At 37.0% G+C, this 144,179-nt stretch overlaps 7 protein-coding genes across 11 annotated transcripts in view; 1 reads left to right on the top strand and 6 right to left on the bottom strand.

Annotated features, from left to right (window-relative positions):
- Window positions 1-11,122, bottom strand: part of LOC106081889 (relaxin receptor 1) — a 61,602-nt gene extending 50,480 nt beyond the window's left edge. For 2 of the 3 annotated variants that reach the window (XM_013244142.2, XM_013244144.2), the window contains exon 1: window positions 10,885-11,122. The gene's annotated coding sequence lies outside the window, so the exon portion shown is untranslated. Of the gene's footprint in view, window positions 1-9,704; window positions 9,787-10,884 lie in introns of those variants that run through there. The other variant, XM_013244143.2, reaches the window with a different exon arrangement.
- A 10,314-nt stretch (window positions 11,123-21,436) lies between these two features.
- LOC106081890 (putative uncharacterized protein DDB_G0271606) lies at window positions 21,437-42,503 on the bottom strand. The gene is made up of 8 exons (XM_013244145.2): window positions 41,497-42,503; window positions 29,530-30,110; window positions 28,457-29,465; window positions 28,261-28,377; window positions 25,660-25,856; window positions 24,115-24,271; window positions 22,473-22,560; window positions 21,437-21,645 (listed from the first exon to the last, which is right to left on the bottom strand). Exons 1-8 carry the CDS (start codon window positions 41,566-41,568, stop codon window positions 21,545-21,547), a joined length of 2,322 nt encoding a protein of 773 aa, XP_013099599.1. The 5' UTR covers window positions 41,569-42,503; the 3' UTR covers window positions 21,437-21,544.
- A 927-nt stretch (window positions 42,504-43,430) lies between these two features.
- LOC106081884 (myogenesis-regulating glycosidase-like) lies at window positions 43,431-47,000 on the bottom strand. The gene is made up of 4 exons (XM_013244138.2): window positions 46,769-47,000; window positions 44,529-45,405; window positions 43,758-44,476; window positions 43,431-43,693 (listed from the first exon to the last, which is right to left on the bottom strand). The coding sequence occupies exons 1-4, from the start codon at window positions 46,923-46,925 to the stop codon at window positions 43,506-43,508; spliced, it is 1,941 nt and encodes a 646-aa protein (XP_013099592.2). The 5' UTR covers window positions 46,926-47,000; the 3' UTR covers window positions 43,431-43,505.
- A 3,158-nt stretch (window positions 47,001-50,158) lies between these two features.
- Window positions 50,159-52,540, bottom strand: LOC106081879 (myogenesis-regulating glycosidase). The gene is made up of 4 exons (XM_013244135.2): window positions 52,260-52,540; window positions 51,193-52,069; window positions 50,414-51,132; window positions 50,159-50,347 (listed from the first exon to the last, which is right to left on the bottom strand). The coding sequence occupies exons 1-4, from the start codon at window positions 52,414-52,416 to the stop codon at window positions 50,160-50,162; spliced, it is 1,941 nt and encodes a 646-aa protein (XP_013099589.2). The 5' UTR covers window positions 52,417-52,540; the 3' UTR covers window position 50,159.
- Window positions 52,541-54,482: 1,942 nt separating this feature from the next.
- LOC106081878 (myogenesis-regulating glycosidase-like) lies at window positions 54,483-57,413 on the bottom strand. The gene is made up of 4 exons (XM_013244134.2): window positions 57,119-57,413; window positions 55,662-56,538; window positions 54,885-55,603; window positions 54,483-54,822 (listed from the first exon to the last, which is right to left on the bottom strand). Exons 1-4 carry the CDS (start codon window positions 57,273-57,275, stop codon window positions 54,635-54,637), a joined length of 1,941 nt encoding a protein of 646 aa, XP_013099588.2. The 5' UTR covers window positions 57,276-57,413; the 3' UTR covers window positions 54,483-54,634.
- A 4,207-nt stretch (window positions 57,414-61,620) lies between these two features.
- On the top strand, window positions 61,621-115,996 carry LOC106081897 (poly [ADP-ribose] polymerase tankyrase). Its single transcript, XM_013244151.2, is given in 8 exon segments — window positions 61,621-61,905; window positions 100,020-100,802; window positions 101,116-101,276; window positions 101,346-103,086; window positions 103,170-103,327; window positions 107,718-108,010; window positions 108,776-108,932; window positions 108,991-115,996. Coding segments are annotated over 8 exon segments (4,665 nt in total). The 5' UTR covers window positions 61,621-61,718; the 3' UTR covers window positions 110,176-115,996.
- A 7,260-nt stretch (window positions 115,997-123,256) lies between these two features.
- On the bottom strand, window positions 123,257-132,054 carry LOC106081900 (probable basic-leucine zipper transcription factor R). 3 transcript variants are annotated; one of them, XM_013244155.2, is made up of 6 exons: window positions 131,810-132,052; window positions 131,578-131,752; window positions 129,041-129,288; window positions 126,021-126,426; window positions 125,892-125,948; window positions 123,257-123,964 (listed from the first exon to the last, which is right to left on the bottom strand). In XM_013244155.2, exons 3-6 carry the CDS (start codon window positions 129,177-129,179, stop codon window positions 123,271-123,273), a joined length of 1,296 nt encoding a protein of 431 aa, XP_013099609.2. In that variant the 5' UTR covers window positions 129,180-129,288; window positions 131,578-131,752; window positions 131,810-132,052; the 3' UTR covers window positions 123,257-123,270. The 3 variants fall into 3 exon arrangements, with proteins under 3 accessions (XP_013099609.2, XP_013099608.2, XP_013099610.2); XM_013244154.2 differs by having other exon boundaries at window positions 131,578-132,054; XM_013244156.2 differs by lacking the exon at window positions 125,892-125,948 and having other exon boundaries at window positions 131,578-132,050.
- Between the last annotated feature and the right edge of the window lie 12,125 nt (window positions 132,055-144,179).

The following is a 144,179-nucleotide window of genomic DNA, read 5'->3' as shown; positions in this document are numbered from 1 at the left end:
CCCTTACCGCCAAAAAAAGAAAATAAAACTATACAGCAGAAGCCTTTGAATAAATTCATCTCAATTTAAAGACAATGAAAAAGCAAAACTTGCATACAGTATAAAATCATAACGGTATGCATAATTGGTGTAAAATTTGGAGAGAAGATGGGTATAGTCAAATGTTATCGATATCAAATTATCGACTTCGATCAAACAACAGAAATTCCACAACTATTGTAAGGCGATTTAAATAACCACCAAACTATATAATTTAAAATGTTCTTAATTGTTAAAATAAAAAAAAACTGTAATATGATTAAAATTAAATAATTTAAATTAAATTTCATTTCCAAACCCACCAATAATAATATCTAGCAAAATATTTTTATACCCTCCACCACAGGATGGAGATATACTAATTTCTTCACACTGTTTGAAACAAGACCTCATTAAGTAAATATATTCTTGATCATCATGACATTTTAAGTCGAACTAGCCATGTCCGTTCGTCTGTCTGTCTGTCAAAGCACGCTAACTTTCGAAGGGGTAAAGCCAGGCTCATGAAATTTTGCACAAATATTTTTTTCAGCGTAAGTTAGGTTAGGTTTAAGTGGCAGTCTGCCATCAGACTCACTTAGACGTTTTCGTCCATTGTGATACCATAGGAACAGAAGAAGAAAGATGCCTTTTAGTTCCTACCGTTGAACCAGCCACATCGCTTTAAAAAGCCCAGTAACTTGCGAATAGTCACATCCGCTAAATCAGACAGGTTCTGAAAAAAATGAGAACCTAAAGTGGAACTTCTTCTAACTGCTAGTGCGGGACACACACATAGAAGGTGTTCTATAGTCTCTTCTCTCTCGATGTCCCTACAGCCTCTGCAAAAGTCGTTGCTGGCAACCTTCAGTCTGTCAGCATGTCTTCCGATTAGACAGTGACCTGTCATGACGGACACAATGTCTTAAACATCTGTTCTAGCCAATGACAGCAAAGCGGTAAACCTCTTCAAGTCTAGATTAGGCCACATAGTTTTAGAATGCTCACAGCCCCCTCTATGTGACCATTTATCATTCGTTGTCCTTCGGGCCTGGTCAAAACTTAGCTTACAGTCGCTAAAGGCATACCCACAGATTCCAGTATCCCTGGAATGTGAAGGGTAGTTCCTAGTCTCGCAAGCTCGTCTGCTTTAGAATTCCCTGGGATATCTCTGTGGCCCGTCACACAGAACAGGTGAATTTTGAACTGTTCAGCCATCTCGTTGAGAGATCTGCGACAGTCGAGGGCGGTTTTTGTGTTCAGAAATACGTTCTCCAGGGATTTAATGGCTGCCTGGCTGTCTGAGAAGATATTTCATCATTCTGTTTGAAACAAGACCTCATAAAGTATATAAATATTTATATATATTTATATTCTTGATCGTCATGACATTTTCAGTCGAACTAGCCTTGTCCGTACGTCTGTTTGTCGAAAGCATGCTAACTTTCGTAAAGCTAGGCTCTTGAAATTTTGCACAAATGTTTTTTTTTTATCGTAAGTCGGTTGGGATTGTAAATGGGCCAAATCGGTCCATGTTTTGGTATAGTTGCCATATAAACCCATCTTGAGTTTTTGAGCCTCTAGAGGGCGCAATTTTCGTCCGATTTTACTGAAAATTTGCATGTGGTGTTTTGGTATCATTTCTAACAACTGCGTTAAGTATGGTCCAAATCGGATTATAATCTAATATAGCTGCCATAGAAACCGATCTGGGATCTTGACTTTTTGATTCTCTAGAGGGCGCAATTATCGTCCGATTTGACTGAAAATTTGCACGTGGTGTTTTGGTATCATTTCCAACAGCTGTGCTGAGTATGGTCCAAATAATATAGCTGCCATATAAACCGATCTGGGATTTTGACTTTTTGATCCTCTAGAGGCCGGATTTTTTTTTCCGATTTGGCTGAAATTTTGCATGAGGAATGTTGTTATGACTTCCAACAACTGTACTAAGTATGACGCAAATCGATACATAACCCGATATGGCTGCCATATAAACCGATCTTGAATGTTGACTTTTTGATCCTCTAGAGGGCGCAATTCTTTTCCGATTTGGCTGAAGTTCTTATTCATTTTTCTTCGTTTGCCTAAAAAAAGAGATACCGCGCAAAGAACTCGCGCTCTTACTTGCTCATAATTTTTCACCTCTTTCGAACTTCTAATAACCTTAATGTGTTTGCTTTAATTCCCCTTTGGTATACACCCCCCACACATATATTTTCAGCATTGTATCAATGCCTATCGCCGTTATTGTTGGCCTTTTGTATTTACCCAAATGACACCAAAAAACTGTTGAATCTGCATTTTTTGATGGCTTGTATGTGATTGCGTCTGTGCGTCTGTGCGAATGTGTCCTTTGTGTATTAAAAACCCATACAAATCTGACACTTAACATTTTCCCACTGAATTAACACCACGTTAACAAAAAAGAAGTCGGCGCTTTTCTTGGTGCCATAAATATTTATGACATTCGATATCTCAGACATTAACAAACACTACGTTGGGAAATCAAAAAAAAAAACATGAATTATTACCCTTGAAATAAGAAACACGTGATAAGGCATTCAATTTAGTTATTTTTCAATGTCATGAGATGGTTGAGATGCAAAATTGTTGGGGAGTATGTTCTTTTTTTTTGAAAAGTTCAGGTATCATTTAAAGCAAACAATAAAAGTTAAACAAACAAGTTAAAGCCTGCTAAGTTTGTCCGGGCCGAATCTTACATACCCTCCACCATGGATGACATTTGTCAAATTCTTAGCACGATGTCTCTTTTAAGGCTAACAAAGGATAATGAATAAGAATGGCTATGCTATTGGAGATATAAGGTTATAAACCGATATAGACCTATTTGGTTTGGATGTTGGAGACCATAGTCGTACATGATTTCCGCCGTATAGAGGCTCAAAAGGAAGATCCGTTAATATGTTAGCTATAATAGGTTAACAGCCAGGACGGAATTTGGCGCCTCCGCCTCGCTGGTCAAACGCCTATTTCGCAGAGAAAAGCGAATATATTTTAATATGCTGCCAGAGCATATGCAGCTAATATTGGAAACATGCGTGGTGTCTACGAGTCAGTAAAACAAATGAGTGGCAACAATATATGGCCTACGGCAATAATAAAAGATGAGGACGGATCGGAATTAACAACTCCCGAACAGCAATTAGAGCGATGGCGTGGTTTCTTCAGCTCCGAACGACCAGCAACCGATGATGCAAGCTTTGACCCTTCGATTTCCCCCGTGCGCCGAAACCAACGCAGGGATATATTCATAGCCCCACTCACCTGCAAAGAAATTGAAACCGCTCTGGTCTTACTCAAAAACGGCTATTCAGCCGGCCCGGACAATATAACTGATGAACTGTTACGGTATGGGGCACACCCCTTGGCACAAAATATCACTCCAATAATCAGAGAGGCCTGGGATAGAAACGCTGTCCCCTCGGAATGGAAAAAAGGGATCACGGTCACAATCCCAAAGAAGGGGACCTCACCCAATGTAAAAACTGGAGGAGCATAACATTACTAAACGCAATAAATTAAGTGATGGAAAGTTTTCTTCTGCAGCGGATTTCACCTGCACGTGACAGCATTTTGAGGAAGAAACAGCAAATTTTCGGTCAGGACGTTCTTCTGCCGACCACATTAACTCTCTACGCATAATCATTGAACATTATGCAGAACTTAATACACACCTATACCTTTAATTCATCGACTTCGAGAGTGCGTTAGATTCAGTTTCGAGAACTTTAATGTTGAGCACGCTGTTGAATAAGGGCATCCCTGAAAAGATCGTGACACTAATTGGGAAGCTGTATAGGAATTCTGAAGTTTTAGTCCGCTTCAATGTAAAATAGAGCCGACCTTTTGGGATCGATAAAGGAGTGAAGTAGGGTCGCCGATGCTTTTTTTATACCCTCCACCATAGGATGGGGGTATACTAATTTCGTCATTCTGTTTGTAACACCTCGAAATATTCGTCTAAAACCTCATCTTGATCGTCATGACATTTTAAGTGGATCTAACCATGTCCGACCGTCCGTCCGTCTGTTCTTCCGGATGTCCGTCCGTCTGTCTGTCTGTCCAAAGCACACTAACGTTCGAAGGAGTAAAGCTAGCCGCTTGAAATTTTGCACAAATACTTCTTATTAGTGTAGGTCGTTTGGGATTGCAAATGGAACATATCGGTCCATGTTTTAATATAGCTGCCATATAAACCGATCTTGGATTTTGACTTCTCGAGCCACTGGAGGGCGCAATTCTTATGCAATTTGGCTGAAATTTTGCATGAGGTGTTTTGTTATGATTTCGAACAACTCTGCGAAATATGGTTGAAATCGATACATAATCTGATATAGCTGTCATATAAACCAATATGGGATCTTGATTTCTTGAGCATCTAGAGGCTGAAATTTTGCATGACGTGTTTCATTATGACTTCGAAAAACTGTGCTGTATATGGTTTAAATCGACCCATAGCCTGATGTAGCTGCCATATAAACCGTTCTGGGATCTTGAATTCTTGAGCCTCTAGAGGGCGCAATTCTAATCCGATTTAAATAAAATTTTGCATGACGTGTTTTGTTATCCCTTCCAACAACTGTGCCAAGTATGGTTCAAATCGGTCGATAACCTAATGTAGCTGCCATATAAACCGATCTGGGATCTTGACTTCCTGAGTCTCTTGAGGGCGCAATTATTATCCGATTTGGCTGAAATTTTGCATGACGTGTTTCATTATGACTTCGAACAACTGTGCTGTATATGGTTTAAATCGACCCATAGCCTAATGTAGCTATGGGTCGATATCCCGATAAGATATCCCGATAAGATTTCTTGATATCCCGATAAATCGATATCCCGATAAGATTTCTTGAGCTTCTAGGGGGCGCAATTCTTATTCAGTCTATATATTCCTCAATTCTTATCCGGTCTGTCTATAACCTGATATAGCCACCATATTAACCAATCTCCCGATTAGACTTCTTCAGCTTCTAGAGGGCGCAATTCTTATCCGATTTGGCTGAGATTTTGCACATATCGTTGAGGAACGACATCCAACAACTATGCCAAGTATGGTCTAAATCAGTCCATAATCTAATATAGCTGCCATAAAATCCAATCTCCCAATTTGACTTTCTGAGCCTCTTGAGGGCGCATTTATTATTCAATTTGCCTGAAATTTTCGAGGTGATATATTTCTATGACTTGTAGGGCATGACAAGTGTGGTCCATATCGGTTAATTACTTCATATAAATCATATATATTTGGAAAGTAATTCAAAGAACTTGACAAATGCAATCCTTGGTGGGGGGGGTTTAAAGATTCGGCTTTGCCCAACTCAAAATGTCTTTACTTATTTTTAATCTAATGTTATTTTGTCACCTTCTTAAAGACAGACCACTAATATTTGAGGCTATTTATTATTAATTAACTTCAATACTTGAGAGTTTTGTAGAACTTTTTTTTTTCAAAATGTCACCATGGCAAAATGACAAAAATTTCTTTTTAATGTCACCTTCATATACTTTTTGGCCTTGATTACTTTGCCCAAGGCTTTTGGTAAAAATCTCACGTAATAAAAACGCAAATGGGTGACCATTAACTTTTAGTACTTCAGCCTTTGGTGAAGTACATTGCACTTTGGCTAACCTCCTTGACGGGATGAACGGAATGAATAATGCTAAACACTTCATTAAGTGACGAACTGCTCTGAAGGCAAATTCCTGTCATTATAACCATAATGAAAAGACTTCCCAAATAAATAAATGGAGGGAAGGATGGTTTTCAAAGCGGATGCTTCAAGTGGGAGAGCAATATTAACAAGTAAAAGTGTGCTAAGTTCGGCCAGGCCGAATCTTATTTACCGTCCACCTTGGATCGGATTTGTCAAGTTCTTCGCCCAGTATCTCTTTATAGGCAAACTAAAGACATTGGATAAAAATTGCTATAGAAAAAGTCACTGTGCAAAATTTTGGCCAAATCGGATAAGAATTACGTCCTCTAGAGGCGAGAAGTATAATCGGGAGATCGGTTCATATGGGAGCTACATCAGTTTATAGACCGATGTAGGCCATATGTGGTACGTATGTTATTATTATGTTAGTTACGCCCTCTAGAGATCGGTTTATATGAAAGCTATAACAGGTTTTGAACCGATTCGGATCATACTAAGCACAGTTGTTGAAAGTCACAACGAAACACTTTATGCAAAATTTCAGCCAAATCGAATAATAAATGCGCCATCTAGAGGCTCAAGAAATCGAGATCCGAAACCAGTTAATATGGCAGCTATATCAGGTTTTGAAACGGTTCGGACCATACTTTTCACTGTTCTTGGAAGTCATAACAAAACACCTCATGCAAAATTTCAGACAAATCGGATAGAAATAACGCCTTATAGAGGCTCAAGAAAATAAAATCGGGAGATCGGTTTATATGGGAGCTATATCAGTTTAGGGACCGATTAAGATTATATGTGGTACATATGTTAAAAGTCTGAGAAAAAGTCACTGTGCAAAATTTCGACCGAATCGGATAAGAATTACGCCCTCTAGAGATCGAGAAATATTGTCGGGATATCGGTTTATATGGGAGCTACAAGAGGTTTTAAACTGATTCGGATCATACTAAGCACAGTTGTTGAAAGTCAAAACAAAATACTTCGTGCAAAATTTCAGCCAAATCGGGTTATAATTGCGCCCTCTAGAGGCTGAAGAAGTCAAGATCCCAGATCGGTTAATATGGCAGGTTTTGAAACGATTCAGACCATACTCTTCGTAGTTGTTGAAAGTTATAACAAAACACCTCATGCAAATCTTATGCGCTTTTAGAGGCTCAAGAATAAAAATCGGAAGATCGGTTAATATGGGATCTATATCAGTTTATGGACCGGTTTCAGATCATATGAGGCAAGTATGTTAAAAGTTAAAGAAAAAATCGATGTGCAAAATGTTGGTTGATCGGATAAGAATTACGCCATCTAGAGGGTGAGAAGTATAATCGGGAGATCGGTTTATATGGGAGCCATACTAAGCACAGTTAATGAAAGTCACAACAAAACATTTCATGCAAAATTTCAGCCAAATTGATTAATAATTGCGCCCTCTAGAGGCTCAAGAAGTTAAGATCCGAGATCGGTTAATATGGCAGCTACATTAAAACATGGACCGATATGGCCCATTTACAATCCCAACTGACCTACACTAATACTAAGTTGTTGTGTAAAATTTCAGGAGCCTAGCTTTACTCCGTCGAAAGTAAGTGTGCTTGCCACAGACGGACGGACATGGCTAGATCGAATATATATACTTTATGGAGTCTTAGACCAATGTTTCGATGTATTACAAATGAAGTGACGATGTTAGTATACCCCCATCCTCTCTAGTGAAGGGTATGAGAAAACAAGTAATAGTAATAAAATTTTTTTGTTTTCGATCCATTACGATGTCACAGTAGCGACAGGCAAAAGCCTTTTGTGGAGATCAAAACCATCCCAAAAAAAAAACTCCAACTCGGCTATCGGGACGCTCTACTCATCTATAACAATATTCACAATATGAGTGCTCTCTTTCTTAGATTTTCCAAACCTTTGCATATTGACAACACTGTTCATTGTATTTGCGATCATATGTATGTTGACAATAACAAATATCAAGGTGAACTCTGCGCGCCTTTTTGCCAGATTTCTTTTGAAGTTTATTCTTCACTTAAGCAGCTGCCTACCCACCACCTACCTGGTTGCATGCGATGGCTGTTTAGAATCTGTAATATCGCCAAACTGAAACCGTTTGTTTAATTGTTTGTTTGCAATTCCATATAAAATGAAAACAAGTCATAATAAACTACAAACATTGACAATCTGCGAGCAGAGCAGAGTTAAGCACTCTCCTACGGGTATAGCTGGTTAGCGAGCGCAGGGACAGACAGAAGACAATCACAAAAGATGAGCAATACAACAACCTGTTAAAGGTGGCCATTGAAACAGCCAGGCAGGTTGCTTGCATTAGAAGATGAATAACGCCAAAACCACCAAATGACAGTAGCGGTTAATTTTTTGGAATTTATTAAAATCTTTATCGAGTTAGCTGATTTAAATGTTTTTTGTTTCGAAAAGACAGCCGATTATGATATTTCGGTATGTCATTGTAGGTAAATGAGATGGAGATTAAATGAAATGTTATAAAAATAAACTCAAGGAAACATCTAGAAATAAGGAAAAAAATATTAATATTTTTTATATAAATCAAATATATTCGATAGAACTCCAACAAATTTGCACAAGAGACAAGTTTACCAAAAACGATTGTCAAGATTGACAAAATTCTATTTTTGTTAATTTTCTTTAGGTTCTTACAATTTTTTAACGAATTCCGATAAAATTGTGTGATAATAATTTTTGCAAGGACATCTTCATTTTGTCCATCTTCTCGTATACCCTCATGATTCTTTGATTTTTGAATTATTTGCCCTTTAAAAGTAAACTCATATTCGATTTCTTTTAAAGTTGATTTAAAAGTGAAATTAAAAATTGATTTAAATAAAACTTCCATTCTATTTCTTGCATGTTGAATACGAATATTTACGAAAACTAGAACACGGCCTTTAGTCGAAACGTATGTAAACAGCTGTTATCTATCAAATATACCGTCATTGCGAACACAAAACGACTTAAGAACCAAAATTGCAACTATTGTATGTTCAAAAAACAAAGTGAGGGATTTCAGAAATGGGTACACCGATTTAAGGGAAACTTGTTTGCAACCTTTTGGTAGCCCAATATGATAAACACGTAAAAGCGTGCTAGTTTCGGCCGTATTTGGCACAGTTTTTGGAAGTCATAACATAACACTATGTGCAAAATTTCAGCCAAATCGGTAGGAAATTGAGGCTTGTAAGAGCTCAAGAAGTCAAATCGGGAGATCGGTTGATGTGGGAGCTATATCAGGTTATATACCGATTTGAGTCGTACTTAGCACAGTTATTGAAAGTCATAACAGAACACTACATGCCAATTTCAGCTAAATCGGATAAAAATTGCCGCTTCCAGGGGCTCAAGGAGTCAAATTGGGAGATCGGTTTATATGGGCGCTATGTCTAGACCAGCGTAGCGCAGAGGTTAGCATGTCCGCCTATGACGCTGAACGCCTGGGTTTGAATTCTGGCGATACCATCAGAAAAAATTTTCAGCGGTGGCTTCCCCTCCTAATGCTGGCAACATTTGTGAGGTACTATGCCATGTTAAACTTCTCTCCAACGAGGTGTAGCACTGCGTCACGCCGATCGGACTTGCCTATAAGAAGAAGGCCCTTATCAATGCGCTTAAACTTGAATCGGACTGCACTCATTGATAGGTTTGAAGTTTGCCCCTGATCCTTAGTGGAATGTTCAAGGGCAAAATTTGCATGTGTATGTCTGTACCGATATGGTCCATTTGCAATAACCAATGACTTATATAAATATAAAATATGTGTGCAAAATTTCAAGCTGCTGGCTTTACGCGTTCGACCGTTATCGTGATTTCGACAGACGGACAGACATGGCTAGTTCCACTCAGATTGTCGAGACGATATATATATATACATGTATATATTTCGATGTGTTACAAACGGTATGATTAGATTAGTATACCCCCATCCTATGGTATTGGTTATAAAAAAAGGGGTCAAAGTCTCCTACTTACGACATTCCAAAACCGACAATGTTCGACAGAAATTAAATATGTTTCTGGGAAGAGTATATGTATGTGTGGTGGTGGCTTCATGGCCAAAACCATCCGAGCGAACAGGTATACAGGCGACGGATCGCTAAGTTGGGCTTATGTGAAAAAATATGCCACTCTCCTCACAAGAAAACACATACTACTCGCCTATGCCGACGACATCGATATCTTGGCTCGGTCACCGGAAGTAGTAACTGCAGCCTTTGAAAGAATCGAAAGAGAATCAGTGAATGAAGTATTTTGAAAAGCCCGATGGAAAGACCAAGTGGTGAAAGACATCTCGAAACTTGGTGCCTGAGATTTTAGAAGAAGCGCAGAAAAACAAGGTGCTTGGAACGCTATGTTGGTCTAATCAGACAAATGATCCACATAGCCAAATTAAGTAAATTATGCAAGAAATTTTGTCATAATGCCATATAATGGTGGCATAGTTAAAAAATGGTAATCTATTTAAAATTTTATCCATTTTGTGTTTACAGACTTTTAAGAAAAAATGTTTCAATTCTGCCTTAAAATTATGTTGTATTTTTCTTTACAATTTAATTTAAACAAGAAATCGAATTGTAACATTTTGCTTTTTATGCCACTTTATATAAGCCATGTAATCCAAAAGAGGGCTTTATAAAGAAAATTTAACCATCTACAATTTTTGTTTAACAAATAATAATTCTCACTGCATATCTTGAATAAAAAAAAAAAACTTTAATGGCATTGTTTTTTTTTTATAATCCCCCCTATTTAAGTATTTTGCGGGGTTAAAGTGATAATAGATGGTATACAATAAAAATTCAATTTTGGGTTTTTAAAACTTTTTCTCTCCATTTGGCATCTTAGTCTTTAAAGCGATAATAATTTGCAATGCACCAACAAAAAATAAAAGATTTACGAGTTTAAATGTCAACAACAACGACAACAGAAATATATCAGAATTCCCCCAAAAATCATGATGACTAAACATAAGGCCGAAAATTAACGATAATGTTTTGAAATTTGAAACCATGCAATTTCATTAAAGTTGATTGTACTTGAAAAATCATATAAAACTAGGCATCGAGAAAGGTCATTGGGCCAACACTTCAAAACTTTCACTTGCCACATTTCCTTCCACTGGGACAAAAACTTCATTTCATACATAACTCACTCTTAGACACACAAACACTTTTCATTTTATCTTGTTTTGTTTTTTTTTTCTAATTATTTTTCGTTTTGGGATTTTATTTTAATGTTGTGGGTTTTATCTTAGTTTTATTATTATTAAATACAATTTCCCGCTTTCTTTTTTTTCTTATTTTAAATTTAAACCGACGTTACTTGTGCGTATTTATCTATTATCTACGATTTTTATTAAGTTAAACATTCACCGTTATGTTATCCGGTTCGGCATCCTTTATTCATCACGTTTCGTTTGCAACTGATTGTTTCGGTTTCATTACACTCGCCAAGCTGCTGCTGCTTTTTGCTTGGCTGATTATTTAGTGTCTCCAAAAAGAAGCAGAACAACAACAACAACAGCAAAAAAAAAATAACTGAAACAAAATGAGCGGTCGTTCGGTCAGAAACGTATTGATACACTTACATACGCCAGCACCGAGCTTAACAACAGACACACGCACACACATATGGTCGGTCTTATTGAATCGCCGCAGCAGCAGCACAAGCAATAGCAGCATCTTTTGCTACATTCATTCATACCTATAAAACCGAAAAAACGAAAACAATAACAAACAGGTTGAAATTCATACGCACACACAAACCACTAAACCATTCAGCTTGTTGTTGTGAATGTGTTATACCACTGGCAAACAGCATGTCTTGCCACTTAAACTCTCTTCCTTTCTCTGTGCGGTTAAAGGATCATTTCAATTTGATTATTGCTGCTGCTGTTGTAATGCACAGCAGCTGTTTGTATTTGTTACAGCATCAGACACTATGGCGTATGAGTGTTGATTGCATGACTCTTGCTCGCAACGTCAGATATGTTTGTGTAAGTATGTGTTACAGTATTTGTAACATTTGATGTTAAGATAACAGCACTACGCACTAGAGGGCAACAAACGGCATTATTTATAAGCGTGAGAAAACTGTTGTGATTTTACATGTTAGTGGGGGGTTTTTAAACTATGACATTTCTATGAATAATTATCAAAAAATATTGTAGTAATGAAGAATTAAAATGTCAATTAAATTATCTAAAGCTGAAATGGAATTTTCTCTAAAGACAAACTTTCAATGAAATTTGCTCTAAAGACAAACTTTCAATGAAATTTTCTCAAAATTTCAAATATACTTGTGATTTAGCTGAAGATAACACAAGTACACACAATGGTCTTTGAAACAAAAACCACACAATTTGAGAGAGAGAAGAATTTATTATTTGGTAGAACAAGTGAATGATCAGATTAAAGGCCTGGCTATGCTCTCGTAAATGTAGTGTAAATTTAGAACAAATGTATCGTAAATGTATAGAGGCAATTAAGCTTATTACCAAACTTAGCATTTGAAATTTCAAACAAAACAATTTTTTAAAAAGGTGAATTGAAGGTGAGAGAGATCTGACGTCGAAGAACTTCAGACATAACTCAAGGAAGGTTGGAAAAGACGGCCTTCCACGCAGGGATGCTGGAAGTTGAAACGTCTCTCCAACTGAAGAAGTACGCAATGGCGGCCTTCTCGAATATTGAGAGGGCATTTAACACGGGGAGACAGAATACGGCCAAGTTTCCCTTCTGGACACTATAGATGCGGTGGGCAGACTGAGGAGGGCTTCAGGAGACAGGGACTGGATTGGGGTTATACTGAGACACACACAACATTTCAGGGAGAGCAGTGTGCCATAACGATAGACGCAAAAGAAATTTTGGGAAGTGATTTTCAGATTTCGAAATCAGTTGTTGTTGATGATGTTGTAGCCACATTTGTATGTGGAGGTAGCGATTCTCTTCAAGCTCGTTCCGGTCATCAATCGCCGCGGCGATCGCCAATAAATCGCCTTGGCACATCGAATATCACAGACACTTATTATTAAAGCAAGAGCTGTTGCCGCCCGACCTCTCACTGGGACTCTTTCGATACCGCTGATTGCCCTCGACTTCAATTGCAGCTACTCCGTATACGAAGCCTTTCGTTAATCGCAACCTGTGGACTCGCCCGGTAGCTCTCAGATGAGCTTCTCGTAATGACGATGAATACCAAACAAATTGGAGCTTAGAATTTCAACTGATGTGGTGCTTATAATCATCGCGTGCCGAGTACAGTGAGGTCGAGGTACGTGGAGAAGTGTGTGGAATCCCTGAAAAGACCTCAGTTTCACGACATAGTTATAACATGGATTAGCGGATACGACAGCGCCGTATTGGCGCTTTCACCTACACTCTTCTTGTAATTTCTTGTTATCACATATGTCTGCCTTTTTTCACAACAGGTAAGACTGACCATGATGATAATTTCCGAACAACAGTTTTCTAAACATAATTTTTGGTTTGGAAATTTCTTCAAACTTCAAATGTTATCACCTGACGCGAAAACGGAACGTAAAATTTTGTTTTTACTGAATTCTACTTTCCGTTTACGATCTACAGACGTTCGGTAATCGTTCGCATGCGTTTTCATAAAGCAAAACAAAACAGCTGACACGTTTTCCTCCATTTACGGTATGTTTACGAGAGCATAACCAGACTGGAATTGCAATTGCGCGGACAATCCGCGGTAATTGCAATTGCAATGGCGGTAATTGCAATAACCAATGGCAATAACTTTCCCGTGGCGATCGGTGACCGGAACGAGTTTGACGAGAATCGAGATAGCAATACAAATGTGCCTACAACATCAGCAACAACAACTGATTTTGAAAACTGTGAGTCCCTTCCCAAAATTTCTCTCTGCCTGAAATGTTGTGTGTGTCACAGTATAGCCCCAATCCAGTCCCTGTTTCCTGAAACCCTCCTCAGTCTGCCTACCGCATCCATAGTGTCCAGAAAGGAAACTTGGCCGTATTCTGCCTCCCCATGCGGATCAAGGCGGTGACTGTCAACCCATGTCCTCATTGTTAAATGCCCTCTCAAAATTCGAGAAGGCCGCCATCGCGTACTCCTTCAGCTGGCAAGACGTCTCAACTTCTCGCATACCCATGAGTTATGCCTGACGTTCTTCGACGTCAGACCCCCATTCACCTTCAAGTCTTTTTTGCTAAAGAATTAGTTTTGTTTGAAATGTCAAAACGTAGCATTTGTAGTGAGCATAATTTCCTAGTAAGATTTACGATACATTTGTTCTACATTTACGAGAGCATTACCAGGCCTTAAGCATTAGAATTTCATTACATGTTGCTTTAGCAAATCTCAGACCAATCACAATAACCAAATACACATATTCCCTAAAGAACCAATACTTCATTAGAAGTATGTAATGAGTAAAGACTAGAATAATAAAACAAAATTATGTTCTTTGAGTCTCTTTCACTCACCATAATAAAAGCAATAGAATTTAATTGCTGCGAAAGCAAACCTTATCCCATTTTCAATAACCTAATACAAAATTCACAATGGTTTCTCAGAAGGGAAGAAACCAAGAACTGCGAAACGCCAAAAAATTACAGGAAAAACTGAATCGATTATGGAACAAGTAAAAGCGTGCTAAGTTCGACTGCGACGAATCTTTTATACCCTCCACCATGGATGGCTTTTGTCAAGTTCTTTGAATGACTTTTTTATATAGAAAAACAACAGTCATAGAAAAACACCACCTCCAAAATTTCAGGTAAATCGAGTAATAATTGCGCCCTCCAGAGGCTCAAAAATTCAAACTGGGAGATCAGTTTATATGGCAGTTATATCAGGTTATATACCAATTTAGACCATACTTGGAAGAGTTGTTGGAAATCATACCAAAACGACATATGCAAAACCATATTGGATAAGAATTGCGGCCTCTAGAAGCCCAAGAAGTCTAATCGGGAGATCGGTTTATATGTTGATATATCATGATATGTACTGATTTAGACCATACTCGACACATTTGTTGGAAGTCAAAATAAAATACTTGATGCAAAATTTCGGCCAAATCGGATAAGAATTTCGCCTTCTAGAAGCTCAAGAAGTCAAGACCCAAGATCGGTTTATATGGCAGCTATATCAAAACATGGATCGTTTTGGGCCATTTACACCAGCCGACGCACATTAATAAGAAGTATTTGTGCAAAATTTCAAGCGCCTAGCTTTACTCCTTCGAAAGTTAGCGTGCTTTCGACAGACGGACGGAAATGGCTAGAACGGCTTAAAATGTCATGGCGATCAAGAATATATATACTTTATGGGGTCTTAGACGCATATTTCGAGATGTTACAAACGGAATGACGAAATTGGTATACGCCCCATCCTATGGTGGAGGGTATAAAAAAGGAACCACAGGGACCTTCTTATCCGCCGCAGGAATGTTCATAGACAAATTTGATTGATCATTCACAATAGCTCGTATATAGCAAAGTGTTTGATATCTACGATCTGTATTTTGTATGCCGACTCACCTCTCTAAATTTTTCTGCTCCTTTTATAATCATTTCATAAATTGAGTTTATTCGGTAATTTTCAAAAACTTCGATTTTGTTTAACAGTTTTATAGTGGTGACACAGCTGACATTAACTATTGGTAGTGATCATTCACAATAGCTCATATGCAATACGAGTGTGTTTTGTTTGCATGTTAATGCATAGCAGCTATTGTTTAAGTCAAAATCACTTTAATACCAAAATAAAACACACACATCGTTTTAATGCTTTAGCAAGTTTACTGGTAAATTGCATATAGTTTTTTTATTTTTATTATTATATTTCGTTTCAAGAAATTTGCACTAAATTGATTTTTTTAAACTGTTTGATTTGTAGGTAGTTAATTGTTTTGAAACATTACTTAATATGTATATATTATATAATAAAGTATTATAATTGGTGCATAAGAAATACAATAGTTGGTTGGTTGTTGTTCTTTAATAATATAACCAATATAACTTTAAAATTTATTTAAACATTTTATAAGGGAACTGGTGTTTGGGTGTTTGTTGGTGTGTGTGTGTGTGGAATGTACTAAATATCATCTACTCAATAATTGTATGGAATAAAAAGTAAAATATTAAAAGGGGATTAAATTTTCTTCTATGTTAACAAACTACATATTCTAAGGAAAAAAGGCAGAGAAAAGCTAATAAGTACGAAGATCTTAAAAAACATATACATTATAAAGAGGGGTTTTCTTTTATAAAGATGTTTTAAAAAATGCTTTAAAAAAACTTTTCTATGTAATCGGTTTTTGTTCTTCTTCTTAACGAAAAAAAATATAGTTTCAAAATTTTAAATTTTAAAAGTTATTGTTCTTTTTGTATGTTTAAAAAAGGCTTAAAACTTATATGTAATTGTAAAAACAAAATATTTTGTCAACTTATTATAATAATTAACAATTACTTATCAAGAGAAAAGTATGTAAAAAACTGGCTACAAAAAATTACATTAATTACTAATTATTCTTTCTAAATACTAAATCTAATTTTTTTCTTAAAAAAAGGCATTATGTTTTAAAGAAACTTTATTGCATCTTATTGTGTGGGTAAATGTTTTTTTTGTTTTTTTTATTGTAATAATTATTTATTTATTTTTATAGTATATAATATTTTGTTTAAAAAACAAAATAAAAAAATTAAAGCATAATGGCAAAAATTGAGATTTTTAAGGAATTTTTATGAGATATTGTTTTTTTTTTGTAATAAAAAATGTAAAGTTTTATGTTATTTAGTTAAGTTTTTCTTTTAAGAAAATCCTCACCTTCATCTTCTCTTTTTCAGTAGATTTTTATTTTCATTATGAAAAAATTCTCAGTTTAAATGGAATTATGACTTTCTTTTCAAAATTTCTAAAGACTAGAACAAGTAAAATTAAATATTAACCAAAAAATATATATAGAACCAATACTAGATATTAGACCATTAGCAAACATTTTTTAACTAAATTTCATAACTTCTAAAATAAAATTTAAAAAAATACTAGCACTGATTTAATTACCTTAACGTAAACATCAAAACTCAAAAATTTGAAAATATTAATAAAATAAATAAGTTGGACAGACACGAGACAGAAATGCACCAATATAACCTTTTTTAAAAAATTAAAAAAAAAAAATTAAAAAAAAATTAAAAAAAATTTTTTTAAATTTAAAAACAACAACACTTAAGTTTTGCACAAAGAAAAATTAAAAAATAAAAAAAAAATTAAAAAATAATAAACAAAATCGCTATAGGTTAATTAAGGCATATGCCAACAGTACTACACCACAGCGACAAGAGAAAAAAATGTCTGCGACCCCAATCACTCGGATAAACCCCAAATAGTTTAAAAAACTCTTTTTATTCCATTATGCAAATTTGCCCATGAACATTCCATTAAGGAACAGGGATGCTGTCCGATTCAAGTTTTTTTAAGCTCAATGACAAGGGGCCTGCTTTTTTATAGCCGAGTCCAAACGGCGTGCCGCAGTGCGACACCTCTTTGTAGAGAAGTTTTTACATGGCTGCCATACAAAATGGTACAGTACCTCCCAAATGTCGCCAGCATTAGGAGGGATAACCACCGCTGAAAATTTTCATGTTCTCGCCAGGATTCGAACCCAGGCGTTCAGCGTCATATGCGGACATGCTAACCTCTGCGCTACGGTGGCCTCCATATTATTCCATGATACGTGGTTCTAAATTTATCTTTAATTCATTTTTATCCTCTTACTCTACGTCCACACAGTTACAGCAGACCACGGTATTAGCAGGTTCTTTTATTAGCAAAGCAACAAACCTTTTCAATGCTATGCCTTTTGAGGACATCGCCAACACTGACAGGACATGCTGACACCTTAAAATTTCAAACTATTTTAATGGCCACCACACAACTCTCCTGTGACTTTGGTTATCAATGAGATTCTAAGGTGTTTCAAGAGGGACAACGTGAAGGTCGTTGCCTACGCGGATGACGGCATCATCATCTTGGTGGATGACCGTTTCCTCTCTGCTTTTACGAACTTTGTTCAGAGGGCGTTGAGGAAGCTGTCTGGATGAGCGAGGGCCAAAGGGCATGGCACAAACCCGAGAAAGACTGAGGTGGTACTTTCCTGGATGGGGTGCAGCTGCTGCTCTCTTCGAGGACCAAGTACATGGGAGTGATTGTTAATCAAAAACTAAGCTGGACAAGGGACGTCGAAGAAAGGGTCTAAAGGGGACTGTAAGCGCTCTACTCTGCAACTATACGTCGCAACTCGATAGAAAAAGAGTTGGGGCCTTAGGCCGAGGACTGTGACTGGATGTTTATAGCGATTGTTCATTCGACCAATTTTCTCCCGTGGATGTTTGGTGTGGTATAGGACTCCGAAAAATTGTGCCCTCCCCCTCAAAAAGGTGCATGGTTTTGAGGTTGTGCTAATCTTTGGGACAAGAACGAGAACCATGAGGGGAATGCTGAGTCCCATTCTCGAACTTGAGCCAAAGCACCCCGTCTTCCCGGAAAACGGATGGATGAGCGCATCAAAGCAGGAATCTTCATTGAATTCAGAGAATCTTTCAAGCTTCTAAAAGGGTGCAGCACATTTCAGGCGAAGGTCTACGCGGTCCTGAAGGCACTGAACTCGATGCGGCGGCCCAATCAGACTGTCACGATATACGAGGACAGACAGGCAGCGTTGAAGCTCATATGAGATCGAAACTTGTTATATAAAATTTAAATAGTTTCTTCGAGCCATAAGAAAGGCTGTCAGACTCTGCTGAGTCTCGGGCCAATGAAGGTGTGGCGCGAAATGAACTGGCCAGGAATATCGCTGATTGCCGCAGATCGTGGGCCCTCCACGGTCCAGCTACTTTTATGTCACTGCCCTCACCGGTGAGAGCTTCTTCCACTATTTCCAACTTATCATCAATGAGTGCTGTCCGATTTAAGTCTATGCTCAATGATAAGGGACCTTTTATAACCTAGTTCGTACGATGCGCCGCAGTGCGACATCTCTCACTAAAGTCGCCAGCGTTTGTATGGGATAACCACCGCTGAAATATGTTCTCATCAGGATGTGTTACTCCAAGTGTCGCGCCGAATTTTGCTCTAGACTTAAGCCGTCCTGTGCCTTTTTGTCTTTATTGAAGTGTGAAGACGAATTGCGTTTGCTGCTCGTCTGCTGCTAATCATCTTACGTTGTACTGAACCCGCCCAACTCTGTAATTCATCTTCCTTGTTACCGAACCCGGTAGCCGCGTATTATGCCGTTTCCTCGACCCAGGCGTGGAGGCGAATCCCGCTTGCCGCCCGTCATCTGCGAATTATCTGTCTTGGTGCCGTAGTCGGTAGCCACGTCTTAAACCGTTTTCTCATCCAAAGCGTCCAGACAAATCCTGCTTACCGCTCTCTTTCGACAGTCTTCAATGGTAGCAATCGCACTCTTTCCAAAGTCTCCCATTGTGCCGAACCTAGTAGCCGCACCTTCGACCTAAGCGAGGTAACGTATGTCGCTTAACGAACCCGTGCCGAACCCGGTCGCGGCGTCTTCAACGGTGTCTTCGACCCAGGCATGGTGACGTATCCCACTTTCAGAGCTCTTTCGAAAGAATCCATGGTGCCGAGCCCGGTAGTCGTATCTTCGACCCAAGAGTTGTGACGTATAACCTTTACCAAGCTCTTTCGACAGTATTCTTGGGTGCCGAACTCGGTAGCCATGTCTTCGACCCATGCGTGGTGACGTATCCCGCTTACCGAACGCTTTCGACAGTCTTCCGAGGTGCCGCACCTCGGTAGCCGCGTCTATAACTGCACTATTCCTCACTCCCTTCTGATACTGCTCTACCCTGACGACTCAACCTCTTCGAGTGGTGTACAAAGTCGTCTAGCGCCGTACCAGATCGCATCCATCCCCTCGTCTTACTGTCCTGTTATCTTTAGGCACTATTTACACGCAATTCTTAACTATTACTTCCTAATCATAAAACCTTACTTACCATAGCAAACTTTCCCTACTCCGGTTGCTAATATAAATTTCTTAGACGGACTCTGCCCACGAGGGAGCTGCAGTTGTTACAAAGCATGAAGCTCGACTTTGATTTTAAACCTATGGTTTCTAGGGCAACATTCACAACATTCACAATAGCATATATGCAGCAAAATTTTTGATATCTGCTATCCGGTCGCTAATATAAATTTCTGTGACAGACTATGCCCCGCGAGCTTAACCCAAGCACACAAGGGATTGCTTGGGTTATATTTAAACCTATGGTTTCTAGGAAAACATTTCTTAGATAAAAGACTAACTGAACGCATGAAACGTTGAAACCGATTTTTCGATTTGAGTTTGTTGAAAGCGATCGAAGGATTTTGTCACTTTTTTTAGTAACTTTCTGTTAAAGGAGGCACTCAGCTAACATTGATTATTGATCATTCACAATTGCATATATGCAGCAAAATATTTGATATCTGCTATCCGATCGCTAATATAAATTTCTGTGACGGACTATGCCCCGCGAGCTTAACCCAAGCACACAAGGAAGAACCTGTCCTTACAAGACATGAAGCTCGACATTGATTTTAAAACTATGGTTTCTAGGGCAACATTTCTTAGATAGAAGACTTAACTGAACCCAAGAAACGTTGAAATACATTTTTCAAGTTCGAAATTTATCTATTGTGAATTGTGTAATTCTTCATTAAAGGAACATTTTTGAAATTTAAGGGTATTTGAAATGTTTGAATCGTCGTTATTTGTAAAAAATTTTAACATTTAAATGCGTATAACAGTAGTAAAACAGCTTACTCGATAACATATGTGATAATATGGTCCCCGAAGCTCGCTTTTGATTTTAGATTTATGGTCTCTTGAGCAAAACTTTTAAGATTAAGTCCTAGATAAATGGCTTACTAGAAGCATAACAAAATGTTGTGAGATTTGGTGTGTGTCCATCTAAGATAAAACGCAAAATTGTAATGTTTAGAGTAGTTATCTCAAGAAAAATATTTGTAAAATGGCAGTTAAGTATCAAAATTCAATAAAACGTTAAATAAAAAGATCAGTTACTTTTTCATAATAAAACGGGCTATATGAATTTCCAAATATGTTTTTTTCCAAAATTATTGCAATAAATAGAATGTTTCGATTTTAGAAAAAACTCTTTTTAACATGTTTTCCTATGCAGTATGATTCTAACAAGGTTATATTTATATACTCAAGTTTTTCTATGTATGAAATAAGTCTTATTATTTGAAAAATGCTATTGAGATTAATATGTGGTATGACATACTAAATAAGGAAATCTTAGTTTCCAACTTCCAAAAATGCAAAATGATTTTTTTTTTAATTTTCCCAAAATGGAATTACTTTTCTCTATGATATTAGGGTATGTACCTATATGAGTATGATTTTTCTACTCCTGTTTTGTTTGTGTGTTCGAACGCTCGATATGTTTAAAATGTATTTTTTCTTCATTTGTTTCTTAGCTAATTTTGTTACGTTTCCCTTCAAGGTTTGCTTTTGTTGTTCCCATGGTTTTGTTTTTGTTTGTTCTAAGTTCGTGATATGAGGTTTAAAAAAATCATAAAGTATTTAAATACAATTTTTAAGTATGAGATGACTTGAATGCGACTGCTGGATACTTTAAATGTTTTTGTTTAGAAAAAACTTTTGGAATAATAAATAAATAAATTTCGTTATTAGTTTCGATAATTGATATGGTTAAGGTTGTAAGTAAGTACGAGAGATGAGAGGTATTTCATAGACATATTGTTGTATAAGGTTTACGTTTTAAATTAAACCCAAACTCCATGGGGATTTTTACTTGTGGGTACAGCATTCTCCAACTGACGTGGAGAACCAATAATACGACGACTACTGCCAGGTTTATTAGAGCCTGAAAAAAACACACAAAACAAATATAAATGTTTTTTCCATTTTCAAGTTTTTTTTGCCCGTTAGGGCGAAGATCATTTTAATTTTACAATTTTCGTTTGTTTTTCTTTCGAGACGAGCTTAATGATCGGAGATTTTTTGAAATGGGAAGGGAAAACCAGAAGTCACCAAACACACCAACCCCTATGGGACGCGTTTCGTTATTTGGTTAGAATAACTCATTGACCATATTGCTGTGAAGGCTTCAAGTGAGGCACATTGGTATGTTGTATTGCGAAAACTACTCTATGTTATAAATACCACATTACCCATGATCGGCAACCCTGTATACTAGAGGTTCCTTTCCCAATGCATGCGTTTTTCTGTAATGGCAGATGTTTTGTCTATACATTTACACTACTCCCATGGCATACACATGATTCTGTGCATTTGCTGGAAGTTGTATTGATGGCTTCGAAAGCTAGACAACAGCAACCTCTACTAGAGATTCCTTTTCCAATGCATGTGTTTTTGTGTAATGACAGATTTTTTGTCTATTACACTACTCCCATGGCATACACATGATTCTGTAGATTTGTTGAAAGTTGTATTGATGACTTCAAAAGCTAGACAGCAGCAACTGCTCTCGCTGTTGCTCCGTGTGCCCAGGTTCGAATCCCGGCTGGGCTCTACCGAATTTCCATTTTCAAGTGGTTGGTGTGTGTAGTGACTCCGGCTTTCCTTTTCCATTGCAAAAAAATCTTCGATCAGTAAGCTCGTCTCGAAAGAGAAACAAACGAAAAATGTAAATGTATTTTAATGAATTCAACTTCATCATCCTTGACCTACCTTCTAACAAATGTTTTATCTCTTCCGATGTTGTTACTGTTAAACTTTGTAGATTAACTTCTTTCATTTCATTGACCAATTGTTCAACCTATTTTGTAATAAAGAAAAAAGAAAGAACAAAAATATAGTTTTGCTTTTTCACAAATGTAGTACGATTTTGTTAATCTAATAATTCCGTTTGTAACACCACGAAATATTGATCTGTGACCCCATAAGTATATATATTCTTGACCGTCTTGAAACTCCAAGCCTTGTCCGTACGTCCGTCCGTATGGGGAAATCACGTCAGCGATCGAATGCGTAAAGCTAGACGCTTGATATTTTGCACAGATGATGTACGAGGGTCGCCTTTTATATTTCGGGATTGGAAAACCCTTGTGTTGCGGTATGCCAACTGAGAGCTCTATCGCAAAGCTTGGCATTTTTGAGGTTGTAGGTACTCAGAACGTTTTGACATACGAGCGCTATTTGTGTGGCTACTGTGTAACTCAAAAGATTCATATCGCCCAAAAAATGGAATAAAATCACGAACATTTTCGTGCGATTATTTTTTACAACTTTCGACGTGGATCAATTCAGCAACAGTGCATCGATAAACTTAATTCAGGTTTAGGGGATGAAGCTCCATTAACGACCAGTGTTTATCGGGACCAGCATACATTCAATATTGCATGAACATTAGACCGTCAACAAAATTTGTTCGCGTTGGATCCCATACAATTCGCCAATCACTCAAAATCAAGGCTCGTGTCGATTGGTCGAAAAAAATGCTCCAAAAATACGAAGCAACTGCATTTTTGAGCACTCAAAACATCGATTTGATGAGTCATGCACCGTATAGTCCTGACTTGGCAGCGAATGACTTCTTTTTATTGCCGTTTTTTAAAAAATAAAATTAGAGGTCAACGTTTTTCGACACCTGGAGAAGCGGTTGAAGCGTTCAGAATACATGTTTTGGAGATACCTTAATGCGAGTGGCAAAAGTGCTTCGACAATTGGTTCAAACGCATTTTTGATGATTAATATTTGTTTTTGTGTTCTCCAATCCCGAAATATAAAAGGCAACACTCGTAGATCGTTGGCGTTAGCTAATGTGCCATATCGGTTCATATTTGGATATAGTTCCCATATAAAGTGGTCCTTCAGCTTGACTTCTTGAGCCCCTAGAGCCGCAATTTTTATCAGAAATGGATGTAATTTTGCACATAGTGTTTTTTTATGACTTCCCACAATTTTGAAAAGTATGGTCCAAATCGGTGCAATGTAATAAACCGATTTCCCTATTAGACCTTATGAGCCCTAAACTCTGCAATTTTTAGCCGATTTGGCACACAGAGTTCTGTAACGGCTTCTCAACGATTGTGCTAGGTATGGTTTAAGGCGGTGTATAACCTAACGTAACCCTGATGCTATTGTTATACGTTTGGGCTGAAATTTTCCACGTAGTGTACTGATATGAATTCCCACAACCTTTAAACGGCTCCTAGAAGCTTTAGTTTTTATCCAGTTTGGCAGAAATATTGGCATGTAAAATACAACCATGTCTTTCAACTAAGTTAATTTTGTGTAAACTTTTAGCAGAACCAGTGATTGTGGGCCCCACAGATTCAGCCCGGCTTTTAGTTGTTGTTTTCCTTCTTACCTGTCTCTTCTTTTCCTGTATGGCATTTTCGATTAACAGTATTTCTTTTTTCAAACTTTCTGCAGTTTTATTCGATGTATCCGTATTGTGTATGGCCTGATCAATTTCGCTTTGGATGCGTTCCATTTCCATAAGAAAATCACGTTCAACATTTTGTCTGTAAATGAAAACAAAACAAGTATTAGTAAGAGTAAATGAAGAAACTTTGGAAGCCCACTGCGTTTGTCTTGTAAAACATACTGTCATTTATTTTTCACATCTTATCCCAAAGGAAGTCTTTTGGCCCTAAACCTTTCAGACCCAGACCCGTAGTTTTAAATTACAGGTGGGTACACTAACACATTTGTACACTATTCCCAAACCCATGGGCTTATGTTCTTGTGCAAGTACACAAAAATATTCTGAAGCTGGACAAATTGGCCCTATCCATGAGAAATTTGCGGAGTGGACGAGAAGATTGTTGATTGGATATAGAGTTTCAATGGCAACAGATGGAATAGAGTTTCAATGGATCATTAGTCGGCCGCCGTCTTGAATAGCCTGCCTTAGCCCCATTCTATTCAACATATATGCGCCTGGGTTGCATGAGCTTGCATCTGACACCTGCCTCATCTTTCAATTCGCAGATGATTTCTTTGTGACCACCTTCCATCGAGATTTTAAAACCGTGAGCGACGATTTGGAAAGAAAGATTATTGAATTTAAAGCGAGCTGCCTGGACCTACACATAAACCTGGAGAAGACCAGCGTTATTCACTTCACCAGGGAAAGACGGTCTGTTTCTCTGAGTACAGATGGTACTACGATTAAGAAGGTCGTCAATATCAGATATTTGGATTTTTTATAGTTGCCTCCAAATAGAACAAATAGAAAATGGACTACGAGGAGAAGACAAGCGTGGGGAGAGTTCCCATTATTATGAGATCCAGCCCACTGTTGTTAAGAGGACCTGGTTCAGTAGGAATCCATGCGGGCCCATTTATTACAAGAACTCAACCGTATTATTAACGGCTAAAGTTTCTGTAATTTTTTCGCTTTTTAAAATGAGGGTACTGTCATCGCCCCTTTGCGGCGTCGGCGCAGTGGTAAGCACACCGGACCACATAATTTTGAGTACAATTCGTTTTCAGAGACCAGACTTTCCTTTCCCAAGCTCTGTGGAAGTACAAATTTGACGAATTTCATCGCTCAACATGGTTTTGCGGGACTCGCAGACATATCTGGGTTTATTTGAATCTCCAACATCGACATTTCAAATCATGCCACGATAGTCCGTGCACAATGAGAATTGGCGCTATACATACATCATCGTGGACCAAGGCTTCCCCCTCCCTATGCGGTTGGGTCTGTTTGAGTTTGAGTTTAAAATTATTCTGTCCAGCTCTGAATTTTGACAAAATATCTATGCCATGGATTCTAGTTCTTCGTCGTCTTCACATAGTCTATACAAAACTGTTTCATTCGCAGTGTAATGCCATACAGCCCCCAATTCGCTTAGTTATATACTACCACCAAAATTGGTACAACATCACAGCGATTATTTACCTCATATTTTGTTTTGAATTATTTCTCTGCTCAATCTCGATGTCATCCATTAGCAAACGTATTTTGTTTTTGCATTGTAATAGTTCTGTCTCACAATTGGCCAATTTTGAGCGCAACAAAGCGATTTCAGACTTAAGAGTTTTTTCCTGTTGTTTCACCAGTTCATTTTCCTCCTCAACGTATTGTAAAGTTTGAAGCTGAAATGAAAGATAGAAACAAGAAAAATTTTAAAAAAATCACATAGGATATTCCAATAAGGACTTGACAACTTTGATTTAACCCATTAATGCCTGACCCTCGATTGCCTTGAGTGATTTGATGAAATTTCATATATTCATACTTTAGAGCATTTATATTAAGGCAGCAATTTTTATAAATTTTTCTTAAAAAAAAATTTTGGAAAAATTAATAAAAAAAAACATTTTATGAACACACTCTTAAACTAATCATCGAACTGTCACTGTAAAATTTTCAGTAAACTCAACATTTTCATCAATCTAAAAAATTAACTATCGAAATTCCGAGCTCATATTTGGCTTAATGGGTTCATCAATAAACAAAATACGCATTATTGGTCAGGCGAATCAACACTTCATCCACAAAAAACAACTGTTTGGAGCGGTTTGCATGACGTCGGCGTCATTGGGCCACATTTTTTCGTCGACGATGCCAATCGCGTTACCTTAAATGGACAACGTACCGCACCATGCTCATTGATTATTTTTTGCCTCATTTGGGAGATATGGAACTGGACGAAAAGTGGTTTCAACATGGCGGTGCCACATAGCACACGTTACAATCGTTTTATTAGAGTGTAAGATTGATGAACGTGTTATCTCATTGAGATTTCACTCCTTTAGACTATTTTCTTTGGGGAATGGTCTAATAGATACAAGTCACTGTTCAAGTTTGTAGTCTTTTTGATCATTTTGGCAGCTATATCCGATATAGACCGAACTAAACCATAGAGGACACGGATGTCGAAAAGCCTAACATAAGTCACTGTGTCAAATTTCAGCGAAATCGGACAATAAATGTGTCTTTTATGAAGCATGTCTATATGGCAGCTATATCCAAATCTGGACCGATCGTGGCCAAATTAAAAAAGGACGTCGAAGAGCTTAGCACAACCCCATTTATGGGCCTAAGACCTTAAATGGGCAGATCGGTATACATAGCAGCTATATCCAAATCTGGACCGATCTGAACCAAATTGAAAAGATATGTTGAAGGGCCTAACACAACTCACTGTCACGAATTTCAACGAAATCGAAAAAATGCTCCTTTTAATGGGCCAAAACTTTAAATCGAGAGATCGGTATATATGGCAGCTATATCCAAACGTGAACCGATCTTGGCCAAATTAAAGAAGGATGTCGAAAGATCTAACACAACTAACTCTCCAACATTTCGGGGAAATTGAACAATAGATGCGCCGTTTATGGGTCCCAGACCTTAAATAGAGAGATCGATTTGAAACAGGGGTTTGATAAGGATCGCCACCTCTTCAGGAAAATGTGGCTACAACAACGAGAAGCTTAGCTGTGAGTTACCGGGCGCGTCCACAGGTTGCGGATAGTGGAATGCTCCGTACGGAGTAGCTGCAACGGCAGTCGCGAACCATCAACGGTATCGAGGGGAGAGTCTCAGCGAGAGGCCGGGTGGAACCGGTTCTTGCGTAAATACTGATAGGCACTCAGTATTTACGCAAGAGCCGGTTCGATATGACAAGGCGAGTTATAGGCGCCTTTAAATAACCAATGGCCATCTCGCGGTGATTGGTCGAATAGACCTCAACGAGCTTGTTCGCCTATAAAAGCTTGAGGAGGATCGCCACCTCCACTTGCAAATGTGGCTACAACAACAACAACATCCGATTAGGAATGCAACTTCAAACGGAACATACAATCTCCCCATAATCTAAACTGTGACTACTGCAAGTACCTACGATTTGTAGACAGTAGATTTTTATTTTGTGTATATGCACCCAACCCACCCCTTTTGCTTTAGAATTGATCAAATACTTGTTGAGGACAATTGAAACTTTAAAACACTTTTTTCTCCATTGGTTTAAACAACATTACGCCATACCCCTGATTTAGTCGTACTAGTTTCGGAAATCCGAAATTAAACAATCACGTTGAAGCTTGAAGTTGAAAATATTAGCTCAAATTAAAAATAACTTGAAGGTCCTGGACACACGAAGAATTGTTGAACAGCGGCGGGTGGCAACCTTAGCTTTTATAAGGGTTTTCCTATAAGTTCTGAGTACATACACCACAAATGGGCAAGTAATGAACTAAGGGACGGCAAGCAGGAGGCCTTGTGAATAGCACAGTGCTGATGAAGACCTTTCAAAACCAGAAACACCCACTAAGAATATTTTGTCTGTGATCGATCCGCCTGTATGTCTTGCAATTTGCTTTCTGTAACCAATAAAAATCTTCCGTTTTGGCGATATAAATTCTCATGGTCGTAGAGATAGACTTTCTCCGCTTTAGGAGACAATCAGTTCGATGCTGTTGACCCCAACTTTATCAACTAGTCCGTTGTTTAAACCAGAAATCCACCAATATGTTTCTAGATCATTTTTAATCTTACCTGCTCACTGCCCTGTCGAAATAGTTGATCAGCTTTAGTTATTTCTCTTGATATGGCTTCCAATTCCTGGGCCTGATCTCTTTCCTTAGACTCCAAATAGACAATTTCGGCATCATACTGTAAATTAAGAGGAAGAAAAAACAACCACATACACATATATTTGTATGCCTCGTGTACAGACAAAACATATACACACCTTGGTTAATTCCATTTGTTGTTGATTAATTTTTTCCCTTTGGAATTTTATCAACTGCAGTAGATCATTGTATTGGGTGGCCTGGAAAATACTTTCGCTCTCATCCATGCTGGCGGGTAATACCAAATCGCTTATTTGTTGATAATCCACAAAATCATAGTCTGGTGATTGATATGATGCTTGTGGGTTATGTTGTTGTGGCTGATTCGAATACAATGCATTGGAATTTGTCGAAACATTCGCAGATGTTGGAAGTGGTGGTTGTTGTTGCTGTTGACTACCACCTAGCTGTTGCTGCAAGGGGCTATTACGTGGTGGCGGTGGATCGCGGTAAGGTGGTGGAACTAGAGCACCATTTGCCGATATCGATGGTGTTTGTTTGTACAATTCGTTGGGTGAATTGGAAAACTTATTACTACTCATCGTTGCTGCATTGCCGTTGTAAATGTCTAAAAGATTTTCGCTGCTACCAATTGTCATTTGGCTGCCATGATTATTCGTTGCTGCTGATGATGATGATGTTGCTGCAGATGAGAAGTTTGAGGTGAATATTATTTCAGCGCTGCCACTCATAGGTTCGACGCCTGAGTTCATGCTGTGATTGCCTGCAGCCGCTCCTGTAGTTCGCCTGTCCAGGGCATTGCGTACCTCGGCTAAATTGATTTCGTTTATTGATTTGCTATTATGAGCACCCAATTGTTGGTATATATTGTTAGAAGTATTGCGATTGTTGTTGTTGGTATTACTATTGTAACTAATACTTTCGGGATAAGCACCATTTCCTTTGCCCAAACCACCAGGGCCACTGCCCAAACCCAAACTTGTGTTACCTCCACTCATAGAGGAAGGCATTTCAATGGGATTCGAATGCGATTTTTCATGACGTGGTATTAATGCTGCTGCAGTCGAAACTGTAGTGGCCATAGCTTGGGTATTATTACCATTGGCATTCCTTTGAGGTATGCCCTTGACAATGCCAATATTGTCGAAAGGTTTTGAGTCGGGAACCCTACAAAAAAAATATAAAATAATAAAAACCTTATAAAACCGATTTACGATTTTTGTAAACTTACCCAAAAGCCTTTTTCAATTCCTTGGCTCTCTCGTGGGCTGCATTTAAACTGAGTTCCATGGTTAAATGTTTTTGTTGTTGCGTTGTATTTGCCTGCGAATTCGGCGGCGTTGTTGCATTTAATGCATTCTCAACAATTGGATTGTTAGTAGTTGTTGTTGTTGTGTTATTGTTGTTTTGTTTATCACTTATATTAGTGTTAGTGTTATTATTATTGTTGTTGTTATTGTTATTATTATTGTTAGTAATATTGCTTAAACCCAATGGCTTTTTGTTAGACATCACAGTTGTGCTTTCATTGTTGTTGCTGTTGCCGTTGCTATTATTACTAATGCTTTGCTGCGCTTCAAGCTTGGAATGTGTTTGTTGTTGAAGTTGGTTCTGATTCTGGTTTTGTTGTTGTTGCTTACTTTCGGAGCGTTGCAATATAAATTGTACATCATTTGCATACTCCCCCCATTTCAATAGAAGCTTTAAGGGATTCTCATTTGGTGCCAATAGACGTTCATTGTTGCGCCATCTTTCGATGAGGGTGAAACGTCCCACCTTGCCGGTAGCATGAGCCAAAGCAAACACAACATCCTAAAATGAAAAAAAAAGAAAATACGATTTCGAAAAATTTAATTTTGGAAAAAAATTTTTGTATTTTGTAAAAATTTTGAACGGAATTTTATTTAGCAAATTTTTTTACCCTCTCTCATAGGATGGGGGCATACTTATTTTGTCATTCTATTTGTAACATCTCGAAATATGTGTCTAAGACCCCATAAAGTATATATATTCTTGATCGTCGCGACATTTTATGTCAATCTAGCCATGTCCGTCCGTCTGTCTGTCGAAAGCATGCTAACTTTTGAAGGAGTAAAGCTAGGCGCTTGAAATTTTGCACAAATACTTTTTATTAGTGTAGGTCGGTTGAGATTTTAAATTGGCCAAATCGGTTCATGCTTTGATATAGCTGCCATACAACCCGATCTTCCGATTTTGCTTCTTGAGTCCCTTACAAGGTGCAATTCTTATCCGAATGGACTGAAATTTTGCACGTGGTGTTTTGGTATCACTTCCAGCCACTGTGCTAAGTATGATTCAAATCGGTTCATAACCTGATATAGCTGTCATATAAACCGATCTTGGGTATTGACTTCTTCATCTTTTAGAGGGCGCAATTCTTATCCGATTTGGCTGTAATTTTGCACGTGGTGTTTTGGAGTCACTTCCAAAAACTGTGCTAAGTACGGTTGGAATCGGTTAATAACCTGGTATAGCTGCCATATAAACCGATCTTGTATCTAGATTCTTGAGCCACTAGAGGGCGCAATTCTCATCTGATTTGGCTGAAATTTCGCATAAAGAGTTTTGTGATAACTTCAAACAACTGTACTTAGTATGGCGCAAATCGGCACATAATCTGATATTGTTGGAAAGTACGAAGTAGTCACAACCATTATTTGTATTGCAACACTGTGTTCTCTATTCCCTTTTGTGTATATTAGTTTTTACTATTCCTTTTTGATATTTCATTCTTTATTGTATTCGCTATTACATTGTACTCATATTCAAATTTACCAGTCAGTCTGGAATAAACTACAAATGAATTAACAACAGGTTATGAGCCCAGGCTCCGTTTTCAAGAAGACGCGTAAAGAATTAAATCGATTTTTAATTGCGAAGAGTACGGTTATGAGAAATAAATATGTCGGGCAACGTAATACGGATTGAGCCTTTAAATTCCCAGAATTACGATACATGGAAATTGCAAATTCGTGCAATTCTTATAAAAAATGACTTGTGGGCATATGTCAGTGGCGCATCACAATGCCCGTTAGCTGAAGCTGCCGAAATCGAGAAATGGAAGATCGCCGACCAGAAAGCTAGCGCGGATATTTTGTTATCAATGGCACCATCGGAATTGGGGCTCATATCCGAGTGTAAAACATCTAGGGATATATGGCTGAAATTGGAGTCCACATTCCAGTCGAAGGGGCCTGCCAGGAAGGCAACGTTACTAAAGCGTGTTGCTTTGGCACGTATGAAGGAGGGTGAGAGTGCTCGCGATCATATGAACGAATTCTTCGACGCAGTGACCAAACTCAAAGAAATCAATGTAACCATCGGAGATGATTTACTGGCCATTTTGCTTCTGTACAGCTTGCCAGACTCGTTCGAGACATTTCGATGTGCATTGGAGACAAGGGATGCACTGCCAACGCCCGATGTGTTGAGAGTGAAAATACTCGAAGAGGACCAATCACGTAAAGCAAAAACAGAATGAGATGAGCAAAATGCAATGTATGTAAGGCCAAAGAAAAACAACGTCAACGGAAAATTTGAAAGAGTAGCGAGAGAGGATAAAGTCGAAAATGCAAAGGCACAAAAGCAAAGGCAAAAACAGGGTTGTTTCAAATGTGGAAGATTTGGGCATTATGCCAGAAACTGCAGATCAAACGCAAACCATGCTGAGGAGAGCGAGGGCAGAAAAGAGAAGTCGCTGTTTAATTGTGTTGATGTGACATTAAATTGTTTTGACATCTCTAGCGAATGGTGTTTGGATAGCGGCTGCACCTCTCATATGAGCGCATACAAAGAAGGGTTTGTTAAAATGAAAAGCATAAGGAAAAGCTTATGTTTGGCAAACGGTGAGATGAGCGAAATATCTGGTATTGGTGACGTCAAAATAAAAGTTGCTAACAAAGGGCAAATGCAACCTTTTATAATAAGAGACGTAATGTATGTTAAAGATTTACGCACCAATTTGCTGTCCATCTCAAAACTGACGAATAAGGGATACCAGGTGCACTTCCATAGGGATGAAGCCTTTATAATGGACGGTAAAAATGAAGTTTGCAGAGCAACTCGTAAAGGTAATCTTTACTTTATAAACTCGATTGACTCTGTTAATTCAGCTGAAGAGAAAATAGGTGAGATCGACCTGTGGCACCAGAAATTAGGCCATCTTAATGAACATGATTTGAAATTGCTTGCCGATACTAAGGGCGCACATGGGATTGAAATCAAGAAAGGCCAACGATTGTCAACATGTGCGGTGTGCTTGAGTGAGAAACAGACACGAAATAGTTTCAGCAGTCGAGGTGATAATCGTACCAGTGAATTATTGGAAGTGGTTCATAGTGATGTCTGTGGCCCCATGAGAGTTAATTCACATTCGAACGCAAGGTACTTTGTCACTTTCATCGACGACTATTCTCGATACTGTGAAGTCCATTTCTTGAAGCAGAAATCTGACGTGCTGGGTGCTTTTAAGAAATTTAAGAGTTCATCGGAACTATTAACTGGCAAAAAGATTAAATTTCTCCAATCGGATAACGGCACCGAATATCTAAATAAAGAATTCGATGATTACCTGGAAAAGGCCGGCATTAGACGAAGGTTGACGGCACCTCATACGCCGCAACAAAATGGCGTGTCGGAGAGGAAAAACCGGACGTTGCTAGAGATGGCTAGGTGCATGATGAAACAGGCAGGAGTACCTCCGGTATTTTGGGCGGAGGCCGTAAACACCGCTAATTATTTAAGAAATCGATGTCCCACTAGATCATTGAATGGAAAATTACCAATAAAAATTTGGACAGGTAAGACTCCATCGATTAAACACTTGAGAACTTTTGGCACCCGGGCATACGTTTTGATCAAGGATAAGACGAATGGGAAATTGGATTCGCGTTCTGATGAATGTATTTTGGTGGGTTACTCTGAAGAGGCGAAAGCATATCGTTTGTGGTCGCCAAAGAAACGTCATGTAATTATTAGCCGTGACGTCAAGTTTACAGAAGACTTTTATGGAGAAGCGTTTGAGCCAATAATCAGAGAAGACTTGGAGCCACAATACGAGTATGAAATGCCAATAGGAGAACAGGAGTACCCGGAACAGCGAGAACGACAGTCCCAGACATCATCTCAAAACGCGAATGATACATTTCAGACCCAGAACACAAATGCTGACGCCATAGAGGATAGTGAAGAGGACATGGATGATTTCGAGGGGTTTGAAGATTGCGAATTCATTAATGCCGTTTTTAACGACGAACCTACTACCTGTGGCGAGGCGATGAATTCCCCAGATGGTCTCAAATGGCGACTGGCAATTGAAGACGAATTTTTAGCACAGATATTGAATGGTACTTGGGAAATTACCGAACAACCAGATGACAAGAAGGTGATTGCCAATAGATTCGTTTTTCGCACTAAAATGGACGATAAGAAGAAAGCTCGTCTAGTCGCAAAAGGGTGCTCCCAACGGCCAGGGGAGGATTTTTCGGACACCTACTCACCCGTCGTTCGATCGTCGACCATTCGACTAATGTCTGCTGTAGCTGTCGAAAATGACCTGGAAATCCATCAGATGGATTTTGTGACAGCATACCTGAATGGAGATCTTAAGGAAAGAGTCTTCATGCATGTACCTGATTATTTGGAGGAAGTCTTGCACAAATTGTCACGAGGAGAAACGGTTGGAACAAGCAAGAAGAAGAATCAGAAAGCCGTTGAAATTGCGGAAGCATGGCTCAGGAATTTGAAGAAATATAAAAATCCAGTATGCAGACTCGTCAAGGCAATATATGGTCTACGACAATCAGGCCTACTGTGGTACCAGAAACTGAGTCACAGATTACAACAACTTGGATTAATACCATCGAAACAGGACCCTTGCTTATTCATAAACAGGAAAGGTGAGAAGATCACGCTAGTCACTGTTTACGTTGATGATTTATTAATAGCCACGGACGATAAGGAACAGCTATGCCACATAAAGAAGTCTTTGGCAGAATCCTTTGAGATGAAGGACCTTGGGAGGGTCAGCAGATGTTTGGGCATAGAATTTGACCAGGATTTGGAGAATGGTCAAATGTCATTAAAGCAGAAGGAATATACCGAATCCGTTCTTGCACGTTTCAACATGCAAAATTGCAAACCGGTTGTGACACCTTTAGAACAACAATGTAAATTGGATAAGCCTTTAGAACCTGATGCGACAATAATGCGAAAACATCCCTACCAAAGCTTGATCGGTGCCCTTATGTATTTAGCAGTCAGCACTCGGCCTGATATAGCGTACGCCGTAAATTTCTTAAGCCAGTTTAATTCGAATTACAATACTGAACATTGGAAGGCCGCCAAGAGGGTATTACGCTATCTTAAAGGGACGATCGATCATGGACTAAAGTATACCAAAAGCAACATTCAATTGTATGCGGTTGTGGACGCTGATTGGGGTTCCAATCTCTCCGATAGACGCTCCTACTCAGGATTTGCCTTCATAATGTCTTCCGGAGCAATCAGTTGGGAAGCTCGAAAACAGAGGACCGTGGCTTTATCGAGCACAGAAGCAGAGCTCCTTGCTATTACAGAGGCTTCAAAGGAGGCCTTGTGTCTTCGACGAATCTTTGAGGAAATCAGACTGCCGAAAAACTGCATTACGATCTTCAACGACAGTCAGAGTGCCCAGAAATTGATACAAAGCGTCGGATACCACTCTCGTACCAAGCATATCGACGTCCGACATCAGTTTTTGCAACAGTACCGAAATTCTGGTTATATTAAATTGGAGTACAAGAGGACCGAAGATATGACAGCTGACGTACTCACGAAGGGCCTTGGTTCCAGTAAGCATCAACAACATATTCGAGAACTGGGCGTGGCCGAGATTCTATAGAGGACGTCCTACTTCGAGGGGAGGTGTTGGAAAGTACGAAGTAGTCACAACCATTATTTGTATTGCAACACTGTGTTCTCTATTCCCTTTTGTGTATATTAGTTTTTACTATTCCTTTTTGATATTTCATTCTTTATTGTATTCGCTATTACATTGTACTCATATTCAAATTTACCAGTCAGTCTGGAATAAACTACAAATGAATTAACAACAGATATAACTGCCATATAAAACGATCTGGGATCTTGACTTTTTGAGCCCCTAGAGGGCGCAGTTATTATCCAATTTGGCTGAAGTTTTGTACGCATGTGAAATATGGTCTGAATCGATCTATAGCTCGATACAGCTCCCATATAAACCGATCTTCGGATTTTGCTTCTAGAGCCCCTTACAAGGTGCAATTCTTATCCGAATGGTCTTAAATATTGTATTACACAATGACTTCTGCAATGTTTAGCATTCAATTCATTAAGGTCCGAATCGGACTACAACTTCATATAGCTCCAATAGCATAACAGTTCTTATTCAATATTCTTTGTTAACCTAAAAAGAGATACCGCGCAAAGAACTCGACAAATGCGATGGTGGAGGGTATATAAGATTCGGCCCGCTCTTGTTTTCATACATTTACTTACCACAGGAACTAGAAAAGGAAGAAGTTCTGTTCCTTCCGCAAACCTTCAAGAGGGCTTCAAACATGCCAATAACTTGCACATGGTCACATCCTCCAAATCAGGCAAGTTTTCAAAGAAATCAGTACATTGGTAGGTAAGGGGTTAGGTTAAATGACTTGAGTCTATCAACCTCGATTGCTAATGTCTCTTCATTCCCCATACAAGCCTTTAGTGCTGCCTCAAATTATGTAGAAAGCAGTTGAGATGTTCCTGCGTGGAATAACCATGAGCACCCCACTGGCTGGAACTTTGAGATCCGCAACTGCCGTCGCGCACATTTAGCGCCTTCGAGTGGAAAGTCCCAGTAAAAGGCCGGGCTAAACCGGTCTTGTATTTAAGCAGGGCCTAGACGATGTATCGGCACCTTTCAATAACCAATGGCCTTTACGTTCCGCGGCAATTGGTACCTTGCACCGCAACTAGCTTGCTCACCAATAGGAGCTTGACGAGGACCGCTACTTCCACATGCAAGTGTAGCTACAAAAACAACAATAGTCGCATAAGCCAAATCAGGCAAGTTTTTGGAAGTAAAAAGAACCTTCATAGGTAAGATAAGATTGTCGTCGTAGAAAGCTTTATTGTATCACTAAGCTCGCAACAGATTTCGCTAACTCATTCCGTAGCAAGGCCATTTTTGCCTAGCACTTCGGAATTTCACATACTCGCTAAGATCAAAGAACCCAGGCCACCCTGTTAAACTTCTTATGATTAGCCGAAGCCCCTTGCATCTTTCGCCAAGTCTCGATATCACTTGATCCGAAACCAATGACTGCAACTCCGCTTAACTTTCTACATATGTATATTGTGATAGTCTGACAAGGCAGTCGTTCAAAATCGTTTCCAGGGATTCTAATCCTCATCATACTTATTTTGTTTACAATAATAATAGCCGTCGCCCTGGGTTTAGATAGCGAAGACCTTAGACGACAGTCTAGACACTCATCTAGAAGTCTATATGTATCCCTTATTCTTAAGAATTCTTCGTAAATTTTTATTGCGAAATTTCGTTGGTAAAATTTTGCTTCGAAAATTAGGTTAGTAAATTTTGTCGCGAACTTTTCGCTTAGAAAATTTACTATTGAAATTTTCACTGTAAAAATTTACTAAAAAAAGTAACAAAATTTTGGCTGCGAAATTTATTAACGAAATTTTCGCAACAAAAATTTACCAAAAAAATTCGACTTCGCTGCAAAATTTTCGTTTGTAAATTTTTATTGCGAAAATTTCATGAGTAAGTTTTTTTTGCTAAAATTTCTTTAGTAAATTTCACTGCGAAAGTTTCTTTCTTGAATTTGTACTCAGAAACATTTCAATAGTTAATTTTAACTGCGAAAATTTGGTAAGTAAATTTTTGTAACAAAAATTTGGCAAGTAAATTTTAAAATCAAATCATTAAAAAAAAAAACTTTTGTAAAAATGAGCAGATTTCGGCGCAAAATTTTAGTTAGTATATTTAAATGCGAAAATTAGTCGCAAAATTTTCGCTGAAAAATTTACTAATGAAATTTTCACTGTAAAAATGTACTAACGAAATTTTCGCTGCAAATTTACTGACAAAATTTTCGATGCGAAATTTTCACTGCAAAATTTATCAACGAAATTTTCACAGCAAAAAGTTTACCAAAAATTTCGTTAGAAGACTTCGCTGCAAATTTGTTGCAGTAAATTTTTACTGCGAAAATTTCTTTGGCAAATTATTATTTCGAAAATTTCTTGATGATTTTTCATTGTGAAAGTAAAATTTTCGCAGCGAATGAATCGCAAAAAGTGAAATTTTCGCAACAAAATTTATTACCAAAATTTTCACAACAAAATTTACCAACGAAATTTTCGCAGCAAAATTTACGAACAAAATTTTCACAGCAAAAATTTACTAACAAAATTTTCACAGCAAAAATTGTCAAACAATACTTTAAAAGTATGCTAAGGATATTTTAAAAATTTATTAGAACGAATACGATTTCGCAGCGAAATTTCCGCGGAAAAAATTTAACAACAAAATTTTTGCACTAAAAATTTACGAGCGAGATATTCGCATTGCAATTTACCTGCGAAATTCGTCTACGAACAAACTCGACGTAAATGTAAATTTGCCCATCAACATTCCATTAAGGAACTCGGGCAAACTTCTCACAAATCAATGAGTGCTGTCCGATTCAATTTTAAGCTCATTTATAAGGGACCTCCCTTTTATAGCCGAGTCCAAACGGCGTGCCGCAGAGCGGCACCTCTTTAAGGAGAAGTTTTTACATGGCAAAGTACCTCACAGATGTTGCCAGCATTAGGAGGGGATTACCACCGCAGAAAAATTTTCTAATGTTCCTGTCAGGATTCGAACCCAGGCGTTCAGCGTCATTGACGGACATGCTAACCTCTGCTGCAAACTCGACGTACTAAGTATCAATTTTCTGTGCCAAAAATTTCGATTGTAAATTTTTGCAAAGAAAATTTTGATAGTAGATTTAAAAAAAAACTTCGTAAACTTTTGTGGGGAGATATTTGGGATTTCATCTTTATCACATTTGTATTAAATGCCTAGACCACTAACGTTTTTCTTTTTCCCACTCGATAGCCCTTGCCGATGAAGGATTCCATCGCGTCAATCCGGTACGTACAACCGGCTGCCATGGGATTGTGCTTTACCTTAACCTTATCTTTATAAGATTAATGACAATGTTTTAAACATTAAATGCAGTGATGTAAAACTAATCAACAATTAATCACCCTTAACCAAACATTTTGAACATAAAGCCAAAAACAAAGTCGAAAACAAAATGCTCATAACAATTTAACTTTGATTAAATTATTTTAAAACAAATTTCTTCTGCATAACTGGCTCATCGTGTCCAATTTTTAGAGTTTGGCTTTAGAGGGCAGAGCAATGTAAAGCTGTCTTGCATTGGCGAACAGTGCCAATCTTTGAAATATTACAACACTATTATTATCTTTAGAAATAAAATGGGTGGAATTTGCTGTCGATCACCGTGACCATAACAATGAGCATGCCAACATTGAGTTTTGGTACAAGTGTGGGTGCGTTACCCAATGTTATTGTATGTAATGGATAGTTGTGGCAAATGGGTTGTTAGTTATTCAATCAAATTGGGAATTGAGTTCAAAATTGGGTTGTGATATTTACTTTGGTATTTATAGAAAAATAAAGAGTTGGCTTAGTACAACAAATTAAAAAAGAAAAATTATTCAATGTCCGCAATGGGGTAAGGAAAAAGTTTTGTTCAATGTTTCAGGGGGCGTTTAAGTGTCCAGGGCAAATAGTTCCTCCGTTAAAGAAAAGCAATAATTCTCATTAGATGGTCGGCATGATGGTAGTAACATGCGATTCCACATTTAACTTTTTCTCAAAAGTCTGCCACACTTGAAAGAAAATGTAACAAATTTCCTCTTCACTTGCACTTTATAAAAGCAGAATATACAACTGTAGGATATGTTGTATAATACATAAGTATATTATGGTATGATAGCATGCAATTTAAACACGCACTATTCCCCCATTAGGAAGCTCTATTATGAAAAGTATATAGCATTTGTGCAACCCAGCCAAGAGAGTGCGAGAACTTGGTTTCTTTTTATTCACATGTTAATTTTAGGTCAAAGAAAATTTCGTTGGCAAATTTTTACTTTGAAAATTTCTTTGTGATTTTTCACTGTGAAAGTAAAAATTTCGCAGCGAAATTTACCAACGAAATTTCTGCAGTGAAAATGTACTAACAGGTTTTTTGCCGTGAAAATTTCGTAACGAAATATTTGCAGCAAAATTTCGAACTAAACATCACTAATTTTGAACTAAAACATCACTAGCGAAATTTTCGAAACGAAATTTATTACCAAAATTTTCGCAGCAAAATTTACTAACGAAATATTCGCAATGCAATTTGTGAACAAAATTTACTAACGAAATTTACGAACAAAATCTTCGCAGCAAAATTTACTATCGAAATTTTCGCAATGGAATTTATGAACAAAATTTTCGCAACGAAATTTATTACCAAAATTTTCGCAGCAAAATTTATTAACGAAATTTTCGCAGCAAAATTTACTAACGAAATTTTCGCAATGAAATTTATTAACGAAATTTTCGCAGCAAAATTTACTAACGAAATTTATTACCAAAATTTTCGCTGCAAAATTTATTACCAAAATTTTCGCGGCAAAATTTACTTACGAAATTTTAACAACGAAATTTATGAACAAAATTTTCGCTGCAAAATTTACCAACAAAATTTACGCTGAAAATTTTCACAGCTAAAATGTATGAACGAATACGATTTCGCAGCGAAATTTCCGCGGAGACAATTTATCAGCAAAAGTTTGCATTAAATTTTGTCTACGAACAAACTCGGAGTCCTAAGTATCAAATTTCTATGCCAAAAATTTCGTTGGTAAATTTTTGCAACGAAAATTTCGATAGTAAATTTCTTAAGTAAACTGCGTCAGAAAGTACGAAAACTTGGTTTCTTTTTATTCACATGTCAAGGCCAAAGAACCAATGCGACAAGTTTGGCATTGATATTTGTAATCTTATGGCTAATCCAAAATTCGTAGACAATTTTGAGAGAAACTCATGTTTGACAAAAAGAACTGTGTGCAGACGGTGGTTGTTTACCAATCACAAGAGAGCCGATGGAAATGCCCTTAAAGACGCACATCGAATATTTTAGGTGAGGCATATATTTACGGTACATATAGCAAGCACCCCACGCAGATGAGCGTGATAGGATTCGTTGCCTTAATATTAGAAACCCTAGGATAGGGGAACTGAATCTAGATATCAATAGAGGACTAAAGCACCTGAATCATTGAATGATACATCAATAACTAGCGAAATCATTCTCAAACCCAACCCCAGTAGACGGGATGATAGGACCTCAGTAACTTTTTGAGACGTGGCAATGATTGGTCCAAAGAGATTCGCCGACTCAACTTTCAAATTAATGGCAATATTGAGAGTGATAGGATGATGGCAGTCTTTAGTCCCACCAGTGTTCTTCGGGGTTATGATCGAGCATCAAAAGATACAACCTTGATCCGCCGCCCAAAAACATCCAAGGCTTTGGGCCCCGACGTAATTTCTACACTAAAGTAGTAAAATTTGAAGGAACTGGAAGTTGAGTAAGTAAAAGAAAAACGTCCGACATCTAGAAAATAAACTGAATGTTACAGCCACAAAAGTCAAGAAATTTGAATGAAAATCACAACATGAGCCCCAACATTGTTTATTATTGAAATATGTTAAATAAAGTTTAACCCTTTTGAATAGTCGCATTGCCGCTTTAATGCACATAGTAACAACTTAAACAAAACAAAATTTACCATAAATTATTTAAATATTGAGGTCTTTCAGATTAGCCATACAAACTAGCACAACCTATTTTATGCATATGAAGAAATGAATATCTTTTAACAGTTCTTAAAAGAGATTAATAACTTTTAATGACGTTTGCTGCTACATCTCCAACATTCTAAATGAACGATGCGAACAATTAATCACCTTAAAGCAAAGATTTTGGCCCAAAACCAAAAAAAAAAAAACAAGTTACTACCATGTTAATGGCCTCAATAAATGGTGTTTCATTAGGGTTTCACCAAAAATAATTATACATACCTGGCAAGTTGTGTTGACGGTAACGCCACAAACAATCCTTTGGATACCTTCGACCCAAACTTTCAATTCCATATTGTATGTTTGCAAAAGTTGATTTGAAAATAGGGTTTGGTTGGCTGCCAATTCAACTTGGTATAAAGAAAAATCAATAACTCGCCGATAAAGGCTCCAACACTATGTAGTCTATCAACTACTTTAATGAAAAATTTGTCTGTTGCTGCTGCTGCTGTTGTTGTTGATCACCGTGACCATAACAATGGTCATAGAAACTTTCCGTTTTATAACAACAGGTACCGATGGGATGATGGTTGGTATATGTTTGCGTTGGGGACAAATTGTTAGCCATATAGCCAAATAATAATAATAATATACTTAAAATTGTTCAACGTTGCTTTTATTGTAGGTATTTTTCACTAAACAAATGAAGCTTGGCGGCGCACACAGGGCAATAGCACCAACAAAGGCAATGGTCACTGGTGGATGATGAGAAGAAGAAAAAAGCAGCAACAGCTTTTCAAGCAATGAATGAATGTATGATGTTGGCTTTTTATGAAGCTACTATCTCAGCAATAGTAGAAGTAACCATATTGATGGGGGTGGGTTGGGCAGCGAACTTCGACCAACCTTTTTTAAGAGGAATCAATAGATATTGCAGCACTTGTTTTTCATACTATCAGCAAAACAATAACAACTAGACATTTGTTTACTATGTTATGTTGTTGTATTTTAACATTTAAATTCACTTTTATTTTGTTTCTCGCAAAATTTCCCTTTTCTTTGTACTCCAGAAAGAAGAAGAATAGAAAAAAAATTCCTCACTTGCACTTGACACTGACAAACTGAGCACTCACAGAGCATTTAAGATGCTAGGAATCTATTATTGACTAATTACACACACACAATTTTCGAATTTTGGTTGCTTGCTAATCACTCCGCAGCTAATTTCTGTCAAGTTAATTCGATGTTAATTAACTTTTAATATTTTTTCTGTGTTTTAACGCCACAGTACAGAGACGTACAGTCGTTTAAGCAACGCCGTATTCTGTATTCTGAGGATTTACCAATTATACAACAACGACGTACTGTTACGTAGCGCAACAGATTATCAGCTGTTTGATAACTACTCATAATTTTTAATGGGACGTTTACACGAAAAGTTAGTAATAAGCTTGAAGCTGCACTCCATACGGAGTATCTGCAATTGTAGTCGCGGACAATCAGCAGTATCGAGCGGATAGTCTCAGTGAGAGGTCGGACGGCAACGGCTCTTGCATAAATACTGCTTGACATAACTGCCAGGTAGTGTACCGTAAACAGCTGGGTACAATTTTTTCCAGCGAAGAGCACTATCTGTCAACGAGTTTTGGTTGTGTGTGTGTATTAGAGGTAAGAATTATACACACGCAAACAACAACAAAATCAGAGTTGCACTAATCACTGATTTTGACAGATTGTGCACTCAATATTTTGTTGTTGGCCAACTGCCACTATCTATAAATGAATATATCTTGAAATACTGAGTGCCAGAATTCACTGAATAAGATAAAGCCAAGCAATCAGCCGACATACTTTTTTTTAATTTTTGGCAGTACATGGCATTGAGGATGTCAACTTGTTATCTTTTACATTCATTCTTTTTCTACGATTTCTCCTATTTGACGACATTTTCAATCGACAGATTTGATATCCTTAATGATGTTCATGGGGCCTATCCACTTTATGTTTTGCCTTTTAGTAACCTTTTAGTGAATGCTGAGTGAGATCCGATTTCAGCATTTTTTTAATTGAATGTGCAAATTTCTTAATTGAACATAGTTTTTAATTTTTTCTGTGTTGAATCTTCACCGCTGTTCCTCAATGAATAGTTTGTAGAAAAATTTGCATCCGACCCAACGTTCAATTGCCAAGAAATATATTCGTTGGCTACTTCTAAGTTTTATTTTAGGTAAGCAACACTCTCTTCTTTATTTTGCCATATGTTATTATAATTTAAGATCTCTTAAATCTTTTTAATCAATTTTTTCAAAATATGGCAATGTATCCAATGGAGCTGAATAATCCATTATCCATATAGGCCCTGTATGTAATTCCTTGTTATTTCCATCTCTCCATGTTCCTTTGGGTAGGTAGATATCACGTTTAGTTTCACCCTCTTTGACGATAGGAGCAGCTATTATGCTATTACCCAACAAGAATTCTAAGCATTAAAAACAAAAATAAAAAAAAAATGGTTATATTTGATCCATGACTCAATTCCTTACGATCAAAGATGCCCTGGGCAACCTTATCTTCCGGATCCACCCACCATAAAGGGGGATTAACTGGTTCACCCGTTCTTGTTGCCAATTTAAATCGTTCTATTATCTGAGGCGTGTAATCGGCATGCAGTTTTGTAAACTTTTTGCTTATCTCAATAGTTTCGTTGTCATATTGCCATGGAACATATGAGAACTGTAAGCTGGGCATAAAAACATTGGCCTGAAGCCAGCGTATGAACAATTCCTTATTGGGTATTTTCTTATAGTAGCCATTTCCTCCAATCATATCTGGCAATACAAAAGGATAACCGTTCATGTTCATTTGTAACAAAGTGGTGATTAGGGTTAAAAGGCCATTATTCCATCCCCATTCCGAATCTTTGTCGAGCATACGCACAAACATTGGCATATCCTGGGTACCTTGGCCGGTGCGAACTTCTATCATAGGACCCAACGTGCCCACAGTGCGCACAAAAGCTTGAGTGAATTGATGTGGGGAGAGAGCAGGATCACCAGCTAAAACGGGATCGCTGGGAACCCAACTCGTTTCGCCAGCATCAAACTTGAAACTATCAATGCCATCCTCCGTTTGCAGACGTTGTAAACGCTGCTTAAACCAGTTTCGCACTTCATTCTTTGTAAAATCGACAAAGGCGGCTTCGCCCTTCTTACTATTCCACCATTGAGTATCGGGACTTTTGTTATGATCCAAAACCAAGTAGCTGAAAGGGAGCAGTTATATGAGGATGATCGACTGTCTTGCATTTTACTTACCCCTTGGAAAGTGCTTCACTATAATACGGCTCACAATTCTTGTTAATGAATGGATGAATCCATAGGCTTACCCGAAATCCTTTTTCTTTTAATTCCTCAGCAAATGTTTTCATCGAAGGAAACCTTGACTTATTAAATGTTAATGACCCATAACAAGATTCCCAATTATCATCAATCTCAATTTGGCTGTTCTCAAAACCATTTGAAGTGATGGCAGATGCAAATTCTCGTACTATGCTCTCATTAATTTGTTGTTTGTAAAGAGCCCATGTGGACCAAATTGGATACTGAGCCATACGCTCATCAGGATGACTTGAAGGATGTCCCAGCAACAATCTCACAGCATGCATATGGGCTACCTTGGCATTTACTGCATAGCCTATGTGATAAACAAACCTCCTTCCATTGACTCGCGTATTATAGGGCAGGCTATTCTTTGCGGAAAAGCATAATTTATTCTCATAGCCCTTGGTGTTTTGAGTAATAAATAAAGGGGTCTCCGCTTCTATGTAGAAAAATATTCCCTTCGAATTAAGCCAATATCTTTCGGCCAAGGCAGCATGGTGATCCTCCTTGGTTAGATAGGCATAATCGTCAAAAGTCAACCGTTCAATAGGCCAGTACTGATAAGTATCCTCGGGTCCTCCGTACCAATGTAGATTTGACATGTTCAAATCCACGCAATCCATCGGCTGCGTATTGACCGTTACATTGTTGCGTATAACACGAACATGAGTTATGGAACTTGTGGATCGTACTAGTTCGAATTCTATACTGCTTGTTCCATCGGTAACTTGCAATGTTCCACTAGGTGTTAGCTGTAGATCATTGCTTGTTATGAAGTTGTCAAAGGTAACCACCTGCAAACTTTGTGAACCTAAAGAAGAAGGGTGATTTGGTCAACAAATATTTTGAAGATATTAGCTCGACTCTGCCCCTTGGACAGAAACAATAACGTAAATAATAAATTCATGGACCAGCCATAATAGGCACACATTATAAATAGAACTTGAAATGTTTAGAGAAAATAAGAACATCAGATGTGAAAAATCCAGAGAAAGTCAATTGAAATTACTTCAGAGAAGATAAAAATTGCAGTATAAGCGAAGGCCACCTCCTTTAATGCGTCTTGGCGGAAGAAAATTCCGAGACATAGGTAAGGTTAGGTTGAAATGAGGGTGCAGATATTAATCCGCCCCATGCCACAATGGACATACACATAAGCCAGTAATCGGCTTGTTGTGCGCTCTAAAAACTATAAAGTAACCTCTAAAAAGAAAATTTGAAGTTAGGTATTCCTTGCTACTTACAAAATCCTTAATTGTTTTCAATACCACTCCCCTACGTTGGTTCATGTCTGGTATTGTGTCTCCACCTAAGTGCCGGTATCTGTTAGACACGAAAGCCGGGCAATGACAAAGGAAATGCTCCAACGTCTCATCATCTTCCTCGCATGCCCTACACATGGTATCACTTGCAGCACCAATTTTACATAAGTGAGCTCGTAGTACTATGTACGTCCCGTTATGATACTAATAGCTATACTGACCTCCTTGCTTCCTTTCAGTAATAGCATCGTCTTCTCACGTTCTGGATCCCCCATAGGATTTTCGCCGTCCTACCGACCGTTTCGCTGTTCCACAATGTTGCATACGCATTCGTCGCCCTCTCACTTAATTCGAACTGCGTCGACCCGAAAGGCTTCGGGCTAACCAAGTTTATTGACGGCAGTCCTCTGGCCTTCACCGCCAAATCGTCTGCCCTTTCATTTCCCCTTACTCCGTTATGGCCCGGCACTATCCTATCCTGGTCTATCCTCGGATTCTGGCCCCATTTCGAGCCTACGGCCCGTGTACATAGTGCCCAACATCTATGAGCCTTCTCAGTACGCTCCTGAATGTGACACTTCCAATTCAGATTCCTGTCGAAGATCACACCTAAGTATTTGACCTTGTCAGATATCGAAATCTTCTTATTGAGGAATCGTGGTGCGTTAAATTGGCCCACCTTCGTCTTCCTCGTGAATAGGCATATTTCAGACTTCTCTGGGACATCAATACATTCGAAAATATTGCAACTTCATGATAAATTGGTAAAGACAAAACATATGTATGTAGTTTAGGCTGAAAAGAGGTTGCAGATGTTTATCAGCCCCATGCCACTTTGGACATACTTCTAAGCGAGTAATCGGCTTGTTGCGCGCTCTTAATACTTAAAAAAAATATTTGTATGTAATGTACCTTTTAATATTTCATATTGTAACTTGTCCGTTTCCTTCTTCAATTTCACATATATATTGCTGTTTGGAAATTTGTTATCCTCTTTTACTGGTTTGCCTCCTTTCGATATATCCAGTAAGGAGATCAAAATCACTATTAGCACTATATATTTGTGCATTTTATTGCATTACTTTGCGATAAGTTGTATTTCAGTATTTTCTTGTTTGCTTCTGAAAACTTTTTATTCAAATGCTCCGTTAAAATATTATCGCCCTTTATATAAAAATGTTTCGTTTCCGAAACAACAAATGTTTTCCGCCCCTTATCTTAAGTGCTCTCAAAATCGCAGACACCTTAAATTTCAAAGCAAGAAAACATAACATTTTGATGCACACAGAAAAAATATGGAATTAAACTTAATATTGTAGATTAAACAAAGTATCGATTAATAAAAATATTTTTAACAAAGTGATTAATTGCTTTGATAATTTTTGACTATTTTCCCATTGAATTATGACTTACGATTAGTAAAACCGACCAATGTTATTATCTTAAGTGCTTGAGCTTGTGCTAAGCACATTCAAACAAAGCCTACAAAATCGCAGGCACGTCAACTGTCATCGTGAACTTATCAATCCCATTGCAGCCGGTTGTACGCAGCGGATTGACCCGATGGAACCCTCATCGGCAACGGCTGCTGCCTCAGTGTACGTGTTCGTCTTCTTTCGTAATGGGAGAGGCAGATTCCGGAGTGCCTTCGCCGCATGCTCCTAGTTCGTGCCGAAGATTGAAAAGAAAACCGGACCCTGGTTCTGTTCGGTTTGCCAGAACCACCTCCACCATCGGTAGGTGTCGGTGTATGGAGTGGGTACATTTCCGATCTCGCTCTGGCCTCACTTCACTGCGGTATTATAGTCATACTGGATATGTCGCAAGGTGCTGCGGGTCAGTGGCCAGCAGTGGGTCACAAGCGTCGTCGTCGTCGGACTATGTGACCCCCCGACCTCTCCCGTACGGCAGCATCCCAGCCCAAATATTGCCAGGCCAGTGCCGGGAAATGTATCAAGATCGATGAGATTGTGGATTTCATGAGTCGGAAAAATATATATGTGGAAATAAACAGGGTAGTCAACAAATGTGGAATAATATTCAGATCTATCAGAATGCCGCCCTCCGAACTGCGACGGGCTGTCTTCTCAGTTTTCATGTGGACCACCTCCATCAGGAGACAAAGATCCTACCAGTGCGAAGACATAACTACATGCTGTCTAAGCAATACCTTTTGGGCTGTTATCGCAGAAAGCATCCAAATCATCATCTTGTGGATAGATATTCACCGCACAGAAGCCTTAAGGTAGATCTACATGATCTAGTGTTTGAGGTTCAGCGCTACAAGAGAGAACCTCTAGATCAAGCGGCATATCAAGCAGGTCTAGACAACATTCATGTAGACACAGTAGGTAGATGCGGAAAATGGCTATCGGGTGAATGTAGTCCTCGGAGAACGACCGCCTCCCATTGCACCTGAAGAAATTGACCTCCCCCGGCAAATCAGAGTAGTTCTGGCTCAATCACGTTCCGGCAGATACAACCGCCTCAACTCGTACAGAGCAAAGATTGATGCCGACGTGCAAGATGTATGTCCCGATTGTAACCAGAGACCGCACGATACGCGTCGCCGCCAGGTTGTGCAAGAGAGAGAAGAAGCACTAACTGACTTTGTGCTGAGACTGTGGAAAGATTCGACTTATTGTAACTAGGGAGAGTTACGGCACGTATACTTACAGAACAATTGCTTGACGGGCTCCAATAAAGGGAGTTTTGAGATTAAATAATTTTATTTTTTTAATGAGGCCAATGAAACAGCGCAAAGGTTGGAAGCTTTACATATATCCACTGTTGAAAAGAAGTGTAATGCTAATAATTCTCATTCTATTGGCACGACAATGCGCTACTTGGAGGAAGTGGATTTCTAAATTTTTTAATGAGATGCATATTTGCATATGCAGATTGATGATTAATTGGCGCATGTACTTACGCTGAATACACCCCCCGCGGGCTAATACGACCAACAATGGCTATGTATGGGGCTGCCAATATACCCGTTATTTGCCTAAGAACTATGGAGACTATCCTACAGGGCATAAACAATGTTTGCAAATGTATTTTTGACGACGATAGATGCATTAACCCGATTGAAGGAAAAGGGTTTGAAACTGAACAGATACAAGTGTGTAATCGCGGTTCCAGCTGATGAATTTCTTGAGCACAAGATTGACGAGTATGGAATTCACAAATCGGATTGTTCCTTAATAAGGCTAATTATTATGCATTTTTTATAGCAGACGTATCTACGAAGGGATGGTCATTGCGTGATGCAATGTCACAACAGTCTAATATCTGATCAAGTCTTAATGCCCTAAGAACCGTCGGCACTATAATTGCGGGCAACAGAGGCAAGTGGCGAGAAAATCAGAAAAAAATTTTCAGCGGTGGTTTTCCCCTCCTAATGCCGGCAACTTTTGTGAGGTACTATGCCATGTAAAAACTTCTCCCTTCTTCTGGTCGCACTGCGGCACGCCGTTTGGACTCGGCTATAAAAAGGAGGCCCTTTATTATTGAGCTTAAACTTGAATCAATCGGACAGCACTCATTGATATGTGACAAGTTTGCCTCTGTTCCTTAATGAAATGTTCATGCCTCGATAAGGAGGCACTGACCATCATTTGGGCTATGAATAAATTCTTTTTTTATATGTATAGCCTCACCTCACCCTTATTTCCAACCAGATACTGGATTCGTCGAAGTCTTTGCCACTTTTAGGCATAAGCCGTATGGCCAATTTTTTGGCGTAACAGCGACACCACTCGGTAGAGGAGTTTTAACATGGCAGGTTACCTCACAAATGTAACCAGCATGTTTCCGATGTTAACGACAGGATTTGAACTCAGGTGAATTGCGGTGTAATGGATTCAAAACCTGTCAGAATATCGCTCTAAAAACTGCGACAGATTTCTTCTAGGGTTCCGAAGGTTTTCCTTCGGCATCGTCTTGTAAAAGGAGACCCTATTTAAGATTTAACTGAGACGGCATCTGTCGATATAAGATAATTATCCCCGCAGTTTCGTAGGCAAATTTGCATCAGAATACCGCTCTACAAACTGCAGTAAGTTTTCACTCCAGTTCTCGGGAGTTTCCCTTTGGACTCGTCTAAAAAGATTTAAGATTTGATGAGATTGTCTGTAGGAGTTAAAACTCCCACGCTGTTCCTTAATGAAATGTTCATGGAAAAATTTGCATCACACCCAACGTTCATTTACCAAGAAATATATTCGTCGGACACTTCTAGGTTTTACTTAGGTAAGCAACACTATCTTCCTTTTTGTGTCAGGATTTGTATTATTATGTCTTTTTAATTTATTTTTTCAAAATACGGCAATATATCCAATGGAGCTGAATAATCCATGATCCATATAGGCCCTGTATGTAACTCCTTGCTATTTCCATCTCTCCATGTTCCTTTGGGTAGGTAAATGTCACGTTTAGTTTCCCCTTCTTTGACTATGGGAGCAGCTATTATGTTATCACCCAACAAGAATTCTAAGCAATAAAAAAAAACAAAAATTAAAAAAATGCTTACATTTGATCCAAAACTCAATTCCTTACGATCAAAGATGCCCTGGGCAACCTTATCTTCCGGATCCACCCACCATAAAGGGGGATTAACCGGTTCACCCGTACTTGTAGCCAATTTAAAGCGTTCCATTATCTGAGGCGTGTAATCGGCATGCAGTTTTGTAAACTTTTTGCTTATCTCAACGGTTTCGTTGTCAAAATACCATGGCACATATGAGAACTGTAGGCTTGGCATAAAAACATTAGCCTGAAGCCAGCGTATGAACAATTCCTTAGTGGGTAGGATGTTATTGTAGCCATTTCCTCCAATCATATCGGGCAATACAAAGGGATAACCGTTCATGTTCATTTGTAACAAAGTAGTGATTAAAGTTAAAAGTCCATTATTCCATCCCCACACCGAATCTTTGTCGATCATACGCACAAAGATTGGCATATCCTGGGTGCCTTGACCGGTGCGTACTTCTAACATAGGGCCCAATGAGCCCACAGTTCGCACATAATCTTCAGTGATTTGATTTGGAGAGAGAGCAGCATTACCAGCTAAAACGGGGTCGCTTGGAACCCAACTCGTTTCGCCAGCATCAAACTTGAAACTATCAATGCCATCCTCTGTTTGCAGACGTTGTAAACGCTGCTTAAACCAGTTTTGCGCTTCAGTCTTTGTAAAATCAACGAAGGCGGCTTCACCCTCCTTACTATTCCACCATTGAGTATCGGGATTTTTTTTATGATCCAAAACTAAGTAGCTAAAAGAGAGTAGGTATATGATGATGATCGATCGCCTTTAAGGACTTGATTTCACTTACCCCTTGGAAAGTGCTTCACTGTAATGCGGCTCACAGTTCTTGTTAATAAATGGATGTATCCACAGGGTTACCCGAAATCCTTTTTCTTTTAATTCCTCAGCAAATGTTTTCATCGAAGGAAACCTTGACTTATTAAATGTTAATGCCCCATAACAAGATTCCCAATTATCATCAATCTCAATTTGGCTATTCTCAAAACCATTTGAAGTGATGGCAGATGCAAATTCTCGTACTATGCTCTCATTAATTTGTTGTTTGTAAAGGGCCCATGTGGACCAAATAGGATATTGAGCCATACGCTCATCAGGATGACCTGTAGGATGTCCCAGCAAAGTTTTCACAGCATGCATGTGGGCTACCTTGGCATTTGCTGCAATACCTATGTGATATACAAACGTCCTTGGATTGACTCGCGTATTATAGGGCAGACTATTCTTTGCGGAAAAGCATAATTGATTTTCATGGCCCTTGGTATTTTGGGTAATAAATAGAGGAGTCTCCGTTTCAACATAGAAGAATACTCCCTTCGAATTGAGCCAATATCTTTCGGCCAAGCCAGTATTCTGATCCTCCTTAGTTAGATAGGAATAATTGTCGAAAGTCGAGCGTTCAACAGGCCAATACTGATTAATATCCTCCGGTCCCCCATACCAATGAAGATTTGAAATATTCAAATCTACACAATCCATCGGTTGGGTATTGATGGGTAAATTGTTGCGTATAACTCGAATATGAGTTATGGAACTTGTAGATAGTACCAGATCGAATTCTATACTGTTGGTTCCATCAGTAACCTGCAATGTTCCATTGGGTGTTAAATGTAGATCATTGCTTGTTAGGAAGTTGTCAAAGGTGACCATTTGCAAACTTTGTGAACCTAGAAACATCAAAGTGTTTGGTTAAAAAATATTTTGAAGCGAACTATAAAGCGAGAATATAAATATAGAGTTAAATAAACAAAAGAAAGTCAATTAAGAGTTCAGACATCATCATATTCGAACATATTTCTACCTCCCCTAATCCTAATTCATGACAGATTCGGAAATATGTATATGCTTGTACACAACCTTTTAGTATCTCATATTGTAACTTTTCCGCCGCCTTCTTCAATTTCACGTATATATTGCTGTTTGGAAATTTATTAATCTCTTCAACAGCTTTGTATCCTTTCGATATATCCAATAAGGAGATCAGAATCACTATTAGTACTACACATTTCCACATTTTATTGCATTTCTTTTCAATAAGTTGTTTTTCAATATTTCCTAGTTTGCTTCTAAAAACGTTTAATTCAAATGCTCCGTTACAATCATAACGCCCTTTATATAAAAATGTTTCATATCCGAAACGAGTGTTTTCCGCTTCTTATCTTAAGCGCATGGCACCTCAATTCGTAAATCAAAAAAAAAAAAAAAAAAAAAAAAACATGCTGATGTACCCAATATTCGCATAAATACTTAAGCTGCTATCACGCAATAAGTACTTGGTTATGACATGTCACTTTTACAATTCATCATGTATGCCAAAATTAGCAATTTACATACGATTCATTCATTCATCATTTTTGTTATCTCATTTGTATTTATATCTTATTTTCTTAGGACAAAAGCGGATTTTTAATGCGTACAATTTGTTAAAGTTCTGAGAACGCTGGTTAGGTTGCTTCCATACGACTGACAACAAAAACAACTAATTACTTAATGTTTATTGTAAGAAAGAATAGAGCACTATCTTATTGAAAAACAATTGAATATGTTATTTTGTAATGTGGTTGTCATATGTTAGTTGTAGTCGTATCACACTATGTGATACGACTTAACAAAGTGCAATATATATTTGTCATGTCATGAGACAAGCACATATAGTGCAATAGTAGCTTTATATATATCAGCACAAATCAAATTTTGCTTCCAAATGCAGGCACATAAGAATGGGTAATGCAATTTTAATATGTACAATATGTTTATTAGTCATCACTAGCTAAGGTACCGTTATTTGTCAAGAACTAGAAACTCTGCAACTAATGCCATGTCTAAATTGACTCGTTTTGCTTTTGTCCTTTTTGAAAAACATCTCAACCGTTCACACTAGTTGAGATGTTTTGGAAATTGCACTTCTTAACACTCCAACGTACATGTTATGATGCTCAATTGTTAAGATTTATTTTTTCTTGCTTTATCTGTAATTTTTTTTTTTTGATTTTATAATTTTTTTTTGGTAAAAGTACAAGGCTGAGTTTTTTTAACACAATTTAGGCATTTATTTGGACTCACAGGCTTTGAGCAACTCGTTTTTGTGGCAAACTCGTTTTTGTGGCCTTATAAATTGTAAAGGAAAAACGAGTCGTTGTCAGAGCATTATAAAAGGAAAACGAGTCGATTGCTCGAAACAGTTTTGGTGTGAACATAGTATAGGTTAGGTTAGCTAAGAGTGGCAGTCCTTTGCAGACTCTCTAAGGTAATTTTAAGTCCATTGTGATACCACAGCAGCGACAGACCAAGGCTTTTGGCGGGAATCGAACCCACGACCCCTGCACTGGTAATACATTCACGCTACCAACTCGGCTACCGGGGCGCCCTATGAACATAGTATAAGGTTGTGTGCATACTATCCAAAATAGATTCATTTACAGGTAGTGGCAATTGCCCAACAACAAAATATTAAGAACACTATCTGTCAAAATCAGTGATTAGTGCAACTCTGAATTTGTGTATGTTACTATGTTCGCGCCATTTTTCATTGTTTGTGTGTGTATAGTTCTTAACTATAATACACACACACAACCAAAACTAGCTGACAGGTAGTGCACTTCGCGAAAAAACATTGTGTTCAGCTGTTTACGGCTCAACCTGGTAATTATTTCATGATACTGTCTATTAGGATTGGTATTCTGTTCTATTTTCAACCGAAAATTTCTTAATCTCCATATAAGCTAAAATCATGTGAAATAATTCATTTTTTGCGATACTTTAAGTCATTAAAAGGGACTCTTAGAAACAATTAATCCTATTGTAGTATAAATGTAATATTGTATTAATATAAATAAATATATTCATACAAATTATTTTTAATAAAATTATGATATTTTGTTTCATTCCGAGAAATGAGTGAATAAAAAGTAGATAACAATAAGAAGAACGCAAACAAAAAATTGTCATCTTAAACCGTCAAACCTGGCCAGCTGTTAACGGCTGTTCGCGTGAGACCACCTTTTTAAATCCACCTTGGATTGACTGGACGGATAAGCAAGTGATGTGTACTGTATAATTATTGAAAAACTTAATGAAATGTTCATGGAAAATTTTGCATCATACCCAACGTTCATTTACCAAGAAATATATTCGTTGGACACTTCTCATTTTATTTTAGGTGAGCAACTTCCTATCTTCCCTTTTTCAGGCAGTATTTGTATTATTATAGTTTTGAGATGCCTTTAATCTTTTTAGTTTATTTTTTCAAAATATGGCAATGTATCCAATGGAGCTGAATAATCCATGATCCATATAGGCCCTGTATGCAACTCCTTGCTATTTCCATCTCTCCATGTTCCTTTGGGTAGGTAAATGTCACGTTTAGTTTCACCTTCTTTGACGATAGGAGCAGCTATTATGCTATCACCCAACAAGAATTCTAAGGAGTAAAAACAAAAATTAAAATAATTCTTACATTTGACCTACGACTCAATTCCTTACGATCAAAGATGCCCTGGGCAACCATATCTTCCGGATCTACCCACCATAAAGGGGGATTAACCGGTTCACCCGTTCTGGTAGCCAATTTAAAGCGTTCCATTATCTGAGGCGTGTAATCGGCATGCAGTTTTGTAATCTTTTTGCTTATCTCAATAGTTTCGTTGTCATATTGCCATGGGACATATGAGAACTGTAAGCTGGGCATAAAAACATTAGCCTGAAGCCAGCGTATGAACAATTCCTTATTGGGTGGTTTGTTATTATAGCCATTTCCTCCAATCATATCGGGCAATACAAAGGGATAACCGTTCATGTTCATTTGTAACAAAGTGGTGATTAAAGTTAAAAGTCCATTATTCCATCCCCATTCCGAATCTTTGTCGATCATACGCACAAAAATTGGCATGTCCTGGGTACCTTGGCCGGAGCGTACTTCTACCATTGGGCCCAATGAGCCCACAGTTCGCACATAATCTTCAGTGATTTGATGTGGGGAGAGAGCAGCGTCACCAGCTAAAACGGGATCGCTAGGAACCCAACTCGTTTCGCCAGCATCAAACTTGAAACTATCAATGCCATCCTCTGTTTGCAGACGTTGTAAACGCTGCTTAAACCAGTTTTGCGCTTCGGTCTTTGTAAAATCGACGTAGGCGGCTTCACCCTTCTTACTATTCCACCATTGAGTATCGGGATTTTTATTATGATCCAAAACCAAGTAGCTAAAAAAGCAGTTATTTGATAATGATCAATTGCCTTTAAGGACTTAATTTCACTTACCCCTTGGAAAGTGCTTCACTGTAATGCGGCTCACAATCCTTATTAATAAATGGATGAATCCACAGGGTTACCCGAAAACCTTTTTCTTTTAATTCTTCGGCAAATGATTTCATCGAAGGAAACTTTGACTTTTTGAAAGTCAATGCCCCATAACAATCTTCCCAATCATCATCAATCTCAAGTTGGCTATTCTCAAAACCATTGGAAGTGATCGCAGATGCAAGTTCTCGTACTATGCTCTCATTAATTTTTGTTTTGTATAGGGCCCATGTGGACCAAATAGGATACTGAACCATACGCTCATCGGGATGACCTGTAGGATGTCCCAGCAAAGTTTTCACAGCATGCATATGGGCTACCTTGGCGTTTTCTGCAATACCTATGTGATATACAAACGTCCTTGGATTGACTCGTGTATTATAGGGCAGGCCATTCTTTGCGGAAAAGCATAATTGGTTCTCATGGCCCTTGGTATTTTGGGTTATTAATAAAGGGGTCTCCGTTTCAACATAGAAAAATGTTCCCTTCGAATTGAGCCAATATCTTTCGGCCAAGCCCGCGTTGTGATCCTCCTTAGTTAGATAGGTATAATTGTCAAAAGTCAAGCGCTCAACAGGCCAGTACTGATAACGATCCTCGGGTCCTCCATACCAATGAAGATTTGAAATATTCAAATCCACACAGTCCATCGGCTGCGTATTGGTGGGTACATTGTTGCGTATAACACGAATATGAGTTATGGAATTTGTGGATAGTACTAGATCGAATTCTATACTGTTGGTTCCATCAGTGACCTGCAATGTTCCTTTAGGTGTTAGCTGTAGATCATTGCTTGTTAGGAAGTTGTCAAATGTAACCATCTGCAAACTCTTTGAGTCTAGAAAAAAGAGATTCATAACAAATCAAATTGGTTTGTCTAAAAAATATTCTGAAGAGATTAGCTCGAAATCGCCTCTTTGGGGGGAGGCAAAATAATAAATAGAACTTGAAATGTTTTAAGAAAATAAGAACACCAGAGGTGAATCGTCAGGACAAAGGCAATTGAAATGATTAGAGAGAAGATAAAAATCGCAGCATAAGTGAATGCCACCTCCTTCAAATCCACGTGTAGATGAGAGAAAACTCCGAAACATCATTACATCCGAAAATATTACAACTTTCCTTAATCCGTTTATGATAAATTCGCAAAAAATATATGTTCTATTGGGTTGCCCAAAAAGTAATTGCGGATTTTTCATATAGTCGGCGTTGGCAAATTTTTTCACAGCTTGTGACTCTGTAATTGCATTCTTTCTTCTGTCAGTTATCAGCTGTTACTTTTAGCTTGCTTTAGAAAAAAAATTTAAAAAAGTATATTTGATAAAAGTTCATTCTAAGTTTTATTAAAAATGCATTTACTTTCTTTTAAAAAATCCGCAATTACTTTTTGGGCAACCCAATATATGTATGTACACTACCTTTTAATATTTCATATTGTAACTTGTCTGCCGTCTTCTTCAATTTCACATAAACATTGGTGTTTGGAAATTTATTATTCTCTTTAACAGGTTTGCATCCTTTCGATATATTCAATAAAGAGATCAGAATCACTATTAGCACTGTATGTTTACACATTTTATTGCATTTCCTCGCGTTCCTTAACTTGTTTTTCAGTATTTTCTTGTTTGCTTCTAAACAGTTTTTATCCACATGCTCTGTCGCAATATTATGGCCCTTTATATATAAATGTTTCGTATCGGAAACAAGTGTTTCCCGCTTCTTATCTTAAGTGCTTGCACTGAGCACATTCAAACAAATCCCTCAAAATCGCAGGCATCTCAACTTTCAAATCAACAAAACAAAACATATTGATGCGCTCAATATCCCCATGAATACTTATGATATGAAAACAAATTAAATTTTGCTCTCAAATACAGGCACATAAGAATGGGACGCGCAATTTTGCGCCGTTCATATTAAAAAAAGGCAAATTTTGCCCATAAACATTCGATTAAGGAACAGGGGCAAACTTCTCACATACCAATGAGTGCAGTCCGATTCAAGTTTTAAGCTCAACGAAAAGGGGCCTCCTCTTTATAGCCCAGTCCGAACGGCGTACCGCTATGCGACACCTCTTTGGAGAGAAGTTTTACATGGCATAGTACCTCACAAATGTTGCCAGCATTAGGAGGGGAAAACTACCGCTGAAAATTTTTTCTGATAGTCCCGCCAGGAGGGAACCCAGGAGTTCAGCGTCATAGGCGTACGTGCTAACCTCTGAACGACGGTGGCCTCCTGGTTCATATTGAATGATACATATTTTATCATCATATTCTTATCATCGAAGATTTTCTCTGTCTTGCCATGATATCATTGACTAATATTCTGTGATTTATCCAAAACTAGAAGCACAGCAACCAAGTTTGAGGCATACGGAATGATCTGTAAGTCGATGATGGATTGACTGAACGGATATGGTTAATATGTTCCCTGGTCCAACATAAGGACCATACAACAGGTTCAGAGAACATGCTGTCTTGGCATAGGCGGAGTGATGAGGACCACGCCCACTAAGACACTAGATACTATTCTAGATATCCGACCCATTGACATACAGATTAAGTGTAAGGCAGCTATTGCGGCTATGAGACTTAAGGCGATGGGAGAATGGATTGAGGATGGGAGAATGGATTGAGGATCGAGACGACGATAGGAAACCTGGAAAGAAGGGAAGAGGTTTCCGATCAGACACCTGAGATGAACCTTGAAGTCGAGTGCGAGGCATTGCTGCCATCGGCTCAGTCTTGGATTGACGGAACCCTAGTATTGCCATATGGAAGATCATGTTACACGGATGGATCAAAGCTAGGGGACAGAGTGGGCCTGGGGGTTTACATTGAGAACCCAGGGACTGACATCTGTTTTAGAATGCCTGACCATAATACGGTCCTGCAGGCGGAGATGCGGGCGATCACGGAATGCGTGAAGTGGTGTGGTGCTAACGCGAGGACGCCAAGTGGGAACATCTTTACCGACAGTAAAATTGCCATAAGGGCAATAACAACCAGGACGGTAAGGTCACGAACAATCTTGCAGGCAGATTAACGCCTTCTCTAAGGATGGGAAAATCCGCATCGTTTGGGTGCCGGGCCATAACGGAGTAAGGGAAATGAAAGGGCAGACGATTTGGCGGTGAAGGCCAGAGGATTGCCGTCAATAAACTTGGTTAACCCGAAGCCTTTCGGGTCGACGCAGTCCGAGTTAAGGGTGTGGGCAACGAATGTATATGCAACATTGTGGAACAGCGAAACGGTCGGTAGGGCGGCGAAAATCCTATAGAGGGTCCAGATCGTGAGAAGAGGCTATTACTAAAAGGAAGCAAGAAGGAAGTCAGTATAGCTATTGGTATAATAACAGGACACATAGGACTACGAGCTCACTTATGTAAAATCGGTGCGGCAAGTGATAGCTTGTGTAGGGAATGCGGGAAAGATGATTTTTTTGAACTGATAGGGAATGACGATACGGACTACGAACAAGGTAGTACTTTCTTCCTCGTTGACGGAATGGACTCCGTCTTCACGGATACTCCTTCTTTACCAACCCCTTCTGTATTAACGAATGTATCAATGTTGGATGGGTGTGCCAAGGAGATAGTCTTCAGGCAGTTCTTTTCGAATCATGGAATCAAGGAATCATATAGTGCCCATATAAATTTGACAAATACAGTACACTTATTAAAGATATCCCTTATACCCATGGAACATTCCACTTGACGCGCCTGATATCACTCAGTTGATCTTCTTATAACAACGATGAACATCAGACAAATCGGAGCTCAGATTGTCAGACCGTGTCGTACAAGGTATCACGTACCAGTAGTTGATCATGTTCGAGTTGTTCTCTTCTGACACAGGCCTCCTCTAACTCTGGACTATTTAAGCGACTTCAATTAATTATTGTTTTTTTTAAGGGCCTACTCGGAATTGAAAATTGAACCCCCCCTAATAAATATGGCAATATGGGTATCAAATGAAAGGTATAAATGAGTAGATTACGAATATACTAATATTGGTTGGAGTATTTCCTCCCGAGGGTAGTCTAGAGGCTTTTGCCCTAAAAATGGTTTCCTTTTCGTATTGCTAATGTCAAACCACATCTACGTACCAAATTTCATCGAAATAAAAGGTGCGCCCTATTAAGTGAATTAAATTGAAATTTAGCTGTATGGGCTCCTGTCCTTTGCCTCCAAGTTGAATTTTCGATTCATGTTTCTGGAGTATTGAAATCGGAGCTCAAAATCAATTTTGGCCAAATTAAATACACAGCTTAAGGTTGGTACTATGATCACCCTACTGATACTTTTTTACCCATGTTTTTCGTGATTACTTTTCTGAAACATCACATAAAAATTAAATATTAAAATATATATTTTTTTTAAATTAGTACAATAAATAATGAGAGAATGTCCTACTGAATGAAATCATCTAGTTTTTTTGCTTTAAAATCTATTATCTAAAAAAATTATTCGACAAAAAATATCATTGAGATTTTTGTAGTGTTTCAAAAAAGTAACTAAAAAAATATGTGTTTTTAACTGTGAAAAACAAAAATAGTACCGGACGTTAAGCTCCTTCTACACGATCAGACATTTGTCTTATGTACGTCATATATGTATAGCGCTCTAATCGGCCTATATTCTCATATGTGTTGTACTTTTTTTATTGACATGTGTCTATAAGTGCATTTGATGAAATAAAAGCTCGATCTAATCGAAAATGTTGCATATTAATACCAATATCCATTTCTCGTATTAAATTTTTTGCACGTATCACACGATGTGTACAACTTTCAGAGTTCTGATCGTCTAATGGCAGCTTCTAAAGCTAAACAATCGGAAAATAAAATAAATGGTAAACCAACAAAAACGTAAATAAATTGTCATTACGTCACGATATCAATAACTTACTATCTTCCGTCTAAAATTGCATAATAAACACGGACAGCTAAAACAGAGTTGTATTGAGCATAATGAACGTAGGCAAACTGACATGACATATGTCAAATACTTTCAGGGTACACTTTATGATAGGGATGACAAAAAGGGATTGTAAAAATAGTCCACATTTAAAGTGGAAAAAGTACTTTTTGATCGTAGAGAAATCATAATTTAAACAATTAGTCGAAAAACTAACCTCATAGATAAATCCGGATTAAAATACAGATTTATATATCTATATATATATCATACATATTATTTATTTGATAATTTTAATTTTTCATTTTTGATTATAAATTTTCTCTTGGTAATGAATGGTAATCAAAAAGTACAAAATTATAAAAATATCTTTTCGTACCACATTATTGTACTCAAGTATTCAAATACTCGATACTTTTGTACAATGTATCTACAAACATATCATCTCTGCTCCATTGCTCCAATGCTCCACGAACATCATAAGGCAGAAAACGCGAAACGAATCCACAATCTGTAGTGGAGAATTAAGGGATATTAAATTAAGAAAATAAAAAAAAAAGTAATTGTCCTCGAACATCACATATAAAGCTAAATCATGCATGGTCCATGAAGAAAAAACGAGAAATGAATAGAAATTAAACTAAACGATATGACGGGCTGTGCGTGTGCAAAAAATCGAAGTTGGAAAAGCAAGTGAAAAAATAATACAACAAAAGGGAGTCCCAACAACAAATACGTAGATATATAGTGGGGCTTTGAGAATAAAAAGAAAATTTAAGCAATCCCAACGTAGCCCTTTGAAAACGCCCTTGGCAAAAAAAAAAGAAAATCCATGAGAGAAAAGGGCTCGAGCCCTGATAAATAAAGAAAAAAATTCACTTCGATTGGTGTGGCTCTTTTGTTAATATCGGGTGTGTGTGTTTGAGTGTATTGGTGTTGGGGCGATTATTTACTATTTTTCTGTGTGTTTTTTTTTTGCTTTTGTGAAAAAGTAAAACAAATCAGCAGTAGTAGCAGTAGCAAGAAAACGCAAGATTGCTTTGCTGGGTCGTTCGGCCGTTTTTATTGTTGTTGGATTTAATGGTGGTGGCCTCACCACCATGACCAGCCGTCGAGCTATACTTAATGTTAACCTGGATGCGGTCATGGCCAATGATCCATTGCGCGAGTTGTTTGAAGCCTGCAAAACGGGTGATATAGCCAAAGTTAAAAAGCTGATAACAACACAGACAGTGAATGCTCGTGATACAGCAGGACGTAAATCGACACCTCTACATTTTGCAGCAGGTGAGTAAGAGCAAAGACTAGCGAGAATCTTTGTTTTTTTTCACTCTCCCCACCTTTTTTATGAACAAGCATACAAGCAAAGGCTTTGCTTTAGACGGTGTAGTCAGTGCAGTGCAAGGAGGGCCAAATGCATAGTACAATGCAGGCAGGCCTTTTTTCATTGCCACCGCGGATGCTGTGATGTGCTGATGCCATTGTTATGACTTTGTTTTTGTTGCACCCACCACCTGCAGCTGGGTGGTGGTGATGGTAATGGGGCTGTTTGGCAACCTATGCATGTTGTTGCTGTAGGTATCTCTCGACGTGTGTTTTATCCTTGCCTTTATGCAATTCATGGTGGTTGGCATAGCCTAATGCTTTGTAGTTGTTGTTGGTGCTGTAGTTCATGCTTCTTCTTTTTCTAATGTCCTTGAGCCAGATTCACTTTGCTGCACACTATTGCGCGCTTGTGTGTGTGTGTGTGGGGGGGGGGGGGGCTACATGGGGGTAGTAGTAGTTATCGTTTCTTAGTAGCCCAACAAGCAATCTTTTGTTCTCGTCCAATGTTGTAAAATAAAAACTACATCATCCAGTAATTCTAATAGGACAGGCAGAGGAGAAGTGCAGTTGCAAAAGCAATGACCATGGAGAAAACGGAAAACATTTAAACATTTGCTGAAATTATAATCCTTCCGGAAAATCTTTGTTCTCTTTGAGATGTTGGAAAAATACTATATTTTCAACCACCAACCACACCTAAAGGGGAACAAACAGTAGAATTGAAATGAAATTCCCTGCCTGCTGACATCAGGAGGTTATTCAGCGAGTACCCAAACTGTTTTACAAAAAATGTAGAAAAGAATTAAAAGTATGGCAGTGTATACTTAAATCTTAATTTATTTTTTAAGTTAGAAGAGAATTGATTTTCGTCGTATCCTACCTGTAGGGATCCAATAGCCATTAAAAGCTGATGTGAGTTTGATAATCTTTCCCCCTTTTGTCTAGTTAAGAATTTCCAGGGATTCCTTGATGTGTTTTATGCAAGAACTTAACATTGTGGTTTTGTGCTGCAGGACTCTTGGATGCCTTTGTGTACCCTAATTTCCAGCCCGTGAATCATGCTGAACAAGGAAATCAAACAGACCGATCTCGCTACTTCTACCCAGTTCAAGTTATTTTCTACTGTCAGCAGAACACCAACATAGATTCAGGAAGAAGTACAGCAGGATAATCTATCTTACCGCCAACAAACACGTTTCTGCCACGGCCTGCACCAGAAGAGGCTCTGTGAAGGAACCGTTCTCGTGGCCCTTGATCTTTCAAAGGGATTTGATTCGATCAAATGACAATCGAAACTAATCTCCCTAACTTGACCAAGAGATGTGCAGTCGCCTTCATGTTTAACCTCTTCCTCACTTAGCTCCCTCCAACCCCTACTGGCATGAAGACGATATCATATGCAGATAACGCCACCGCAGCTCAGGGGTTGGCATGTCCCCCTATGACGCTGAACACCAGGGTTGGAGTCCTGGCGAGAATTTAAAATAATTTTTCAGCGGTGGTTATCCTCTCCTAGGGTTGGAGACATTTGTGAGGTACTATGCCATGTAAAATCTTCTCCCCAAAGATGTGTCGCATATGCCGTTCGGACTCGGCTATAAAAAGGACTCATTTATATGTGAGTAGCAAATTTGTATTTTGATGACTGCTCTGTCCTGGCGAAGGGGAAAAACAACAACGAGAATTGTTCAGGTGTCGTAACTTGTAAACCTCTCCTACAAAATCGTCAGCCACACTATTCACCAGCTCGCCGAACGAGTTTTAAATGGAGCTTGCGGTTATAGTCGATGGACAATGAATTCCGACAGTAAATCATTCGAAAATCATCGGTCTGGCCCTCGACAGCCTCTTCTCACGTCAGCTCATTATTCTGCAATCTGCGAAGAGGCAAGGAACAGAAGCAAATCCTCAAATCTTAGGCAGGCAGCAACAAGGACAAAGGTACATTATAAACCACCTATTAAGCAATAGGCCAACAATAAGTGAATTATGCAACGCCAACTAGGACCAAATGAGTGAGTAGTACGCATTGGAGAAACCTATAGAATTGGCGAAACGATGACAAACATGGACCACCTACCCAAGGAGACCTTTAAAGTAACATACCAGTATGAGCATCTTCTGAGCTACCACCAGATGAATCACCCGAATACATAACACATCAAACTGCAATCCCCTCCAAGACATGTCAGAAGAAGTATCAGGATGTTAAGAAACGCGATTCGAACTTTACGGTCCACTTACAAACATCCTCATACATGGGATTGCAGGAGATTTACCAACGCTGCTTCATCATACCAGATGACGAGGAAGACCTACCTGGAGAAACCAGAGCTACTCTGATGATTAAGATGGTGTAGCAAACTAGGATTGTATCGTTCGATGTTAGACAATATATTTAATAAAATGGGTTATAACTTACAGAAGTCGAATGATGATAATTTCGATGTTGATAAACAGAACCGGGTAGTGGGACTCTTTTCGATCTCGACATGGAGCTGTAGAGTACAAAGCAGGTACTCATAGAATCGAATATCAAAAAACTGCATAGAAGCGGTAACCATCGAATTGCTCACTTTTTCACCCCCCACCATTGGATGGTACTTCCAACATTCATTCCAAGTATGGTAAAAATCAGCCCATAGCCTCATATGGCTCACAGACTAACAGATCTCCTGGATCTATCAATCTGTTGTAACTTTTAGTACCTATTCCAAGCATGTTTCAAAATTGGTTCATAATCTAATGTAACTCCCACATAAATCAACTCCCTGGTTTGAATTCTTGTACTGTGGTTTGCATGGTGGTTTCTAATGTTGTTGTAGTAGCCACATTTGTATGTGAAGATGGCGACCCTCGTCAAGCCCGATCGCCGTGGGAACTTAATGGCCTTTAGTTATTTAAAGGCGCTAATAACTCGCCTTGTCGTATCGAACATCAGAGGCACTCAGTATTTAAGCAAGAGCCAGTCCTTTCACTGAGACTCTGTACTCGATGACACCGATTGCCTGCGACTGCAGTTGCAGCTACTATGGAGCGTTCCACTATCCGCAACCTGTGGGTGCTGCCGCCTCAGTGTGTAACGAAAACAACAAGGACAAGTACGATCTGAGCCCATCTCCCGATTTTACATCTTGTGCCCCAAATAGCTTAGTTGTCTTTAAAATTTGCGGAAATTTTGCACGTGATGAGTTTTTAGCATCTTCAATATGCAAGTGTACAGCAAATTAGTACAAAACCCGATAAAGATCCCATACACCTATCTCCTGATTCGACTTTTTAAGCTCCCAGTGCGTTTTATTATCTATCGACTTTGCTGAAGATTTGCATGAGGTGTTTCAACAAATTGTTCCATAACTTGTTATGTATAGCTCACATATAAATCAAGCCCACGATTTGAAGACTTAAGGACCATAGAGGGTGCAATAACATTTAAGGAAAATATTGTCTGAATCGGTTAATGACCTGATATAAAATCCTAGTTCAGTGATTATACTTAAGTCCTTTGTAATAAAATCATAGGATTTTCTCCATTTTTTCTGTTCTCCCTTTTATGAGTTTTATCTACCGACCACAGCAAGAATATCAGAAAAATATTTAAAGGCGGTTGTTATTCTAGCATTGTATTGTCTTCTATCTCTGCTTGATCTGTTAAATATCCAGATCCAGAAACTCTGCGATTAATTTGGGGTGCGTCCAGAGTTATCTGGGTCTGAGACGAGTGGGTCTGGCTGGACAATTAAACAGTGGTTATTCACTCCTGGCGACACTTGTGAGGTATTTGCCTTAGGTAATCAGTCGTGTAAACTAATCTACTATGTGTTGCTCTGACTCTGGAAAGTTGGCTTTGTTTTTTAACTTCTTGCTTACATCAAATCCGCAAACAACCGCTCAGCCAATATTTGTCAATATTCAAATTCTTGTCATTTCTTTTGTTTTCGAACGTCTTAAGTGCTGAAGCACATTATTTGGGTTGATCTATTACTAAAATTTTCACTTGGAAAAATATTTTCTCGATTTTCTTAAACTTTATGTCGTTTTATAAGCATATTCTCAATTTATTGCGTTTTTGTTAAAAACTTAAAAAGTTTCTGTATATTTTACTTTAATAGCATTCACAATAGCACCGGGGTTGTGATTAATTATCATATCATGTTGGTCTGGTCGGTTATCTTAAAGAATACTCGTAATAATTGTTGTGGAAGAAAATCTTTAATTTCTTCCTATGGCTAATCGATGACCCGAGCAATGGGAATATACCCGGAGGTTGGTTCATCCAACCAATTAGTCATTTCGAACTCAGATTTAAGCTCTTTTAGGAGGTGACTTTATTCGAGCCATTATTCATTCAGTCATCATAAGCAGTAGCAGGTCATGATTAGTGGAGTACATACATACATACTTGTTGTTGTTTCCACTAATTTTCTTCCAAATAGTATTTTGCAATGATTTAAGCTTCTTGTCTTCGTTACGTGTATAGCATGTACATTGTATAGTAGTAGTTGACCCACATTTGCTCTAGTTGTAATCAAAATGTTGAAAGCAATTGCATCTCTTCCTGCTGTTCTTAGCACTATCTTCCGGCGAAAAAAAAACAATAAGTCATGTGGAGCCAGAAAATGCATTTCGTCATCATACGCAAACACATCTTCGCTCTCACATAAACAAGAACAGCAACAAAAGTCATTTGGGCATTGGTGGTCCTTGCTGTAAAGTTCTATTGTGAAGCATTTAGACTAGATAATGCTAATACGTCAGCATTATGAGGGCGGTGCTTCTATATTGAAAGTATTTTTGTTCTGCTCCAAGTAAACCATGACCTTAAACATAATTTAGCCTTAAAATAGGTTTATTTGCCAGTTATGTAAAGGAAATCTGTTAAAGAAACCTATTTCAAATCAACTTTCAATTTTGTGAATACCGGTGTAAGAGTTAAAAAAAATCCTTGAGTCGTTATAACAGAAGGACTGGGGCAAACTTCTCACATATCAATGAGTGCAGTCCGATTCAAGTTTAAGCTCAATGATAAGTGGCCTGCTTTTTATAGCCGAGTCCGTAATTGTGTTATTCTTGTCGCGGTGATTAAGTACACAAAACACAAACGATTCATAAATCATTCACAATAGATCATTTATTGACACTTTAAACAGCCAGAGCCAAATTACAGCATACGTTAACGAGAAAAATCGTTCGGAATCCATCTATTGTGAATTATGCATTTCTTTATTGAATCACAATTTTTGACATATAAAAATTTAAAATTACAATTGTTTAAAAGTGGTATAACTCCCATTAAATACGAGATTAAATTGCATTCGATAGAAAAGCGCACTCGATCACGTATGCGGTGATTCGGGCTCCAATATGGATCATATTGTATATATCCCTTATATAAATGGGTAAAAAACTGCGTGATCCTGGTTTTCAAAAAATTTGATCGGGAATAGGTTTATAATGCAGCTATATCAACACATTGAACGATTTGGTTTATTTTACTAGTGGCCACGAAGTGTTGGTGGTGAATTGTAAGCGCCGATCTTTACATCGTAAAAATCAGGCAAAAAGTGATAGTGGGGTACTGGCATCATTCCGTGCAGTATGGACCTCACTCATAAATGCCTACAAGCTATACAACAACATATATACCGTTGGTTGTATAACGCCCTAGCATATCAGTCGCCTGTTTTGCTATAATCGTAAGAAAACTATAATGCGCACCAAAACTTATTGGAATCTCTCCAAGTGAACAACCAAAGGGTCATGACTTGGCAGATAGCACCACGTTTAATATGATGTATATGGTTGCGTCCACACATCAACGTGGAAAGGGCTTTAAAGGTTGCCTAAGACTTGGCAAGCGGTTATCACAATTCTAAAACTATGTGTCTTTTCTTCCAAAACTTCGAGTTTTATGCAAATAATATTGAGAATTTGATTTTCAAGTGTAAAACTTGCAGCAATTATATACTATTTTGTTTTTAAAAATGCTGAAAAATTCTAAAAGGGCAATACAACATGTCTTCCTGCATACTTCCTTGTGTTTAATTCTCCCATTTCAATGTAAACAACTCTGTGCATTGTAAATATTCACCACAATTCAAGAATTTTCTAAAAAATCTGTGTTGACCTCTTTATTTCAGATATTTTTTTCATGCCATGGCGGTAAACAATATAGACAAGACTTTTTGCTCCATTTCCTCCCAAGTTCGGTGTTTTTTTTTTGTTGTTGTTGTAGATGTTAATGTTAATGTTGTTTTACGGCCATCTATCTAGCAACACCAATGGCTGGGCTAGGACACGCTCGTACATATTTACATGCTGTCATGTCCTTTGTTTTTGGTCTTCTTCTGCTCCTCGTTTTAACATTACTGCGGTGCCATTGTTGTCACTGCTGCTATTATTTGTTGAATGGCCTTTAAAAGGACAAATTGTTGCTGATACGTCAGCAATGGCATCCAACAAGCTCACTCAACTCAAAAAAAGGACACCCCCTACTAACAACAACAACAAAAGCAAGAAGTAGAAGAAGAAAACGAGGGCTACCACGTTATCAGCACCATTGTTTTTCCCATAGATTTCGCTGCTGAAAGCAACAGTCATAAATGTTTGCTGCTGGGTGGGGAGTAGTGGGTGACGGAGGTGCAGCCTAAAAAGAGAGGGAACCGACAAATCTTACTCCTCCCTCTCACTTCCACCCCTTAAATAGTTACACCAAAGCCATAACAAAGCAAAACGAAAAAAAACCAAACATACTTTTCGACTTTGTTTTTATTGACTTTGTAAATAAAAAATATTTATGGCAGTAAGATAGTGAGTGGCAAAGTAAAGTGATTGTTCGGCTATTGTGGTGGTAGGCAAATGCCTAGACCGCCCCCTATGCACCTTCCTTCCATTTGAGGGATTGTGGGGCTTGTCCTTCCCTTTGCATAATAATAATGGCAAATTGTTGATGTTAGATTTTTTTTATTTTGGGTTTTTTTGTGTTTGTCTTTTCCCTGGAAATTCTACTGACTTTGACCTACTTTTGGGCAAAAGAATTGCTTTTTGCAGTTCTTTTGTGGTGGATGAAGGCGCACGGTTTCCCATTTAGGGGTGCAGCAGGAAGCAACAAATGATATTTATGAAAGCATATTGAAAAAAATATAAACTATATGTATGTACATACACACTTTAAGTTATACTAAAAAGGGGGGGAACAGAAATCTTTATTCTGAAAAAAGAGTAATGCCAACTTAAGGAAAATTGTTTAAAAGGGAAATTTGTGTGTGTGAATATATAATTCAGCAGAGATACCAACCACTATTTGAAGGGAGAGTGAAAAAGAGAGAGAGGGTTAACATAGCAACAGAGATCAACTTAGAAATTAGCAGAGATCTTTAAATTCTTAACAGAATTCAGGATTCACTAATAAAGGGTGATTTTTTTGAGGTTAGGATTTTCATGCATTAGTATTTGACAGATCACGTGGGATTTCAGACATGGTGTCAAAGAGAAAGATGCTCAGTATGCTTTGACATTTCATCATGAATAGACTTACTAACGAGCAACGCTTGCAAATCATTGAATTTTATTACCAAAATCAGTGTTCGGTTCGAAATGTGTTCATTCACCGTTCAGCGATGAGGCTCATTTGAATGTTGAATGAATGGTTGAATGGCTACGTAAATAAGCAAAATTGCCGCATTTGGAGTGAAGAGCAACCAGAAGCCGTTCAAGAACTGCCCATGCATCCCGAAAAATGCACTGTTTGGTGTGGTTTGTACGCTGGTGGAATCATTGGACCGTATTTTTTCAAAGATGCTGTTGGACGCAACGTTACGGTGAATGAACACATTTCGAACCGAACACTGATTTGGTAATAAAATTCAATGATTTGCAAGCGTTGCTCGTTAGTAAGTCTATTCATGATGAAATGTCAAAGCATACTGAGCATCTTTCTCTTTGACACCATGTCTGAAATCCCACGTGATCTGTCAAATACTAATGCATGAAAATCCTAACCTCAAAAAAATCACCCTTTAGAAGGTTATGTCACTTGCGAAAACATAAAGTGGAAAGGCCCCATAAACATCATTAAGGATGTCAACTCTGCCGATTGAAAGGGTCATCAAATAGGAGAAAATGTAAACAAAGAATGAATGTAAAAAGAGAACAAGTTGACATTTTCAATGCCAAGTACTACCAAATTTTGTTTGTGCAATTGATTAGTTGGCGGAGTCAATTGACTCACACATACCAGGGTATGAAGTTAATAAATAAAAATCCATAAAATAGGGTATCCAGTTTATTGGTTAGTGTTCACGTATAAATTAATAATTCCAGGGTATTAAGTTATCGATTCAATAATATCCACGAATAAAACCAAGCGAATACACAGTTATGTGTAACTGGATATAATAGATCAACTTACACGCTTTTAAAAAAACTACATCAAACTATAGCCTCAGGACCAATAAAACGAAAATACAGTTATCTGTGTCCTGTAACAACACTAAACGAATGCAAAAACATCGACGACTCCACACCGATCCGTCACCAACAAAATCCCAATGTGAAGTGCTGCCAACAATAAAAAAAATAGTGTGTCGGTTCATCGCTTGGCTTAATCCTGAACAGAATTTAACAAAATTAGTAACCAGAAAAAACACGCCAATTTCAGTTGGGACGAATATTTGTACATTAGGAATTAACCCTCTAGTTTCTGCGAAAAATTTACTAAAATTGCCTCATTTCAGTGTTGAACATTTTGAAAGTATGGAATATTATGTATGGATAAAAATGTTATTTATTAACAACTCGGAAAAAAATTTTAATAATGAAAAATTTTGCCAATAAAATTGAAAACTTTTTATTATTTTTATGACTATTAGCAATTCACACAAAATTAATGGACACGTTCAACGAAATTAAAAAAAATTTCAATTTTTAAGAATGATTCATATATTTGTGATATTGATATTGATTTATAAGCAAGATAAGAATAATTGGGGGGAACTGTTATCTGAATAAGGTTTCAAGGAGATACAGAAGAAGACAAACCAAGACATATACGGAGAAAAACACTTCAACTTTAGCGATAAGGGGTTTCACAAAGTTCTATAATATAAACAATTGTCTAAACTGGCTGGTGAAAGTTTTTAAGTGGTATAATAAAAACTAATAACAGGTGGTTAATGATCTTATAAATGATTATTTTGGGCTCTTATTTTGTTTGATATGGTAATGAGATTCTTTCAACATCTTTTTTTAAACTAAGGTCAGACTGCGTTTAAAGGAAAAGACCAAACATTTAAGAATAATTGTAACAAGGTTCTACCACTACTGAATATGCTAAAAAATTTACACATTTTAACTTAATTTATATCTTATATGTGTTAGTTTAAAGAAACCATATCAGCGATCGATCTTCAGGAGATCAATTTTTTTAAGGGGCACAAGCGCACATGTAAATGGAGATAAATTCCGAATTTAACTAGTGGAGACACAAACCACTGACTTAACAGCCCTCTGTTACTAGCATTGGCAGAACACTGTTAAGCATTTTTGCACGCTATTAATTAATTTCTAAAAAATGTCATAAGATGAAGAAAATAATTCTCATTTTCCATTCTCGCACAGTGGTTCACGCAAAATTGATTCGAATTATTTGGGTAATTTTTTTTAAATTTTTGCCAAAAATTCAATAGTTAGACCATTATTTGGAAAATTAAGTTATATGTATACGAAACTAGGCTTCCTAAGTTGACGTTTGAGGTCGGTTTCATCGACTTACTATTTCCATTTTTGCACAGTGGACCAATCAGTTTTACAGTCTTCTTTATCTTGTTAGTACACAAATTTTAATGTTGGATCACCTTATTATTTTCTGGATCCTATTTTTTTGTGTTGTTTAAGATTAGCTTTTCATATGCAAATATTTTTTTTTTAAGTTATTAGTTGCGTGCAAAATTGCTTAACAGTGTTCTACTAATGCCAGTAAAAGAGGACTGTAAGTCAGTGGTTTGTGTCTCCACTAGTCAAATTCGAAATTGATCTTCACTCATTGAGTGTACTCCAAGAATCAAGTTTTAACAAACTCGAATCAAAATTTGAGGCGTATAGAGACTCAAGAACCTAGTTTTCGTTATCGGTTTATATGGGTATCTATCTATAGACCTAAATGAGCGAGGTGTGATGTGGATGTTGTGGTTTTGATGTTGGATGGCATCAACGTATTGCCTTTCAACATTCCATTAAGAAACAGGGGCAAACATGTCACATATCATTGCGTGCTGTCCAAGTACTCCTCTTTAAAGCCGAGGCCGCCCGGCCTCTAACCGAGACTCTCCGCTCAATACTGCTGATTGTCCGCGACTGCCGTTGCAGCTACTCCGTATGGAGCATTCCACAATACACAACCTGTGGACGTGCCCGGTAGTTCGCAGCTAAGCTCCTCGTGACAGCGATGAATACCACACATATCGGACCTCAAAATTCCAGCCTGTCTGGAGCTCACAGCTATTCCCTGCCGGGATTTGCGGTTGTCATCCATAGGAATGATCATATAATACCCCTCTGTAACATGCCCAGTGTCACTTTGTCCCTTATATTTATCTTTGTCATCAGTAGAGTCCAGATTTTTATGCAAAATCGAAATTTTGACATCCTTTAATTTTCCAATTCTGGTGGTATTTTGTAATACATTTAATTTTCTAAACATATAATGGCTTCACTTCGATTCTGCATGCATATATACAAAATACCAACGCATATCTCAAATAATTGATGGCAAAATTACTATTTTGCATAAAAATCCGGACTCTAGTCATGAGTAACACAATTTATAGCATATGATTTATCAGGTCAACCCGGTACTGCTCTAATGATTGGTTGAGTGTGTCGGTCCACCCGTTGCTAAAAGGCCCTTCGATGACAATGCCTGCCGCAAAGTGTACATCTTAGCCCTTGTGCAGGGTGGTCTCCACTGACTTTGTCTTGAAAAAGGCAATCTACTTGTATCTGAGCAATTTGCTGAACTTCCTACGCTATGTCATGGTATACACTATATGTTCCATGGGTAGAAAAGACGTAAGGCTTATAGGTCGGTAGGCAGTTAGTGTCACACAGCTTACCATGCCGAGCTTGGGTAGAAGCACCACCTTTGGCTCCACGCTTTCGGAGTGCATGCAAGCCCTGGGCACGCTGTGAATATGGCGGCCAGAAGGGGCGCCAGATATTCGGGCGGAAATATTCCATCAGATCCGTTTGATTAAAATGGTTGGAAGCTCTTCAAGGTTTCCTTTGCCATAAAGTCCGTAAATATAAGCCTTGGATCAAACTCATGGTTCTTAAACTCCGGTGTCTCATGTTCTCCTTCTTCTTCGCTTTTATTCCCTTGTCGTCCACCAAAAACTCAGTACGGACATGGATTTTTGTGAAAAACTTGTTCATCTTGGCGGCGTCATTAAAGCCATAACCTATTCACAAATAAGTTACCGGGAGTTACGTTTCGCCATCCTATTGTATTCCTTGAGCCGTGTGTAATACACATTCCAATAAACTTCCCCTCTTTTAAGACGTACTTTGTTATAAGTCTGCGGACCTATTACCCAGCACTTCAAATCTCCCCAAATCTGAAACATTGAGTAGTTTAAGGCTTCGCGACATCTGACCCAGATCGGATTATATTTAGATATAGCTATCATACAGACCGATCTCCCGATAAAGGGTCTGAAGCCCATAAAAGCTTTATTTATTACCCGATTTCACTGAAATTTGAAGCAGTGGGTTATTTTAAGCTTTCCGATATGTGACCTAAATACGGTTCAGATCGGACTATATTTAGATATAGTTGCCATACAGACCGATCTCCCGATAATGGGTCTGAAGCCCATAAAAGCTTTTTATATTACCCAATTTCGATGAAATTTGAAACAACGGGTTATTTTAAGTTTCCCGACAGCAGACCTAAATATGTTTCAGATCGGACTATATTTAGATATAGGTGCCATATAGACCGATCTCCCTATAAAGGGTCTTAAGCCCATAAAAGCGTTACTTTTTATCCGATTTTACTGAAATTTGAAACAGTGTTTTGTTTGTTTTAGGCCTCTCAACATAGGACCCAAATATGGTTCTGAACGGACTATATTTAGATATGGCTGTCATATAGACCGATCAGCCGATAAGGGGTCTGAAGCCCATAAAAGCTTTATTTATTACCCGATTTCGCTGAAATTTGAAACTGTAAGTAGCTTAAGGCCTCCCAACATTCGACCTAAATATGGTTCTGATCCAACTATACTTAGATATAGCTGCCATATAGACAGATCTGTCGATAAGGGGCGTAAAGCCCATAAAAGCTTTATTTTTTAACCGATTTCGTTGACATTTGACACAGTGAATTGTTTTGAGCTCCCGTTATCCGACCTTAATATGGTTCAGATCGGTTTATATTGGGATATAGCTGGCAAAAAAAACCAATATTTTGTTCTACAAAATTGAACAATGACTTGTATTTATTAGACCACTATCTGCCGAATTTGGTTACTTAAGTTGTCTAATTTTTACCGGATTTTGACGAAAGGGTACATATATATCCGAGGCGTGGGCATCCAAAGCTCGGCCCGGCCGAACTTAATGCCTTTTTACATGTTTTGTAATGCTATCATTTTCAAAGTCATGTCCAATTAACTGTGAATCAAGATTTGGCTTATATAAATGAACACTTTTTTTCTTGGGGTATATTTGTTTATGAATGGAAACCACAATAACAACAAGTTGCGGATTTCTTGGCATGCTCCTATCATTTGCCTCGTGATGGCATGAATGAATAATAATCACCAAAGCATAAATATACATGTACATATATTTAGCGTTATATGTTCATACCCATAAACACAAATAGTGTTGGGTATAATGTACATAACAAAGGTAAATATGAATGTAACCATGAATAATCACAGAAATTATTTATTCAAATGTTTCTTCATTCAAAATTCGTAAACATAGTTTTAACACTGTTTTTGTTGCAAAAGAAATAAAATAAACCCCACTGGCAAATCATTTATACTCCCTAGTTTACCCAATGCCCAAAATGCACGCAATTTTGTTTAAATACTTTCCCCTTACCCCTTTATACACTACATTGAGAAAGCTATGAAAAATCTCTTTAATCTCCCCATAATGCAACAGGCGGTCTAGACTACCCCTACCATTAGGTTGGTATTGCGTGCCCTGTAAAGCAACTGCGAAACGCAACGCAACTTGAAGTGCGTGAAAATAAATTGTAAAAAATTGTAATTTGGGGCTGTAAATGCTTTTTTGTGTTTTTTTCTTATGGTTTTATTTTTGCTCAGGCACTGTGTTCGTGTGATGTAAAAATAATGTATAAGCAACATGTTGTAACAAAAAGATGTCTAAAGAAATATCGCTTTTCTAGGGTTAAAAAAATGGGTTACCCCATTGTTAACTTTTTACAAAATGTGAATTCATTACAAAACAACTAAAGGATGAAGAAATATAGCTTTTGGCGGCTAAAGTTGAAAAACCGAAATTTCACAGCAACGTGGATTTTACACGGTGCAGGATTTCTTAAATATCGGCAGCTCAAATGAAGGAATAACCACCGCTGAAAAATGAATCTGTTTTTCTCGCCATTATTCAAACTTTGGCGTTCCAACGGCATAAGCGGGCATGCCCTACATTGGGCTTCAAAGCATATGTATGACAAACAAAAGAGAAAAAATTGAAAATTAAAAATAAGTTTGGCAGAGCAGAATCTTATATTCCCTCCCTCATGGAGCGCATTTTTCAAGTTGCTTGCCCGGTATCCCTTTATACGCAAACAAAGGATAATTTATATGCATTACTAGGCTATTGGAGCTATATCGGATTGGGGACCCATTCGGACCACAGTTGGTTTGTATTTTGGAGACCATATTAGAAGTCATTGCGCGAAATTTCAGCCAAATCAGATAAGAAATGCGCCAAAAGTGGCTCAAGAAATTGAATCCGGAGATCAGTTTATACGGGAGCTATACCAGTTTATGCACCGATTCAGACCATATTTGGCACGTATGTTTAAGACAATGGTAAATTTAAGTGTATTAAAAATTTCCGCCAAATCGGATAAGAGTCAAGATCCAAGATCGGCTTATATGACAGCTACAGTGGTGGAAAAAATAATAGTAACAACAGGTACTAAGAATAATATTGCACAAAAAAAAACTTTATTACCTCTGTATAAGGCTGAATCGGAATATTCGTAGACATGTTGGGCTTTGAAAGGTGAACTTAAATTTGATATTAAATCTCGTATAATTCATACTCGTTATGGTGATTTTTTTTTGGTAAATTTACTTGGGACAAATAGTAGGGATATTTATCAAAACGTAATTACTTATTATTTATATTCTAAGAGCAGAGATAAACAAATGGTTACTACGCATTCGCATGCTTTATTGCATTTCGTAAATTAAATCATTAGCACCTCAAAAATGTACGCGGAGTTCACACAAAAAAAAGTGATTAAAAAATAAAAAAAATAAAAAAACCTAAAACCATAAGGAAAGTTTCAAATCATTGTTTTTTTTTTTTGTTCCAGAGGTTTTTAAAAAGGTTTAGCTCCCATGATTGGGATAGGCCTTCCAAACTTGGTACAGACAGCTCTTAGAATTAGAATTCCGCTGGTCTGGAAAAGTGATTTAAGGCGTTACCTTACAATAACTGTCACTTAAGGACATTTTTTTATCGCCAAATGAAAGCATTTTATTCCTAGTGATTCACGACATACATCTTGTCCCTTATCCACGAAATAGGATACAGACCAAATACAGAAAAATATCCACAAATCATCAATGAGACGGTACCACGTTTCTCAGCCTTTTACGGGTGCTTAGGATTATATTCCTTCTTAAGTTAGCGTGCATTATGGACCTCCAATATCAAGGCGATCAAGAATATAAATACTTTGTTTGGTTAGTTACAAACGGAACGATGAGTTACAAACGGAATGACGAAATTTGTATGCCTATCTTATGGTGGAGGGTATAAAAAAGGCTACGTCCCATGCGCCAAGGTCTTATACCACAACTTCTTATATGCCAGCGTCTTATACCACTACGAATACGTCTTATGCACCAACGTCTTATACCACAATGTCTTATTTGCCAGCGTCTTATACGACTACGTCTTACACGACTACATTTTATACGACTACGCGTTATAGGACTTCGTCTTATACGACTACGTCTTATACGACTACATCTTATACGACTACGTCTTATATGACTTTATCTTATACGACTACGACCTACGTTCCTACGTCTTATACGACTACGTCCTACGTTCCTACGTCTTATACGCCAACGTCTTATACGACTACGTCTTATACGACTACGTCTTATACGACTACGTCTTATGCGACTACGTCTTATACGACTACGTCTTATACGACTACGTCTTTTACGATTACGTTTTATACGACTACTACTTAACTGACTGATATTGAATGTCACGGGCTTCGAAAATATATACCCTTAATAGCATCTTAGGTTAGTTCTGTTGTTAGCAGTATAAGAAAGATTCATGGAATTACTCAACTACTTCAAGAAAAAATAATAAAAGGCTTCATAAACAAACTGGTAGGTGGTTTCTGTAACGTCTCCCAAAAAATATACACCACCACTAATCATTATAATTCTGTTTTGTGGGTCAGCATTTAAATGCAAAACACAATAGGCAAGCTAAAGAAAACGAAAGTGGAGAATTTTCAGTATTTTTTTTTTTTTTTTTGTGGAAAACTGTTATTATTTTGTGCCAACATTATTTTGCCATTAAAATTAATTTAATAGATCATTAAAATTTTAATTAAGTCTTTTACACACCACTCGTCGACCCTTAGGACTCTGGCTCTTCATTGAGATTTTATGATTCTGATGTACAGCGGTCAAAAAAAGTATTCATCATTCAATGTTTTTTTTTTAATAAGTCTACAAAAGACAATTGGAATAAAAACATATTAAACTAATGATGCAGTAGTGCTTGTGTGATATATATGTACACAATTTCATTGTTTTTAAAGAAAAAAATAGTATTTATTGGAACAAAAAGGGCCATTTTACAGCTGAACACAAAAAATTAAACAAAAAAAGTATTCATCATTGCAAAAAAACAAAAAAATAAATAACATAATTTAAAAAAATTAATACTTTGTTATTTGACCACCGCGTCTTATAACTTCTTTTAAACGGTTTGACATCGATTGGACTAATTTAGCGGTTATATTTTGGTCTATATTAGTCCATTCCTCCATTATCACCTGTTGCATTTGACTCTTGCTCGAAAAATTGCGCGTTCTCAATTTGCGTTCGAGATGTTCCCAAGATGTTCAATTGGGTTCAAGTTGGGACTTTGAGGAGGAGTTTTAATGACTTTGGGGCAGTTATACAGCATCCACATCTTGGTATTTAAAGCAGAATGTTTGGGGTCATTATCTTGATAATATTGAAAGTTATTACCAAGCCCAAGTTTTACAGCACTATCTTTTAAATTCCTCTTTAAAATGTCAATGTAATACTTATGATCCATTACTCCATTAATAATTTCAAGATTTTCCGCTCCTGAAGCCGCCATACACCCCCAAACCATTAAACCACCTCCACCATGTTTTACAGTAGCAACTGTGTTTCGTTCTTCAAGCTCTGTATTTGGTTTTCTGTACACTATGACCTTTCCATCGCACCCAAAAAGATTAAACTTGCTCTCGTCTGCAAAAATGACTGTTTTCCAAAATGATTCGGGCTGTTTTACATACATTTTTGCGAAGTTTAGCCTTTTCACTCGGTTTATTTTATTTATAAAGGGCTTCTTACGTGCAGTTCTTCCTCTGTAACTATGCCTTTTGAGTGTATTTCGAATTGTTTGTGTAGTAACTTCCTTCCCTAAATATTCCATAGTGTTTTTACGAAGAATGGTCGCATTTGTCTTCGGAGTTTTCTGAACTTGCCGCACTAGCCAACGCACATCTCCAACTGAAAGTGCTTTTGGTCGACCAGATCTTGGTTTATTGTCAACAGTTTTCGTTTCTGTCCACTTTCTGATGATGGATTGTATAGTAGATCGTGGTCTATTTAATATTTCACTGATAGTTTTTTGAGTTAAACCATTCCTGTGGTGTTTTATTATCAAAACTTTTACCTCATCAGAAACCTCGTTTTGCTTACGACCCATTTTGACAAAAACTATATTTTCAATGAAATTAAATATTTGCTGTCAAGGGCAAAGCCTCCTTTACTAAATAAAACAGAAAAGGGGGATTCCCAAATAATATTTGAATTTGACTTTGATGATAGCACATCAATGATGAATACTTTTTTGTTCTGTTTTTGGTGTTATTGTATAAAATTGCATTTTTTGCGCTAATTAAATTTATTTTTTGAATTTATTTTAAAACATATTACGAAAAATAAACTATTGCATAAAACTGCATTATTTGTTTATTTTAAATTTTCTTCAATTACCCAAAATAAGTGAATTTATTATCAATTTTGCTAATGATGAATACTTTTTTTGACCGCTGTATGTTGGGTGTTTACCTAACAGTATGACCCACATAGGCCATTTTCAAATGTCTGTACAATTCGTCAATTATTGTGAATGACATTCAACTTCAAATTATCTAGAGCGTGCATTTTCTTTGAGCGTTTTCAGTTACTACGTGAGGCGCAATTGCCAGTACAACATGAATTGTCAGTCATATGGCAAGAAGTAAATCTGCGCTTCTTACTTATCTTGAAGATGTGTGTTGGTTTGATGGAGTGAAAGAATCATCCATTGTTTGAGTTGTTCTTAACTTTGCCATATAGTTTGTGTCACAAAAAAAGGGATAGAAAGGCAACGAATTATTAGCCATTTTTCGTTTGCAATTCGTTTGTAGTTGAGGCAGTTCCGTTTTTTATTTCCACAGACTTAGCTGTAACAATATTAACATAAGCCTGCTAACATCAAGGTTGGTGACTACCACCATTACCACATATCATCGACTTACAGTCTTGTATAGCACCTATTCAAACCACATGGTAAAACATATTTTTTGGGGTTCCCTTTCATTTTTGTCTAATTTTCTTGGCTTTTTGTTGTTCACACACACAGTGCCAGTTTATGTACAAGTATTCTTTAGATATTAAAAAAGTGTATATTTTGTTCATATCCATTTTTTATTTGTTATAATTTTATTTTTTGTTTGTTTAGCTTTGTAAAGAAAATCGCATATAAAAGTACAAGAAACTATCTACCTATAATTCTACACTCAAAAAAATTAAACGTTTGGGAAATTTTTAGTTCAAACAAAATACTTTTATCAAGAAGTTCTGCTTTTATTGTAACCATGTAACGTTTCGATTTAACATATCAAATGTTAGGCATAAACGTAATATTATTGAATGCAACTAACTTAGTTTATTGTAAACCCTTAAGCACCTTCGTCTACGGTAAAAGTGCCTTTCCTTTGTTGTAAAAACTCTTTAATTTCAAATGTATTTCGATAGCCGCAAATTATTATTCGTGTACCGGACCAATAATTATTCTCTTGCGTATCTACTACTAGAGAGAATGGATGAGTATTTGACCGTAAAGACTAGTTGTTGTCAAAAATTCTCTCTCTATTGTGCAATTACTTTGTACGTACACAAGAAAATAATCCCAAGCAGGCCCATAGGCTTGCAAGTAATTACAATTGCGTGCTTGTCACTAGTATAGACACATATTCACATACAACATTTTTTGCTTTTTTGTTTTGACTGATCACAGAGCTTGCAGTATATTGAGCAGCTTGGACGAGTGTGGATGATAAACTCGGAACATATTAATTTTTAAAGTTTCGATACAAAAATGCTCGTATGTCCAACGACATAGAACAACACATAAATGACTTAAGGCAACACATAAATGACTGCAAAGTACAAGAAAACACAACAAGAATTTCTAAGGCACATACATTGTGCGAATAACATGCTCTATGTATCAAGAATGAATGGTATTGTCAAGATAAAAAACTTTATATGTGTCACAAATTCTTTCAAGAATTTATCGTCAAAAACCATGTACTTTTATCGTAAACAAAGTTCAACCTTTTCAGAAAAAAGTGTAAGACTTGTTTGGTGTAATTTCCAACAAAGTAACGACAGCAATGAAAGTCCAAATCATAATGGAAAAGGATAACGCGAATATAAAAACTAAGAAGTAGTAGATGTAAAGGTAGGGGGAAAAATAAAAATAAGCCAACTACATCTTATAGATAGATAGATAGATAGATAGATTTTATTTTGTTTTCTTTAAACATTACAATTCAAATTTCTATATACTGTTTGATTAAGATAACAAAATGTAAATGTAATTAGTTAATGACAATAACTTTAAATAGTTGTCTGTCAATACCATATTTGTTTTAATTTGTGCTGTTAAATAGCTAAATTTAGTATGTTTGCGTAACATTACGTTTAGATATATACATTTTATAAGCCATAAAGTTAACGTAAAATTTTATAAAGTGTAAAGTTAAGGAAAAAATTTACATATTCTTTTTTTTTTTTTTTTTTTTTTTTTTTTTTCAAAATTGTTCTCGATTTATGTAGTTCCGATATCTCAAAGCATTGCTAACATAATTATATAATCCATCCCACCCACAATAAAAAGTTCCATTTAAAATTTGTATTAGCTGTACCTCATCTAGATAGGCAGTTCCAAAATGCCGTACCCTAAATTCTTGTAATACTGGACATCTGGCTATGAAATGTTGCAAGTTTTCGACTTCTCTCAAGTTACACAATGTACATTGGTGTCTCGCTGCGTTTCTAAAAACGTTTCCATTCAGTGGAAGTACATCTGCCCTTGTTTTCATTATAATAGCTATTTTGTCCAGTTTCCAAACATCTTGCATGTATTCAATCCCGATTTCTGGATTCAAAAAACGATAAAATCTGCTTTCACTTGCTCTTGCTCTATCTATTTTCTCTGTATAGCTTTTCCTTTTGAGATTATTTACAAGTATAGTTGTGGTTGTAGACCAATCTTGCGCTGTTCTGAATAGATTTTCAATTGGAACGTTAGTGCTTTCGGACCAAGATTTCAGTGCCAAGGCCCAGAAAATTTGTTTGTTCCATATTTTTATAGAAAGCTTATGCGGGAGTCTGTTATTATCGTAAAGGAATAAAGTTTTATATATATAATCCATATGTAGTTTCAATGTGTAAAAGTGGTTGTCAGGTACATCGGTCTCTAAAGATAATATATAATTTGGTATATGTTTTGGTTGCTTTAAAACCTTTTTCAAAAAGTACCTTTGTAGTTCATCTACTTCTTCAAACCAGTTGTACCCCCACACCTGGGCTGCATATGACTGTGTGGTTTTGCACACACTCTGGAAAATTTTCCATTTCGATATAAGGGATACATTTGAGTTATTGATCAGATTTTCCCAAGCTGCGTTTATACAAATCTTCGCTCGTTTGTTTCTTTGTTCTGCATGCTTAGTAAAACTCATTTTTGGAGTTAGAAGGACTCCAAGGTAGCAGTATTCGTTCACCACTTCAATTTCTTCATTGAGGTATTTCCATCTCTCCCTTGAAGATAACCGTCCTCCATTTCGAAACACCATTATCTTGGATTTTTGCAAATTTACCACCATATTCCATCTACTACAATAGTTTTCTAAATTCCATATCATTTTTCGAAATACTTCAATATCATCAGCTAGTATGACGATGTCATCAGCGTACAGTAGTACCCGAATATTTATTTCGTCTAGCACTAACCCTCCTTCCAACCAGTCGTGTATATCATTTAAATACAGAGTGAACAGTAAAGGCGACAGCAAACACCCTTGTCTAACTCCTGTATAAGTATTAAAATGTTGCGATACATTATCTCCAGTCCAAACTACCGATTTAGTGTTTTGGTATATGTTTTGTATTAAATAAACCATCTTTGTTGAGATTCCGATTTCATGCAATTTATAGATTAAAAGTTGCCTGGGTACCATATCAAATGCGGCTGAAAAATCGACGAAAAATGCGTACACTTTCTTTCTTTCAGATAACTTGCAGTGGACGATTGATGCCAGGTTGTAAACATTGTCTACGGTTGAGTATCCTGGTCTAAAGCCTGCTTGAAATTCTTTTAATATATTATAATCACTAATCCATTTCTTTAGTCTATTATTTACAATTCCCATAAAAATCTTGGCCATTGTATTCATAAAAGAGATGCCTCTATAATTACTTGGGGTGTTTATATCGCCCTTTTTGTATATAGGAAATATTACCGACTCTTGCATGATGTTATCTAGCTGTCCTGATTCATAAATTCGATTATATTGACGTGCTAGCTCTGTAAGAAATTGATGTGATGAATATTTCAAAAACTCATACGGCACCCTGTCCATTCCTGGCGCCTTATTTTCTTTCGTTTCGTTTAAAACATCTTGAATTTCACGTACATCTATTTCTCTATCCAGTTCAATATTTGTTCTTTTCAGTACGGCATATTCAATGTTATTTGCAAACTGTGGTTTATTTAATAGCATATTGAAATATATCTTAAAATCCTCAGCAGAAATACTGCTACCGATTTTATGTTTTTGTCCTCTTATCTGTTTTGCAAGTATCCACCATTGTTTTACATCTGTGGTGTTGCAGATTTTAGCTTCTAACTCTCTGGCATACTCCAATTTCCTTTCTTTACATGTTTTCTTGTACGTCTTAACCGCATTCAGATAAGTTTCTTTGTCTTGTAGAGTGCTACTTCTCCTGAACTTATTGAGGCATTCAAATGATTTTTTTCTTGCCCTCTCACATCGACTGTTGTACCAGTCTGCTTTGTATTTGTTGCATGCATTTTGTTTATTTGTTATTACGACCGACTTCTGAATTAAATTGGACAAATCTGATAGATTGTCTATACCATTCCCATTTATAGCTAAAAGAAGGTTTTGATTCAAGCTGTTCTGGTATCGCTCAGTTGTTGCCTTTTTCCAAATAAGTTTTGGCGGTAAATTTAATGGCTTTGCATTGATATCGATTTTATTTAATTTAATTTCTATTTTTAGTGGAAAATGATCAGACCAAACTTTTTCTTCAACTTCGAATTTTTTAATCATTTTCAGTCCATAATATGATATTGCTGCTAAATCGTTAACCGAACTGCCATTTTTGCTCACATACGTGTAATGCCCCTCTTCGTCTCCTTCGGTTCTGCCATTTAGAATTAACAGTCCATTATCCTCACAGAATTCCATATATTGTTTTCCTTTTGCATTTACAATTGAGTCTTTTGAGCGCCTGGTTTCCATTCCCGCTGTGAACTCAGTTTCCAGACCGCTTTCAAGATTTTGTTGGAGGTTACCAATTCGTACATTAACATCCCCTGCTAATATTATATGTCCGTCATCTATTTTTTCAAATATTTCTCTCATCGCCTCAAAATCACAGGCCCAATTCTCTCCACGTATATAAACAGGAACGAACGTAAAACATGATTCCAGTGTGCTTATTTTAATCATATTTAAATGGTTTTCTTTCACGAAACTATAATCAACTCCTTTTGTTTGAAGATCTTTTCTAACACCGCATACTATTCCACCACTTGCACGCCCATGTATACTTGATCTTTCTGCTTTCTGCCACATTAAATTGAAGTCCTTAAAATATTTCGACCAGTTTTCTGTTTGGGTTTCCATAACATGCGTCTCAATTAATGCAAACATATCAAAGCCTCCAATGTATTCGAAAAACTCAGGGTACAAACATTTATTTTTTAAACCATTAATATTATATGAAAGTATTTTAAAAGTTGTTTCTGACAAAATATTCATTTCTTCTATTACTTGGCTATATTCATTTTTATCACTTGGGAACTTCTTTAGTTTTTTAGATTTAAATCGTTTTTTAAAATATTATATTTAACATTTAAATTGAAATCTTCTCCATACAATTCCTTAAAAATATTAATTGCGCTAGTCATACCGCACACCAACTTTTTCTCAGAGTTCCACTTAAACCATTTATTTTCAATTTTTAGCTTATCATCCCTGACTTTTATTTTGTATTTTTTGCTGAAATCCATAAGTTTTCTCCGTAGTTGAAGCATAACTATTTTATCCAGCCTTCTTTCTGCGTTGAGATCTCGTTCGATGTAGATTTGTGTTCCTTTAAGAAAATTAGTTCGATGTAAAATATCCTCTACCTCATTTTCTGTCTCGAATTGAACTAATACCGCAGCTATTCCGTTTCTTTGATATAATGTTCTTGCTGATTTGGCGCGTATGTTGTTTGGGGTTCTCAGCACTTCTTGACAGAGTTTTTGTATCTCAAAAACGTTTGTCTGTTGGATCGACAAGCCTCTAAACACCAAGTTTTTTCCCTTTATATTTGTTTCCAAATCATTTAGACGTCGCTTGAGCATATTGTTTTCATCTTTAAGAAGGTTCATCTCGTGTACCAGCCCATCGTTAGCCATCTTTAGTTGTTCAACTTCTTCAGACAATGTTGATAATCGCCCCAAAATCTCTTCATTGCATTCCTTTATTATCGCCTTTAAGCTGGCCACACTAATATCCGAGACTCTTTGTTCGTTACTCATTTTGAATTGTTTCGTATTATTCTTCACTTCTCCTTCTGGAGATAAATTATGAGCTTTTCTCTTTTCCAGTTTGTGAATTTATCTTACTTTGAGCCACAGTAGAATTTAAATTTAACGGTCAAAAATACTATTGTGAATTATGCTTATTTTGTGTATAAGTACTCTGTTGAAAGTACTCTGTGTAAACGCGGCCGCGCCTCAAAAAGACAACTGTGAACCAATCAGCTGTTTATGTTGTTTTGTTATGTTTACATTTATCTATTTCGGACACCGGTTAACATTTATATGATATTTCCAATAAATTTGTGCCAAATGTAAAAAAATTGCAAAAATTAGATAGCTTTTTTTTTAAAAAATTTGTGTGTTTACGTGACGTTGCCACTATCACCTTCACTATCAAAGCAGCACCATGTCGTCCTCGGTCTTTTGCAATAGTTTTTTGGACCTAATTTTTCCTTTGGCCACCAAATTCACAACTTCGACGGGAGCTCACACAAAAGCGTACGTATTATTTAACAGCGAGTATTGTCCACTACATCTTATACATCTACATCTTATATGACTACGTCTCATACGACAATGTCTCATATGACCAAGTCTCATACGACAATGTCTCATATGACTACGTCTTATATGACTACGTCTTACATGACTACGTTTTATATGACTACGTTTTAAATGACTACGTTTTATATGACTACGTCTTGTATGACTACGTCTTGTATGACTACGTCTTGTATGATTACGTCTTGTATGACTACGTCTTGTATGACTACGTCTTGTATGACTACGTCTTGTATGACTACGTCTTGTATGACTACGTCTTGTATGACTACGTCTTGTATGACTACGTCTTGTATGACTACGTTATATATGACTACGTCTTATATGACTACGTCTTGTATGACTACGTCTTGTATGACTACGTCTTGTATGACTACGTCTTGTATGACTACGTCTTGTATGACTACGTCTTGTATGACTACGTCTTGTATGACTACGTCTTATATGACTACGTCTTATATGACTACGTCTTATATAACTACGTCTTATATGACTATGTCTTATATGACTATGTCTTATATGACCATGTGTTATATGACTATGTCTTATATGACTACGTCTTATAGGACTACGTTTTATATGGTTACTTCTTATATGACTACGTCTTATATAACTACGTCTTATTTGACTACTTTAATGACTACGTCTTATATTAATACGTCTTATATGAACAAGGCTTAGCGGCCGTCTTTGACGACGTCTCATACGACCACATCATATACGACCATATCTTATACGACTACGTTATATACGACCATGTCTTATGCGAATACATCCTATCGGACCATTTCTTATACGACCACATCTTAAACGACTACGTCTTATACGCCACTTCTATTGCGATCACGTCTTTTACGACCACGTTTTATAAGACCACATCTTATACAACCACGTCTAGGAAGACCACACCTTATTCGACCATGTCTTATGCGACCACATCTTATACGATCACTTCTTATGCGGCCACATCTTATACGACCATGTCTTAGAACACCACACCTTATTCGACCATGTCTTATACGACCACGTCTTATACGACCATGTCTTATACGACCACATCTTATACGGCCACGTCTATAACGACCACGTCTAATGCGACATCATCTTACCACCACGTCTTATGCGGCTACATCTTATACGACCACGTCTTAGAAGACCGCACCTTATTCGACCATGTGTTATACGACCACGTCTTGTAAGACCCCTTCTTATACGATCACGTCTTATACGACCATGTCTTATTCGACCATGTTTTATTCGACCACGTCTTATACGACCACGTCTTATACGACCACGTCTTATGCGACCATGTCTTATACGACCATGTCTTATACGACCATGTCTTATACGACCACGTCTTCTACAACCACGACCACATCTTATTCAACAACATAGCTGTATACATGTATATATGTAAACGTAAAGAAAAAACTTGGAATAAGCCGACTACGTCTCATATAACTACGTCTCATAGGACAACGTCTCATTCGACAACGTCTCATATGACTACGTCTCAAATGGCTACGTGTTATATGACTACGTCTTATATGACTACTTCGTATATGACTACGTCTTATATAAGCCCGTCTTATATTACTACATTTTATATGATGACATCTTATATGATTTCCTCTTATATGACCACGTTTTCACTACCGCCTTAGACGATCACGTCTTATACGATCACATCCTATACGACCACGTCTTATGCGACCAGTTCTTATACGACGACGTCTCATGCGACCGCATCTTATACGGCTACGTCTATTACGACAACTTCTTATACGACCACATCTTATACGACCACGTTTTATACGACCACGTCTTATACGACCACATCTTATACGACCACGTCTTATACGACCACATCTTATGCGACAACGTATTATACGACGACGTCTCATGCGACCACATCTTATACGGCCAAGTCTAATACGCCATCGTCTTATACGATCACGTCTTATACGACCACGTATTATACGACCATGTTTTATCCTACCACATCATATACGATCACAACTTATACAACCACGTCTTATGCAAATACATCCTCTACGACAATTTCTTATACGACCACGTCTTATGTGACCACGTTTTATACGACCACGTCTTATACGACCACGTTTTATACGACTACGTATTATATGAACATGTCTTTTACGACCACGTTTTTTATGATGGCTTTACGACCGAAATTTTTGCGATCATGTATTATACGACCACTCGTACACGACCCCGTCATGTGAGACCATAGTTTATACGACCACGTTTTATTGAGCCAAATTATATACGACCACATCATATTCAACAACATAGTTGTGTGCAACCACTTTTATGCGACGACGTTTTTTACATCCACAATTTGTAAGACCTTTTCTTAGACGCGCACGACTTAAACGGCCAGGTCTTACGGCTGCATCTATAACGACTACGTCACATTTTATACGGCCATGTCTCAAGCAACTCCATATTATTCGTCCCTTTCAATCCCAACTTATACGACCACCTCTCCTTCAACCATTTCTTATACGACACTTCTTAATACAAACTCGTCTTATACAAATACATCTTTGCGGTTTCATCAAGAACTAAATTTCTAAGTTTTCTTATACCTCATTAATCTTGCCACAAGACCCTCATATTATTTCGCTTTCAATCGCACTTGATGGCATGTAGTACGTGTACTTTTGCAAAAAGATACATTTCAAAATTGTGAGGTTTTCTATGGATTTGATTTTGTTTCGTGTTCTTCTTCCGTTACGCCTTTAAACGGATGGGCTCTTGCATTGTCACTTGTGGTTGTGGCATTTGATATCGGTTTGAAATTTGTTTTCTTTCGGGGAAGTCTAAATAAGCAAAGCAGCCGCAGGGCCAGCAACCAAACGACCGGCAGAACCATTTGATTTGCACACTCATCGACCACATTGTAGTCTATCCGTGTCTATTGAGAATTGGGAAAGAACGGAAAACCTTGAATTACAAAAAAATGTGCACTTCAACTAGTTTTAAACGAACCAACTCCCCTACTTCATCCCCAATTTATGTTAACAATGTTTTAACATTTTTTTTTAGAGCCGGGGTTCGTATGGGCAGTGAATAAAACCCAACTTGACATTGAGAATTTTGAATTTATTTGTTTTCATTAAACAGTCTTTTGGCTGAATGACTGCGCTGTGGTTTCAGTCTTTTTGTCCATGGGGAACGATGAGTCACTTACTTGCTCATTGTGGCCAAAACTTTAAGACCCTGCTGATGTTGAGGCTAATTTCGGTGATAAGTAACGTATAACCGATAAAAGACACAAACCAAGCTTTTTTATTTATTTTATATCCGGTAAATAAGTAATACGAACCAATAACTAAAGAAAAACTGTTTTCAAATTTTAAGAAAAATAAAAATTTTATGACAATGTTCTAATTTTTGTAAAGTTTTAATGGAAGTACAATAAAATTATGACATTTTCTACGAAAATCAAATTTTGAAAATTAAAATGAATAAATTTCCATGAAAATCTAAATTTGACGAAATTTTGTATGAGATAAGATTGACATTTTCCCCATAATACTAAAATGTTTTCTTTAAGTTTAAAATCTTACTATACAAGGGAATTTTTTACGAAATTCTACGGAAAAGTAATTTTAAATTTCATATTGTTACAAATACCAGGAAGTCTCCAAATCGCTATGACATTTTCACATACAGTAGGATGATTTAGTGGTTTGCCACATTGATATGAAAACACTTGAGCTCCGGCAATGGTTGTTGCTATTAATTAGGTATTCAGTTCAGCGTGATGAAAACTTGTCTCTGTAACTTTGGTGTTTCGAAAATAAAAGAAACAGACGTCGTTACCCACTAACACAGAATAATTGTTTGTCAGTGCGGTGTTGACAAAGGCAAGCATTTCACATGTGATGGTTGGTGGCCTCCATTCACGTGGGCTCAAAAATGAAGACGTTAAACCATAAATTAAGCCTTATGAATTGAAGTGCAGAAAAATGTAGCTAGAAAAACTATTGGAAAATCTGAAGACAAAAAAACACCTTTCAAACACATATTTCGAAGTCACGTCATTGTTGGTGCTTAATTGATGTTGGTGGAGGTTTTTTGTACGTTACAAAAATTTTGTTAAACTATGTTTCCATGTTATTGTTGCAATGGTTTTTCAAAATAGGTTTTTGAGGCGCTTGGTAACTACGTCTAATGGACATGAATGGTTACATGAATGAATGGTTCATGGAAGCATTGTTGCCACTTCATAGCCATTCAATTTTCGGATTATCAACAAAATATATAGGCTTAAGAAACAAAAAGACTATTAGCTAATCCACTAAGTTAGTTAGATTTACACAATTGATTAATAAATACAAGAAAATAAAAAGAAATGTTCGAAACAATCGAACTGGTTGTCCGAACATTTTAAAATTTTTTAAAAAGGCCTAGTCTGTCACTGCTGTTGTGTCATAACGACAAAAATTGTCTAAGTGAGTCTGATTTCAGACTGCCACTCTAGGGATCCCCATTTGGGACGAAAATTCGACTTTTAGACTTTTCGACTTTATCAAAAGGTCGTATTTTAAAAAAGTAGACGTTCCGACTTTTTAGCAAATATTTGCAAAATTTTCTTAATAAGATACTTTTTTTTTCCTAAAAATTTTCGTAAACGTTTGCCATCAAGATATAATAATTTCTTTGCATTTTCATAAAGGGGAGGTATTAAGAAAAAATTTTAAACGCAAAATTTGCGCATTTTTGTATCAAACCTCACCTGGCTATCGAAAGCCAATATGACAATTTTTTTACTATATTTCAAAAGTTTCTACATTCCCGCTTATATTTCCCCATTTTTCGTATTTGAATTAACGCTTAAAATGGTCTATATATCCTGGCCAACTTCCAACTAGTGTTTTTCTGAATGTTATAACCCAAGTAGAACGAACTTTTATTCACTATAACTTCCTCCATAGCGCAGAGGTTAGCATGTTCGCCTACGACGCTGAACGCCTGGGTTCGAATCCTGGCGAGACCATCAGAAACAATTTTCAGCGGTGGTTTTCCCCTTCTAATGCTAGCAACATTTGTGAGGTACTATGCCATTTAAAACTTCGCTCCAAAGAGGTGTCGCACTGCGGTACGCCGTTCGGACTCGGCTATAAAAAGGAGGCCCCTTATCATTGAGCTTAAAAACTTGAATCGGACTGCTCTCATTGAAATATGAGAAGTTTGCCCCTGTTCCTTAGTGGAATGGGCAAAATTTGCAACTTCCTCTATTCTACCCGATATATGTATCCGGCATTATCAAAGACCATTTGTCAAAAATGTCGGATTTTCCAAATTTTGTTGTTGTCGTCACCATTTAAGACGAAAAAAGACCACCTACTCCAAATTGGAGTCTATCTATTCTAAATTCCATCTAGACTTCACTAAATTCGGTACAAAAATGTATTTGTGCAATATACCCTTATATGTGAGCTACTCTAAAATATTGATCGATTCGTCGATTCGCTAAGCCTAAAGTCACTTGCCAAATTTTAGACATATTGGGAGTACTTTTGTTGAGGATCTTCATCTAGATGTGGACCGATAGAGATAATATTCGATATATTTGTCCAAATTTCAACAAAATCGAACATTAAATACGCCTTTTGGGATCTAAAGAGTTCAAATCTGGAGTCCACTCTATGGCGGGGTAATGAATATATATAGTCCTATACAACCCATCCTCGAACATCCACGGTTAATGGATAAAAAAATCTTTTGTGCTAAAATTCATCTTCCATAAACATAAAACTATTAAGATGAATCTTACACTTATAAGGAGGTAGTCCCAAAATATTGGCTTGGATATGCGTAAACTTTGGGACGAGTGATTATTACCCATCTGAATACCGCTGCTGAATTTCATCAAATCGATTCAACCATGTCATGATATTACCATATTTTGCATTCCGTTTAAATAACTATTAAATTTTTTGCAACGCATCACTAATTAGGACCAACATAAGCAAAGCCAAACATTTGTCCAGCTGTGTTTTTTCTTTTCGACTATTCGACTTCAAAATCGAGTATTCGACTTTAAAATCGATAATTCGACTTTTTAAACATTGAAAGTCTATTTCGACTTGGTGACATTTTTACACAAATAGTCGACTAATCGATTAGTCGAAAGTCGATTTGCTATCCCTAAGCCACTCCAACCTAACCTAAGCGAAATTTAGAACCAGTAAGGAAAGTCAGGAGTCGGGCGGCGCCGCTGTATAATATCGTACACCTACCCTTTTGTACCAATTTTTTCAAATGAGTCACTAAACAATCTGCACCAAATTTCGACCAAATACGTTTAAACTGTAATACGTACGGTTGGCAAATGATAACATCATTGCAAATTACGCAAAATCTGACGAACATATATATAGGAGCTATATATAAATCTGAACCGATTTCGATCAAACTTTATAAATATTGTGGTAGTCGTCGAGGAAAGCGTTGTGGAAAATTTTGGCAAGATTTGCTTATATATGCGCTTGCAGTGGCTCTAGAAGTGAAAATCGGGGGATATATTTATATGAGAGCTATATCTAAATCTGCAACGATTTCTATGAAATTAACCAGTAGTGTCGAAAGTCCTAAGGAAATCCTTCCTGCCAAATTTAGACAAGACAGAAATCCTTCCTGCCAAATTTGGAGAAAATCGGTCAACAAACGAGCACATTATTGCAATATTTCTCAAAATCGGACGAACATATATATGGGAGCTACATCTGATTTTGTTCAAACTAAATAGATATTGTGGTAGTCGTCAAGAAAAGCGTTGTACAACTGAGGCGGCAGCCCTTGCCGATGAAGGAAGGACTTCATCGGGTCAATCCGGTACGAACAACCGGCTGCCATGGGATTGGGAGAGATTCATACCTATTTTGTGTAAAAAAAAAAAACATTTTTTCAGCTAGCCTCCACCCACAAAGTTGGCTTGAAATACTTTTAAGCATATAAAACTGTTTAAAGCGGTGTTTTAGTGGAAAAAATATGGTAATAGTCGATCTGTTTCTCTTGCACTGCAATAATTATACACAATTATCTCGTTGAACTCAGATTTAAATCATTCATACAGTACCTTCTGGTATGCGATATCAGGACAATCCCGTCCTACCGAGAAGGCTCACAGATGTTGGGCACAATGTAGACGGGTCGTAGGCTTGAAATGGGTCCTGAATCCGAGGATAGTTGTTGTTGTTGTTGTTGTCACAGGAGGGAGGGGGCGATCCTCGTCAAGCTCCTGTATGTGAGCAAGCTCGTTCTGGTCCAATGGACCGATCGCCGTGGGAACAGGGTGACCATTTTTTGTTTAAATGCGCCAATAACTCGCCACTCAGTATTTGTGCAAGAGCCGGTGCCGCCCGACCTCTCACTGAAACTCTCCGCTCGATACCGCTGATTGTACGCGACTGTCGATGCATTTACTCTGTATGGAGCATTCCACTATCCGCAATCTGTGGACGCGCCCGGTAGCTCGCAGTTAAGCTTCTCGTGACTGCAATGAACACCACAAAGATCGGACCTCAATGTTCCAACCTGCGTGATGCTCACAGCTACCCTGTGCCGAGCCGAGGATAGACCACTGGCTCTACAGGAACGTGATTAGACCAAAACTTACTTACTACTCAATAGTTTGTTAGACTGCGATGATGAAAAGTGAAACGTTAGGATAATACAACATGTTCAAATCCTAACGGGCAATGAGGACCTCGCCTACCAAGGGCTCTAAAGACGGATATATGACCCATAAACATACAGATTAAGTGTGAGACAGTCACGGCGACCGTTAGACTTAAGGCGATGGGAGAATGGATAGAGGAAAGAAGCGGGTCATACCTTCGCGATGTGATCGAGGCGACGATAGGAAACCTCGAAGGAATGGAAGGTGACATTTGGGGTCGAGTGCGAGGAACTACAATATGCATATGCAATACTAGAAAAGAGTAATCCCCACAGTAGCGGTTAGCCAGACCGAACTTTTAACTTTGGAAAGGGTAGTTGAATGCATAAAATACATTAGTGGTTCATCTCCCTCTCTATCTATCTGCAATCCCTTTAACATTTTCGAGATATGTTTATAGTCTTAAGACTTATTATAAGTTTAATATTAATTATAAACTTTTGTTCAGCTGTTAAAATAGACAAAAATATCTGCTTAATTATGGTGAATATTATTGACGTTGTTTACCAGAGGGGATCAATTTGTAAGGTGCTCCCCATTTGTTTGGTTTTTTTAAAACACTGTCACACGCAAAACAAATGAGTTGGTGTGAACAGTTGGCAGGCTTATGTAAACCAAATTAGCAAAGCAGTTTCGAACTGATAATATATATTAAAATTTATCACTTTGCTTATTTTTATTTATTTATTTATTTTTTTTTTTGGCAGAGCGACTGGTATAGAGATATAGAGACAACTTAATCGTTTTAAGCAGGGCAGCTGCTGTTATTTGTTATTATCTTAAATGCGGATATGAATGAATAACCGATAAGATATCAGTCTCCAATATAGAAACAAAGATTACAACGTCTGTTGTCGTAATATTTTCAATTTTTTAGGTGGCCTTCGATTTAAGTGATAGCAAACTTTAGATAGTGAATATGGTATTGCCAATGTAAAAGTGTTTACTCTTTTTTTATAAAAAAATAGTATTTGATAGACTTTTTAATTTATCAATAAATTAAAATTTATATAAAAGTAGTATAAAGTCCATTAAATACGAGATGAAGTTTCATTCGATACAAAAGCACACTCGACCACTTTTTGCCCTTTAGCCACTATCACGCATGTGTTTGTCTAATTACATGTCAATTTTGCATATTTTAAAGTTGCACACATAGTGTGATGCGAATGAAACTAACATATGACAAGCACATTTCAAAATAACACAAATTAATTTTTTTTTCACACCTTTATGATTTAATTAGCTTTCTAACAACTTTATGATTTTGTTTACATTTTTGAGTTACATATGTCGTAAGAAAATTACACATACAAGTTTGGTAGCAAGAAAGGCGAATCGTATGTTAACTGACAATTTTGAGATACATGTGAATTACACGTGGCATGTCATAAGACAAACACATATAGTGTGATATCAGTTTTAGACGTTATTTTTAGCAAAATTTATTACTTAGACAAAAGTTGTTGAGTAATTTTTTGAGATTCTCCTGGTCAAAGTTGACGCCACACATTTGCTTTAAGCCGCAATTACACGACAATTAGTTGTCTTATGACATGTCACTTTTTGTACTCACATGTAATTTAAAATGTTTGTCAAAATTGTCAATTTTCATATGATTTATCATTTTTGCTATCACACCTGTGTGTTATTTTCGTTAACATAACCTAAAAATATTAGAAAATCTGGTTTCGAATTACCGCATACGTGTTCGAGTGTGCTTTCGTATCGAATGAAATTTCATTTTTATGTCAAATTTTTTATAAGTAAACAATCGCGCTCCTAAATTTCAAAAATTCCCGTTCAATAAAGAAATTCATAATTCACAATGGAGATATTCACAATAGATATATTCATAATATAGAGATTCACAATGGAGAGATTTCGAACGATTTTACTCGTTCACGTATACGGCAATGCGGCCCCTAATTTTTTTTCGTAAACATTGTTAAAGTTGACAACAAAACATTCGAACGACAACAAAAACATCTTCCTTTGTGTTTTTGTCAGAAGAAATAGAGCACGCTCTAAACCAAAATTATAGTATTCAAAAACTTAAAACAGTTTTATAGTAGGTTTATTTGACAGTTCTAAAAAGCAATCCGTCAAATAAGCCTGCTTTAAGTTTTGTGTATATGGGTATCAAGCACCAAGTAGAAAATATGGTATTCCCTGACATAAAGTATGGTTAGTATGGCGAATGACATGAGGAGATATCTAAAGATATTAGTATTTCCAATGGGACCTAGAATTTTCAGTTACAACGCGTTAAGCGAACAAGAGGTATTGAGAGAAAAAAGAAAGATACGTATATTCCTTAGAAAGAAGAGAGAATTGAAGAGACGTGCGTAGAAAAAAATATTTTAACAGATATGTATATAGTGCTAAGAATATGGAAAGACTCTTTTCCAGGTACTGGTACGCTGTGGCAGCGACGATGATACCAAAAGAATCAAACCCTCATACCGGTATAGTTTAGCGTAGCAGTTACCCGGCTGTGAAACATTGGACTATTTAAGATGTCTTACCTACGCAATATTGATGTCCCGTACCCAAAAAAAGAGACAATACAGTACGTGCAAACTACTGAAAAATAAGCCTGCTTCCTATCGCATTCAAATTCTTTCTTTGAAATATGATATATTGTTGAAATTCGTTTCGTCTTTTATAGAGATAAGTTTCAAATAGATTTTTCCAAAATGTTAAAATATAGTGGATATGGTGTTCATAGCAAAGAATTGAAACATTCAACAAGGGTTAATTTTTTTATTATTTCTATAAAAATTGATTATAAAATATGGAATTTACCAGATATCATTAACCACATATTACACTTATAACATATGAGTGCATGTGTCTGTTTTAAATCACACTAATGATTCGCTGAAATAGTCCAAGCGTCAGTTCTAAGAAAAGACAAACGTTAGGCCCTTCCCTTCTTTCCCCCTCTTGATAATTCGAATGGGATACACCGCAACCAACAACCACGTGCACATACATAAGTGCCACCTTCAATATTCATACGGCGGCTTTATATTCGTAACAAAGTGGGTAACCTTGGGTCTTCTTTCATAATTAAGAGGAAAAAAGTAATAATTCGCCAAGAATATGGTACATGCATATATATGCACTCAAATTCCACATGCTTCTGTACACAACGATACATGATCGTATGTATTTACATCGTCAGATGTTCATGTGTATGTAAGTGGTATACTTGTATATATGGGAAAAGGGCAAATAACAACAAAGCCACACATCTCTATTAGTCACATCACTTTTAAATACTCACAATGTCAACGGAAAAGGAGGTAATAGTGCCCAAACACATGGTGGTCGTAAGATAAGTTGGTTAAATGTAATTTTTTTTATAGAAAATATCATATTTTGCTACGAACATCTCATCCCGATAGGGTGTATACCTATATGCGAGGTCAAGTCTTAACAGCGTTGCATGCTCAAAGGGTTCACAAATATCGCCAGCTTTAGGAAGAATGGGTTTTCGCCACGATTTTAACCCCGATTTTGGTATTATAAATGGACACGCTTACCTATGCGCCACGGTAGCTGCCGTTAAATAAGATATTTATATATATATAAGTCTGTTCGCGTACTTTTCCAGTAAAAATTTGCCAGTATAAATTTGCAGGAGATTAAGAAAAGCTTTTAGTCTCTTTTGCTATTTATTTGAATTAAACAGCTGGTTTTCATAAAACAGCTGTTTGATGCTGCAATTACTCTCAATTACCAAACTCTCAAAATTGTGCACGATCTTACGCACTCTCTCGCTCTCTTCTGCTGGCAAATAATGAAAGCGAACGACTTCCAGTAACAATTTGTGCAAATTTGCACACATTTTTGAGTAAACACACTTTATATTCCTTTTAATCAGTTCGAAACTATTGTTTATCCATAGATGTTTTAGGGTGTGAAGGGTACACATATGAACAGATATTACAGTATACTTTTAGGCATTTGCAAAAGTTGATAATTCGACTCTATAAAATTGCTATCTTTACTTTTTTCGTCACAGACCTTAGGATATTTTATTAAACTCAAAATAGACTTCGCTCCTTCTTCAATTTTAAACACCTTTATCCACTTGGTCTTTCGTTCGGAGTTACGGTCTTCCCCTTCTGCATGATAAACCCAGGTTTATATTAAACTTTTTATTTTTTTACTTTTTAGTTCGAGCTGATGTGATTCCAATCATCGTGTATGCGTTTTTCTGATGCATTCTCCTCATCAGCGAACTGCCGCCAGTCTTAAATAGTTCAGCTGGTTACCCATCGGCTCCTGCAGATTTGTTATTCGTCATAAGGTTAAATGCTACGTTAATCTTATTCCGACTAGGCTGTTATCGGGGGTTGATTGTGTGGTATCCTTGTCGACGCCCCTATCGAATATCAGAGGGATGAGAAAAGTGTTATTTGCATATCCTAAGCACACTAGCAGGATGATGGGCCTGTACCAAAGCCATTGGATTGATGTTTAATTCTTTGGTTGAATCTTCGGACTTCATTCTGACTATTGAACATCTCGACTGGAACTCAGAAATATATATGTATACATTTCTCACCTCTTCTTTTCACCCTAATTCGCTTGGCTCGTAACAACTTTCGGCAAGGTTGCTCTGTATGCCGCATTCTTTTTGAGCTTGTATCTTTTTATACCCACCACCATAGGATGGGGCTATACTAATCTAATCATTCCGTTTGTAACACCTCAAAATATTCGTCTAAGACCTCATAGAGTATATATATTCTTGATCATCTTGTCGTTTTGAATCGATCTAGCCATGTCCGTCCGGCTGTCAAAAACACGATAGAGGTCGAACGCGTAAAGCTAGCCGCTTGAAAATTTCCACACATACTTAATATCAATGTAGATCTTTGGGGATGAAAAATGGGCCATATCGGTTCAGATTTAGATACAGCTCCCATATAAGGCTATCTCCAGATTTGACTTCTTGAGCCCCTTGAAGAAGCCATTTTTTTCGATTCGGCTGAAATCTTGCACTTGATGTTATTGTATGACTTCCAACAACTGTACCAAGTGCGGACCGATTCGGTTTATAACCTGGTATAGCTCCCATACTGACTTCCTGAGCCTTTACAAGCCGAAATTTTAGTCCGATTTGGCTGACATTTTTCATGTACTGTTTTGTTATGACTTCCAACAGCTGTGTTAGGTATGGTCCAAATAGGTCTATAATCTGATAAAGCTCCCATATAAACCGATCTCCCGATTTGGCTTCTTAAGCCCCTGGATGACGCAATTTTTGTCTGATTTGTTTGAAATTTTGCACTTGGTGTTCTTTTATGACTTGGAACTGTGCCAAGTACGGTCCAAATCGGTCTATAACGTGATATAGCTCCTATGTAAACCGATCGCCCTATTTGACTTCTTGAGCCTTTACAAGCAGCAACTTTTGTCCAATTTGGCTGAAATGTTGGATGTAGTGTTTTGTCATGACTTCCAACAACTGTGCCAAGTACGGCCAAAATCGGTCTATAACTTGATATAGCTCCCATGTAAACCGATCTCTCGATCATCCTTGTTTGGTACCTAGAAGCTTTAATTTTTCACAAATGGGATGAAGAAGATAAAGCCACTTAAAACCCCGATATGATTTTTAGAAATTCCTAAATAATGGTTAGCACTTCAGCTGATGGCACAAGTTCTCCTGGGCAACCCTATTAAAGTGTTGCTTTGAGTATTACGAATGTTTTCCAAAACATTTGGAATTTATGCCAATTTTGGTGAAGTGATGATCCACTCAAAGAGAATAAAATTTGAAAAATTATCATATTAGGGCATACTATTGTGGTTTTCAGTAGGCTACACCAAATTTACCAAACTTTAACATCTTTCCTCATACACCAACCACCAAGGGATTGATAATAAAACAAAATAAAAAACACATACAGTGGGAAAAAAAGAACATCACCCGTCCTCAAAATTCTCAACGCCATTATAATCAACACTTGTCCCCGAATGGCTAACAATGGCAAGAATGACAGAAACAAAATCAAATTGACACTTTGTATTGCTGTTTGCAACCTTCTAAATCCCTGCCTCCATCCACAAACCATGTCAGATTATTTTACACTGTTATGCATTAGTGCTAATTTATGTGTTGTTGTTTTTCTCACATTTCTTGTTCTTTCATTTTTAGGTTACGGTCGCCGTGAGGTTGTTGAGTTTCTGCTTAACAATGGTGCTTCCATACAAGCCTGCGATGAGGGTGGCCTACATCCCCTACATAATGCCTGCTCATTTGGCCATGCGGAAGTAGTGCGGCTCTTGCTTAAAGCCGGGGCATGTCCGAACACCACAGACAATTGGAATTATACACCCCTGCATGAGGCAGCCAGCAAGGGTAAAGTGGATGTTTGCATAGCTTTGCTGCAACATGGTGCCAATCCGAATATACGCAACTCGGAGAATAAGACCCCTTTGGAGTTGGCCGATGAGAATACAAGACCGGTGCTGACGGGCGAATATCGTAAGGATGAACTTTTAGAGGCGGCTCGATCAGGAGCCAAGGAACGTCTGTTGGCCCTGCTGACACCACTCAATGTTAATTGTCATGCTAGCGATGGTAGACGTTCAACACCTTTACATTTAGCAGCGGGTTATAATCGGATAGCAATTGTCGAAATTCTGTTGGCACATGGCGCGGATGTGCATGCTAAAGATAAAGGTGGTTTGGTGCCATTACACAATGCCTGTTCGTATGGTCACTTTGAGGTGACCAAACTATTGATCAAGGCCGGTGCTGATGTCAATGCCAATGATTTATGGGCATTTACGCCGTTGCACGAAGCTGCCTCTAAGAGTCGAGTCGAAGTATGTAGTCTGCTCCTGAGCAAAGGTGCCAATCCCACGCTGCTCAATTGTCATAATAAGTCGGCGATTGATTCGGCGCCAACCAGGGAACTACGTGAAAGAATTCACTGTAAGAAGATTGCAATTATAATGATGCCTTCAATAGCGTATCTTTCGTTTCAAGACAAATCGAAGAGCTTAAAGAAGCTGCTAATATCACTGAAATTTGTTCACTCGTTTCTTTCGACAATCGATAAAATCAAGTGATGTCGTTGAATTGTGCAACAAATCGAGTGGCATACTATAAGTGATGTTGGCAGTAAGCCAAGTCATGTTCTCAAAATCTTATCCTCACTTTTCTCCATGCTCCGATTTGTCTTGGATTTTTTTTCAATATTTTCCTCCTTGATGAACCGAATAATTTCATTCTTGTGTGCTTTCAGATGAATACAAGGGTCATTGTGTCTTAGATGCTTGCAAAACAGGAAATATTCCACGCCTAAAGAAATTCCTCTCTTCCGAAACGGTAAACTTCATACATCCTTACTCCGGCGATACACCTCTACATGCCACAGCGGTATCCATAGATCCCAAACGAAAACAGGTAATGACAATAAAGACTTCTATAACAATGCTTGGCTTTATTTGAACAATTCTTGTGCTTGGTTTTTAGATATCAGAGCTGTTGATACGCAAGGGTTCCCTCTTGAATGAGAAAAACAAGGCATTCCTTACACCGCTGCATGTGGCAGCGGAACAATTACATTATGATATTATGGATACTCTCTTGAAAAACGGTGCCAAAGTCAATGCCCTCGATGGTCTGGGCCAGACGGCTTTACACAAATGTGCTCGTGACGAACAGGCCGTGAGATTATTGCTGTCGTATAATATTGACACCACGATCATTTCGTTGGAAGGTTATACGGCTGCCCAATTGGCCTCGGATAGTGTTTTGAAGATTCTCAAAGATCCTCCAGACACTGAGACACATTTGTTGGAAGCTGCCAAGGCAGGGGATTTGGACACAGTACGGCGCATTGTTTTGGCCAATCCGCATTCGGTGAATTGTCGCGATTTGGATGGTAGACATTCAACACCGCTGCATTTTGCCGCGGGCTTCAATCGTGTTCAAGTGGTGGAATTTCTATTGGAGCAAGGGGCCGAGGTGCATGCAGCCGATAAGGGTGGTCTGGTGCCTCTACACAATGCCTGCTCCTATGGGCATTTTGAGGTGACCAAGCTGTTGATCAAGGCGGGGGCTAATGTGAATGTTTCCGATTTATGGAAGTTTACGCCACTGCATGAAGCTGCCGCCAAGGGAAAATATGACATAGTGAAATTACTGCTAAAACATGGCGCGGATCCCACAAAGAAGAATCGTGATGGTGCCACACCTGCTGATTTAGTCAAAGAGTCCGATCATGATGTGGCGGAACTGTTGAGAGGCAACTCGGCCCTGTTAGATGCTGCCAAAAAGGGAAATCTTGCACGAGTCCAAAGGCTGGTGACCCCTGAAACCATCAATTGTCGTGATGCTCAGGGTCGCAACTCGACTCCGCTACATTTGGCCGCTGGCTATAACAACTACGAAGTGGCCGAGTACTTGCTCGAGAATGGGGCAGATGTAAATGCCCAAGACAAGGGTGGCCTAATACCACTCCATAATGCCTCTTCGTATGGGCATTTGGAAATAGCTGCCCTACTCATCAAACACAAGACTGTGGTAAATGCTACCGACAAATGGGGCTTCACACCCCTGCACGAAGCAGCCCAAAAGGGACGCACTCAGCTGTGCTCATTGCTTTTGGCCCATGGGGCCGATTCATATATGAAAAACCAAGAAGGCCAAACACCCATTGAATTAGCCACGGCAGATGATGTCAAATGTTTGCTACAAGATGCCATGGCCACATCATTGAGTAGCTCAGCACTGAGTGCTTCCCAGCAATCATTACTTAGTAACAATTCCACTCCTCTGGCACCGGTTACAACGACAACAGCTGCAGCCGCTGCCGCTGCCAATAGTTTATCGACCACCAATTCCAATGTGGCAGCTTGTACGGTGTTATCGCCCAGCACTGAAACCGTTACTCTGCCTTCGGGTGCTTCAATGACCCTAAGTGTTCCTGTGCCTCTTCCTTTGTCCACACGCATTAGTCCAGCCCAGGGTGCTGAAGCTAATTCCACCGATTTGGGTGAAGATGTTGCTGATCCCGAGTCAATAACCAACATTGCCAGTTTCTTAAGCAGTCTACAACTAGAACACTTAACTGATCTCTTCGAGAGGGAACAAATCACCTTGGAAATACTTGCAGAAATGGGCCATGAAGACTTAAAACAAGTAGGCGTTTCAGCCTATGGTTTTCGTCATAAAATCCTAAAGGGCATTGCTCAATTGAGAGCAACCACAGGTGAGTATAATGAATAGAATGATGCATATGCATAAAGTCTGTGATACATAGTCATGTTTCCTTTTTTGTTTGGCTATTCATAGGCATTGGCAACAATGTCAATCCTGGAACACTGCTAGTTGATCTTTTACCCGATGATAAAGAATTTCTAGCAGTCGAAGAAGAAATGCAAGCCACCATTAGAGAACACAGGGATAACGGTCAGGCAGGTGGCTATTTCACGCGTTATAATATTATAAGGGTAAGTGCAAATAATGTATTTTATTGTAGAATATTAAAATTGTTTAATAATGAAAGAATTAAAAAAAAAATCGTGAAAGTTTTTCAACATAACATTCTATGTCATTGTGTGGTGTGTTGTTGTTGTCGTAGGCACATTTTCATGAGGAGGTAGTGATTTTTGTCACTTTCGGTCCATGCAACCGATCGCCGCGGGAAAATGATGACCAGTAGTTATAAATAGGCGTCAACAACCCGCCTTGCCATATCGAGCATCATAGGCACTCAGTATTTAAGCAAGAGGTCTGTCTTTTACTGAGACTTTCCACTCGATATCGTCGGCGACTGTCGTTTCAGCTACACCGTATGAAGCATTCCACTATCCGCAGATCCCAGCTATGCTTCTCGTTGTTGTTGTTTTAGCCGTGTGTTGTACACTGAGGCGGCAGCCCTCGCCGATGAAGGACTCTATCAGGTCAATCCGGTACGTACAACCGGCTTCTCCTATTAACGAAGAACACCACACAGATTGGAGCTCAAAGTTCCAGCCTGTGTGATGCTCATAGTTATCCCGTCGAAATGGTTGTAACAGTATGTTGAGTCCTAATCCTTAATTTATTCGCTAGGTTCTGTTGAATGTCCAGATCTAGGAACTCTGCAACGCATCTAAAGTGGATGTGATAAAAGCAGGGCTATGGAATCTGACCCTTTACCTCGACCATGGGCCGGATTCAAAGTCACAAAATTCAGTCGGAGCAAGCATACTCAACTCCGAGGCGGAATCCGACCTCAACTCTGGCTTCTAAATCTTGAGTCCGCAGCCCTAGGGCAAATTAATCTGGTTTTAATGAGTAGGATGGAGTTGAACTGGTGACGTTGGCACCAGTCCTAGCCCAATAGGAATTGCTTCTTTGTGTGAACATAATTGAACCAGAACTACTCTGATTTAACGGGACGGTTTAACTTCTTCAGGTTCGACCTAGGAGCAAGGGCTCCATGTCGATAACATATGCGATACTATCGTCCGCTTTCGATACAATCTGAATGCCGTCTGGAGGGTGTGGAATAGAGGATATGTAGAGGTTGAACAGTACCACAGTCATAATATAACCTTGGTGAACTCCGTGCTGGACTCTACATGACATGGTTTTTTATCTCTAGACTCCACATACTAATGACGACCACATAAATATTTTTGTAAGGCCGGCTGGAGAGTGGTGTCTTCAAAAAGCAGACTATGGCTGGCCGTATTGAAGGTCGGCAATAGGTCAAAATCCCAGGGGACAGTCATATGTTACGGCCTGACCAGGTTAAAAAAAAATTTAAAATTTTACCATGAACATTCCGTTAGGGAACAGCGGGGATACTTATCTTATATCAATAAGTGCTGTTCGATACAATTTTAAGCTCAATGATGGGGCCACTGTAGCTCAAGTGATAGCATGTTCACTTTTGACGCTGAATATCTGGGTTCAAATTTCGTCGAAAACATCGGAAAAAATGTCAGAGGTGGTTATCCTCTAATAGTTCCGACCACACTTGTGAAGTATTTACCTTTGGAAATTAGTCGTGTAAACGTCTCTACTGAGTGGGGTCGCTCTTCGCCAAGCCGTTCGGAATCGGCAATATAAAGGAAGTCCCTTATAATTAACCTGGTTACGACCTCGGCTTATATGTGCATTTAAGGTGTGCAGAGCATTCGTGCTGATGCCCAGCACATGAACACTCTTCTACAAGGATGAAAAACGTCATATGGTGAAAATGGAAATTGGTCTGGGCGGTTTTCCGTTCTCTTTTCCTGGCTTCAGTAGCGGGATCACTCTGCGCATTTTCATCATAACCTATAAAAGTGAAAGGGCCGCAGACAGTCTGAGAGCCTTAGGCAGTTACTCAATTAACAGTACGTCCAGGTTCTACAGCATCAGTGTGAGAATTGGCGAGTGAACAACCTGAACCGTAGCGCAGAGGTTAGCATGTCCGCCTATAACGCTGAACGCCGGGGTTCGAATCTTGGCAAGACCATCAGAAAAAATTTTCAACGGTGGTTTTCCCATTTTAATGCTGGCAACATTTTAAGGTACTATGCCATGTAAAACTTCTCTCCAAAAGAGGTGTCGCAATGCGGCACGCCCTTCGGACTCGGCTATATAAGGAGGGTACCTTATTATTGAGCATAAATTTGAATCAGACTGCACTCATTGATATGTGAGAAGTTTGCCCTTAGTTTGTTCCTTAGTGGTATGTTCATGGGCAAAATTTGTAAATGCGAACTTAACTATTGGGTTGCCCAAAAAGTAATTGCGGATTTTTCATATAGTCGGCGTTGACAAATTTTTTCACAGCTTGTGACTCTGTAATTGCATTCTTTCTTCTGTCAGTTATCAGCTGTTACTTTTAGTTTGCTTTAGAAAAAAAGTGTAAAAAAAGTATATTTGATTAAAGTTCATTCAAGTTTTATTAAAAATGCATTTACTTTCTTTTAAAAAATCCGCAATTACTTTTTGCGCAACCCAATATTTCTTCGCCTCAGTCACTGTTACTTCAAAAGTAACTTAAGTATACCATCGTTTTTACCGAAGTTCGAGAGTTGTACGAAGACTGTAGCTCAGGAATACTTTACTTTAATTGGCTATGACAGAACATTTGTTCCACTAGCCGAACGTAGAATAGCGTTCCAAGCGCCTCGAACTTCTGCGCTCATTCTAAAATCTCTGACACCACCATTTAATCTTTCCATCGGGCTTTTGGTTGTTGTTTTGTTGTAACCACATTTTCATGTGGAGATGGCGATTCTCGTCCGATCGCCGCGGAAACATGGTGGCCATTGGTTATTTAAAGGCGCTAATAACTTGCCCTGTCATATCGAGCATCACATGCACACAGTATTTGTGCAAGAGTCGGTGCCGCCCGGGCTCTGACTGAGACTCTCCACTCGATACCGCTGATTTTCCGCGACTGTCGTTGCAATTACTCATTATCCGTAACCTGTGAACTCGCCCGTTAGTTCGCAACTAAGCTTCTCCTAATAGAAATGAACCCCACACAGATTTGACCTCAATGTTCAAGACTGCGTGGGGCTCACAGCTATCCCGTGCCGGGATCGGGCTTTTGGTCTTCCCGGTTTGCGTGTACCACCGTGTTTGACTTCGAAATACTTCTTTGCTGGAGCTTCTTCATCCATTCTGACAATATGGCTTAGCCAACGCAGCCGTTGTATTTTGATGCGTGTAACTATGCTATCGTCGTCATTCAGCTCATACAGCTCGTGGTTCATACGTCGCCTATATTCTCTATTAACGCAAACTGGTTCATATATTTTACGAAGAATCTTTCTCTCAAATACTCCAAGCTCTGCCTCATCTGCTTTCACAAGTTCCCATGCTTCAGAACCATAAAACAACATAGTGTAATCTTCATCTGTCGAGAGGTGGCCTTATTTCTTAACTGCTTACTTAATCCAAAGTAGCATCTGTTTGCCAGTATTATTTTTCGCTTTATCTCAAAACTGGTGTCATTCGTTTCGATTACGGCGTTGCCGAGGTAGTGAATTTGCTGACTATCTCAAAGTTGTGGTTCCAACTTTCTCCATTTTCTTTATCTGCTCGGTTGTTTGGGAGTTGAAACAACCATTTCGTCTTATCTTCATTTACTGCCAGACCCATTTTCACTGACTCTCTTTCGATTCTTTCAAAGGCAGCAGTTACTACTTCTGATGATCGACAAAGGCGAGTAGCATGTGTTCTCTTGTGATTAGTGTGCCACATATATTCACATCTGCATCTCGTATAAGCTTAGGAATACCGGCATTTAAGTTACATTCGTTCATTGACCACTGATAATAGACCGAGTATAATGGGAGCGACGAATGCCATCACGCTCGTCTGTGTCTGCCTGCGCCAGGAGATTTGACCGCTTTATACCGTATCGTATAAGGCGAATCCTTAGTCACCTAACAAATTGGAAGCTCTGCCAAAGTCATGTTCCCAGGTCGTTACCTAGAAGATCAATTAATAACTTGTGATTTGCATTAAAGTCTTCTAGCACCAAGCGATTGTAGTTAGACAGCAGGAGTCAGCCTTATAACCTAGGGTAAAAAACAATTCTGGAGCTATATTGCTATAGTTCCAGATCTTAATGCTTCACTTACGTCAAGCCCTAGGCGTAATAGGTCTATACTGCACGGAATGGTGTATTAAAAAGGCAAGTCCCTCACACATTATGTGCGGACCTTAAGTTGAACATTGCAAGGTTGTTAATTTTGTACAAGCCGCATGTGTTGAACAGCTTATTCTATAACTTGTTGGTCAGCTTTCTATAAAAAAAGTTATTTTGTCAAAAAGAGTTTTTAGTAAATATTTTGTTAAATATTTAATTGTTTGTTTTAAATTGTGTACTTTTTCCCCCAAAACCAGGTGCAAAAGGTACAAAATCGTAAGCTGTGGGAACGTTACGCTCATCGCCGTCAAGAAGTTTCCGAGGAGAATACGATGCAAGCCAATGAACGAATGCTCTTCCATGGTAGCCCCTTTATAAATGCCATTGTACAAAAGGGATTTGACGAAAGACATGCCTATATAGGGGGCATGTTTGGAGCTGGCATTTATTTTGCTGAACACAGCTCGAAAAGTAATCAATATGTATATGGTATTGGAGGAGGTATAGGATGTCCATCGCACAAAGATAAATCGTGTTATATGTGTCCAAGGTAAGTTGCAATGAAAATTGTAGTGGGCAATTTCTCATTAAAGACAAAAAGCAGCCCAAGCCAAGTTTTCGTTTGCAAACACAAGGACATTAAGCCAATATGTCACACTTACTATTGAGGCAAATTACCAAAAGGAATGTATAGTAAGTTGTTTGCCGCCATGTTTTTGTTAATGGAAATTTCGCTAGAGTTGCGTTCGGGTCTTTAAATATAAATTTATAATTCAGGGGCTGAATTACAAATTCAAATTTTTTCTTATATTTTATTGATGTTTAATGGAAATTTGAAAAATTCTCTTTTAATAAAGAAATGTGTATGCATAAAATTCACAATAGAAAGATTTCGAACCATTTTACTCGTACACGTTTGCGGTAATTCCGCCCAGATGTTTGAAGTATCACAAAATAATCTATTGTGAATTGTTTCGTGACAGATGTTGTGTTTGTAACTGTTATTCAAGAATTCACAATCCGACATACGGCAATACAGTTTCAAAATAAAAAACATTTGGCCTGTTTGTCGATCTCCAAGTCAAACTTTTGTGTAATCAAGAGTTTGCTTAAACGGCAATTCGAATCAAAATGGCTTACATCTTAATGAGAGTAAATACCATAAACCATTTGTGGAAAGTAAATACCATAAAAAATCTATAAAAACTAACCTGTGTCAGGGTGATTGTCTTTCATTCGTCTGGGGTTCTTCTTCGATGTCAACAAGCAGGCTATTAAATTAAACCCGGTTTTTGTATTTTCTAATTTCTTACAGACAATTGTTGCTGTGCAGAGTGGCTTTAGGTAAATCATTTTTACAATATAGTGCCATGAAGATGGCTCATGCACCGCCTGGCCATCATTCGGTTATTGGTAGGCCTTCGGCTGGAGGTTTACATTTTGCCGAATATGTGGTCTATCGAGGTGAACAGGTAAGTTTTCCTTGAGAATATACAAATTCAATTTGTTCAATTGTTGTTTTCCTTACAGGCCTATCCCGAGTATTTAATCACCTATAAAATTGTCAAGCCAGAGGACAGTAGCAGCGGCACCGAGGAAACAAGATGATGGATGCCCTCTGTTGGTTCTACACCCACTACATCATCGCCAGCCCTGCAACAGCAACATTCAACACAATCTTTGGCTCCTTTACACACCACAACTCATTTGCCACCGCAACATTCCTCAAGTATTGCGCTACAACAGCAACATGCCAAAATACAACAGCAACACTCACTGCCATTGCAGTTACAATATCAAGTGACCACCACCCAGCCATCGCCGGCGGGCATGTTTATTAGTCAGACGGCAGGCATTATAAGCAGCACAGCAGCTTTGGGCAACACCTCGTCGTTTTTCAACAATGCCACTTCGGGTGCCGACATTTCGCCCACATCGTCAACTGCCTCATTTTCGTCGGTGGACACCAATCAGACCTTGCTAAATTCTATAGCTAATCAGCAGCAGGCCTCAACTGCGGCAAATCATTCGTCTTCGTCGCACAAAGCCTCGTATTCTTCGGGACATAGTTCCAGTTCAAAGGCTGTGGTGCCCTCGACAAATCGCTCATATCGCACTAAATACAGTCAATTTATGATTATCACCCCGGCTGTTTCCATAGATAGAGATTTCGATCGCACCGACAATCTCTCCTCGAATGCTGCCGATAATCATGGCTTCCATACGGCCGAAGACGATCCCTATTTTCCCCACAATGGCAATATATTTCGCTTTAACAATCTGCAGACCAGCATAGATAGTGGCAACAGCAGTGACAGTGGTTCATTTCGCTCAAATTACAATCCCTATTTGCACAATAGTCGGCAGCATTTGTTGCCCAAGTCGGCACCGCCTTTTTACAATTTTTCGCCCTCTTCGTGGCGTTGGTGTAATCTGATTTGTGCAGCAATGCGTTGTTTTGGAGCAGGCGGAGGTGGTGGCGCTGGTAGCGGACGCAATCGAAGTGGTCTCTACAGCAGCACTTCCTTTGGTCGTCCTCCCTATCAGCGTTCCCGCAGTTCGGGACCACATACCTCGTCGAAAACGCCACATCGTCGTTTACGTTCGTATTCGACTTCTTCGTTTACGCCCGAAACAGCCTTTGAGCATTTCTCGGCACCGTTTAAGGCCAGAAAAACGCGAGACGAACAAAATAACATTGCCTATGAGTTGTGACGCTGGTTAAGATCACGCTATGGATCCCAACACCAGCAACTAGAGCTGAAGCATATACAAATAAGGCAGAAGATGCAGCAGCATGAAATTAATCTTAGACTTCCAATAAATAATGATCTCTCTTTTTTATTACGACTACTACTACTATTCCTCATCATAATCATCATCAATAAGCTCATTATGATAGTAGGAGAAGAGCAACATGAAGAAGCAGATGAAGACTACAAAGAAGAAGAAAACATTGAGAAAACACTCGCAATATTTTCACCTAATCCCCACTTTAAACCTATGGTAAAGTACATGCAAATGTATTTCGTATTTTAAAAACAAAAATATTTGACATAAACATACACTTTTAATTTTAATTTTACATATTCTATTCTATTATTTTATTTTTTGTATAGAGTTTTTATTAAATTTAATTTTTTAGTGTAAAAAAAATACATATGAATATTTATTTTCGAAACAAAAAAAAATTATGAATATTTTTTTTATATTTTTAATGGACCAGGGGAAATAATTTCAAAAGTTCGTTTTTATTAAATTAAACTTTGGTATACCAATATTTTGAAGCTGGGAAAAATATTATCCAATGCGATTGGCCACCTAATTACTGATTGCTGCTATTGCACGACATGTGCTGTCACTTTCTATATCCACATGACTTTTGTACGTTAGATACGAATAGAGCGCGTGTATTCTCATACGTATTGTACTATTTTTTAATGGACATGTTTCTACATATGTGTTCGATGAAATAAGAGCTCACTTTATTCGAAATAATTGCTTAAATATTCCAAAAACCATTATTCATATTTAACGTTTTGTAAGTATCGCAAGATGTGTACAACTTTCAGAGTTGCTACTTTTGAAAAAAATTTGTAAGAGAATATATCGTATAATACCAGCTTTTGCGCGACTTCAAATGCAAATCAACGAGAAAATTGGAATGAAAAAAGAATGAAGCTGTAATTGAACCAATTTTGTTGCTTTTGGATTAAAAATGTTTGCGCTTTGCTGTAAACTTTTTTTAATTTATTTGGGTTTTTCAATGTTTTGGTTTTCTCTCCTTAGCCTATTTCTTAAGAGAAATGAGAAGAAGGAAAGGAGAGAAAACGTCAGATTTCTATTCGTTGCAACTCATAGCCATTTTTTGCTGAGTTCGATGATTTATTTTATGTCTTCCACTGTCTATGCACCGGTAACTCTTCGGCATGCGTCTGTTCATCATCCCAGTCAGAAATTAACATAATTTGTGGAGGATTTGGATCGAGATGTTGTAAGTCCCATTTTCAACGATTTGCGGTATTCTGAACACTTTTCACTTTCACAGATGACATTATCCAACAGTGCTGCCACCCGAAAAACTTAATTCAATAAAATAGCCCGTAAGCCATAGACATTAGAAAAGAGTAGATGAACCGTCGTATCAACAAAAAAAAAAAATGGCTATGAGATGCAACGAATAGAAATATAACGTTTTCTTCTATTTCTTTCTTTAGAGAAATGAGAAAGAGGAAATGAGAGAACCAAAAACATTAGTAAATTAAAAAAAAAGTTAACAGCAAACCGAAAACATGTTTTGTAAAAAAAAAATTTCTAACTCAGAAGCAAAAAAAATTACAAAATTGGTTTAATTGGGGCAAAAATCTTTTTTTTTCATTCACAACACCTTTTTTGCCCATTCACAATAATCTGTTGCTCGTTTATTTCTATTCGTTGCAACTGGCAGAAATCAGCAAGCAAAAAAAACTTGCTGATTTCATTCAGTAGGACAATTGAATATATGACAGCTATATCAGGTTATGAACTGATTTTAACCATTCTAAGCACAGTTATTGGATGTCAAAACAAAACACTTCATGCAAACTTTCAGCCAAATAGGATAAAAAAAATGCGCCCTTTAGAGAATAAAGAAGTTTGTATTCTTCATTAGTTTTTATTTTTGGAAAATTACCTCAATTTGACCAACTTTGCATATACGCAACACTACATTTACAAAATTATTGCAGGCGAATTAAATAATTTTTTCACGCCGGGCTCTTTATTACTCATTTACCTCTTTTAATTAAGTTGTTGAACGTATTTTTTTTTTTTTTTTTTTTCAAAACGAATTTGTCATCTTCGCTCTCGGGATAATAGCTACTAACTGAACACGTGCACAGCTGACTACCATATTATCAGCTGTAGCCATAAACAACACATGACGTTATATTTTTGCGAAGAATCAAAGAAAAATATGTAAAATAGAGGTACTTAGACGTCCATAAACTCAATGTTGCATATTCGCAACATCGGGCATGAGAGGGTTAAGAGACACCTGAGTAAGGCTATTAAAGCTAAAGAAAAGGTGTTTTAGTCTCCGGCTTATCACATATCCCGTCATTTCGGTATCATTACGGGACACATGGGACTACGATCTCTCTTGTGCAAAATCGCTGCGACAAATGATAGCAAGTGGATGACATACGGGAGACGTTGGAGCATTTCCTATCACATTGCCCGGCTTTTGCGGCTTATATACCCCGGTACTTAGGTCGGTACACAATAACAGACATGAATGAACTTAGGGGAGTGGTATGGAAAATAATTAAGGATTTTGTAAGTAGCGCGGAAATTCTAACATAGATTTTCTTTTCGAGGCTACTTTTAAATATCTAGAGCGCACAACAAGTCGATTACTGGTTTAGGTGTATGTCCATTGTAGCATGTGGCGAATTACCATCCATACCCTCTTTTCAACCTAACCTAACCTACCACGTATCCATAGCCAATAGCCGTTTATGTCATTTAGTATGGTAGCTATAAACAAATCGTCACTTCTTCGTGTTCTTTTCACGCCTTCTCACTCCATTTAATGCACCGTTAGAGCCAAAAGCGCATTGTACACAAAATTATGCGACGTTTCTATTCTGTATTTAGTACTTTTAGCTTTTTCCTTTCACTTTTTTATACCCTCCACCGATGGATGGGGGTATATTAATTTTGTCATTACGTTTGCAACACATCGAAATATTCTTTTCCGACCCTATAAAGTATATATATATATATATATATTTGATCAGCGTAAAAATATAAGACGATCTAGCCATGTCCGTCCGTCTGTCTGTTGAAATCACGCTACAGTATTTAAAAATAGACATATTGAGCTGGAACTTTGCACGGATTCTTTTTTGTCCATAAGCAGGTTAAGTTCGAAGATGGGCTATATCGGACTATATCTTGATACAGCCCCCATATAGACCGATCCACCGATTTAGAGTCTTAGGCCCATAAAAGCCACATTTATTATCCGATTTTGCTGAAATTTGGGACAGTGAGTTGTGTTAGGCTCTTAGACATCCTTCTTCAATTTGGTCTAGATCGGTCCAGATTTTGATACAGCTGCCATATAGACCGATATCTCGATGTAAAGTCTTGGACCCATAAAAGGCACATTTATAATCCGATTTCACTGAAATTTGACACAGAGACTTATGTTAGGCTCAGATTATTTTTAGATCGGATTATTTTTAGATATATCTACTAAAAAGACCAATATTTTATTATACACCATTGAACAATGACTTGTACTTATTAGTATTTGGTCCAAATCGAAGCATATCTCGATAAAGCTGTATGGGGCATAAGTTATGCATTTTTCACCGGATTTTGACGAAAGGTGGTTTATATACATATATACCCGAGTTGGTGGGTATCCTTAACGCTTTTTTGCTTGTTTTTACTTTCTGCAACATTTGGATCAATAATAAATATTTGCACCCAAAAAAAGCTGTAAGTTGAATTGATAACATTTCGTGTCAGCTAATCTGTAGCGTCTAACCCGTCCCATAGTTAACGAATATTGAAATCAAAATTATACTTTGGAGCTAAGACAATGACAATAGCTGTGTTTTATTTTATACTATATAGTGCAGTGCAATGAAATTTATATGAAAATGACATCTTTCCAGGACAACGAAGTTCTGGATAAAATTCCAATACCAGGCTTATGGCTGGTATATGTTCGTTTGAAAAATCATGTTTTTCGCGATTACTTTTTCAAAACATCACACACTTAACAATGATAAAATTACAATTTTTTTTAAATTTTACCATAAGTAATGTGGGATTGCCATACTGAATAAAATCAACAAAGTTTCTTTGCTTTAAACTCTATTATCTAAAAAAAGTAATCGGCGAAAATATGGCGAAAAACGAATATTGCCATGATATGTTTTGCACAAATAAGTGTGGCCATCATCTATTATGCATAACAAAATAAAATTTAAAACCAATTATTTATACAAATGTATACACAAATTTTAATACATTTTTTCGAGTCTATGCCCACACATGTTTTGAAAATTTTATTCATAAATTTTACAATTATTTTCACTTTTTTCTTCGTATTGTTTTACAGGTAAAAAAAAAATGCACTGGAAACTATTTTTGCATTTTACTTTTGCCCTTCACGGCTTTTCTATCCAGTACTAAAATAAAACACAGCTAATATTTACATTGTTACAAGCTATTTGTTTAATTTTTACCATTGCCGATTAGCTTCGGCACGAAAAATTAGATATTTATAATATTAAATTACTTTTGGACACTTCAGTTTAATGCAATTATGTTTTTGCCGAAGAGTACCGTTATGATTTAAAACTACAGGGCTACCATATAGAATGTATTTGAAAGAAACACATCAAATTTACATGCAAATACCACATAGATGCATTGTAAAGAAAAAAGTGATGCTAATGTTTTCTCCTTGACTGAATGCATGAATGGCCTAGTACTATTAGTACACGAAAATTGTCTTCTAATTCATTGCTCAACATGCCGCAATCTATTGGACGACTTAACATAAAAAAGCCATACAACGACACACAACAAAAGTAAATTTATTGAAACAGTTGTTGTTTGTTGACCTAGTTCGTGAGCAATTAATTACTTTTGCTATTAATTGAAGCGAAAGTTATATTGACTCAGCGACATGTCGCTGCTATTTTGCTTATAGAACTCAGTACCATTTCTACAGAATATGTCCGCATTTTGTTCGTAACCTTTTTTTTTATAGTCCGTTTTGAGTTATTCGGGCGAAAAGTCGAACTCAGTACTAGGCTTATGAGATTAAAAGCATTGAAAAATAGCAAAAGTCATTAAAGGAAAATTATTTGCATATACTTTGCCGAACTAATAAACCCCTTGTAACCCCACTCCACGAACTCCTTTCACCTAATGATACCTTGAAACTATAACTCTATATTAGATCCTCCTTCTCTTTATCTCTTCTCTCTCTCTCTCTATTTTAATATAAATATAAATGTCTCTTTTTTAAATAATTCCTAGCCTCCTAGATATAAAAAACAACAATATACAAGAAATAAAACCACTCGTAATTAAAGTGTATTTTAATTAAATTTATAAAAAAAAAACAAACAAAAAGTCATATTTTTCTCTCTATACCGTCGTAAATGTATACAAAAATAAAAAAAACCCGCCACACTTACACACGCCCAAACAAAAAGAAAACACCATAATTGAGTATATAAACAATTGAAGAAAAAAATTAAAAAAAAGAACTTTATAAAATAACATAAATAAATAAAAAATTCCCTTCTCATTCAATACCTTTCTCCATATATTTTTTGTCGTGATTTATATGTATTATATTTGAAAACAAAATAAGAAACGTAAACGAAAAAAAATAAAAATAAACAAAAAATAAATTTAAAAATAAAAAAATCGACTTCTTATCTGAAATTGAAAGCGTCAATACTCTGTTTACCAATGTTTACATTCACTCTCTCTCTCTATCTCTCTATGTGTATGTACTACAAATATTCTTCTATATATATATATGCAATAACAAAACAACTACGAATATTATAAAAAAAAAACTAAAATGTAATTATAAACAAATTTAAGCAAAACGATAATGTACTTAATAAGAATTTAAATGAATATATATATATATATATATATATATAAATATACTATAAATATACATACATATACAGATGTGAAATCAAATTGCAATTTAAATTAAAAAAAGAAAAACTAAACAACAAAAAGTGTAATGAGAAAATACATTTTAAATTCGAAAAATTATACATATTAAATGCAATAAAACGAATGAAAGATAAAAACAACTAAAAGAATTAAATGACATAATTCAAATCTTCAAATACATGAGTTTAATTTTACAACAACAAAATAAGGCATAGGTATATAAATGGTAATGGAAATTAACTTTAATTACAATTCTTTAAAAATATTTTTGTTATATGCTAACTTACACAGTGGGGAACGCAGAACAAAGTGCTCGTTATATTTTTTTTATAAAATTATTCTACATTTTTCGTTTTATACAATTTACCATAAAAGGTCAAATTTTTGTGAGCAAAATTATTGGATCATCGTGTGTGTTCGCGTAGTAAAAAATTTGTACAAATTGTTACTGGAAGTTGTACGCGTACTTTATTTGCCAACAGAAGAGAGCGGAAGAGTGCGTGAGAGCTTGCAAATTTCTACTGGAGGCTTTTTTCCCTGCAGAAATTTGCGGCATCAAACAACTGTTTTATGAAATACAACTGTTTTATTCAAATAAATAGTAAAAGGGAGCAAAGGATGTTATTACTCTCCTGCAAATTTTTAATGGAAAAGTACTCGAACAGACCTATTCATGTTGTCAAACAGTATCCTTTAAAATAATATCGATATGGCAACTTACTCAATTCAATAATGATTGTATTTTGTTTACCGTTAACCATAAAAAAGTTAAATTATTCAAGAGAATTGAATATCTTTGAGAAAAACATAACTTTTGATTATTATTCATTTACACAATCAAGGCAAATAGTATACGGAGATTAGGGAAACGTTGGATTGAGAAGAAAAATGGCAACTATGAACAACAATTACAAATATTACGTTTTTTTTTATTTCATTCTTAAGAAGAGTCACCTAAGAATGAAGAAAAAAGAAGCAAAAATGATGCAGGCAATAGTTTCAAGTGTTGGCACTATAATAGTTTTTTGTCATTTTCCTCACTATAATCAGAGTAAAAATTTTCCGCCTATTTTCAGCCAACGCAATTCAGTTTGACAGCATTCTGCTTGAAAAGCTGAACAGAATACTCAGCTTAAGTCATTAACTGGCACCCATCTGTCGGTAAAGGTTTATCGTTAGGATAAGCATATATTTAGAAAACCAAGTTCCTTTAACCAGAAAAATATCGATACGACAAATTGCAAACGGATAATGAGAAAACGCCCATTAATTGTGATAAACTTAGTGTGGCAATCCTGAAGACAGATGTTCCACATAAGCCTGCATTTGTAATTTTCCACAACTTTGCTGTACTGGATAGATGTAATTTCCATACAATTTTCGCTGCTTTCCACTATATAGTACTACAATACAAATTTTACAAACTGAATCATTCTTTTTTGCTGTTTCAATGATTTGATTTTCAAAAGTGGATACATTGCCTTTTTTCATTTTAAATGCCGGTACGCAGCTGAAAGAAATTTTCGTTGTCATAAGAAATACATATCCTAAAATTCTTCGGTTCGCTCTGCTTTACATTGTGATTTTTTCCACATTATTTTATGACGACCAATGATTTGATAATTTCTTTAACACTTAAATGTCGTTATGCACCTAAAGCGAAATTTTCGGGAGCAAACACGTGATGATAACAAAACTATACATTCGTTTGATGGATCTGCCACACTTTTTTGCTTGGTGGCAGATTGGTCAAAAGAATGTTTCGTTTAAAACTTCATGTGCTAGTAATCCATCGGCTCCTAATGCCTCTACTGTTTGTAAAGTTTTTTTTTTATTTATTTTGTGAAAATCTTTCTAACCATAAGCCTGGTACTCATATGCCGTGTGCACATCACATAACCTATGGTTTTAGCCATACTGCATGCAAAAGCTTATAACTGCACGCACTCACTACATCTTCACATGCATGCATACAAAATGATTGATGTTCACAACATGCTGCATCACCGTAAGCATCCTACATACATTAACATATTGCAGAGAAAAAAAGATTCAAATAAATATTCACACATAAAGATTTAAATTTATTCTTAATTTTTGTGGTTTTTCATTTGAACATATGCCAATGGTCCGTCCGTCCATCTTTCGGTAGGCCCAAATTCCTTTATATGCAGATGCAGAGTAATTTTATTAAATGATATAATTACAGGGCGCGCATGCGTGCTAAAATATTTCACTTTGGGCCGTCGTCTTGAATCATCATAATCATCAACAACAACAACATGCAGCAAAGCAGTAACAGCAGCAGCAATTTTGCATCCATCATAGCAATGTGGTTAATGTTGTGAAGAGACTTCCTGTGTGTTAAGTGTGGGGCGGTATTGCTAATTCACTTTGTTAGCCAAGAACACCGAATGAAAAGGTTGATGTGCTGCCATTAAAGGATTTTTCACATTATTTTTTGAATTTTTACTAATCTGTCTTGGCTGGAGTGTTTGAAAGAAATTGAAGTGTTTTTTTATTCGGATTTTTTTTTTTGATTGATGTGTGTTTTATATCATTGTACCATGTACTAAGTTTTTTTATGACTCAAGGTTTAAATGGCGCTATTTAAAAAAAAGGTTCAATAAACTTTAACTTTTTTTAAACAAATATTTTACTTAGACGTGTCGCTGAACGGCACTTTAGTTAAGGTTATTACAGCGAAAGCAAGAAGATAAAAAACTTAATGACAAGTTCTCCACTCAAGCGCACCCTTACTTGAAATTAATGTTGTAAATCCTAACAGATTTCAGCCAAATCGAAAATCAATAGCGCCCTCTAGTGCATCAAGGAGGATAATCGAGATATCGGTTTATATGGAAGCCAAATCAGAAGAGAGGGATCTAGCTGGAGGATTTTACCCATCGAATACTCAATGTATGTACATACTCCATAATCAATAATCAATAGCGCCCTCTAGTGCCTCAAGGAGAATAAGCGAGATAGCGGCTTATGTTGAAGCCAAATCAGAAAAGAGGGAGCAAGCTGGAGGATTTTACCTATTGAATACTCAATGTATGTCATAATCCATAATTTACTTTCGCAAGTACCAATGTTTCTGCCGAATATATGTAAATGAAAGGATAGTGGAAACCTTTAATGTCGGAAGAAGGATTTGCTAAGTACAATATAACATTTATTGACGGATAATATTATTCTCCGTTTGTTCTCAAGAACAATGTCAATTTTGTTTTTGTAATTGACGGTATTGAGAAAAATTTATGATTTCGCTGAACTTAACGTTCTATAGACTACGTCTGAACTTAACATTCTATAGACTACTAATCACTATAGCCTTTAAACACTGTGAACATGTAAGAATACACTAATTACTTGATGAACATGTCAATTATCTGCAGGCCGGGACGAGTGCAATTTGAATACCAAAAAAAAACAAATAAGCACTTGGCACGACCTACGCAATTTTGACTTAAATGTAATTTTTTATTAGTTGGGGAGATTGTACAGAATCGCTTTCAACACAGATCACTTCAATCACAAATTCAGGAACTGGTTCAAGAAGGCTTGTACAACATACTTACCTCAGTGAAGTTTTCATCTTCTGCGCTGAAGAAAAAAAAATTCCTAACAGTTTCCATGTCATCCTGTAAGATAAAGCGAAAATTTCATGTAAATAATGTACATGTAAAGGATAATTTAGCGTATCTTATTTAAATATGTAGTAATACAATCAAATGTGCATCATATGTTTAAAATTTTTATTTGGAATGAATAAATTGGTCTTTGCCATTTACTTTTTAAAAATAACTATATAAATGTTGCCCATGGCTATGGTTCAAAGGGTCCCTTCGTATGGTCCAGAACATTTTTAAGGTCTAAACGAACATAAACAATTTTAAAAATAACAATTTACCTTTTTTAAAATATCCACTCCTCACGCATCGAAAGCATTTCAGCTTTATGCAATATGGTGAACTGTAAAGCAGAGTATTCAGTTTAGATTTCGGCAACTTTAACAAAATATCATTATTTTTTTAAACATAATTAATTACATGAATTTTTTTTACTGGCACAATCTTCCATTCATATTGCTCTGGAACTTATTGTTTTTAAGTGCTCTTTTTAAGTTATAGCGTAAAAAATCCTCCTTTTTATTGCACATGTTTTTAGTTCATACGTTTTTTATATGGTGTTTAACAGATTTCTGTATGAAAAGAGGAACAGAATACCAACCCTTACAGAAAAGAGGAACAGAGTACCAACCCTTACAATAAACTATAGTCGTAGAAAATAGGTTGTGTTGCCATATCCCAACATCAGGGCAGTGCGGACTGACGGACGTCTAGCATAACGGCCCGTGTTATCTATACCCTAATGACATTTCTTGAATAAGCGAACAAAAATATATCATTGGTTCATTCTGGGTCAAAGGATTTAAATGTGCTTGGTAACATGGCGAGAACATTTGAATAAATAAATACGAAGCATGACTCCAAAAAACTGTTAAGTCATATAAGTGCAATAAACCAAATTGGGTTAAATTGTGCAAGAAAAATAAAAAATTTCGCTGTAAAAGACAGTACGCAGCTCTAGCGGTTTTTTTCTTGCAAACACATGGCGGCAAAAATTGATGTACTTGTTTAGCCCATCTGCCATACTTTTGTACTTATAAAACACCCACTAACCAAAAAAAAAACCGTTATATGTACAAATAAATCCATTAAGTGGTGCAAAAATTTATTAAAAAATTATTGTTTTTTTTTAATGCATCGGAAAATGATCTACGATGCCGTATAATTTCACCCTCTAGGGTTGGTATTCTACTCTACTTTCGGAATAGTCGAGGAAATCTTTAATTATTCCGCGAGCGGAAATTGATAGTTATGTTTAGTTTTTATTTTCATACCAAAAGACTGCACTTATGGTTTTACTATTATTTTTATTTTGCAAATAAAAAAATAACGAAAAGAAAAAAACGTATCATTGTAACCAAAAAAAAAAAACAAAAATGATGCCGATAATGCTATCAAGCATTATATATAGAGTTTGACAGCATTCCGTCTGAAAATCTGAACAGAATACTAAGCTTAATACAAAGCAAACCAAACATTTTTCTAACGACAAGTCAATGCATTTCCTTCGGCAACATCAATCTCGCTATAGCTGCCTTAAATGTACGTTTACACTGCTTATTAAATTTGGATTTATGACCCACTTCAGATGATGGAAAAACGGATGATTGAGTCTTTAAAACAGGCATTAATTAGAAGTGCAAAAATACTTTAAAATGAAAATAAGGCAATGTATTCACTTTTGTTAGTTTTTTTTTTGTAATCTGGCAACATCTAATTAGTATGCAAAGACCATCTGAGTCTTTGCATACTAATTGTCTATTGTATACCGTTATCTTAGGCTTTAGACCATTTAGCACAAAGTGGGATGTGTTTATTTGTATATGATCAAATCTTTTAAAAATATATGCCGCGAAAAAAATGTTGACCATTAAGAAGGTTAGAACACCCAAACTGGCTGCAGCTATCATTAACAAGCATGTCCTGCAAGTGGACGGCAAGAAAGCTCTTCGTAGATAAAATGTGAAGACCCGTCTGAAAATTTCCAAAGACAAAAATTGGACTGTATACGACGTCACAAAAGAGTTGAAAGGTGCAACGAAAAAAATTGTCTATACGAAAGGTTGTAACAAGTCAAGTAAACGATAGAGCATGTTTAGAGTTTGATTTATTTGGTTGCATCTTGTTTTATTGGTTGCATCTAGGAAGTCCTAGTAAGTATGTTAAATGCAGCTGAGTACAAAATACCATTAAGCATACTGAAAATTCAACAGACGAAAGCAATGGAATTGGATGAACCAGAAGTCAAAAACCCTTGGCTATTAATAAGGTTAGAATACCAAATTAGGCTGCAGCCACTATAAACAAGCCATTAAATGAGTGGAAGGCAATAAGAAATTGGACCGTAGACGACTTTAAAAGACTTGTATGGTTGGATGGAACAAAAACTATGGTTTTAATCTGATGGTAAAGAGAACTTATTTACCGTTAACTGGCTGCTCACGATACTCTTCTCGTTGTTTACACGACGCGACCTGTAGCTGTCAACACTAGTATAGTACAGCAAAAGGCATAACAGTTATTTTGTCACACAAAAAAATATATAATAATTTTAAGTACACATTTATATAAAGTACCCCATCGACGCATAGAATAATATACCCGCTCAACACCTGTGCTAGAAAAACAGAAGAACTCGTTATTCGCTCACTAATGAGACCATCAAGTAAGTAATTACTAAGTTGTAGCTAAACGGCACGGAGTTTACACCTACTCTCATTAAAATTAAAAAGTCCCTCAATGCTCATCGATATCAAGTGGAGAGTCTCAGTGAGGGACCGGGCGGCACCGACTCTTCCATAAATACTAAGTACCTGTGATACTCGATATGACAAGGTGGGTTATTGGTGCCTTTAAATGACCAATGGCCATAACATTTCCGCGGCGATCAGTCCTATGGACCGGAACGAGCTTGCTTGGCTATGGTGTTTAACGAGGATTGATGACTCCACACACAAATGTGGCGGATTGAACCGATGGATTCCTTTATCGGCAAGGGCTGCTGCCTCAGTGTACAACACACTGCTACAACAACAAATGCGGATAAAACAACAATAACCATGGGAATTTGTCAAGAAAATTAGAATCTGGCATTGTAATTGAATATCGATTTCAGTGAATGATTAAAATTATTTAATTTTAAACATTTATTTCTTAATTACATTTTTTTTTATATAATTTGTAACTTTTTATTATTTTTAAATTTTTTACTGTGCATTTTTTTATTTTTTACTATTAATAGTTTTTTATTATTTTGTTTTTATTTGTACTTTTTAATTATTTTTTATTTTCTATTTTTATTAACCAAACTTGTAATAATAAAAACTTCATTTATAGCATTCCTCTTAGTTTTGGGGTAGAGGAAATTCTATATATGTCAATATTTATTAGGTATGTATGTATATAAAATTTCTTATATTTATAATAAACGTATGTTTTTATAATAAATAACGTAATAAAGTAATTCTCATTCATCATTGCTGTCTTCATTTTGCATTTCCTGCCGTTGTTGTTGCTGTTGATGGTTGTGGTGGTGATGTTGTTGATGATGATGGTTGTGCTCCTCATTATCATCATCCAAGTCGACTGTTGTTGGTGCGGCGGCGGCAGCTTTTGCAGCTGCTGCAGCTTCCATATTTTCCATTTTTGCAGTTAAGGCCTTAACAATATCGGATGTGAATTTCTCCACCAATTCCAAGGCCATTTTTTGTGGTAAATCTAAGAGTGAGGAGGAAATAAAATTTCCAAAAGCATTGTATTTATTTTCACGCGGACTTAAGCGCATTTGTTTGGGGAAATTGTTGTAGGCCGACCCAACCATGTGTCCACAATCGTCCTCATAGACACGTTTTCCAATAGTTGGAGTTGCCATTTGAGGTGGTCTGGAGAGTTTACGCAGCTTTGGATGTGTCATGTCACTTCGAACGCTTATCATCGGATTATTATGGCCAAGGGAACGTTTTATAATGCGGGTTGGTAGAATTTGTTGGTGGGAGTTGTGTTGCTGCAGCTGTTGCTGTCGATTTTCATGTTGTTGTTGCTGCTGTTCCTGGTGATGTTTCTCTTGTTGTTGTTGTTGTTGCTGCTGCATTTGCATTTGTTGGTTTTGCAGACGTCGCATTTGTTCACGATATTGATCATTTGAGGAATGTATTTCAGTCCTACAAAGAAATTTGCCAAATAATAAAATTTTGTGCACCAGTTCATAATTAGGGTGTTACGGAAGGACAACTAAATGAAATGAAATGAAGAGTTTGGACTAACTAAACCAAGCGATCACAATCACAACGTAGCGTGTCTGTTGTTCATATTTGATTTTATTTGACTTAGCTTTCATTCACAGCTTTATAGGGTAGACTTATTTTGATAGAATACTTAAAAATTATAAAACATATAGCTAAACCCCTATGTCAAGAGTTTTATCGGGTCTGTTTTAAGTTTCACATTTAAGACTGAATTAAACAGCTCACCAGTTTATTTTTCACCTTTGATGTAGAATCTACATCAAAAGTCTACATTGTAGATCCATCAGCTGATTTTAGGTCAAGGTCTTACTATTAGGAACAATAACAACAAATGAAATGAGACACAAGAACGAGAGCAAAGAGGATGAGAATAACAGAGAAATTTTTGTGCTCCTACAATTTTACCGCAAATGTCAAGCTTATGTTGTTGTTGTTATAGCAGTGTGTTATACACTGAGGCAGCAGCCCTTGCCGATGAAGAACTCCATCGGGTCAATCCGGTACGACAACCGGCTGCCATGGAATTGCCAAGCTTATAGGTAACTATTTAATTTTCCTCAAAACAAGCAGCTCTGTCGAAAACATTACAAAAAAAAAATCAAATTTACAGCAGAAATAAATGAAAGAAAGATACATATATTAGAAGCTAAGACCGCCGAAATCCTGTATATGTGCATTAAACCATAGTTTCATTCACAGAAAAGGAAATAATGCATATTTATAAAATGCCAGCGAAGCAACCTGCATGCCATTGAGAGCAAAATTCTGCATGTTTTTAGATAACTCTCATTTATCATTATCTTTTATATTCACAAGCGCCACCAAGCAGTCTATGTGCGAAGTTCAAATTCTTTATCTATGAGAGGGCGGCCACCAATATTGCCAACTATTGACTTGAAGCTTGGACCTGCCAAAATGCTGCGATGCGAACTGCGACAGGGCATGCAAATGCAAATTTTGCCCATGAACATTCCTCTAAGAAACAGGGGCAAACTTCTAACATATCAATGAGTGCAGTCCTATTTAAGTTTAAGCACAACGATAAGGGGTCTCCTTTTTATAGCCGGGTCCGAATGGCGTGCCGCAGTGTGAAACCTCTTTGAAGAGAGGTTTTACATGGCATAGTACCTCATAAATGTTTCCAGCATTAGGAGGGGAAAACCACCGTTGAAATTTTTTTCTGATGGTTTCGCCAGGATTCAAACCCAGACGTTCAGCGTCATAGGCAGACATGCTAACCTCTGCGCTACGGTGGCCTTCAACAGGACATAATGACCCATAAAAACTTCTGGAAGTAGTAACTACATATTTTTCAAGTTTTCTGCAAATGGAAAAGGAAAGCCAAAGACAACAACATACACCAACCACTATGGGACGCGTTTCGTCTTTGGTTAGAAGACTTTTCAACCATATTAGGTGTGATGGCTTCAAAGGCCGTGCGTTGGTATGTTGTATTTGAAACATATTAATAGCGAAAACGCATCTATGATACGATTACCACATTAACCACGCTCGACAACCCTGTCTATTGCAACTTTTTCCCAATGCATGTATTTTTGTGTAATGACAGACATTCTGTCTGTGGCAAATTACACTTGTGTTGATGGATTCGAACGCTAGACAACGGTAACGGCTCTCGCTGTTGATCGGTGTAACTACAAGATACATATATTCTGATTGAATTCCGATCTTTGAAGGGTTTTATGGGTCTAGGACCAATACTTTGTAGCGTTGTTGATTTTCTAACAAATCCATTTTGAAATTGAACGATTTTTCTAAACCAATGCATGAAATATGATATTTCAATGAAATAGTCCAATACATATCCCTACTCTAAACTTACATAACATTTAGATTATCAGCAAAATGGTCATTACCCCGAGTAGATTGAGAATTTTCACTATTCACAAATAAGAAAAATGAAAATAGTAAATAAAAATAAATTATAACCAAAAAAGAAACCAATTCTTACGTATCAACTTCGGAAGCGTGTCCCTCCGACATGTTCTCTTCGACTTTAACGCTGAATAGACCATTAGGAAAAGGTTGTGAGCTGCTGCCGCCAACACCACCAGGAGAGTGCATCATATCATCTTTAGCGCTATTATCTATCAACATAGCAGAATCATCTACACCCATGGCACTATAGTCATTACCGGAATCATTCAATTGGCTGTCATCTTTGTGATTGTATACGGGCAATATACTTTTGTAGCGTCTACGCGACTTTATATGACCGCTTAGAAATTGTAAGCTGTCATATAAACCCCAAGGCGATTCATGATGTTTGCCAGTCTCTTCACGCAGCTGTTCCATGCGTCGTTTTTCTAAATTGTAACGATTGCGAAGTTGCAACATGCGATCCTTTAAGATGGAAACTAGAAAAGAATAATGACATCATTAGATATTAAAAGAGAATAAAAATGTACAAACGGGGTCTCAAAGTAACTTTTAGAGAAGAAAAGTAATGTCGAGATTTTTACATTTAATACTCTAGCACTCTATGTCTAAATAATGGTTGTTTGTAGCCAATCCAAATACCCCCTTTATTGGTTCATGAGGTCAAATCCTGCTGGTATGGTGTCTTGTTTTTATTTTTCCCCAGAGCACACACATGATTGAATTCATTCATTATTGTTTTATTGCTCACATTTATATGTGTGTGTGTCCATGTTTTTTAAGAGTAACTGAGAGCTATACTATTGTGCATTTCATGAATTTCCTTTATACTATCCTTTGTCACTAGCTCCGAGAGTTTTCATGCTTATGATTGACCAAACAACAACTAACCGGCAAACCTCAAAACAATAGCTTCTCCTCTCTGAACAAAATTCCAATAAAATTCCTCTGTGCTTTGGTAATTTTTAATGGTATGAAGGAAACCCCCTCTAACAATTCCTTATTAAGAATTGAATTTTTTGCTAAGGGATGGTTTGTGTTTTCAACAAATAATCGAAAGTGTTCACTTTAGTAGTAGTGAGTGAAAGTGTCTACATATATATGCCTAAAAGTAAACTACATCCAAGTGGCAAGGACGAGTATGGAATTGGAGAATTAAAGTTGAAAACTTATTTTGTACCTATTAAAGGGTGGGTAGTTTAAAGAATTTGCAAAATAGAGACTTTCTAAGGATCCACGACCTGGTCATAACAAAAAGTTCCCATTTTCATTTATTTGATTAAGAATTGCCTGCTGTAGGTGATTAAAAAGTCAACTCAAGAGATCGGTTTAGGTGGGAGCTATATAATCTTATGGACAGAAATAGATTGTATTGTACTTGACCTGAATGTTGGAGGTCACAAGAGGAGTTATTGTGACAAATGAAAGACAAATCAGATTAGAATTGCACTCTCTAGGTGCTCAAGAAGTATAATTGGAAGATCGCCTTATACAGGGTGGCTGATGAAAGCCGCTACCAAAAAAAAATGTAATAACTTTTTTTCTATTTAATAATAATAATTTAATAATTAATTTAATTAATTAATTTAATTAATAATAATTTAATAATTAATTTAATAATTTAATTTAACATGAATAAAAGAAAAATGTATTCCATACACCGAAAAAAAAATGTAGCAATATTCATCATTGTAGCAATATTCATCAGCCACCCTGTATGATAGAGATATAGAGAGCTATAGCAAGTTATAGACCAATTCATACCATATTAAGTAAGGATGATAATATGCAAATTGTGCCTTTTAGAAATAATATTTGGAAATTCAAACCTCAGTCGTCCGCCAGGCCGAAGAAATAATAGGACCTCAGTAGTTCCCTCAGCCGAAGGAATGATAGGACCTTAGTCGTTCCACCAGCCGAAGGAATGGCAGGTCTTCGCTTGTTCTCCCAACTGAAGTAATAAAAGGACGGCAGTCTTTCCTCCAGTGTTCGGATCTTCGCACCGGAACCACCTTGCTCCCCTAAGGGAGCTTGGCAAGTATCGCTAAATGTACATGAAAGTATCTGGCTACACAACAACGGACCCTGTCATGTTTGCCGACATGCCAATTACTGATCCGTAGAAAAGTGCCAGATTTTTAACCGCCAATTTATTGAGCTCTAGGATTTCATAGGGAGTGGTCGTATCCGTGGTCTCCGAGCCGATGAACAAATATCATAATTTTCTTTTATTTGTGTCATTTTGTCATTAATGGGGCCTTTCCACTTTCTGTTTTCGGCAAGTGACGTTTGGCCAGGCATGATTCAGAGGCTCTCTGTTGTAATCATCTTTCGATATCATGAAAATCCAACCTGCCATCTCTGGATGGTGATTGCTTATCCACAAAATATGATTTGGATGTTGCTATGTATACAGGACAGTAGACACTGCTTAGGCAATATATATGTAATTGTATCTTTGTGTCGCGATGAAGGTGGTCTAATGACAACTGAGATGATAAAAAATTGAAGAGGTGATAATAATTTTATGTTCTCCTAAAAAAAGGGGGAGTAGTGCCTTAGGTAGGGTTCTATTATAAATTCATTCCATTAAGGAAAAGCAGGCATTATTATCTCATATCAATTAGTGCTGTTCGATACAAGTTTAATCCCAAAAAAAAAATGGAAGCAATAAGATGGCATCCTCAATAACAATTAATTTCAAATGAATCCTGGCCCGCAGGACAAGTTTAAGCAGCGTTCACGAGAATACTAAAACAGTCTGAATATTGTTTTTGGGGATCATCTGCCGCCCTGAGCATCAAATCGGAATAATCTTCCTCTACAAACCAGAATAGTTATGATTCAGTTGCCTCAACTCCTATTGGATCATGATTAATACCAACCCGGAGACACACGGCTCCTGTTCTAGAAAAAAATCGAAACTAGAAAAATTTTTTGCCTAAGTCTATGTAATATACAGGTTCTATTTACTTGAGCCCTCCTAAGCGATGGTTCGATGTGCTCAATGCTGTTTCTTTACTGCTGATCTCTTTAAGACCCTGTTAATCACTTTAGAATTCCGACATATTCTTTATCTTTTTCTTCACTTACCATCATATCCCAATTTATTGGATATTTCCTGCCACTGTTGTGCATTGTAAAGTTTATCCTTAAACTGCAGAGAGTTACGATCGTAGAGACTCTCCCGCTGGCGGAATTCTTCTATAAGACTTATATCGAATTCACCCATTTGGGGTAATAAAGAACGACGACCACGTCGTGGTTGTTGATACTCGCTAAGAAATGCCAGGTTGAAGCTGCTGCCGTGATGACAAATTAAAAATTTTAGGTATTATATGCTACAAAAAAGAAAAAACACAATTAAATTTGATTATATAAAAAAAATTTTATTTTATTGTGTTTCTAAATTTTATTATAAGAAACACAAAATTATCTTTGAATTTCAATGATAACACATTAAGAAAAATGATGATAATTCTCAACTTATAATTATAATAGGAAAAAAACGAGTAAAAAAACAGCCAACAAAAGCTAAAGCATTTATAAATAATAAAAAATATTCTCTTTTTTGCTGTTTGTGTTTTTTTTTTTTTTTTTTTGAAAAATCAAAAGTTGTATTTTATTGTAACGCACATGTTGGTGAAGAGAAAAAGACATGTGGAGAGCGGCAAATAATTAGCAAACAACAACGAGTAAAAGAGAAAGAGAGCGCATGTTTGTTAAATGGTTTTCAGTGATGCCAATTTTGTGTTTTTTATTTCTATAAAAAATGAAGTTTTTTTTGACCAGTCGAAAAAGACTATTTAGAAATGACGGTGCTACGTTTATAGCTTTGTGATTGCATCGAAATTTTTTCATTAGCTTGTACTTAGATGTCGCCACTATAAAGTGTTGGAAATGAATTTATCCAAAAATTAATATATCTATAATAAAAAAACTTAATAAATATTATTAGCTTGTGTTAGGGTATTCATACAAATGCCATTTCTGTGAATCAATGTATAAGGAACCATTTGTTTAAATTGCAACAAAACGAATCGAGGATGGTAAAGATGTAATTCTTTAGGAGCTTGAATAGTTCACGGCAGTGATAACCTCAATGGTATTAAACAGTTTGGTATTAAAAACAACACCTGATTGGTAATAAAGCTAATACCAAAAGGAACTTATCGTTTTATACGTTGTTCGTATTGTTTAGATTTTGTCATTGAGCTTAAACTTAAATTGGACTGCACTCATTGATATGTGAGAAGTTTGCCCCTATTCCTTAGTGGAATGTTCATAGGCAAAATTTGCAAATTTTACGAGGTTGCTTCACCATTAATTCCGTTTGGTATCAAAACAGACACATTTGATATCAATTTTTCTATAAGTGTGTACATTTTGTGAAGAAAAAAATTTGCATTTTTTTCCATGCGGGGGACTTTATTTATATATGGAAAAGTTTGTCAATTTCGTTTGATTTCCGGCATGTGCAATACCGAGAGGAAGGCGAAAGTATCTATTAGATATTACATGTTTTGAAAATAATATGTTCGCAATGTATCCTACGGGATATACGTATACTGATTGGCTCATAAGATAAGGTTGACAAGATACTGCGGATTTTTGCCAGCACCATGCCAATATTGATATACAATTAATCTAGAAATGTCCTTATTGTGCCAAATACAAGCTGTCCCTTGTCCTGCATAATTGTGTACAATATAAATATCGACATTTTTTTAATATATATTGAGTTGAAACCTTGGCCATAGACTTTTTTGTCCATAGGCAAGTTAAAAGTTGGTCTTAATCGAAGATGGTATGATGGCACTGGGACTGTGAGTTGTGTTAACACCCTCAACATCCATGTCAAATATGCTTCAGATCGGTCCAAATTTGTATATAGCTGTATATATACCAAACTCACGATTTTAGCCAAAGTGCCCATTTGTTTGTAATACTTTCGCATTGTTCGTTGTTTTTTATTAAAAAAAAAAAAAAAACTTTTTTTAGTCGCCCATAGGATTATATAAATGGACATTTATGCATTTTTCTTATAGACAGTGTAGACATCACTATTGTATCAGGTAATTTTGTATGGAATGGAGAGCTGAGAGATGGTAGAACGGTGGTGGTGGCAAATGTTTGTACCTCTCTTTCTCTCTGTCTATTGATTTAACTCAGTGGGCGATGCGCTCTCCCTCTCGATTTCCGTCGGTCTTGTATCTCTTTTTTATGTTTTTATAAGCAAACACACAGAGGTAATCATTTTTTATACTTCTCTGGTTATAAAAATCGCGCATAGTAAAATAACAATGTGAATAAATAAGAAAAAAAAATGCTTTAAAACAAAATTATATTTATAAAAGCTATATTTCACAACAACGTTATTAGTGGTGGGGAGAGTTGAGGTTTAAATTCAGTGAATAAATTAAATGGTAGTCTATGAGACAGGGCGGCAATAAAAATACAACAGTCATTGAAAAGCAATACAAAAATAATCCAACGATATTAAAACAAAAATACACACAATATCTATAATTTATGGAAAATCCATATTAAACGGTAGAAACAATTTTTCATTTTTCTTAACAAATGTCATTGAAATTGAAAATAATTTTCTTTGGTTATAAGAAACTTACCTTAAAATTTTATTTCACTTTAAATTAATTTTTTTAATCACTAAGTTTCTTTATTTCCTTTTTGCTTCTTAATGTTCTTTTTATAAGTATCTCCTTGTTGTTGTTGTTGTTGTAGGAATCGTTCAGCAGCCGCCGCCTTGAGTTATGTATGCACTCTTCCGCATTTAAGTTAAAACTAAACTCTTAAAACAATTATTTTGTATATATGATTTTTATTTTCCATATTTATTACGTCGTTTTCTTTCGTGTGCCTCTTCTTCTCGAGACAACAAACTGTTAGTTAAACACAAAACCAAACACACACACACTAGCGCGACTGAACTCTCAACACACAGGCAACGACGGCCATCTCAGAGGCAACGGCAAGGCAACGTTGGCTCGTTGTTATATCGTTTCTGTTTTCTTTTGTATTTTCTTCTTATGTTGTGTGCTCGACGTCGACGACGCATAGCCAAGGGCGGCGACAGAGCAGTAACGCACACATAAAAATACTGGTTAAGTATAAAAAATATAACAAAAAAATAAGTTTTTATTTGTAGTCTGTCAATACAGCAAAATGGGGTTTCTTTTGTTAGGGATATTAAAAAGCAGTAAGAAACAATAGAGAGAAAAATGAAAACATTGAAACATTACACAAAAAAATGAATTTAGTGAGGGCAAAAGTAAAATTTTACATGTAAAAATCGTTTAAAGATTTATAAGCATTTTGTGTTGCTTTCCTATACCTCAATATAATATAGAAAATTTTTTCGCATATATGTATAATCATCTAACTACTTTCTATGCATGTAGTGGTTAAATATGGGTAACTATACTTTGTGTTCATAATGATTTTCTAAAAAAAAAAATATTAACAGAGACAGAATTATTAAGAGAAATAATAAAGGGCATACAAAAGAGTTGCCATATGTTTTACAATTTGAATGATTCTAATTAGCTGTGGCATATGAAATCTAATTCAACTAAAAGAGCCCTCATTCTGCTAAAGTGGCAAGCTACATATGTACATACATATCTGTGCATGTCCATTACCACAAAATCAAACAACTGTAATGTAATATGGATAATACTTAAGTAACTGTAGACTTTATTTCTTTTCCCGTAGAAAAGAGGGGGAGGGCATACTCTTGTGTTGTATTAAATTTGTATGTCGCTTTTGCATTACTGCACTAACGCTCTCTTGCCGGCTTGCAATAAAATGAATTGGAAGAATGCTATTGGTGTTTTGTTATTCTTATTTTATATAAGTATTACATATCCATATTTAGTAATTAAAAAAACAAAAGCAATTAAATGTAATTATAGCAAACATGGTGATTATAAGAAAACAAAATTTTTTTCCTTTCAGAGCAAAAACATGATTCACAAGAATGTTTGTTTATATTTACACTAATATGTCTTAATAAGATTTAGATTTATTTATTCAAACATTTAGGTATTCATTGTAAACCAGAAAACTGTAAAATACCCATAAGCACTCTTGTTGGAAGAATTTAATCAATGGTCCCCCTTTTTTGAAAATAATTTAGCAACAATTTCAGATTATTTTTGTTATAAAAAAAATCCTTTTATAGATCAGTGTTGCACGGCGTTTAACTAAATTGGCCGCACTTAACGGAAAATGTGCACATGAAGGTGGAATTATACACAATGCATGAAAGCAGTACGATTTCAAAATCTTATTTTTTAAAACTTTGACAATGGTAACCCAAGTTGCTGTCAGAAAGGGTAGCAGCTGAATATAATTTTTAATTTATTTCCTCCATTATCATATCTCTCTTCACTTATGCGATTCTTGTAGTTGCCAGATCAATTGTTTACACTAATTTTTTAATAAGTGAAATAATGTATGATTCATTATCAGAACAAAGAATAATAAGGAAATCATGTCCTCAATTGACTCACAACGCTTGGGTTCGAATCTTGATAATATGGGTTGATCGGTGATAACTGTAATTTTTTTTGGTAATATATATAGTACAATAGTAGCGGTCCACGAGAATAATTACGAAATTATCATCGTTAACGTTAAGGAGAAATGTCGGGAGAAAAGGAGAAACGTTTAATCGTAGAAAGAAGAGGGGAATGGAAAGATGTGAATGTGAGCCAAATCAAGTTGTCCAAGGAATAAAAATAAAGTCCGAAACTTCTACCAAAGATGGCTTTGACACAGGCACCTCCTTCTGCAGAGACAAAGTACTATATACATTTCTGGCCTATTAATAAAAATGCAGAATACTCATCAATTCGACGGTTTGGTCGGTCAAAAAGGAGCTGGTTTGAGCGGATGAGTGAGAGAGCTCGCATTGTCATGGTGAACAATGACTCGTCTTGTCAGTTTTGCCGAAGAAACAGACGACCATTTGTTGCGTAGTACTTCTTCTACAAACAACTTTCTTTGGATTTGGCTCGCCTTCGATGACACAAACGGTCAATTATTTTTTTTCCAAGATCCAAGATTCGCCACTTGTGACGAATTTTTTTAACATTTCTTCCCACTAATCTCCGCGGACCTTCATTTTAACCAATTTTCGAAGTGTGCGGAATCCATCGAGAACATATCTTTTTTACGGCAAGGTATTCATGGAATATCGAATTTATGGAGGTGAAAGAAATGGTCAAGGATACCTCTCTTTCATGGTATGTCACATGACGATCTTGCGTTAAAAGTTCACGAACGGCATCAAGTTCTTTTGTTAAACTGCCGTTTTTGGACAACCTTAACGGTATTAGGCTTTGAGCGATCGTCGGTCACGACTGAATTCATTATACCACCTTTTCACAGTGCTATAGGATGGTGCTTCATCGCCAGACAAAGATTTAAGTTCATCAATGAATTCTTGTTGTGATAATCCACGCCGAAAGTTGTGAACATTTGTGTTTTCATCACTCTAAACAACACCCGCCTGCCTTGTGCAACTTTCTCCCTTATATTTATGCCATGGGACACACAATTTATCCACCTGTTTCTTAGCATATGGTTTATCCAGTCTCTAAGGACCGGGTCCACCCAGTACTGGTCTAAGGATTGGATCAGTGTGTCGGTCCACACATTGTTAAAAGCCCCCTCGATGGCAATGCATACCGCCAGGGTGTACGTTTCGGCATCGAAGGATTCTTCCATTTTATGCACAACCTCGTGCAGGGCAGTCTCCACCGATCTTCCCATGACATAGGCATGCTGCTTGTATTTAAACAGTTTGCTGGATGTCTTACTCTTAATCATGGTATCCACAATGCGTTCCATGGTTTTGAGTAGAAAGGACATAAGGCTTATGGATCTGTAGGCCTTTGGTCGCATAACTTGCCTTGCCGGGCTTGGGTATAAACACCACCCTTGCCTCCTGCCAGGTTTTCGGAGTATATGCAAGTCCTAGGCACACTGTGAAAATTTTAGCCAGATGAGGCGCCAGATAGTCTGCCTCTTTCTGTAGTAACGCCGGAAATATTTCATCAGGTCTGGGGTGACTTAAATGGTTTGAAGCTCCTCAAGGATTCCTTCACCATAAATACCGTAATTAACATTGAACATTGTAGAAGTCATTGCGTAATATTTAAGTCCATTCGAATAAGAATTGCGCCTGGTAGGGGCTCAAGAAGCAAAATCGGGAGATCGGTTTATATGGGAGCTGAATCAAGCTATGGATCGATTCAGACCATATTGCACACGTATGTTGAAGGTCATGGGAGAAGCAGTTGTACAAAATTTCTTCCAAATCGGATGAGTATTGCACCCTCTAGAGACTCAAGAAGTCAAGATCCCAGATCGGTTTATAAGGCAGCTATGTCAGGCTATGTACCGATTTGCGCCATATTAAGCACAGTTGTCGGAAGTCATAACAAAATTAATATGGAGAGAAAGACGGACATAGCTAAATCAGATCTAAGAGTTATTCTGAGTCGATCGGTATACTTATCAATGGGTTTGCTCTCCTTCGGGGTGTTACCCTGTACCACTGTAGTGATGTAGGATATTAAAATGTGTTCGTTTCAATTGGTAAAACTTTGCGTATCAAAATAGAAGGTTTATTTTCGCTAAGCCAGATTGATCGAAGCATTTTCATTTGAAAATACATCTGAAGCTAAACGCAGACCAAAACTTCAATGAATAAAGACAATTCGAAACAACCTATGAGAAATTGGAGAAGAAGCAAGAAGGTTGGGCACTTGGAAATCTATTCTGAGCTCGGTTTATTGACCAAACGCTCTGTGATAGACAGTTAAGAAGAAACTTTGAATAGGTCATATTGTGAAAAAAGAAAGAAAAACGGAAAAAATATAACAAACGGTGCTAATGGAAGGCTCACTGTTAAAGGGGAAGACCAAAACCGAAGTAGAGGAGACTGAAGAGATCAATTGAAAAAGAAAAGTGCACAATATTAAGGCGCTAAGAGAATTTTACTTTACTTGAGCATGAAATTACAGGTTTGGTCTTGTCTACCTAAGCAGTGTAATAATTTATAAGATATACCGTCCCGTTTACCTACATATTTTCAGAAATTCATATCAATGTTTGGTTTCTAATGTGGTTAAGAGCTCGAACATTTTTAAATACATGATGCTCATTAACAAAAAAAAATAAATAGAGAAAAATACACACACGCACGCACATGCCCAAGAAAATATAAACATTTGATGAAAAACAAAATAATCAAATCGATAACCACAATCTCAATTTGTTAAAATTAGCAAAGCAAAACTAGTTTATTCATATACTATCTATAATTTTTAATTGTTTTTGCTTTTCTCTTTTACATCTTTTCACATTTATGTAGATGGATATGAATGTGAGTGTGCATGTGTATGTGTACAGTTAAATTAACGACATTTTTAATAACTATATATGAAGTATAAAACTTAAAGGCAAAGCACAAAACAGAATCAATAAAAACAAGTTGGTTTGTTTTTTGTATAAAAGGCACTTGAACACATTAAAAATAATCACTAGAAAAAAAACTAAATAAACATACAATGCGTGGTATGTATTAAGATGTACATAGGTATTCATTATAATTACATTTGTGAAGAACAAAGAGAACAAGGAGAGGAAGCAAAATATAATAATCAAATGGAAAAAAAAACTTAATAAAAAATATGGCAGCAATGAATCATATAATTAGTACCTACATGTATATAATATTATACTCGTACATAAAAATATATTTAGAAATATAAGATGACATAAAAAAACAAGTTTACTTTTATTGATTTCTTTTTGTAATAAAAATAAAAATATTTTAATATCAAAAATCTTTTATGCAACAAAACAAACCCCCCTTACTGTATCTCTTTTCTCATGGGAATGTGCTAATTGATTTTGTTCCGAATTCATTGTTTTATTTATTATTGCGGTCATATGTTAGTTTATTTGTTTTTTTTTTAAGAATTATAAGGTTACCATGGTCTTGTTTATAGACAAAATCCGATATAAAAAAAATTTTATACACATGTATATTACATGTGTCCGTGTGTGTTTTTATCTTATAAACAAACATTTGAAATTATATACAAATAAATTAAATACATTTATTATTCTGTTTTTTGCTGACTTTGCGCTCATACACAATCAGTTCATAGACAAAACTACTTAAACGCTAATTACAGGCAACAGAAGAGAGTACGTACAAAACCCACGAAACCACTCTACGCTCTTTTGAAGCACCTATTTTCTCTTGAAAATTTTCTAGTTATTTCTCTTTTTTTTCGTTTAGCGGTAGTTCTTTTGTTACCGTCATGCTTGTTACCGTTCATGCTTGAGAAGTGGAAGTATTGCCACATGCTTTAATGCTTTGCGCCTGTTTTACACTGGGACAGGGGACAAACAACGAGCGTGCATTATTCATTAACAAGCTGGCAGATTTGTCGACGGTCTCTTTTGGATAATACAAACAAACGTTATCTTAATCAGTGCTGTCGTTTTTGGTAGTTTCCAGCCCAAATTTGTAGGTTTTTATTCTCTTCTTGAGGCTGACCTCAATTTTTGGTAGGTTTTTCCAACTTATAAATACCAAGTTAATTACTTAAAAAGATTGCAGGGGATAACTAAAAATTAATTCACTTCTTGTCGTTTCTGCGTATTCGTTAAGAGTGCAAAACAAAACCATGGATGTCAAGAGACCATATATTGTTACAAGGGATCTCACTGTTTTAAATTTCTGTAAAAAGGGCGTAGATTCTGATATTGACTGTAACTGGTACGAGTGTTAAGAGATCTCTTCAAAATTTCATAAATTCGGGTAGGAAATGCGGCTTTGAGCCTTCAATCGGAAAAAAGGCCTATGTGGCAGCCGCATACACAGATGTTGAGGGGTTCATGCAACTCCCTGTAATGACGTAAATTGGTAAAAATTGGTAAAAGCGCAATTCTGGGCCCAAACATTTAGGTCGGGAGATAGCTTTATCCAAACTCGGCACGGTTGTTCATTGAACTCGGAGCAAAAATACGGGTATAAAGGGTGCTACATCAAGATATAGGCCATCATTGAACGTAAGGCTATATAGTGAGTTCAACAAACAGAGGGATGGACATGGCTAGATCCTTTATGAATAACGACGGTACTAGATCGTTTGTAGCGTTGAAAATGTATAATTTGATATGTTTAAAATGGAAAGGCAAAATGGACTAGTTCCCGGTGGCGGGTTTAAAAACATATACCGCATTTTTGGCTTGTGGAACATTTGGTAGGTTTTGGTCGAGTTTGTTAGGATTTTTCTTTAATTTAGGTAGGAAATAATTTCCTTGAGTGGCAACATTGATCTTAATACGTAAAGTAAAGATAACAACATTCAATTAGAGTTGGCTTCGAAAAGCGAAATAATGTAATCACATTTAAATTGCATCATTTTATATCTGCTGCAGCGACATGTTGCAGTTATTTCATTCAATACACTAAGTAGTAGTTACATAAGCCTAGTACTAAGTTAATTCGCATGAAAATTTATTGCGAAATGTGCCGAATCCTATTGGACGACATAACACAAACAAATGTCATACAAAGACACACACAATAAAAGCAACTACATTGAAGCAGAGTTGTTTTTGACCCAGTTCAAGAGTATTTAATTTAATTTGCAATTAATTGAAGCTAAATGTATGTATATTTACGCAGCGACACGTCGCACAGTGTCGTCGAGTTTATATTAAAGTTGGCCAAAAAAAGGAGTTGACGTAGGTGGATGAAACTTGGCAAAGATAATTTTTATTATTATAGAAGACTTGGGACCAAAATTGGACCATAAGTCCACGTTTTGGAATAGGCCCCATATAGACCGATCTTCCGATTTTATTTCCGAGACCACAAAATGCGTCCTCCCAATCATGGCAAATACAGGCCAAATCGGAAATATAGCTGCCATATAGACCAATCTCCCGATTAATGGTTTTGATATATAAAATACCTATTTTTCAAATGAACAATTGCATCAGTGAGTATTATTACACCTCCAGGGGCTCAAGATTTCAAATCGGGTGTCAGGTGTACATTGGTTGTTGGAAATCATAACAAAAGCCTCGGGGAAATTTTCAGCGCTTCTTCACCCTATGGTGGAGGCCAGCGTAGCGCTGAAGTTAGGATGTCCGCCTATGACGCTGAACGACTGCAACCGGTGAGACCATCAGAAAAAATTTTCAGCGGTAGTCTGCCCCTCCTTATGCTGACAAAATTGTGAGGTACTATGCCATGTAAAAGCTTCTCTCCAAAGAGGTGTAGCACAGCGGCACGAGGTTCGGTCTCGGCTATAAAAAGGAGGCCGCTTATCATTGAGCTTAAATTTGAATCGGACTACACTCATTGATATGTGAGAAGTTTGCTCCTGTTCCTTAGTGGAATGTTCTTGGGCAAAATTTACATTTTACCCTTTAGTGGTGGGTTTAAAATGATTAATAACTTTTGTTAGAGCAGGAAAATACACCTGATAGTTTTACATGTTTAAGAACATACTTTTTAAGAATTAAAGAGGAAAAAACTAGAGCCAACGTTCTGAAAATTTTTTTCCTGATCCACTTAGTTGGGATTCAGTTAAATCTCGAAAAGGTCATACATCCGGATTAAGTAGCCAATGTAAACGTACGTAGTTTTGGGTAAAGCCTAGTACTGACTTCATTCGCAGCGAAAATGCCTATTAAATTATTGCGAAATCCGACGGACTCTATTCTTTGCCACAACACAAACAAAAGTCGAACAACAACACACAGCAAAGAGAACATCATTGGAAGAGAGTTGATTGGTGCCCATTTCGTGAGCTTTTTAATTACATTGGCAATTAATTAAAGCGAAATTTGTATTGACGCAGCGACGTGTAGCTAATATTTTGCTTATAGAACTCAGTACTACTTCTACAGAACGTGTTCGCATTTTCTTCGTCACAATTTTTTCATAATGCGTTTTGACAGCTGTTCGGCCAAAATGTCGAAGTCAGTACTAGGCTTAACTGATCAATCCAATTCTTGTATCCTATGAAATCACTTAGTAGAGAGCTCTAAGTGATTTCATTCATTATTTTAATAGGAAAAACAAGTCCAACTAGAGTGCAGAATGATTGGAGCCATAACTTAATTAACAGGTAGTGTACCGTAACACAAACAACGAAAAATGGCGCGAACTAGTAACATACACAAAATCACAGTTGCACTAATCACTGATTTTGACAGATAGTGCACTCAATATTTTGTTGTTGGGCAATTACCACTACCTGTAAATTAATATATCTTGATTGGAGATTAGATAAATAATACGATAAATAGATAAAAAATTTGAACTTTGCACATGGACTGGTTGGTGGCACTTTTGAATATAGATAATTGACAATTATCTAAGAACATGCCGCAAGCAAAAGCCTGCTCTCAGTTTGTTGCGTCGTTTACGTTTTCCCGTGAAGTAAACTATAGCGTATTCCACGTATATAGAGTTTCTCCAGCCTTAGCTTCCAATATGTGCTCCTTGCTTTCTTTTATTTCTTTTCTTCTTCATGTAAATTTTATTTTTTTAATTTTTTGGTAGAGCTGCTTGATTTAAAGAAAAATAAAATATTTACCAACATCTATAAGCTTGACATTTGCTGTCAAATTTTGAAAGCACAAAAAATTTCTCTATTATTTGAATCCTCTTTGATTGGAGTATAGCGCCATATTGATTTAAAACTTACCTTTCTCAACTGCATATATTTACCGTTAAATAAAATCAATGGAAATCTGAAACAAAAAAAAAACATTTAATTAAAAATTATATTTTTTAAGATTTAATTAAAATCATATCAAAAATTTTCTTTTTTATATTTTTATATAAACATTTATTCCCAAAACTTAATGAAGCCTTAATATATGTTTATTTGACAGTTTTGTAAAAGGAAAGCTGTCATATAAACCTATTTCCTATTAAGCTTTAATTAAAATCATATCAAAAATTTCGCCAGCAGAAGAGAGCGCGAGAGAGAGCAAATTTTGACAGTTAGAAATTAAAGAACCTGAAAATTTCTACGGGGACTTTTTTGCCAGCAGAAATTTGCAACTTTGAACAGATGTTTTGTAAAGGTCAGCTGTTTGATGAAAAGCAGCCGTTACATGCAAATACAAAAGCTAACTCCAAAATGGATCAAAAAGGCAGAGGAACGTAAAAAATATAAATATTGTTTATTGGTAACTATTAAATTTGTTTAATTTTTATTTACTTTTAATGAAGATTCATGGCGGTAGCTAGTGTTCAGGTACAGAAAACTCGGCAAATGAAGTTGCAATTTTTCCACAAGTCGGTTGTTCTACATTAGAATTTCAGTGCAAAATTTGCGGAATTATTTGAAAAATCTTGAAAAATTAAAACATTGTATCCTGACACCAAGAAAAGAGCAATTATCGGTTTCTTAAGTGTTTTGATGGAATCATCCTCATCAGGGAGCAACAATAGAACCAGCGCTTTGCGCGACTTGACGCCACGGATGACATTCATAGCTTCGTGCACGTTTGTTATTGTTGTTGTAGCAGTGTGTTGTGCACTGAAAGACTCCATCAGGCCAATGCGGTACGTACAACCGGCTGCCATGGGATTGCACGGTAATTTGTGATAGCTGTCCAACGGCACGGAGATCACGGATATACGAATGGCTCTTACTCTTCTGCAAATTTTTACTGGAAAACTACGCGAACAGACCTATTTTTATCTTTTTTTATTCCTTAGCATATCACTTTTTGTTGTTGTATAAACCGCATATAGGCCGGGACAAGTGCAATATTATTTTAAAAAAGAAAACATTGACACCTTTCCCCACCTAAACGCAATTCACCTTAGTTGTGTGTCATTATAACAATTCTGGCTCCAATGAGATTCGGCTGCATAGGTATTTCTTCTTATGAACCTTTTTCAATTATGTTGTACTTTAACACATACCAAATATCCTGTGCCTTGCATACATACATACATGTTCTTGTCATTTCAAACCATCCTTGAAAATATTGAAAATTTTTATTTGCTTCAAAAACTATATCAAATTACTACCTATGGACAATGCAGCATTGCATTTTAAATGTGCAGGTATAGAAAAACTTAAAACAGAAAAAATACCTTAAAAAAATATTGAATTTCCGCGCTCAAACAGGATAATCATATATGTATGTACTTAAAATGAAAAATAAAAAAATAATTGTGATCTCTCTTTAGTTGTCTCTTTTAACACATACATTGAAAAAAAAAAGAACAAGAAGATTTTGATGCTGATGTACAGTTTCAACGTGTTTTGGTGTTATGTATTGTTACCGTATCATTATGGTTCTTGTTAAATAGGAATTATGAATACTGGAATTTACAAATTTGGAATATGGTATACAAATATCCCTCTACTTTTGGTTGTGAGTGTAGACTAATGACTTATTATGTGGGATCACTAATTTTGATGAGAGAATTATCTACTTAAATCTAGTTCTGATTTCGACTTTTCGGCCGAACAACTGCCAAAACACAGTTAATACTAGGCTTTTCGCACGAAAAACTGTCACAATGCCTTACAAAAAAATGGTGACGAGGAAAATGCGAAAACATTCCGTAGAGGTGACAAAGAGTTTTATGAGCAAAACCCTAGCGACATGTCGCTGCGTCAGAGTAAATTTCGCTTTAATTAATTACAAATATAATTAAATGCTCACGAAATGTGTACCTATCAACTCTGCTTCAAAGCTGTTGTTGTGTTGTTTTTTTATTTTTATTTATGTTCTGGCGAAGAAAGAGTACGTCGGAGTTCGGAATAATTTAATAGGATTTTTTGCTGCGAATGAAGGCAGTGCCAGGCTTTAAGCCAAATGCTGACTTCGACTTTTCGCCCGAACAACTGTCACAACGCCTTATCAAAATATGGTGACAAAGAAAATTCCGTAGAAGTGGCACTGAGTTTTATGAGCAAAATACCAGCGACATGTCGCTGCGGTAACATACATTTCACTTCAATTAATTGCATAGGTAATTCATTGCTCGCGAACTGGATCACGAGCAACCCTGTTACAATCATGTTGTTTTTGTTGTGTGTTGTTGTTTGACTTTTGTTTGTGTTGTGGCAAAAAATAGAGTCCATCGGATTTCGCAATAATTTAATAGGCATTTTCGCTGCGAATGAAGTCAGTACTAGGCTTTAGGGTTGGTATTCTATTCTGTTTTCGGAATTGTCGTAGAATTTTTAATTATTCCGCGAGCGGAATTTGACAGCAATTTAATGTTTTTGTTTTCATGCCGAAACACGTTTTTTTACCTGTACTTATTGTTTTAACTATTTAATTTTATTTTGCGCAATTAAATAAAGAATAAGTAAAAGCGTGCTAAGTTCGGCCGGTCCGAATCTTGGGAACCCACCACCATGGATTCTGCTAAAAATTTATACAAAATACATCAAGTTGTAGAGCATAATTTTATTTTTCCTTACCAAACTTCTGTCAAACAAGCAAACAAAACAAAACAAACGTCTACATGCAAAATTTCAGCCAAATGGGATGAAAATTTCGGCTTCCAGGGGCTCAAGAAGTCAAATCTGTAGATCGGGGTATATGGGCGCTATATCTCGCAATCCTCAAGATCGATTCAGAACGACGAGACGATGAAGAATGTATATACTTTATGGGGTCTTAGACGAATATTTTGAGGTGTTACAAACGGAATGACTAGATTAGTATACCCCCATCCTATGGTGGTGGGTATAAAAACGGTGATGACCGCAATGGTTTCAAGTGTTGCGACTTTCATTATTTTTTCATTCTCCCCACTATAAGAGAGTACTAATTTTCCGCCTAATTTTAGCCAATGTTTCACCGACGTTTTTTATATGGAGTTTGACAGCATTCCGCTTGAAAGCTGAACAGAATACTCAGCTTTAGAGGAGAATCGATAACAATTTTCAATAAATCGATAGCTATAATGGGTGGTTTACACTTAGAGATTATTTGCGCAATTCTGGCAACTTCCAAATAAACTTTAGTCAACGAAGAAATGTTACTCTTTCCACAGGACAAAAAGTACATTTTAAAGTTTTAAATTACATTTTAAGTTATATACGCTCAAAGCAAGCTGATTTGAATATCAAATGATAGAAAAACAAATAAAAAGGGGCCAAGTTCAGTCTGGCCTTATAAG

This window comes from Stomoxys calcitrans, chromosome 2 (genome assembly GCF_963082655.1).
Source record: "Stomoxys calcitrans chromosome 2, idStoCalc2.1, whole genome shotgun sequence".
Classification (NCBI taxonomy): Eukaryota; Metazoa; Arthropoda; class Insecta; order Diptera; family Muscidae; genus Stomoxys; species Stomoxys calcitrans.
The sequence above is the reverse complement of the archived record's forward strand: the minus strand, read 5'-3'. Positions and strand labels throughout refer to the sequence as shown.

Coding starts and splice junctions, on each gene's coding strand:
- LOC106081890 (XM_013244145.2), bottom strand. CDS start 41,568: ATGGAATTGAAAGTTTGGGTCGAAGGTATCCAAAGGATTGTTTGTGGC. Junction 29,466..29,529: donor GAATTGAAAAAGGCTTTTGG/GTAAGTTTACAA, acceptor TTTTTTTTGTAG/GGTTCCCGACTCAAAACCTT. Junction 28,378..28,456: donor AACAAATGGAATTAACCAAG/GTGTGTATATGT, acceptor CTTAATTTACAG/TATGATGCCGAAATTGTCTA.
- LOC106081884 (XM_013244138.2), bottom strand. CDS start 46,925: ATGCACAAATATATAGTGCTAATAGTGATTTTGATCTCCTTACTGGAT. Junction 45,406..46,768: donor ACAATATGAAATATTAAAAG/GTACATTACATA, acceptor CTTCTTCTTTAG/GTTCACAAAGTTTGCAGGTG. Junction 43,694..43,757: donor TGCCCAGGGCATCTTTGATC/GTAAGGAATTGA, acceptor TTTAATGCTTAG/AATTCTTGTTGGGTAATAGC.
- LOC106081879 (XM_013244135.2), bottom strand. CDS start 52,416: ATGTGGAAATGTGTAGTACTAATAGTGATTCTGATCTCCTTATTGGAT. Junction 52,070..52,259: donor ACAATATGAGATACTAAAAG/GTTGTGTACAAG, acceptor TGATGTTTCTAG/GTTCACAAAGTTTGCAAATG. Junction 50,348..50,413: donor TGCCCAGGGCATCTTTGATC/GTAAGGAATTGA, acceptor TTTATTGCTTAG/AATTCTTGTTGGGTGATAAC.
- LOC106081878 (XM_013244134.2), bottom strand. CDS start 57,275: ATGTGTAAACATACAGTGCTAATAGTGATTCTGATCTCTTTATTGAAT. Junction 55,604..55,661: donor AGTGAAGCACTTTCCAAGGG/GTAAGTGAAATT, acceptor CTGCTTTTTTAG/CTACTTGGTTTTGGATCATA. Junction 54,823..54,884: donor TGCCCAGGGCATCTTTGATC/GTAAGGAATTGA, acceptor TTTACTCCTTAG/AATTCTTGTTGGGTGATAGC.
- LOC106081900 (XM_013244154.2), bottom strand. CDS start 129,179: ATGGGTGAATTCGATATAAGTCTTATAGAAGAATTCCGCCAGCGGGAG. Junction 126,427..129,040: donor CAATAAATTGGGATATGATG/GTAAGTGAAGAA, acceptor ATTCTTTTCTAG/TTTCCATCTTAAAGGATCGC. Junction 123,965..125,891: donor GCTGATAATCTAAATGTTAT/GTAAGTTTAGAG, acceptor ATTTCTTTGTAG/GACTGAAATACATTCCTCAA.